Here is a 144,179-nt window from a genome sequence, read left to right on the forward strand (position 1 = left end):
TTATTTGTAGTAGTAAATACTCTTAAACATCGGAGGAAAGTGGTTCAGGCTGAGGATTCTCTCTCTCTCTCTCTCTCTCTCTCTCTCTCTCTCTCTCTCACCAGACGATATTATACAGCTTAGGAGAGACTTGGAATGACACAAGTTAAATACATCTTTAATTTACCACTTTGCTAGGAAGTTTGTCTAAGCTGATATGCACTTGAGTGGTAACATCAAGAATATAACTTAAGTGGCGTCTTCGGCTTGTGTGTGTGTGTGTGTGTGTGTGAGAGAGAGAGAGAGAGAGAGAGAGAGAGAGAGAGAGAGAGAGAATGGTTACCCTAGCGTGAAGAACATGCATGAAGAGGAGAGGGAGGGGGAGGGGAAGGAAGTGAGGGGAGAGAATGAGGGTAAAGGGAGAGGGAGAGGAAGGCAGTGGAAGGGCTAAAGTGAAAGTGGAGAGAAAGAGGAGGGTATGGGGAGGGGAGGAAGAATATTAGGGGAAGTAGGGCAATGGAGAGAGAGAGAGGGGGGGGGGAGAGGGAGAGAAAGAGAGAGAGCTTACTGCAGCCTTCCACACCACCCATTGTAATCTCCCTAGCCTTGATGAAGTTAACTATACTGTATTTAGAGAGAGAGAGAGAGTGAGTGAGATGCCTATTAGCCCTGTCGTAGTGGCTTCTTTTTAGTAATTTATTCCAGAAAACGCAAGGAAGTTTTATTTCAGCAGAGAGAGACGCTGATCCTGAGGGAATTAATACTGATTGGGCAACTCCAGTAATCTGTTTCGTTATTGTGTTTCATTATCCTGTTATTAAACTAAGTGTCACAGGAGCTTGTTAATTAATACGCTACCATTAACCCTTTCATGGGAGGAAGACCTCTGGGATACTGATTCGCCTAACACACGAACCTATTTTGATAAGAGAGAGTTATTTTTGCCAGAGGGTTGAGTTCTGTGTAATGCCGTCCTCTTGAAAGCTCTTTAAGTTAGACAAAACAGGATTAACACAGAACCAAACACCACCCCTTATCCCCATGCTTCTCTCTCTCTCTCTCTCTCTCTCTCTCTCTCTCTCATATATATATATATATATATATATATATATATATATATATGTGTGTGTGTGTGTGTGTGTGTGTGTGTGTGTTGTATGTATTATGAGAACGTTTTCTTGATTGTCTGTCTGTTTTTCCGTCCTTTATGGAAATCGAGGAGGATGCAAAGTGCTGTAACAGCTGTAACTTTTACGACATTCAAAAGTATACATTATAGTGGCTAAAGTGGCGCCCAAGATGGCCAAGATAAGAACTAATCAGAAGTGATCAGGTGAACGTGGTAGAAACATGGTAGCCAATTACTGTAGAGTTTTTTATTTCCTTAGTCATAGCATCATTAGCTGCAGTGGGTCGGATGGGTGGACGGATTGGTGGGTTGGGCAGGGCGTGTGTGGTGGGTGGGTAGTGGAAAAAACAGATTCATGAGGAATATATCCATGGGAAGATGAGCCAAAGGAGGAACATGGGTTCACATGGTAAATTGGGACCCCGTGGTCTCCTCTCACATAGGGAGTGGCCATCCAGGGGCCCAGGCAATGGCGGTATGCGTGATCTTAGGGTTTTTCCCTGACGGTGCCGGGTGTCCGTGCCAGTATAAAACATATATATAGGTAGATATATATAATAATCTATCCGACTTAGGGCATCAACCATGCACTTCGTTTCCTGAGGCCCAGGGGTCCTCGTGTGTACAACAGGCGCCACCATACAACTTGTCACCGCTTGAGTACCAGTATCTTGCATACGTTCTAGATTTGCTATGTCTGTTAATTCCAGGACTGTTGTGTGTGCTTGCGAGTAGGTGGGAGAAGCTTATTGATACCTTGGCATTATGTCTTCCAGTAAGCTGACGTCATATTACTTTATTCTTGCGACAACATGGCGATTTTATCCTGTTTCGGAAAGACCTAATGGGAGCTGAGGTGCCTGACGTTGGTAGGTCAGGTGTTGAGTAAACAGGTAAGATTAAAGAGAAGTCACTGAGAGAGGCGAGTAATGGAAGGATTTAGCAATGTTTTGAACAGTTGGATGTTTTGCTTGGAGGTGAAGCGGACCACGTGTGAAGATGTGTTAGTTTTGGCACACTAATGTGGTGGTAAAACCTGGGTAGTGAATGACGGAACTGTGTAGGTTACAAGTCATGAAATTATCCTTTTTTCTGTCAGTATAGACGTATAATGGTACCGCTGGAGTCAAAATTCGCCGAGACCTATCTACCAGCTGTAGCAATAGAAGGTGTTACATTAAATATTTTTATGTGATACTTTCTGACTTTCAAGGGGGATTGAGAAATACGGAAGGCATTACACAAAGCTGACAGGGGATGGTTGACGAACTTTTGCACGCGATAGTACATTTAGTAGGGAAAAAGGTGAGTATATTTGAGGACTAGGTCTGAGATGTAAAATTAATGAATGGTTGCAGATGAATATACCAAGATACTATCGCTGTATGAAAGTGAAATTGAGGGTGTAATTGGAAGGTGATTGCCGTGTTTGCTGTGGAAGAAGAGTAGCACAGTACAGTGGAGAGAGAGAGAGAGAGAGAGAGAGAGAGAGAGAGAGAGAGAGAGAGAGAGAGAGAGAAGGATAATACGAAAACGAAATCGAAGAATGCGTAAAGACGAAAACCATCAGCGAGGTGGATGTTGACGTGAGGGGGTGTTTGAGAGAGACAGGTGAGAGGGGAGGTGGAGAGGCGTCCGCTAGGCGTTTGGGGTTATATTTGTAGATCCTAACTCTACCCCTCCCCCCCCCCTTTTTTTTTTTACTTTAACATGGCCAAAAACTGCCATCTTATCATCTTGAAGGGTGCTAGTCATGAAGCAGTGCTGTGGAAGGATGTAGAGCCGTAGCACTTTTTTTTCTTTTTTTTTTTTTCTCCCACTGAGCTGCGAAAGGGAACTCTCGGCCAAGTTGAAGTGTATACCCATTTTACCTTAACTTGGCCTAGAGTTTCGTCCTTGTCCAGCATATTTTATTTAACTGAGTGGCAGAAGGGCAGATGGAGATTTCCACCTACTGCATGATGCATTAAAGATAAGATGACTTGCAGGTAGGTAGTAAGGGAAAATCTTGTCAGTCCAATCATCACTGGACACTACCCTGTTCATTTGACATCACCATTACATGTTTGTCCTTACTTATGGACAGAGCTGTACGTCGTCGCAGTGAAGAGATTAAACACCGAGTTGTAAGGCTTAAAGCAAAACAGCATACATCTTGCCCTCCAGTTGAAATTGACCCATTTTCTCTTTTCCAAGTCGGATGGTCTGCGAGTGAGAGTTCATAGCTCCAAGAAAGCGGGTGAGCAGTTAAGTGGACAGTTGACGAAATATACAGTTGACGGGATGAACAGTTAAAAAAAACTAGAAAAAAAGTACAGCTGACGAGATTAATAGTCTGCGAAATGAAAGTTGAGTAGAGTTAGCGAAGACAGTGGACAAAAAGGATAGCTGACGAGAAAGCCATTGATTAAAAGGGCTTTTTACAAAAAAGAAGTGACAACGGGGATAATTGTCGATAAAGTTCATGATATGGACAGTCAGTAATGTAGACAGATTACGATAAGGACAGGTGGTGGTACAGATAGTTGACAGTACTGATAGTTGACGATAAAGGTAACTGATGATATAGATAAATTGGACGTTTTGTTGACATGTTAAAAAAAAAAAAGTATTGAAATATACACTTGATGAAAAGTAGAAGTTGACAAAAGGAAACCTGACGAAAATATTAAATGTGACAAAGCTAATGAAAGGTTATCTAAAAGTTTACAGAACACCAAGTGGACAAAGAGGGGTTAACAGAAGAAGAAAATCAATAACGGAGGATCCAAACGCCCTTCAGTTCGCCAATTACAGCGAGATGTTGAGCACTAGATTCCTCGTACTCTTCGGTAAGTGTCTTAGTGAATCGTTCCTTTTACCACTTTAATTTGATTTTTTTTCTTACACTCCCTTGATTCACCCAACTATCCAAAAACCCAACCAACCAACCATACGACCTCGACCGTGCACAACTATTGCTATTGTGAAACCAGTCCAATTGTGTTTGATATGCTGAAACTGCTTTATGTCATGGGGTGGTTGTGTGTATTTCGTGGGGATGGGGAGAATTACAGTGTGTGTGTGTGTCTGTGTGTGTGTGTCTTTGTGTGTGTGTGTGTGTGTGTGTGTGTGTGTGTGTGTGTGTGTGTGTGTGTCTTTGTGTGTGTGTGTGTGTGAGAGAGAGAGAGAGAGAGAGAGAGAGAGAGAGAGAGAGAGAGAGAGGGAGAGTGTTAGGCATTCCTTAAAATGGCGTGTTTGGGGGAACAGGATCATACACTTTTCTCATCTGCATGTATACGGTCATAAACTTAAAGAGAGAGAGAGAGAGAGAGCCGGGGGGTGGGGGAGGAGTAAGAGGAACAGGACCTTTGAACATTTTATTCTGACATTCAACCTCAATAGAATGATGGCGCCCCTCCTGCTTTAATAATTCTCTTACAGTCGCCAGATGGTTTCAAGTAGCACATGAAAGAAAAGGAAAAGTGGTGCAAGGGGAACAAAGAAGTGAATGAGGTGTAACATGGGCAATGGGTGAAAATGAAGAGGGTGAAAGACGAGACGGTTGACGAAGCTGACGAGGAAAAGATAGTTTTGAGAATGTGAGGCCGTAAGAATTTCGAGTTTTGTGAAAAGATATTGCTAAGAATGTGAGATGATGAAGTAATAATGATGATAAAGGTGATGATACTAGATAATAAGTTCGTCGTGTGTTTTATTTTTTTATTGGATTTCATGAGCATTTATACTGTTAGATAATGCTTTTTTTTTTTTTTTTTTTTTTTATGTGTCCGACTCTGGGCATCCGCTATCAAGGCCCAGCAGTCCTCCTACATACCATACACCTCTACATGTCACCACTTCGGCGCTAACACCCACCGTCTAGTAGTAGTTGTAGTAGTAGTGGCAGTATCCATAATTGTTTAGGTCTCGTCATTCGTGTTTTCACCGGCTCTCTTCTTGGTTCTGTGATATTTTTTATGGCTAATTTTATTTTATTACTATTTCCAAAAGTGACTGGATTTTTTTTTTATGGCTAATTTTATTTTATTACTATTTCCAAAAGTGACTGGATTTTTTTTTTCCTAAATGCGATTTTGAGTATATACTATATATGAGATGGGGCCGTGAGAGGGTAAATATCGTAGTTCCTCTTTGTTTGAATTCATTGGCGATTTTATATGGCTAATAATGATACAGGATCCTGAGTGTGTTTATCTTTTCATTCCCTTGATACTTCTTCATTTCTTTAATATTTTGTCATTACCGTAATATTTTTTCCTTGAACAAGGCTTCGTTCTTTAAAAATATCGTAATTTCTGCATCTCTTCTCTCTTATTTCTTCATTCCATTAATAGTCCTTTATTATTTCGTCTTTCCTTCCAAATTTCCCTTCTTTAATATTTTTTCCTTTCAATATTTTTCATTCGCTACATATTTCTCATATTTCTGCATTTCCTAATCTTCATTCTCTCGTAAATATTTGTTCTTCATTTCTCAGTCGTCATTTTTCCATCGTCAACACATTTATATTCCTTCATTTTTTAAATACATTTTCTTTCCTTTATTTTTCCAGTTTCTTCATTTTTCATTGTTCCTTCATTAGTCATTGTTTTTCTTCATTCCCTTTTTTTTTTTCTCCAGTTATCTATTCCACCATAGTCCCCCATTCACGTAATTTCAGATCTTCCTTCATCCCCGTATCTTTCTTTATCTTTATTCATTCTTCTGTCTCATTCTTTTTTCTCCTTTGATTATGATTCTTCCGTCCTGTATTTTTCACTAGAGCTGCTATACTTCATTCCTTCATCCATCTTCGGTTATTCATCGTTCTTCATTCACGTAGCTCCATTCATTCCCTCTTCTTTCTTCATTCATGGATCCTTCTTCACATACGTAGCCCCATTCATTACTTTATCATCCTTGGCTCTTTCTTCGTTCTTCATTCACGAGTCTCCCGTCATGTCTAAAATTATGGTACATTTTCTTAACCACTCATCATTGCTCTAATCAAGTATTTTTGCTGAGTTGCCACCCTAATTGTCATTTATCCCAACCTCTCTTGCTTGGGACAACATCCTGTGAGGGTCAGCCTCGAAAAATAGAAAATGACCTCCAGAGCTAATTGTCTGGTTTTAGTCCTTTAAGTCTTGGCCTGGAGAGGGACGCCTTCATGTGGTGGCATCATTATAAGTGGGTGGCTTTACTGCCTAGTGAAACGAGGACCGTGGGCTACAGAAGGGCAGTTTAGGCTTGCAGTCTACCGGGTTCACGTTTCAGATGATCGTGAGGACACAATAACAGTAACCCAGAATCAAAATGGCGTATTCTTTAGTTTATCAAAAAAAAAAAAATTAAACCCTATAATAAACTTCTGAGCTGCGGTAACTTTTTTATCCACCTTTTCGCTGCTTTTTCTCTGCTAGACGGCACTCTTTCACTGAATAGAATCGTCTGGTGGCATTGCTATAAAAAGGACTATGATATGGCGTACTCGACCCATCTATCACACGCTGCGTAGTGGGGAGATCCCCGGCAGACCTCCAACATCACCACTTGCCAACAAATATCCATCCTTATATGTCAGTACTTATTATGTAGGTTGGATGTTTTCCTTGTCAGTTAGCCGTTGGGTGAAATTAGTTTATCATGAATTGCAAAACTTGTGAAAATGCTCAATTATAGGCATAGCCTACTTCTCAACTTTGATGTCAGCAAAGGAAAATTTGTGAGTTTAAAAAGAAAAATACAAAAAAAAAAAATATTGCATTTTTGTCATTTTAACACGGTATTAAGTAAATTAAAGTGCAGATTATTTGTGAAAGTCACGAAAAAGTATCTCATGACACCTTAAAGTAATTTACAAAGCAGAAGACTTTTTAACGGACCCCGTAGGAAAAAAAAAAGGGGGGGGGGTTGTAGAGACGTGGAGTTTGTTTTGAGAGAGAGGGGGAAGGGGAGCGGGTGTGTTTTGAGAGAGGGTGATGTGGGGGTACTGTTCTTTTGCAGTAGTACTGATAGTGATTGCTCTCATGGCAGCAGTGGTGAGAGTACAAAGGAATACAAGAGAAAGCAGACACCAGCAGGCCTAACTGTCCTTTCGAGGCTGCTTGTTACAGAAAAGATTGATTGCTAAAAGTTTGAGTAGAAGAGAAACATGGCAAAGCAAGAATAGTGATACTGGTGGTAAATTTCGCTGAGGCAGATAATAGTAGTAGCTTTAGTAGTCGTAGTCGTTGCCGTTGCCCTTCTCGTAGTCGTGGTTGTTGTCGTTGTATCGTAAGTGTAGTTACTTTTTAACAAATAGTGAAAGAAGGAAGTCATTTAACACTGTGAAGGAGTATAAGTGATAATGTGATTGTTGTTGTTGTTGTGGTAGTTGTAGTAGTTTAGGTAATGGTGGTGATGGTAGCAGTAACTGTGGTAGTAGGGATGGTAAGTAGTAATGTGGTCGTAATGATAGTGGTAATGATGGTAGTGGTAATTTTGATAGTGGTGATAGTGAGTAGTAATGAGAATTGGTAGTTGTTTTAGTACTGTTGATGCTCTGAGTTGTGGTACTGGTGATGGTGGTGATGATTGTGGTAGTTGTGATGACTAGTGATTTTTTTTTTTTTTTTTTTTTTTTTTGGTCTCCATCTTGTTCTTCGGTCCGTTTTTTTTTTTTTTTTTTTTTTTTTTTTTTCGGGTGGGGAGGATTCTTTGCACCATTTCCCCTAGCGATTTATCTTGAATATTACAACCTACTGTAACTTTTTATGCTACTTTATGTTTTTTCAGTACCAACATTGATTACATAAATATACAGTGAGGATATTAACGAGTCATATGGAGAAATAAGTTGATAAGGAAGATAATACGGGTCTGGGTCTGTTTTCTTTCTTCCTCCAACTTCCTTCCTTCATGTACTCCTTCACCTTGACCTTCATCTACCCCTGCTTCTTTCCTCCAACCTCCTTCATATACTCCTTCACCTTAACCGTCATCAGCAACTATTTCTTCCTCCAGTTTCCTTCATAATACTCCTTCACCTAGACCTTCATCTACCTCATGTCTTCCTTCAACCTCCTTCATATACTCCATCACCTTAACCGTCATCTACCTCTGCTTCTTCCTTCAACCTCCTTCATATACTCCTTCACCTTGACCTTGATTCTACTTCCAACCCCCTCACCAGCTAAATATAAGCAAGGTGAGCCATCAGATGAGAAGTGTCACCCTCCCTGATATACCCCACCGCCTTGATCTTGGCTGACCTCACGTTCTCACCACCCCTCTGTCACGCACCGTAATTCTCTTCTTGGTTTAGCTCTCCTTCCAATTCACCCTTTCTCATTCACCTTAATTTTAATCTGGTAGATCTATTTTTTCCAGTCTCTTCTAACCACCTCTCTGTCATGCACCCTAATCCTGTTCTTGGTCTAACTCTCCTCCTTCCAACCTGACATGAATCTGGTAGTCTCTGTAATTTGTTTGGTTAAGTAGTTAATTTTAGCCGACCTCTGTTTTGAAATATTAAAACTAATGTAATGTTCTGAGCTGTTTGGGGGAAAGGAAGAGGAACCGAATATTTACAGGCAACTGTACCTCCACCTTAATCTTGGCCCACCTGTCCTTCTCCCTCCAACCAACCCCACTCTCATAGCCACGGTAGCTAAATTTAACAGGAAGATTAACTCAGAATCATAAGAGGAAGGGAGTGAATTTAACCAGCCGCTCCTTATGTTAACAACCTTTCTATCATGCACCTCCCCTTTGATCTCCGACTGCCGCTCTTCCTCCTCCCAGCCACTTCACTCTCGTTGTCAGAGTTTAATGAACCAAGGTGCATGTTTATCATTCCCCATCATACCTCTTGTCTTCATCCACTCTCCTCTTTGTCATCCACTCTCCCTCATATCTCTTGTCTTCATCCACTGTCCTCTTTGTCATCCACCCTCCCTCATACCTTTTGTCTTCATCCACTGTCCTCTTTGTCATCCGCTCTCCCTCATACCTCTTGTCTTCATCCACTGTCCTCTTTGTCATCCACTCTCCCTCATATCTCTTGTCTTCATTCACTGTCCTCTTTGTCATCCACTCTCCGTCATACCTCTTGTTTTCATCCACTATCCTCTTTGTCATCCATTCTTCCACATACTTTTTTGTCTTCATCCACTGTCCTCTTTGTCATCCACTCTCCCTCATACCTTTTTGGCATCATCCACTATCTTCTGTCATCCACTTTCTTCTGTATAATCCACCCTCTCTCTTACCTCCCCAGTCTAATCTTGGCCCACCTGTCCATCTATCCACCCCTCTTTCAGTGCCAGAGTTCAGTCGCGGACATACATACAGATCCACCTCACTGCAAAAAAAAAAATTATGAGAGTGAGCGATGACATGCGAAGCCAAGTGAAGGTATCTTTCAACTCGATTGGTTTCTCAGAATAGTATGGAAGAGTTTCTGATTGTACGGATCAAAATCGGAGCGAGAGTACTGTACATTCAGCTGGCAATCGTGTACAGTAAATTACGACGAGACTAAGCGTGTGTGACTCTCTCTCTCTCGCCAAAGTACACGGTCAATTACAACACTTAACGCATGATTTTAGCCAATTTTTTTTTTTTTTCACCTAATCACCCCATTTTCGCTGCCAAAATACACTGAGGCGGCGAATATAAACTGGGAATTATAAGAGGAAGAGAGTGAGAAGTGTCATCGGATGTTTGTACTGGGTATTTTTGGGTCTTCCGACGGGTCTCTGCCAGGTAGATTGGGGGTTGGAGGAGGGGAGGGGTTGGGAGGGGGGGAAGCAGAGGGAAGAGGAGAGATGGGAGGGGTGGGGAGGGGGAGAGGCAGAGGGAAGAGGGGAGATGGGAGGGGTGGGGAGAGGGGGAGGAGGGAGGTTAGAGATGGAGACGGGAAGGATATGGGAGGAGTGTAAAAGAGGTGGATTGGGGAGAAGATAGAACGTACATGGGTAAGGACGGAAAGATAGGGATGAGGCGAGAGTGGGGAGCTAAATAGGTAAAAGAAGGGTAATAGGTGTGAAATGGGGACAGGATAAGGGAGATGGGTTAAAAGGGGAGGAGGGAAGGGAAGGAGGGGAGAAAGGAGTGAGGATGTAGAAGGGAAAATGGATATGGAGGGGGGGGGAGAGGGGAGAATGGATGGGAAAGGGAGAGAATGTAGAGGTAAGGCTGAATAGATAGAAATTACAGGGTAGGGGGAGGGAAGAATGGGAAGGGGAAGGAAAAAGAATAGGGGTGACGATGACAAGTTTGGAATGAAGGGGGAAGGGGAGGATAGGGATAAGAATGAAGACCTGGAAAAGAAGAGTGGTAGAGGTGAGAGGTGGGAAGGAGAGAGAGAGAAAAAAAAGCAAGAGCAAGGACTAAAATGTTGGTGAGGCGGGGGAACATGAGGTGGTAAAAGGGGAAGAAGAAAATGTGTGGAGGGAAAGAGAGGAATAAGGGTAGGGGTGAGGAAGGTAGGGAGAAGAGATGAAAAGGGATGACGAGGAGACGCGACGAGGACAGTAGTTAAGGGGTAGATAGGAAAATATGGGAAAAGAGGCACAGGGAGAGGGGGAAGGGGAAGAGTTTGGAGGAGGGTAAGGGGTGAGGGGAAAGAGTGTAGAGAGACATGAGAAAGGTGAGAATGTAGGAGGAAAGAGAGAGATTGGGGTGGGAAGGAGAGGGGAATTGGGGTGGGTGGAGAGGGAGAGAAGTCAGGGATGAGGGAGAAGGAGAGAGGCTTGTGGAGGAAAGGTAGGCAGGGGTGAGAGGGATAGAGGGAGAGGGTAGGGATGGATAGTGAGAGAAGTAACCTTAGCTCAGCGTGAAGTGTCTATACGTGCCTCTTCAGAATTATTATTATTATTATTATTTCGTCACCAACCTCCAGATGCTTTCATATAACCCCTGAGAGACACTGAGGCCTGGAGTGCTTAGGAAGTCTCAATTAATTCCTTAGTAAGCGTGTATGTATATATATATGTATGTACTGTATGTATTTTATGTATTTATTTGTTTAATTACCCAAACATTTTTTTTTAGCTTCACACCTTGGGCTGAAGAGGTTACTTAAATACGCTGGTCGCGCTCTCTCTCTCTCTCTCTCTCTCTCTCTCTCTCTCTCTCACACACACACACACACACACACACACACACACACACACACACCAGTTACCTCATTAAGGGCGGCGTGTTTGTGGCCCTTACACCCAAGTTACTATCACTTACAAACTTTCATGTTCTCATTGTGAATGTGGGTTGAAGCCATCTCTCTCTCTCTCTCTCTCTCTCTCTCTCTCTCTCTCTCTCCCAATTATTGTTTTATCTTTTTTGGAGCGTGTATGTGTATGTTCTGTTTCTCATTAATATTATCTCTGGTCCGTGTTAGGAAGTGTGATCTAGCTTATTTATTCACGACGTATTTTTACTTATTTAGTCATCTATCTATTTATTTATCTATTTCCTTACGATTTTATTTAAACTTAGGAAGGGTATCTCAAATTGAATGCGTTAATGAAGGCTATATTTCACATCCTCTATTCGATAAATCACCCCAAAACTGAGTGTGAGGGTAAAAAAAATATATATATACGTTATCGGATTGAATGGGTTAAAGTAATTGCTATTTTGTCCCCTTTTTCTTTTTTTTTTTTTTTTTCTAAATCGATCCATCAATATAATCAGTTTTTATTGGATATTTTTGGTGCATATTATACCATTCGTCTTTTTTCATATTTTCTCATTACCTTGTCCTTCTTTCGTGTCCTTTTATTTCGTGATGGCACTTCCCTCCCTGTTAGTGCAATCCTTTTTATGTATATTTCCCCTCGTCTTTATTTTCATTTTGTATTTTATTGACATTTTCATTGTTCATTCTCTCTCTCTCTCTCTCTCTTTGTCTCAGCTTCCTGTTTTCGTTTTCCTTTGTCTTCGTTTTTGTCACTTATTTTCCGTTCTCAGTCTTTTTGCCCTCTGTGGATTAATTTATTTTTCGCGACAATTTTGTTCAACTGAGGGAAATTATAATCGAGAGCTGAATTTTGGACTGCTTGAAAGTTCCATTGGCTGAGTAAGATGGTTTGGATATAGTGTTATACTCGGTGATTTAAACTGTTTATTACGCCTTAACATTCTTTTGTATGCTATTTATATCCTTTTTATATCGGTTCAGCTTTCATTAATAACGTCCAGGATGATAGTGAGATGAAGTATTGGGAATAAATCGCTAAGGGAGGGGTACGGTGAAATCTCCCATGCCAACATCAGTCAAAAAAATATACAGAGCCGGATTAAGAGTTGTAGGACCCTGGGACACACTCACACAGCATCTTGTGGAGGCTCCGAAGATGGAAGGCAAAAGGTTGGGAGGCCTAAGGTATGCGGAAACTCCCTGCATTTTATATCCCCCCTTCTCCATAGACACGCACCGCATTTTGAAGCTATACCAAGCCTATACACTACACTACACTGCTGCTCTTTCTATTTTGCGGGCATAAAATTTCTGAGATCAGCCCTCCCAGTCTATTGTGGGCCACTATTATGTGGTTATAACGCCAGTAGCCCTCCTCCCCCTTTCCCTCTCTCCCTCCCTTCATTTCGGCGCTAACGCGGAGCAAACCGAAGTGCATCCATGGCGGCGGAAAAGTTAACATTCTTATTTGTATTATTTTGCCCTCCATTTTTTTCTCAATGCATTTTCACTTTGGTTTTAATGTTTTTTTTTTTTAAATAATCTCAAGCCCGTTCAACCCCAGGCCGTTTTTCTTTTCTTACCGTTAACGGACGATTTTATTGAGCATAAATGAGGCATCTTGCAGTGAAGGAGGTAATGGAGACGAATAAACCCCCCGAAATGGAAAAGTTTATGCTCAGTGTGAAAAAAAGACTGCCTGGAGATAGCAAGAATAAGGTATAAAAGATATCCTTGGGTTGAAGGGGTTTGAGAGAGAGAGAGAGAGAGAGAGAGAGAGAGAGAGAGAGAGTGTGTAGGGAGGGGGAGGATTCTCTAGTAGGGTGTGAAGGTTGTAAGATAAAAGTATAAGGGTTGAGAGAGGAAGTGAGGGAGATAAAATATACATGGTATATATTGGGAGGGGAAATTATATAAAAAGTGATAGATAAAAAAAAAAGGTTTCAAATGTGGATATGGAACGGAAGTGGAGAGAGAGAGACAGAGACAGAGAGACAGACAGACAGAGAAAAGGGGGGATGAGGGGGGAGGCTGGGATACAAAGAATAGAACGGTATGAGAATGATGGCGTTTGTAATGGAGCGCATTTTCCTATTTACTGTTATTATTATTATGCGAAGAGAGTGGGTTTTTCAGTTATTATTGTTTGTAGTAGTAGTAGTTGTTGTTGTTATAGTTGTTATTCATAGCATTCGCGGGCAAGTGGAAAATGTAAGAAAAAATATAAATTGGGTTAAAGCCATTGGAGTCAGCCCTGGAATTAGAGCAAGGTTCCATAAAGACAAATATCAATGAAAACGGTGAATCTTTTAGAAGTGACTCTGCCACTCGTTCCTGCATAAAGATATAAGTAGAGAATAATGATGTTGCAGGGATCCCATCGAAGTCATATTTTGTGGAATGCAGTCACGTACATAGATAGATAGATAGCCGGGTAGATATAGATTGATAGATGATATCGTGTTATGGCTATTTTTGACGTAATGAATACTGTAGGGTGGCCAAAAAATTAACTACACTTTCTCAAGCTGATGGGGTTGAACAGAAATGACGAACAGTGCAATTGGTGGTGGTAATGTTGTTAGTGGTGGTGGTAATGTTGGTGAATGTTGTTAGTGGTGGTGGTAATGTTGGTGAATGTTGTTAGTGGTGGTGGTAATGTTGGTGAATGTTGTTGTTCACCACTGTCCTCATCCCCACCCCCTTCCTCATTCCCAACCTATTCCCACCCCACTCCTTCTTCACCCCACCCCATCTTCACCCCCACCCCATCTTCACCCCCACCCCATTCTGTACCTCCCTCCCCGTATCCCCATTCACTATTCCCAAACAAGGGTTAACAGGAGCATTTTATTATCATGTTACTGAGCAATTGGTGGTGATCAGTGATAGTTAGAGAAGGGGGGCAGTGAGGGAGGGTAATGGGAGCCTGATGGAGATGATACAGAGAGAGGGGGGGGATGAGATACTGAAAGGACACACACACACACACACACACACACACACACACACACACACACACACACACACACACACACACACACACAGCGTCTCATCTCTTTCTGGGGTCTTCAGTGTACAGTACACTACATTCGGTGCACATTCAGATTTGTATGATTGGATGTATACATTTCTACTTATACTGTATATATATACCGTGCACATACAAGCAGCCATGCACATATTGGCCCATACATGCATACATACATACACATAGACCTAATATTTATACCACAGCTGTCATTCACTTTGTTTCCTTATGTGTGTAATTGATGACGTTATTCATTCTTACTGATAATGTAGTATTTATTTTTCTTTTCTCCTCAGGTTTTCTCCTCTTCTTCTCACTTTCCTCTCATTCCCATTCCTCCCTCACCAACCACCCACTGGGAGGAGAGGTGGAGAAAGGAAGACAGACAGACTTTCTCCTCCCTGGCAAAAAGATGTGGAGGGAAGATGAAGTGGGCGGAGGCTGGAGGGAAGAGGAGGTGGATGGAGAGTGGAGGGCAGAGGAGGTGGATGGAGAGTGGAAGGGAGAGGAGGTGGATGGAGAGTGGAGGGGAGAGGTGAATGGAGATTGGAGGGAAGAAGTGAATGGAGAGTGGAGGGAAGAGGAATCAGATACAGAGTGGAGAGACGACACGAAGGTTGGGAGATGGAAGAAAGAGGAATTAGATGCAGGGTGGAGAGAAGACAGAAAAGTGGAGAGGATGAGGAGAGAGGGAAGGAGCGCCGCAGACGGGAAGAACGTGGTGGAAGATGATCATGATGAGGGAGATGAACGACAAGTGAAAGAGAGAGAGAAGAAAAAGAAGAAAGATAAATCACGGGAGAAGCCGAATAGATTAGCTGACATACTCCCCAAAGAAAAGTCAGACACAATTGAGAGAGAGAACGATGCAAACATTACCTGTACAGAAATGGAAAAAGATCAAGGTGAGAGAGAGAGAGAGAGTTATAACTAGAGGTAAGGTATGGCTTGGGTGTCAGAGAGGTGATGGTGCGATGAGAAGGTGTGTGTAGTGGTGGTGTAGTGTGTGTATGTGTGTGAAGGTGGTGGTGTGGGGGAGTAGGTGTGGTGTGGTGTGAGGTAGGTGGCACTGTGGTGTGGGTGTGAAGGTGGTGGTGTGTGGGGTGGGGCAGGTGAGATAATGGTGATGTGATGTGAGGTAGGTGAGGTGGTGGTTTTGTGGTGTGAGGGAGGTGGCGTGGTGTGAGTGGAATGAAGTGGTGTGGAATGACTATGGGAGAGGAATGGTGTGGGCCTGGTGCAGGTGGTGTGTGCTGTGGATGTCATGAGTTATTAGGTGAAGATGTAGGGGAGGTGGTGTGGTTTGGAAGAGATAGTGTGGTGCATGACATGGTGTGGTGTGGTGTAGGGAGGTGGTAAGGTGTGGTGTGGTGTGTAGGGGGGTGATGAGGTGTGGTGTGTAGGGAGGTGGTGAGGTGTTTGGGGGAGGCAATGTAGTGTTGAATAATGTGGTGTTGTGTGGATAAGGTAGTGCCATGTGCTGTGGTGTGGGAGAGGTAGTGAGGTATGGTGGGGGAGATGTGGTATGGTGTGGTGTGGAGGAGGTGGTGAGGTCTGTTGGGGGGGGAATGATGATGAGGTGTGGTGTGTGGGAGTGGTAGTGTGATGTGGGGGAGGTAGCATGGTGTGGGATAGGAGATGTGAATATGAGAGAGGTGGTATGGTATGTGAGAGGTGGTGTGATGTGGTGCAGGAGAGGTGGCAGTGTGTGGGAGTGTCAGTGTGATCTGAGTAGGTTGTGTGGCGTGAGCGAGGTGTTGTGCTGTAGGGGAGGGGTTATGGTATGGGGAAGATGGTGGTGTGTTGGAGAGGTGGTATGGGGGAGTTGGGATTGGAAATGATGTCAGGATGCAGTGTGCTTTGAATATGGATTTCTGTAGTTTATTTTGGACATAAATGTTAAATGTTAATCCTTTAACATATTCTCCCATCTCTCAACCCCCCCCACCCCCCCACCCCGCCGCCGCCGCCGCCACCGCCAGACTGCCCCACCGACAGATTCAGATGCAAAAATGGGTCCAGCATACAGATCGAGCTACGCTGCAACACTGTCAATGACTGCTTGGAGGGAGAAGATGAGGAGGACTGTGGTGAGTGGCTGGAAGGAATGTAGGAACAGATAGGGAGTGAGACAGACAGAGAGGAAGATAGACAGGCAGGGAGGGAGAAAATTAAGCAGGGAGGAAGATAGGCATACAGGAAGAAAGGTAAGCAGGGAGGAAGATAGGCATACAGGAAGAAAGGTAGGCAGGAAAGGAGGATGGTAGGCAGGCAGGGAGGAAGGTAGGCAAGCAGGGATAAAGGTAGGGAGACAAGTAGGCAGGAGGAGAGGTAGGTAGATAGAAAGAAAGGTTGACAGGTAGGGAAGAAAGTAGACAGAGAGGAAGGTTAGGCAGGACTAGAGGAAATAGGCAAGTAGGTGGTAGGTACACAGGCGAGGAGGAAGGTAGACAGGCAACTATTTCCTCGGGTATTACCCTAAGTTTATTCATAAGTATCCTACCATATACCATACCTGTTTCAATAAGAAGACAAATACCTGTATGAACACTCCTCTTTCCCCTTTTCATTTTTAAAGGGAAACGGTTATATCTGACTTCCAGTCCCCTGGGATGCTGCGTTCCACTTAGGCCAGTCTATACATCTTCCATTCCAGTTCAGTCGCTAAGTCCATTTCAACATTTCACAACACACCCCATCAATCCATGGGCCTCTCCTCATTTTGGCTTTATTCATTGTTTATGATAATTCCATTCTGTTGATCTCTTCCTCCCTACCTGTTTCTCTTCCAACAGTTTCCCAATTGCTTATACTTCAGCTTACATTTTCCGTATTCATCAACTCTTTGAAGTGTTCTCTCACATTGCTTACTTTTTCTCCCTTTTCGTCCAACATTTTGCCAATTTTATCTTTCATGATTCTGCTTTCCATATCACTGTCTTGCCTTCTTGATTTCCTTCCAAAACAGTTTCCTACATTCCCTTCATTGTACACTCAGATTTGAATTTCTTCCACATCCACTCTTTCTTCCTTTTGCTTATTAGTCTTTGCACCTCTCTCCTCTCCTCTGCATATACATCACTTTTCCTTCTCTCCACATCATTTATTCCTCTGCTTCCCATCCAGATTATATGTTTGCGTTTTCTGCCACTCCGCTGAATAAAATCATCAAATATTAAAGAGAATAGAATGCCCGAGTAGTCCCAACCATGTGAAAGTATATATATATATATATATATTTTGCATATATATCTCCTCTTTCTCTCCACATCATTCATTCCTCTACTTCCCATCCAAATTATATGCTTGTGTTTTCTACCACACTGCTGAATGAAATCATCAAATATTAAAGGGAATAGAATGCGCACGTAATCCCAACTATGTGAAAGTTTTGTGTATATACTGTATATATATAGATAGATAGATAGGTATACTGTACCACAATAATGTATTGCTCATTTCAGAAAATGTGTATCTGGTTTTTAAAAAAATTCTCTTGTAACTTAGAGATGGCACGGTGAAACAGAACACAGCCTTTTATATGTGGCTTGTTCCTCAACTGCAAAGGTGGCACAGCCTCTTTCCTACTCCACCTACCCACCTCAGCTGCTAGAGAGTGCATGGAAAACTAAAAGCATGTGAAGAATGCCCTTTACTGCTCAAAATTGCTGTATGTTTAACTGTATAAAAACCTTTATCTTAGGCTACCCAGGATAAATTTCATTAATTTACTAGTTTACTGGATGTTGTAGGTCATGGTGACCATCTTACAGTTACCTGTTATAGTGCTGCCTACTTCTTCATAAGGTGACTTTGCACTGAGACAATTGCATGGTTCCTGTAACCCAGAAAACCATTTATAACTGTGGGTGGAAACCAAATAGGAGGGTGGTGTGGAACATGCCGTGGTGCCCGTTATCAGTGGGTGGAGATGCATATGTGGTATTCATCCACGAACCAAACCTCTGTACTCTTCCTTGCACCTCTCTGTGGCAAAGCGATTTCCACTGGAAGGGAACATGAGTTCACTACACAGGATGGTTCTGCAGGAGCAGTTGGATGCATACAGTTGATGGTTCTGCTTGGACAGACATACCGGGGTTGCTCTATTACTAGTTTACGGGAAATATATTCATAGTAACCATCATCATCATCATCATCATCAGCTGTTGAGTGTCCACTGAAGGACTGGCCTAGCCCTGCCGAAGCAGGGACAATACGGCCAATGTATCTCTACCCAGTGGCTTAGTCTGTCTGGTAGAGACTGTATGTAGGGTGAAAAGTGCATGTGAGTGTAATTGTAATGTTGGAGTGGCTTTGGATGTGTGTGTAGTCTGTGAACCAAGTGTAATCGGTCCGCCTTATGCCGACTGGGTGCAGGCATACTAGTATGTGACACCGGTTCAACCACAGCACCCCTTATGTCTGTCAAAGCAGTAAGTGGCTCGGTGAAAGTCTCGCGAAGTTTTTACAACTCTGGCATGAGGCATCCACCAGCATGCGAGACTCACACTTTACTACTGTACCACAGAGGCTCTATTTTCATAGTAATACTGACCATAAATTGGGAGGTAGGCAGCCAGGCAAGCATTTTCTAGGTTAGCAGGAAATATGTAAAATGACACATTACCCTTCCTTTGCCTGTTGTTGCTGCCAATAGCTTAATATTGGCTTAGTGCAATGAAAAACTAATGATTATCGAGGTCAGACAAATATTTATATGCTTCATAGTGATGTCCAGATAATCATCTACTGTACTTTCATCATCAAAAAAATATATATGTTAGTGCACATTCTCTGTTCCTTTGCAGACCTGCCAGAGCTTATAGATGTTCCACAAATGCATTGATGAGTGTATTATTTTGTACTGTCGCCTTATCATAAATGCTTTAATAGCTTTGTTTGTATTCATTCATATCCCTTCTAGAAATGGTAGTACATAGAAATATACCAAAAATACAATGATGGGATTGTTTGCATTCTTTTGTACTCCTTTATGTTCTCTTCCTTTCAGAAATGTACTGAGAAATATTCCAGGTATACACTGATTGTTTTGTTTGCACTTCTTTTGTATCTTTTTCATTTCAGAAATCCACACATGCCAACCGGAAAATATCATGAGCAAGTGCGATGATGGGAAGTGTGTGCTCACGAAATATGTCTGTGACAGAGAGAATGACTGCGATGACAATTCTGATGAGAAAAATTGCAGTAAGTGTCGAGAAATATTGCAGCACGAGTAGAAGTTTTACAGAGTTGGTAATTTTTGCAGAGATTGAAAAACTTTGCAGTTTCAAAAATTTGCAGTGTTGGAAAATTTTGTAGGTACTTTTCCTTTCATTTATTGCTGAAAAATTTGCAGATTTAAAATAATGCACTCTGCCCAAAATGCTGTGAATATTTGCCGGTAATTTTTCTGTATTTTTTCAGACTGTGTTATAGCTTGGAACCAGTATATGCTTTTATATCCATTTTCCTCTCTCTAAAATTAATCTTTACACCTTTACTTCTTCCCCTCCCCCCTTCTCTCTCTCTCTCTCTCTCTCTCTCTCTTTCTCTCTCATTGTTTCATGTCTGCTCCTTTGTTTTTCCTCAGAGTTTCTTTTATCATTCTTTATCCTTTAAGCATTTCTATCTCCTCCCTCCTCCTCCTCCTTCTCCTCCTCCTCCTCATTATTATTACTATTATTATTATTATTATTATTATTATTATTATTATTATTATTATTATAATTATTACCTACTCCATCCTTATACCTCCACCCAGTCTATCGGAACTGTTGGTTCAGAATGGAATTTACATGTGACAATGGGGAGTGTGTGAGACCCATCAACATCTGCGATGGTGAAAATGATTGTGGGGATGGTAGCGATGAGAGGGACTGCAGTGAAGGTGAGTCTAGATACATTTTAAATGATTAAGATGATTATATAGATACAGATTGTCTTATTCATCATCATTATCATCATCATCACCATCCTCCTCCTCCTCATCATCATCATCATCGTCATCATCTACATCATCATCATCATCATCATCATCCCATAACATTCCACTGCAGGACATCAGGCCTCTCCCTGACATTTCCACTTATCCCTGTTTTTTGCCATTCCAGAACCTTAAGATCTTTAACGAATTTTCAACGTTCATCGCTTGCTCTTTGTATTTTTTTTTTTTTTTTTTTTTTGGGGGGGGGACCCTGTGTCTCCTGATATATTTATTTTTTATTTCAACACACCACCTAATTGCTGGTCCTGCTCTTGGTCTTTTTGAATCAGTTATTACCCAGTCTGTTGCTTTCCATGCCCATCTGTTGTTATGTCATCTACAAAGTGTGGTCATTATTAGAACAGGGAAAGAAATAGAGAGAGAGAGAGAATTTGATCTGCATTATTATATGCCCCATACCTATCGTTTGGATGTAAGCTTAGCACTTACAGTGGCACATAATAGGTCCAGTACCCGGACCATAATACTGTATACACGTACAGTAAACTCTCAATTATCTGTTATAATTCAGCCAAGCCCTACGCCAAATAACATGAAACAACGGATATTGCATATCCAGCTCAGCAGCAGTGTACTGGATATTGTGATTTTGTCCGTCTCAACCCTTCATCCTAAAAATTTTGCTGTGAGTAAAAGATGAAAACAAAGCATATAAAAACAATACATTAATGATGCAGTACAGTAATACAGTACAGTACTGTACACTGTGAACTGTTGTATGTACTCACCAAGTGTTGGCATTGATGGTGAGGCACATGGGGAGAAACGACACTGGGGGATTCAGCATTTGTAAACAGTACAGTACACAATACAGTATGGGTAGTTTAACAATCACAATCGTGCACCAGAGCATGAGGCCATTAACTTTGTAATACGATACTTTACAGTACCTCAAACTTAGGATGCCACAGAATTAGTCAGAGCACCAGGGTTTTGCAACCGCATGGTTGGAAGAGAGGAGAGCACAGAGACATCTTGATTCTACGACAACCACCAGCGAGAATGGGAGCACTGCGGTATTCTCAGCGGCTGGTGAACTGCTCCTGTGAGAGATTCTGATTGGCTGGTACGTAGTGGGCGTTTTCATTGGCTCCCAAGTTTCAGGATTTCCACTGCACCAGTTGCCTACATTTAATAAGCCAGTTGAGTTGCCACAACACCAAGTATTGCATTGGATCGCCGGTTATGTCCCTTTACAGTGCCAGATGTTGCATAATTTAGCTGGATATTGCATTAATAAAGTCAAGATAGCTGCAGTGGATATTGGATTGGGCCAGTTATTGCAACAATGGATAATTGAGAGTTTACTTGTGTATATATATATATATATATACAGTATATATATGTAAGAGCCTCTGTGGTACAGTGGTAGAGTGTGCGCTTCGTACACGGGTGAACCAGGGTTCGCGCCTCGCCAGGGTAATAAACTTTCGGAGTGTTCACCCGGCCACGTACTGCATTGGCGGACACAGGGGGTGTTGTGGTTGAACGAGTGTCGCCTACTATAAAGTATGCTTGCACCCAGTCAGCTTGCGTGGGCTGATTACACTTGGTTCACGGACTACACACACATCCAAAGCCACTCCAGCACTACAGTTACACTTACAAGCACTTCTCACCCTGCATACAATCTCTCCCAGACAACCTAAGCCACTTGGTAGAGATACATTGGCTGTATCGTCCCGACTTCAGTCGGGATAGGCTGGTCCTGCAGTGGATACTCAAAGGGCTGATGATGATGATGATGATATATATATATATATATATATATATATATATATATATATATATATATATATATATATTTATACTGTGTATATATATATATATATATATATATATATATATATACAATACTGTTTATATACACAGTACATATGCAGTATGTTGATTGTTGCCAGACAGTATTATTGTGTTTTCAAAGGACATTATAGCTGGGCTGTAAGGGTTAGAAATAATCTCAGTAACTCCCCCAATCTGGTATAGGGACAAAAAAAAAAAAAAAAAAAAAAAGTATAAATGTAACATCAGTGCTTGTCCTGTACTATATGATGTTTTTTTTTTTTCTTTTTTTTCTCATGTTCTACTGGGGGTAATTGTGATAATGACGATAACTAAAGACTTGTAACAAAATATTATTTCTTTCCTTGTACTATTCTTTTTTTTTCTCTCCCTCTCCTTTCCATGTACTGCTTTCTCCTGATGTATATTATATCCTGATGTTTACTGACTTGGTGTGTGGATGTGGCAGCACAGCTGATTTCAAGTACTGCAAATCAGGCAAGAAAATTCATCGCCATTATTGGTGTGATGGCCTTCGCCACTGTTGGCCTACCGATGATGATATCGACGAAGCTGACTGTAAGTTTGTTGGTGTGATGTCATCAGCCATCTGCTGTTTAAACAACCATATTGATAAGACAGGTTTTTATGTGCTGGTTTGTAAGAGAATCAAGTTAGTCAGATATTGGTTTGATTAAATGCCAGGATGTTGAATTGTTGAGGTGTTGATGTGGTGCAGCCTCTATGGGTCAGTATACATATGTAATTTTATGTATGGCAGGGGTGGGGAACCTTTCTCCTATTAAGAGGCATTAGAATATTTTTAACATAATTCACGGGCAATACAAAATTATCAACTTAAAATCAACTGTAGCCCTGTACATAATTATATATATATATATATATATATATATATATATATATAGCTATATATATATATATATATATATATATATATATATATATATATATATATATATATACTGTATATATATATATATATATATATATATATATATATATATATATATATATACTGTATATATATATATATATATATATATATATATATATATATATATATATTCGTTTATGAGTTAATGAAATTACATTTATGAATTGCCTTGCGGGCCTGATCAAATGGTCTTGCGGGCCTTGTGCGGCCCAGAGGCCGGACGTTCCCCGCCCCGATGTACTGTATATCATTTACATTCGTTCATTCATCATCCAATCCTACGTTGCCCCATGAGGAGTGTAGGAGCCCGGGGCTAGTCAAGTTGATCCCGACATTTAAGATGAGAGTGACCAGCCTCACACATCCCTGAGTGGCATTACATGAGCAGTAAACCCCAACCCCCCCTTGGATATAAACCTACACAGACTTAATCCAATTGGAGCGCCGTAATTACCCACTAAACCACCAGGCGCCAAAATTTGGTTATTTGGTTACCACCTGGTGTAGTAAATGGTTTCCTGGTGTACAGGAAACCATTTGGCTTGTCTCTCTAGTAGAGTTACTCACAGGCAGAAGGAAGAGGAAAGAATGAAGGAAAGAAAGACTGAAGAGGGAGTATAAAGGTAATAATTGACATAGTTTGCATGAAAAACATTCAAGAGAATTAGATAAACTAGTGGAGAAGAGTTGCTGTGGAGCCTTTTAAGCCCACAAGAATATACAACATTAGGCTGGTTTTCAAATTTTCATATTTAATGCACTTCTTGCCCATCAGCCATATATGTAAGTAATTTTGTGGACTGTGTTAATATATGTATATTGATCTCCTCAGGTCCCAACCATTGTGAAAATGGATCTTTCACATGCAAATCAGGGCGATGTGTGAGTAAGGGCCTGAAGTGCGATGGACACTGCGACTGCCCAGACTGTGAGGATGAGCTTGCCTTAGACTGTAACAAAACCTACAGATCCTATTCAGGTGCCTTACAGATACTCTGCAGGGGAATGTATCGTATCCTATTGCGGGAACATAAAATAATATACAAATCAGACTCCGACTTGGTACGGGGATATGGTTCTGAATAGCTACTTACTTGCAATACAGTAAATTATGGCTCATAAATCATTGCTTGAAATCAAGTAAGCAGCCATATAAGGTTGCTTGCTAACAGTTTTAGGATATACAGTAACAGGGCAGTTCCATATAATCTTAAAATGTATGGGGACTGAAGGCTAGGTTGCCATTGCCCAAAACATTTATGGTTAGGTGATTATCCATTACACCTAGGCATCCTTCCCTCCACGGTGTTCCTGTTAACATTAATTTACTTTTACATACGAGTTTTTTAATACCTTTTTCTAGTTACTGATGCCAGTTTTTGCTTTATAATTCGGAGGAAAAATTAAGATGAATAAGTTATCAAGTTATTATTCCCTGTGTGTCAACAAGTGGGTTGGTGGAGGGTTAGTTCCCCTCCCCATAAAGCAAATAAGAGACAATTGGCCACTCTTTACGTTTTTATGGCATATCACTGGTGATAGATACAGTAGATAGATAGAAGTTATCATTGAAGTGAAATTTGTAAGTTATGTGCATGTAAAGTGCCAACATTGCTAGGAGCAAATGTTACTCCCATAGCATGAAATGTTTCGAGATTGGGTTTGCATTGTCAGTAAACAATGGTTAATGCTGGTACAGTATTGTATATGGGTTTTAATGAACAAACTTGGTAGCACACCAAACTTTAGTTTGTTGACATTGCCATTTCAAATTTCGTCCATGTTTGAGCATGGGGCCTGAGGCTAGGCTGCCCTTGGAAGCATCTGTTCATCATCATCATCATCCGGATCTCCTTTCCCACCCAAGGGCAGGATGAGGAGTAGCAGTGTCCAGACAGCCCGACTTTGCCCAATCCAATGGGCCAAACTTCCATTCACGCATCATTCAAGCCCCTGGAATCTGTTAAATAGTAAAAAAAAAAAGAAATAAAGTGAGATTTGTGAACTCAAACTGCGACACTTCTCCCTCTGTTGTGCTAATGGTTACCTGCAGTATGATGAACTAAGAGTGCATATACTGTACACAGTTTCGGTGGCTGGTGTGCACCTTCTGTCTATCTGTCTGTCTATAGCCAGACACCATAATCCCATAAGGGGTGGTCGTTTATCTTCTGAGTTATTGCTTTTATGGGGAGAGGCACTAGCCCTTTGTGAACCCACTTGTTGATTTTAGGGAACATGTGGGTTGGCTATATGGTTACCACCCACCATTGTAAGTGATTTCCTGACTTACAGGAAACCATTAGGCCTGTCACACAATGTAAAGCCACCTGGAAGGAAAGAAGAGTGACGTGAAAGATGGGAGAAATAGGGAAAGAGGAGGGCAGACACAGAAAAAGAATGATGAAGATGAAGGAAGAAGTAGGCAGCAGTACTTTAAGTCAGTGGATGATGCACCTTGCAGTCAAATGTTACAGTATGTTTATCTGGCATTTCTTTCAAAGTAACAGTAACATCAGTAACCTATCATTAATATTTTCTGCAGGCTGTGTAGCTTCAGCTTTCCAGCTATGTCTTTTGTCAGTTACCAGAATTAATACTGTGATGGTAACATTTGCTCAGTGGCTAGAATGAGCCAAGTATAGCTCAATACTCTTAGAGGTTGACTGATTCTCATAAAATTTTAAGTGTGCTGCAGTGACTGCTATTAAAAAAGTTATATATATATATATATATATCATCCATCCATCCATCATCCAATCCTACGTTGCCCCATGAGGAGCGTAGGAGCCCGGGGCTAGGCAGTTTGCCCTGACATTTAAGATGAGAGTGACCAGCCTCACTCATCCCTGAGTGGCATTACGTGAGCAGTAAACCCCAACCACCCCTCGGATATAAACCTTCACCGGCTCAATCCGATTGGAGCGCAATAATTACCCACTAAACCACCAGGCGCCAAAATTTGGTTATATGGTTGCCACCCAGCGTAGTAAATGGTTTCCTGGTGTACAGGAAACCATTTGGCTTGTTATTCAGTGTAGAGTCACCTACAGGCAGAAGGAAGAGGAAAGAATGAAGGAAGGAAAGACAGAAGAGGGAGTGTAAAGTCACCCGTAGGTAGAAGGACGAGGAAAGAATGAAGGAAAGTAGACAGATGGGGATGGAAGGGAAGAAGGATGGAGAAGAAGAAAGGGAAGACACCCGAGAGCAGCATTACATCGAGTGAGTGGATGGTGAGTGCCCCCACCTACCACTAATATACATATATATATACTGTATATATATATATATATATATATATATATATATATATATATATATATATATCATCATCATCATCATCATCATCATCATTATCATCATCTGGACCTCTTTTCCCACCCAAGGGCAGAGTGAGGCATAGCAATATCCAGACTGTACAAACTTACCCAATCCAATAGGCCACGCTTCCGTTCACTCATCATTCAAGCCCCTGGAATCCTGGCTCTACTGGATACGCCAAAAACATTCAGGATGAGGAGTATATATATATATATATATATATATATATATATATATATATATATATATATATATATACATACTATATATTTATTTATTTATTTATTTATATATATATAATAGCAGATAAAAGATAAAAAGTTTTTTTTTTTTTTTTAAATATTTCATGCTCTAAATTTTTTTTTGGCAAACCTGTGCAAACCTCTGCATCTTTATTGCATATGAACATATGAATACCTTCAACTGGAGAAACAGATAATACATGTAAAGTGTGTATAAATATCCTAAGAGAGTAAATTTTCTACTACTGTACAGTATGTGATAGAATTTGGGCTCCGCAATCTTGGAGAAAGATATATGGAACTGGCTGTGACTGTTTACTGTTACTCATTCTGTGAGCATTTTCTCCACTGTTACTCATTCCATGACCATTTTCTCCACCAGGTGTTGCAAAGTGTATACAGAATACCTCTGCTGCATGTTCAGTGCCACACAAATACCTAGAGAGTTTTAGCTGCATCAGGAAGGAGCATATCTGCGATGGTATTGAGCATTGCCGCTCAGCAGCGGGGGAATCTGAAGAATCTGGTTGCAATGGTATTGTTGAGGTTTGGTGTGATGGTAGTATGTGGTGTGATTTTGTTGTGTGGTGTGACTGGATAGAAGTGTAATGCTTCAGTGCCTGGTGATGTAGTGGTTAAGTTATATGGTGAAATTTGTGTGGCATGTTATTGGTATGCAGAGGTATGATGAGTTCTTGTGGTAAGCAGTGCTGTCCTGTGGTATGGTGATGTTGAGGGTATGATGTGATGATGTCTTGGGGTAAGTGGTGGTGTTATGAGGTATGGTGATGGTATCTTGGGGTAAGTGGTGGTGGTGGTATGTGGTATGGTGTTTCAGAGATGTATAGTGTGATGATACAGTATGTAGCAATGTTATATGATGTGAAACAGAGGTACTGTATGTGGTGTGATGGTCATTTGTCTTATGGATGTAGAAATGTGATATGAACCTCCTTTTTCATATAATTTACTTAAATAACGTCAGTTCTTCATGTGGGTGTATCTTCTTTTCAGAACTGCTGTTACACACTCTCCATTGTCTCTATAATTGTCAGTTTGGTAATTAACCATGCAAGCCCTAATACTGTAGTTATTTTTGTGAATGGAATAATTTCATGAACTTGTTTGTTAGCACCTGTCATTTGTATTATCATCATTAGTCATAGGCAAGCAGAAGTATTGTACAAGACACTTTCTCAGGTTGGGATATGCTTGTAATCTTTTACAGTTTGTTCAATACTTTGCAGAACCAACTTTTCCTGACCTGATTCAGCTTGTAGCACTACTCCATATATATCTTGTAGCCCATTTTGCATCTTTAATATGATTACACTAATGCATAACTCCTCTGATTATCAACAGAAAAGGAGTGCAGTGGATTCCTTTGTGCCGATGGTCATTGTATTTCTAAAGATCGCATATGTGATGGGGTCATGAATTGTTTGCATGGTGACGATGAAGTGAATTGTGGTGAGTACAAAGGTTTATATGAGCATTTGTGAAATATGCTTGTGATTTAAGAAATGTTTAGGGTCTGATGAAACTCTAACTAAATTTTAAGAGATATGCAGTAGTTAACAGTACCGTATAAGCTTTATTTGGGATGTTGAAATAATTGATGACTAGGCCATCTTCTGTGCCACAAACTAAGATGCCATAGTTTTGAAGATCATAGATTTCAGTTGAAGTGTAGTACAGTACTGTGTTTATGACATTTGCCACTGAGAACATGGTAGTTGGTGGCCACCATCCACTCACTAAATGTGGTGCTGCCAACTTCTGTCACCTTTATCATTCCATCTCTCTGTCTGCATTCCTCCCTTCCTGTTTCCTTCTTTCCTCCTGTAACTTTTTATTACTCTTCTTTCCACTTTCAGGTTGCTCAACACTGTGTGACAAGTCTAATAGTTTCTTGTAACCCAAGGAACCATTTACAGTGCAGAATGGTAACCATGTAACCAGATAATAGGACGGCATTTTGCCAGCTGTGGTGCCCGTGTAACTGGTCAGAGTGCTGCAAATGCAGCATTAATCCAGGAACAAAACCTTTACAATTTGTCCTGCATTACAAGGCACTGGCAGCCACAAGGGAACCTAAGTTCAGTACAGAGGACTGCCTTACATGGGACAACTCTGCTGCTTGCCTACAGTTAATGGGTCTGTTTGATCAGACAGACTGAGATTGATCAGCAGTAACAACAACCACTTTGAGTTGGTGGTAGGTGGGGATGCCTGTCTAGGTGGTAGGTTGGGATGCCCATCATCCAATCACTTGATGTGCTGCCTACTTCTTCGATAATAGCCTATCTTATTCTTTATCTATGTCTGTCCTCCTCGCTTCCTGTTTTTCACATCCTTCCTGTCACTATTTATTACTCCTCTTTCTGCTTCAGGTGGCACTACACTGGGTGACAAACCAAATGGTTTCCTGTAACTTAGGAAACCATGTACAATGCTGGATGGTAACCATATAGTCAAAAAATGGGGTAGCGTGGAACCTGCTCTGGTGCCCCTGTTAACTGGGTCAAGAGACACAGATGTGGTGTCCACCCTGGAAACAAAACTCCACACTAATCCCCTCACCTTGCTGTGGCAAGGCACTGTTAGCCACATGAGATCATTGGTTCACTGCACGAGACGGCCCCACAGGGGTGGTTGCTTGCCTGCTGATGGGTTTGCTTAATCAGACAGACTAGAGTAGCACAACAACAACAGCAACAACTTTGAGTTGAAGTTGTCATTGAAATTGCCAGTGTCACTTCTAATAATGATATTGTATATTTAATCATCATCATCATCCAGACCTCCTTTCCCACCCTTGGGCAGGGTGAGGAGTAGCAACATCCAGACAGCCAAAGTTTGCCCAGTTCAATGGGCCATGCTTCCATTCACTCACCATTCAAGCCCTTGAAATTCTGGCCCCATTAGATAGGCCAGAAAATTTCATCACATTCTGTAGCTTCACAAATACCTACAGCATCTGCTAGAGCCAACACGAACATTGTCATGTTGAAATGGGGTGCCAAATCCCTGGTTAGGCACTTTGCACAAAATTCACCCAGCCAGCCCAGTCTCTTGTCAGTTCCTTAGCCTCACCAACTTCCATACCTCTCTTCCTCACACACTCATCCACCAAATCCCTCCACCTTCTCCTTAGTCTACCTTGCCTCCTCCCTCCTTCAAATTTGCTCAGATATACTTTTTTCACCACTCTGTTGTCATCCATTCTCTCCACATGACCAAACCAACTCGGTACACTCTCTTCGATTCTGGTGTCCACAAACTTCACTCCGCATCTTTCACGAATCATATTATTCCATATCCTATCCACTCTCTCTACCCTACACACATTCCTTAGCAGTCGTATGTCCACTGCTCTTACTCTTGACTTTTCATTTTCATGCCACACTGTAGTCTCACATTCATATGTTAAAGCTGGCACTAACACTCCTTCATGTAAGCCTCGCATAGCTGCAACACTCAAGCCTCTGTTCCATGTCAGGGTCTTCATAGTACCAGGCACATTCCTTCCCGGTGTCTCTCTACTCTCCACTTCTTTTGCACATTTTCCTCTCTTTTTCTGTCACTGTACTGAGGTATTTGAAATCTCTCACCAAATCCAGTCTCTCTCCATTCACACTGGGAGTCACCTTCTCTCTCAAGAACCATCACTTTACTGTGTTCAGCATTTACCTTCAAGGCACGACACTCACACACATCAGCAAAACTCTGCACTAGCCTACCAAGTTCCTGTCCTGTACTTGCAAGCAGAACTGCATCATCAGCATACAACAAATTTGAGATATTCCATCAATCGCCAATTATTACCAACGCCATCCCTCTCTCCATTGCTCGTGTTTTTACTTCACTCATCACCCTATCCATATATATATATATTGAACAACCATTGGGATATCACACAACTTTGTTGCACACCCACACCAATCGTGAACCATTCACTTAGATACCCACTAACCCTTACACATGCTTCACTACCATCATAAAAACTCTTGACGGCACCTAGCAGCTTATCATCTACACCATACATGTGCAGAACTTTCCACAATCCTTCTCTGTCCACTTTGTCATATGCTTTTTCCAGATCCATGAATGCCATAAACACCTTATGGTCCTTCTCACAAGCCTTCTCTACTATCTGTCTCACTGCAAATATTTGATCCACTCTTCCTCTGCCACTCCTAAAGCCACTCTGTTTATTGATCACTAGGACTTCTGATATCTCTCCTACTTTTCCATATACCTTCCCTACCACATTCAGTAAACTTATGCCATGAAAATTCTTGCACTCATTTCGTTCACCTTTATTTTTGCACAGGGGTACAATTAGAGCCCTTTTCCATTCTGCAGGTACAGTTTCACTTATCCATACCTTCTTACATATCTCAACAAGCACTTCATTCCACTCTCTCCACTACGCTTAAGCATCTCTGCATACATCTCATCAACCCCAGCTGCTTTCTCATTTTTCAGCCACTTCACAGCACTCTTCACCTGTGCGAGTGTCACGTCTCCTGATACTGCATTCCTTCTCTGCATCCCCCCCCCAAAACCAATCATGTTTACAGCTGTTCTGCTTTCTCTACACCCATTCATCAGGCTTTCAAAATATGCCTTCCATCTGTTCCTTACTTCATCCCCATGGGTTAATAATCTTCCACCTACATCCTTCACACCATCATATTTCTTTCCACTTTCATTTGTTCATTTCCACACCTCTTTCCAGAATTAATATGTTGCAGTAAGAGATATAGTGCATTAGTCCTATTCCATTCCTGCAGTTTTTATACACCTATTGTTCTAGTAAATTAAGGTGTTCCAGCCAGATGTGGCTCATAAGAGTCTATTTCATGGGGATGGTTGGGGTTTGTTGCTTAGGTAATGCTGGTCAGAGGTAAGCAACTGTTCTCTCACCTTAAATATCAGGGCTGAGTAGCCTATCCTGGGCCTTTGAGGGACTGGGTGATGGATGGAAATACAGTAGTCGTGGCAGTACACATTTCAGTATACAGGTAGTTGAAATGTTTTATAACATTTTCAGATGTGAGTGAGGAACTAGAAGGGAGAAAACAAAAAACAAACCAAAAAAAAAAAAATCCTGGTTTACCTCTTTAAGGTGTATGGGCCTGAGACAGTGCAAGTTTTCCTGCTTCAGTAGCAATATACAATTTAAAGAAAAACTCCAGCTACCTCTTGAGGACTGAAACTGATGGCTGGAAGCCTCCAGATATCTCATTTTATTGTTGTAGGATTTTGGGAGCTTCATTGTCCACCATGTAATAGAACCAGTGACATAAGAGAGTGAAAAAGAAGAAAAAAAAAGACTTCCTTCTCCTGATCAAATAGTCTTTATCCAGATCTTCTCATCTTATAGTAGCATGGAAGTTGGTTTCATAGGTATCTTTATAAATCAGTAGCTGAACAGATCATATGTTGACAGATTGTAATTTATTAGTGTGCCTTGTATTTTTGTGTCTTAAAAGGTGTAAACTACAATTTCCAGTCATTTACAATTTGCAATACCTTCACCCACCATTTATTTAGATTTATATGTCTGCCTTGTAGCATCCCTTTACCTTTCATTGATGTGGACTTATCAAGGCTAAATAGAGTACCATAAGATTTCATTTTTACAGAATGGCTGGAGACGTTACTCATTTCAGTAAACTGGAATTGTTTGGTAAAATTATGACCGTATTTTCTGTTTGCAATGATATTATATTTGAATTATTTATCAAGCCATCCATCATCAATCCTATGTTCCCCCTATGAGGAGCATAGGAGCCTGGGGCTATGCAAATTGGTCCTGACATTTATGATGAGAGTGACCAGCCTCACTCATCCCTGAGTGACATTACATGAGCAATATACCCCAACCACCCGTTGGATATAAACCTTCACTGACTCAGTTTGATTGGAGTGCCGTAATTACCCGCTAAATCACCAGGTGCCATAAATTGGTTATATGGTTACCACCCAGCATAGTAAATGGTTTCCTGGTGTACAGGAAACCATTTGACTTGTCAGTCAGGGTAGAGTCACCCATAGGCAGAAGGAAGAGGAAAAAATGAAGGAGAGAAAGACAGAAGAGGGAGTGTAAAGTCACCCATAGGCAGAAGGACAAGGAAAGAATGAAGGAGAGAAAGACAGAAGAGGAAGCGTAAAGTCACCCATAGGCAGAAGGACAAGGAAAGAATGAAGTACAGAAAGACAGAAGAGGAAGGAAGGAAAGAAAGGAGGAGAGGAAAGGACAGACACCCGAGAGCAGTGCTACATTGGGTGAGTGGATGGTGAGTGCCCCCACCTACACTGCTTTATTTCAGTGAATCAGGGATTTTTAGCATTCACCGCAGTTTAACATATCATCTGGCACTTAAGTAGAGGTAAAGGTAATATGGGGACTTATGCGGCACTAAACCTCAGTGCTCGTGTCCTTAACATAGACTTTGGGTCTGCGTTGAGTTACTCACTCATTATCCTGGGATATAATGCCACTGCATCATCCAGGTTACCACAGTTATTACTCCTAGATGTTTCACAAGGTACTTATTTTACCAACTCAGAAAGGTGGATGGATGCTAGAGTCAATGCGGCACCATCTGCCAGCATCAGAATTTGAATCATGGCACTAAAAAGCCAGCAGCTATATTTAACTAAGAACACGGATCACTCGGCAGCTGCAGTAGTTTCATTATCCTCTTTAATTTATATATGGTGCCTACTTCTTCCTTCACCTTTATCACTCTTTTCTGTTTCTGCCCTCCTCTCTTCCTGCTTCACACATCTTTTCTGCCACTTTTTACTACTCTTCTTTCCTCATCAGGTGGCTTTACGTTGAGTGACATGCCTAATGGTTTCCTGTAAGCCAAGAACCCATTTACATCACTGTTTGGTAACCATACAGTATAACTAACCCACACATGTTCCCTATCTGACATCAGTTGGGTTGGCAGTGGGATAGTGCCCCTCCCTGTAAAACAGCTAACTCAATGACAAGTGGTCACCCCTTATAGGATTATGGCATCTGGCTATAAATAGATAGATAGACTTCATTTAGCCATTGAATTGTAGGAAAATCATTAATGGACTTCCAAATAGTACCATGAAAGATACACACCTTGATGATAATTTCATTTCTACTGTAAATGGCTGGTCATCTACAGCCCCTAGTCTTTTCTTGGTCAGATGTTTCCCTTTCAGGACCATCCTGACTCAACCACCCTTCCAAGAAGTTGCATAATTAAGTGTCTTATCCATTTGTAGCTATCATGAACTGATATGGACTGTTTTCTATAATTTTTCATTTTAATATAACTCTTACATAATAATTATCTAAAAGTAAGGCAGTATTCTGATGTAATACTATTTAGTGAGTTTGTATTCAGTTTCCCTTGCATCCAGATGATGTAAACATATTTTCTTGCTGGTTGTTAGGGAATTTTTTTTTTTTCAGTGAGTGAGGCACTGATGGTGGATGGTGGAGATAATAAATTCTTTGTTTTTAAATCCATAATTAACAAAATATTTCAGTATTTAAGCAAAATGTTTGTACAGCTATTCACCACACATTTATTTATTTATTTTTTTTTGTGAGGGTATGGTCAGTAACAGGCATTTGCTTTGGTGGATTTTGAGGTTACAGTGCAATTCTCCAAATCCAAAACAGTTTTGTTCAAGAAGCTTTTGGAAAATTGAATTGTTTTGGAACTGCCTCATTACCAACAGTTGTATGTCTAGATGCCTACCTAACTGGCATTTCCTTTATCATTCACTGTGTCCAGGCTCAAATTTATTATCCCACAGTCATGGTCTTGATTGTTCAGGTGTGAAATTGTAGCAGTAACTGATTTTTTTTTTTTTTTTTTTTTTTTTTTTTACCCGACAGAATTGTAAAGCAAAAAATTTTGAAATCAATCTTATGGTTTAAGTGAGTCCAGCTTGAGTTAGCTTCAGTTACTGCAGTCAGCTATAGCACTTTTTCAATACAGCAGTGACCCTGGAAATTAAATCGGGAATTTTTTTGTAGTAAGTACGTTATTTAACAGTTTTTCAGTAAACTGGTTCTCACGCTTCTTTTTTTAAAAACTGGTATTTTTAGAAATATGGAATTCAGCTTTTGGAGATTGCACTGTAGTAGTTGCTAGTTCAGATCACAACATTTTATTATTCCAGTGTCAGTAAAACTCCATTTTCAGCAAAACCCCTGCCATGCTGCAGACCTCATATGAGGCACAGTGACTGCACGGGTCGTGCTGCAAGTCTCATGAGTGTGGGGTACGCTTTACATTGGTTATAAAGTGAAGACTCAGGAGAGGTAAACCACCTTATAAAGAATCAGCCCAGCAGGGGATAAAAATGGAATTTCACATGGCCAACACCATTGTATTCAACTCAGAGAAGTCCTAGCAGTCAAAGGAGTACGAGTAATTATCATCATTGTTACTCACCCGTTGCCTTTCTCTTCCTTTTAGTCCAGGAGGAGTGTAAAGAGGGGCAGTGGCGGTGTGAGAGTGGCGTGCAATGTATCAACTTGACCAAGAAATGTGATTCGAAATATGACTGTTTGGATAGATCAGATGAGATGGATTGTGGTAAGTCAGTTCTCACACTTTGACATATAGTTATTCAGTGATTAGTTGTATTATTGCATTTTTATTTATTATTTTATTTTTTTATAATTGCTTGTGATTTGAACCATTTTGTGGGGGAGAGGAGGGAAAAGGGAGATGAGAGTAACTGAAACATAAATTGGTGCATTATAATGATAATAATCACCCTTATATCTAGTTTGCAATACTGTAGTTGTTGCAAGATTAATTTCATGTACAGTATAATATTTTGTGTCGTCATGATAGCCTCTGATATGAAACAGGGGGTTCTGTTGGTGGCAGCTGCAAGAGGATTCCATGAAGAAATTTGCTCGTGCTATCCACATTAACATATTGGTGTGAGACTCTGATAGGGTGAGAAAATGAAAAGTTAGGAGTCAGAACAGCATATATAGATGGGGCTATTTAGCATGTGTGTGTAATATGGAGAATGGATGAGATAGGAAATAATGTGATTTATGAAAGATGTAGAATATGGAAGTTTTTTTTATGCAAGGAAAGGGGCAACCTTAGGATTGGATGATGGATGGATGGATGAAGGAGGAACCAATGGCTAGGAGCCTGCACATTGTTCCCTCCAAGAAAAAACAAAAACAAAATCACAGAGAGCCTAATTCAAGATAAAAGAGTGTGTGGACATTAGAAGAGTATGTGCCTAGATGGTCTGATCTGTGGAGAGAATAGTATAAATAGTGAAGTGTGTGTACTATATGTGAATGAGAGTGAAGGTGAGAGAATGCATGTTAGGCCAAGAAGAAAGTGGATAGATACAGGACGTGAATGTATGAGAAAGCAGGAGGTGAAGGTTGAAGAGGCTAGGGAAATGATAATGAATTGAGCTGGTTGGATTAATTTTGTGCTGAGCAATGGATGACACTTTTTTTTTTTTTTTAGGTAGTCCTCAGAGTGACTGTGTAGTAGGTAATATGAAGTGCGTATTTATGGATGGTAATGCCTATGAGGTGGAGTCAGGATGTTGGGGGCTTGAATGGTAAGACAATGAAGGAATGTGTGACCTATTTCATTTTTCATGCTGTTGATTAGTTCTTTCTCTAGAATTCGTATCATATCTTTATAAAAGGCTCCAACATGCTTGCATGTGTCAGCCTTGGTCACCTAATGGTGGCTGTCCATGCTGCATGATCCCTAGCAGCCTCCCTGTTCAGTCCTTCGTCTCAGAGTTCTATGTTTTTTATTCCTTCTTGCTTTCAGGACTTTACCTCACGCACCTTTGGGTGGAAAAATAAAAGGCAGGATAGTAATGATGATTATAATGTGTGTGTGTGTGTGTGTCTGCTCAGGATTTGGGGAACTTCAATGGTGAGTTAATGAATGTGGGGTCCCATTTCATTATGCATACTGTTGAATAGTTCCTTTTTCCTCTCCCTCCTTTTTTTTCTTGTTTTCTGAACTCTGTTGCACTCCATCTTTTACCAAACAAAACAAAACAAAAAAATCAGAATGAGATGTGTCTTGCTAGATAGTAAGTACCTGCAGACCTGAGAGGTGGTTACCATACATGTGAGAGTGAGGTACAGGGGCATCTTATCCAGTAGGAAAAGAGGATAAAAAGTACAAAAGGGGCCCTCAGATATACTGTACATTGTGGCAACTTTGGGAGAATGAATATTATACATATGGGCATTGGAGAGGGTTTTCATTTGATTAATTTTAAATATTGCTGGCTGTTGCAGCCAGTTCAATCCTACTGTGTATGCCTATAAGGTGGAGTCAGGATTGCAAGGGCTTGTATGATGAGTGAATGAGTGTGTGGCCCATTCATTTGGACAGACTTTGGTTAGAGGATCCTATATTTTTTTTTTCTTTCTCTAGCTCTCTGGACCCTACCTCATCCCATCCAGGGGTGAGAAAATAGGTATGGATGATTATGATGATGATGATGATGATGACGTAGATGATGATACATAGCCACGTTACTAAACTATGCATAATGTGTTCTGAATCAGATATGCTATGGAATCTTGACTTTATAGATATACTCTACATATTTGCTAGGCAGAAAATGTGAAAGTTATCTGTTTAAATGGAGGTAAAATATACCCTATTATTTATTCAGCAAAACTATAATTTTTTCAGAAAGATTTTTTGTACCATCAAGCAAACCTAAATACAGTAAGAGGCAGCAGTTATTTGTTTTCTACTTTTTTCTTTATGCTGTACCTTTTGATTAACATAGATTTTTTTTTTTTTTTTTTTTTTTCTCACTGATTGCCCTCGCTCTTCCACTCATTGCTTTCCTTTTTCCTCTGATTGCCCTCAATGTTCCACTGATTTTACATCTCCTTTTTCCTCTGATTGCTTTCCACTGATTGCCCTTCCTTTTCCACTGATTGACTTCTCCCTTTTCCACTGATTGCCCTCCCTTTTTCACCTAATGCCTTCTCCCTCTTCCACCGATTGCTTTCTCCCTTTTCCACTGATTGCCCTCCCTTTTCTACTGATTGCTTTACTTTTTCTGCTGAGTGCCTCCTTCCCTTTTCCACTGAGTAGACCCCCTTTTTTGTCACTGATTGCCCTTTTCTTCACTGAGTACCCTTTTCTTCACTGATTACCCCTCCTGTTTCCACAGATCACCCTTTCTTTTCCACTGGTTGCTCATCCTTTTCCGTTGATTGTCCTTTCTTTTCCACTGATTCTTTTATCCACTGCTTGTTCTCAGTTTTCCACTGATTACCCTTCCTTTTTTCTCTGCCTTCCTTTTTCCTCTGATAGCCGGCCTTTCTTTTAGGCCCCTGTTTTACTCCAATTGCTGTCACTCTTTTTTTTTTTTTTTTTCCCTGACTGCTCCTCCTATTTCCTCTGATTTCCCCTCATAATTTCTCTCATTTCTCTCTCTTTTTCCTCTGATTTCTCTCATTTGATTGTCATACTCTCTTGCCTTTCAGAGAAACACAAATGCAGTGCTGACCAGGTGAAATGTGAGAGTGGACAGTGCATAAAGAGAGAATATTGGTGCAACCATGTTAAAGACTGCATAGATGGATCAGACGAGGATGAGATAAACTGCAGTGAGTACAATGGGAGGAAGGATAAAATAAGTACAATATCCTACTGTAATTACAGGTTAAATATGCCCTTTCCTGATATTCCTTCTTCTTCTTCTTCTTTTTTTTTTTTTTTCCAATTAGCTGCTTCATTCAGATGTGTTTTTTATTCTTACTACCTGTTTCACCTCTTCATTCCACCATGCTGTTCCTTGCACCCCATTTTGTTTTCTCTTCACCCCACACACCACCTCACATGCTGCACAGATTGCTTCTGTGAATGTCTTGCACACACCTTGTACGTCTCCCATCTGCTTCAATCCTTTACAGGATTAAGGCGTCTAGCAGTAGATAGATATATATATATATATATATATATATATATATATATATATATATATATATATATTTGTCTATCTCTCTATAGTGTATATATATATATATATATATATATTTGTCTATCTATCTGTATATATATATATATATATATATATCATCCATCATCCATCATTTAATCCTACGTTGCCCCATGAGGAGTGTAGGAGCCTGGGGCTAGGAAAGTTGGTCCTGACATTTAAGATGAGAGTGACCAACCTCACTCATCCTTGAGTGGCATTACGTGAGCAATAAACCCCAACCATCCCTTGGATATAAACCTTCACCTGCTCAATCCGATTGGAGCACCTTTATTACCCACGAAACCTCCAGGAGCCAAAATTTGGTTAGATGGTTACCACCCAGCATAGTAAATGGTTTCCTGGTGTACGGGAAACCATTTGGCTTGTCACTCAGTGTAGAGTCACCCACAGGCAGAAGGAAGAGGAAAGAACAAAGGAAAGAAAGACACAAGAGGGAGTGTAAAGTCACCCGCAGGCAGAAGAAACAGAAAAGAATGAAGTAAAGAAAGACAGAAGAGGATGGATGGAAAGAAGGATGGAGGAGAGGCAAGGGCAGACACCTGAGAGCAGCACTACATCAAGTGAGTTGATGGTGAGTGCCCCCACCTACCACATAATATATATATATATATATATATGTTTATACGCCATACCCCGGTTTAACAGTCTAATCGGTTAGGTAAAACCCCATCGTTAGGCGGGGTATCATATATCGTGTTACTTTTAACGTGTATTTCAATGTGGACCGTTTACCAGCCATGGGTTTCCCCCCAAACCAAGCCCAAAACCTAAAACAGGTTTAAAGGCAATCTAAATGGCCTAACAGCTGTCAAGGAAGCTAGCCTAAGCCTAACACCTGTAAATAACTCACTTAAACCAGCAAATCAAATCTGAAAATCGTCTTATATAAGTCTTGAAATTATCAAGCTTGGTAAACTGTACCCCAGAATGACAATGTTCACCCCACCTGTGGCTGAAACACATTAATCAGAGTCTTCAAACTGTTTATAAGTCAACCTAAACACACAAGTTTAGTCTAAAATGTCATCAAAATTGGTAAGAAAAATCAAAACCCATCATTAAACCAGGGTTTGGCCATTGTTAGGTGGGGTATGGTGCAATTTCTACCCCCATCATTAAGCTGGGGTATCGCATCTAGGGGTATTGTATATCGAGGTATTACTGTATATATATTAATAAACGTACACACACACACACACACACATATATATATATATATATATATATATATATAGTGCAACTCTATTTTCTCCATCAGTGGAAAGCTACGCCAAAGAGTGTGAGCAAGAGGAGGTATTCCAATGTGCAGATGGCAAGCAGTGTATACCTCTGGAATACCATTGCATGATTGTCAGTGGATCTGGCTGTGTTGATGAATCTCACCTTATGAACTGTAGTAAGTACGTAAATGATTCATACATTATAAATACACTGGATAATACAGCTCATTAGTAGATTCTTTCCCTGATATGAATCTGGCGAGTTCATTTCATTACAGGAGGTTTCTTCATAATTGTATAAAAGTCTCTAGTCATAAGAATAAAGGTTAAAAGTGAAGTCAGTATAGAATAAAGTTTAAAAGTGAAGTCAAGACATTAGAACAAATCTCCACTTAGCCCAAGTAACACACAGTTCCAAGTTGGCAAAGTGTGGATTAGTAAAGAAATCTTGAGGTGTGTGGAGTGTGAGTAAGTGAAAATATGAGTGCTTGCATGAGCATGTGTAAATGAATATACAAAGATACAGAAATGTGTGCAGGAAAGCTCAATGTGTCTGTCATATGCTGTGCCAAATTTGATTATCAAGAGCAGCACAATGGGTGCTGTGAACAGAGCCTGTGAAGGTTTTTGTTTTATTCAGTATTCTGTTTAATACTAATAAGATTATTTGGTTTTGCAACCCCTTTTCTCCACTATATGATCCACAAACATTATGGAATCTGTGGCTTGGTTAGAAGTTTCATATATCTATTTCTTTACATTTTGGTTTGATGTATGGCCAACTGATGCTTCATGACATACAGCAAACAATGAATTCATTTTGTCAAGAAAATAAATACCCTTATACAGTATTAACCAAAAACATATAAATCTGTCAGTTTGTTAACTGTATTACATATGTAGATCTGGAAAAACCATATGCTAAGATGATTTGGGGAAAGTTTATGAAAGTTTTTTGTGCATGGTGTAGATGGAAAACTACTTAATGCTGTGAAAAGATTTATTGAAAGTGGAGCATATTTAAAACTAGGTGGATGTCTAAATGAGTAACTGAGTATCAGTGTTGGACAGAAATAATGATGTGGGATGTCCCCAAGACTATTCAGTTTGTTTTGTTTGTAAAGGCTCCACCGCACTTTCATGCATCAGCCTTGGTCATCTAATAGTGGTTCACCTTGCTGTTCATTCTCTAGGTGCCTCGTTCTTCAGTCTCTTTATTCCTGAGCCCACACAGTATGACCTTGCCTTAAGTCTTTTTCGCATTACTTTTCGCAAATCTGTGGTCACTGTTCATGCCTCTGATGATTATCTCTGTCCAGCATCCTCTTCTTTGGGAGTAGGGAAGGAGCTAAGTGATATGTGGAAACTGGACAGCAGATCTACAGCTCTATATATGTGGCACCTTATCAAGGTGTCCCTCCCCAGTATGAAGTGATAAAGTTTGAACTGAGGGTTGTCACTTACCCAGAGTGAACAAGTTTTAACTATGAGTAAAAGGGTTAGTGACCTAAATTGACCTGTGAGGTACATTGTCCTCTTTCATTCTTCTAACCTTTTCATTATTATCAGTCTGTCATAAGCTGAAACCAGTACAAATAACTTTTGGCAGGAAGAATGCAGTGATCCCTTGGTTACTGCCGATAATTGTTACCAAACATGTTGCATGATAACAAAATTGTGCAATAATAAATACTGTGGTAAGAATATCTGACCCACATCATTGAATGTACATGGCCCTGAGGGAGGTGTATTTACTGCCTTTTCATCCTCCTGCATCAGGGGGAAGAAGGGAAGAGGCTAGAGTGGTTGCAGGACAGGGGCTCAGTTGAAATAAGAACTGAATATATTGAGAGCAAGAAGCATGTAAAGAGACCAGTGAAGAGGAAAAAGAAGGAGGTAAATGATGATCTTGGAAGAAAAATTAATGCAAATTACTCTGAGGATGGGAAGTTATTCTGGAAAGAGGTGCAGAAATGTAGAAGTGACAGCGGAGAGAAATGTGAAAGTGTGAAGGATGTACGTGATAGATTATTATTAACCCATGGGGATGAAGTAAGGACCAGATGGAATGAATATTTTGAAAGCCTGATGAATGGGAATAGAGAGAGCAGAGCCACTGTAAACGTGATTGGTTTTGGGGGTGTGCAGAGAAGGAATGCAGTTATAGGAAACGTGACACTTGCACAGATGAAGAATGCTGTGAAGCAGCTGAAAAATAGGAAGGCAGCTGGGGTTGATGAGGTGTATGCAGAGATGATCGAGTGTAGTGGAGAGAGCGGAATGAAGTGCTTGTTGGAGATATGTAAGAAGGCGTGGATGAGTGAAACTATGCCAGCAGAGTGGAAAAGGGCTCTGATTGTACCAGTTTACCAAAATAAAGATGAGCGAAGTGAGTGCAAGAATTATCGTGGCATAAGTTTATTGAGTGTGGTAGGGAAGGTATAGGGAAGAATTATTACAGAAAAAATAAGAGGGATATGAGAAGTCCTTGTGAGTGATGAACAGAGTGGCTTTAGGAGTGGCAGAAGATGTGTGGATCAAATATTTACAGTGAGACAGACAGACTGGAAAAGGCCTGTGAGAAGAGCTATAGGGTGTTTATGGCATTCATGGATCTGGAAAAAGCATATGACAAAGCAGACAGAGAAGGATTGTGAAAGGTTTTGCACATGTACGATGAAGATGGTAAGCTGCTAGGTGCCGTCAAAAGTTTTTATGATGGTAGTGAAGCATGTGTAAGGGTAAATGGGCATCTAAGTGAATGGTTCATGATTGGTGTGGGTGTGCGACAAGGTTGTGTGATGTCCCTGTGGTTGTTCAGTGTGTGTGTGTATATATATATATATATATATATATATATATGGATGGGGTGATGAGATAAGTAAAAACACATGTAATGGAGATGGGGATGGCATTGGCAATGATTGGTGGTGGATGGAATATCTCAAATTTGTTGTATGCTGATGGTGCTGTACTACTTGCAAATACCAGACAAGAACATGGTAGACTAGCACAGAGTTTTGCTGATGTCTGTGAGCGTTGTGCCTTGACAGTAAATGTAGAAATGAGTAAAGTCATGGTTATTGAGAGAGAAGGCGACTCCCAGTGTGATGTTACAGTGAATGGAGAGACTGGAAATGATAAGAGTTCAAATACCTGGGTACAGTAATAGAAGAGAGAGGAAAATGTGCAAAAGAAGTGGAAATTAGAGTGAAACAAGGAAGGAAAGTAGCTGGTGCAGTGATGGTCTTGATAAGAAACAGAGGCTTGAGTGTTGCAGCTGCACGAGGCATACATGAAGGAGTGTTAGTGCCAACTTTATGTTAAGGATGTGAGACTGTGGTGTGACATGAAAATGAAAAGTCAAGAGTGAGAGCAGTGGAGATGGGACTGCTGAGGAATGTATGTGGAGAACAGAGAGTGAATAGGATATGAAATAATGTGATTCGTGAAAGATGGGGAGTGAGGAAGTCTGTGGACATCAGAATTGAAGAAAGTGTCCAGTACTGAGATGGTATGGTCATGTGGAGAGACTGGAGAACAGTAGAGTAGTGAAAAAGGTATATCTGAGCGAATTTGAAGAAGGGAGGAGGCTAGTTAGGCCAAGGAAAAGGTGGAGGGATATAGTGGATGAGTGTGTGAGGAAGAGAAGTTTGGAAGTCAGTGAGGCTAGGGGACTGACAAGAGATCAAGCAGACTGGATGAATATTGTAAAGAGAAGCACTTGATCAGGGATTTGGCACCCTTTTTTAACGTGACAGCATCTGGCTTGACTCTTGGAAACATTTATGTGAAGCAATAGTATGTTGTGAATGTTTTTGGCATATCAGATAGAGCCAGAATTCCGGGGTCTTAAATGGTGAGTGAATGGAAGCCATTAGATTGGGCAAATTTGGGCTGTCTGGACGTTGCTACTCCTCACCCTGCCTTAGGGTGGGAAAGGAGGTCCGGATGATGATGATGATGATGATGATGATATATATATAAAATAACCAAATACATATTTTAATTGTAAAGGGATAGGTGTTTAATAAAAATACAGGTATTTGAATTTTTCTTTTATATATATATATATTTTTGTTATGCCAGTACAATTATGTTAGTGGTTTATATCTGAGATACAAGGAATGTTCTTGAAATTAAGTGTTATGCCTTAGGATTAGGCTTTTGTTTATATTTGAAGATGAGGAAAATTCTTGGAATGTTTACATGTCTGTTTTGTTTACTTTCTTTCTTACTGTAGTAATTATTTCTTGTCATTATTGTTACTGTATTTTGTTAATTTAAGTATATTATTGTGTTAGAAAAGTGAGTTCTCTACTAGGCTCTAGAATATTCTGGACTGTGCTAGTTGAGGGAACTGAGAGGATGGAGTGGGTATTTAAAGAGTACCATCCCACATCCAAGATGAATAAGAGTTTGCTCAATTTGCCAGAGAGTAACGGACAGAGTGATTTGTGTGCATAGCAGCAAATTTAGCGAGCCAGAGAGTAGCAGACTGGTAATTTGTGTGTGATAGTGAGTCAGTGGCAGTTAGCCAGTCAGACAGTGAGAGTCAGAGTTGGTAACTAATAGTCAGTGAACAGTCAGCGGGTCAGTCAGTGAGTCAGTAGTGGATGGTCAGTGATAGAGGGAGTCAGTGACAGAGCTGTGAGGAAGATTAAGACTTTAATGTTGGGTGTGGAAAGTGAGAGGTGTGAACATCAAGGAAACGGTTGCAAGAGGTAGACCAAAGACCTGAGACAAGGTCATAGAGTGTGACCTCAGGGATAAGGAACTGAATGGGGAGGCTGCCAGAGAGAAAACAGCATGGTGAGCCACCATTAGATGACCAAGACTGATGCATTCAAGCATGTTGGAGCCATATAAACAATGTGGTATGAAAGGATTCATGATTGTTAGGCTTTTTTTGGTGGAGTCAGGATTCCAGGGCATTCTGTTGGAAGTTAACCCACAATCTTACTTTCATACTTTCCTTGTTTCTGGATCTGACTTCACTCCACATTTAAGTGGGAAGAAGGGTCATGATGATGACGATGATGATGATGACGGCTGCGGTAGCGGCAACGGCAGCAGCAATGAAAACTATGACAGTGATGATGATCATGATGATATGATGATGATGAATTACTCTTTCATTTTAACCTTGTGGGGTAGTGGTTCAGAACATCATTTAGTGATGGACATGTGTGCATCTACAGTCCTTTTTTTTTTTTTTTTTTTTTTTTAATAGGATGTCACAAGGCTGTGGGCTGGTCATTTTCTCTTTCATGTTTTGGAATTTGGTAGCCCAGCCTCAGATGAATGTTATAAAGGGGATAATATGAGACTGGCCATTACTCTTATAAATGTTACTCTCATTACACCTGTGCAACTCTAGAAAATAGCAACTCTCTTACTTTTATTTATTGGTATATATATATATATATACATATATATGTTTATATTATATTTTTTATCATCATGTGCCCACAAAGCCTTTAAGCTGTACAGGGAATCAGTTTGACTGATGGTTCATGTTCATCTTCATCATCATCATCATCATCATCATCATCATCTTGCCCTCTTTTTTTTTTTTTTTTTTTTTTTTTTTTTTTTTTTTTAAAGAGCTAAGGATGGTGTGAGGTAGGGTCCAGAAAACAATGAGAAAGAAAGCACAGTAGATGGAAGACTATTAACACCATGCCCAGAGAAGTGAGTCAGTCAAATACTCACACTTCAAGCAGTAGTTGTCTTGTCATTTTATTCCTCAGGTGACAAGATATGCCCCAAAGGAGTATACAAATGTAAATCTGGGCCCTGTTTACCAGCTGGTAAATGCACTGACACAGTGAAGTGCCCTGAATCTTGGGATGATGCAGATGACTGCCGTGAGTATACCATTGTTTGTGCTCTGTTATTCAGGATGGTGCAGGTATACAGTCTCCTTTGTTGTTGGTGAGTTTCATGCAGCTGTAGAGGAAATGATTCTTCATGTAAACTGCTGTAACATAACCAGTGATAGTTGCTGTTCTCATTATTTATTTTACTTCCTTATTTACAGTATTATTAGCAGTCCTGGCTGACCTGTCGCAGCAAGACATGAGAATATGTCAGTTACTTTTCATAGGATTTTGAAAATGCATTACCCTGTATACTGTGTTACATTGCCTTAACAGCCAGTCATTAACAGCAGCTGGTGTTAGTCCACTGCTTAACTATCCAGTGTACTTGGTACTAGTATAAAAAAGGGGAGCTCAAAATTTTAACATTTAAAATCATCATATATATATATATATATATATATATATATATATATATATATATATATATATATATATATATATATATATATATATATATATATATATATATATATATATATATATATATATATATATATATATATATATATATATATGAATGTACTTGGTTTCATTCTCTCAAGATTTTTCATGGAAAGATTGTATTATCTCTTGCAAAATCTTCCTCCAAGAGATTAGTTCAGCTGTACTAAGTCAACTCTCTGCCTTCTTTACACTTGCACAGCTGCTGACTTGTAAAGGGTTTTATTCACCCCTGTGTAGAGTACAGCTCTCATGTAGGGAGGCCATCACATAGAGGTCTTCTTAATAGGGTGGAGTCGGAGACTTTTTGTCTCGTTAATTATTCCAACTCCTTTCAGCCTCCGTCTCTTTGCCTCACTGTTGCATCTTTCTCCCTCAATTCTTGCTACTTCAGTGGTCACTGATCTTCTGAATTGTGTGTCTGCATCCTTTATTCATTATTGTAGGCACATAGCACCCATTGTTGTTGTCGTTTTGAATTAATTATAGAAATACGAAAGATAATCCCTTTCATAACATTTTCATCATGTAGTAATGGGAGCTGTCCTACAGTTTGTCCCAACATGCTGTTATTATGTCATGCCAGAGAGCAGAGGGAGACTGACACTCAGTGACATCACACACAAACAGATGTTTTGATTGGCCACTGCACGTCTCCTGGGACTTCCTAAAATAACAGACCGCTCCAGAAACTCTATGGATTTCATGCACTTACGTGTAAGCAGTTCTTACTGATGCAAATGTCCCATTATTAACCAGTTTGTTTTTAAATCAATATTTTAAGTGGCTAGTGTATGAAAGGCAATTAGTACCAAAGAGACACCTGTTGGATGTGAGGCCACTGTACCTAGAACTCACATTTGATCTATGTTCCAGAAGAGATAAAAGAGTCATGCACTGATTCTTCCCACTCCATGTTAATGTTGAAAGATTGAATTCTTCATTCTGTGATGTAGTACTTGTTTCTTATCCCATTTGGTTCATGCTGTTCTTTATACAGTAGGTGGTTGATAATTTTGTTTTTATCAACATATGCCTGATGTTCATTGTCATCATCTGCAGCCATCTTATCAGTCAGCATGATTGATCATGTTTTGACTTATAAGAGAGCATGTGTGCTGTGCTGCCACATTTCTTGCACAAAATACCTGCGCTATTGCATCCAGAACTTACATTTGTTAGTGTCAAGACTAGAATTTTGTGTACATGCAAATATCTGTTATGTATAGGTAGTCAGTTATTCATCTAGTTGATTAATAGCTGCTTCTGCTGTTTGTTGTGTCAGGACTTTACATACTTTGTACATTTATATTCTGTGTTCTCTGTGCAGTCAGTCAGTTGATCAGTCAGCCAGTCAGCCATTCATTCAATTAGTTGTTTTACCCCTTCAATAAAATGTAGTAGGTGGGTCATTAAAATTTTCCTGGAAGGTAATCCCATGAGAGTGAAGTGATGCCAAGATTCATTGGCTGGCCATGCACAGTACTCCCAGGTAGGGAATTCAATCCCATTTTCCAAGTAGTTAAAGCTTGGCTGAGCCTACTGCTCATAATATCTCTTGAACACAGTTCATCCTCTTGGGATTGTTTCTTCTCCATATTTCTTGCACCTTGCCACTGGGCAGGACCGTGTTATGACTCTGGCAAGACACTCTCTGTCATAGTAAGGCAGCTACTTGCTTTTAGTTAGTGAGACTTCTCAGCAGACAGGCTGGGATGGAGCAACAACAATAACTGTGAGGGACTCTGCCAGTCTAGGTATAAATGTCTGATGGTAACAAGAACAAAGTAAAAAGGCATAGCTTTACAGAAAGGATTAAAGGAGACAATTGCTTTCCCCTTTGCTGTGAAGGATGTCTCTCTGACAGTAAAATTGTGTGGTGGTAGCAAGAACAAAGTAGGAAAATAAAAACTGCACTAACAGGGTTAACATTTCCTTCCTTCCAGCGTTCCAGTGTTCCAAAGAGGCTGCAAATTGTACCTGCCTGGATGTCACTGCCAGTTGCTCAAGCTTGCAGCTGTATCTGGTTCCTGATGTGAACTTGAAGATAAAGAAAATGTGAGTGAGAGAGAGAGAGAGAGAGAGAGAGAGAGAATAACCCCCCAAAATGAAAGAAAAGTAAAAAGAAATTTTTAATTGAATAGCTTGTGTATTTTGCAAGTTGTTGTAGGTCATAATTTTTTTTACTTAAGGAAGCTTACCTTTCCAGAGACCTGAGCCACAATAACCTGGGACCCTTCCTGGCTGACAATATTATAAACAGCAGTGGCACCACTGAAGTGACCTTCCTGTAGGTATTCTTGTCTGTGACCTTGTTTGACCTGTGAGTGATGTGCATGGGCTGTCTTACTGATGTGACCTTAAGGAGATGTGGTTAGTCTTAAGTGACCTAGTTTGACATATCAGGCTTAGGGATGTGATATGAATATCTGACCCTCATCATTGAACCTACATGGCCCTGAGGGAGGTGTAATTACTGCCTCTTCATCATCCTGCATGATAGGGAAGAAAGGAAGAGGCTAGAGTGGTTGCAGGACAGGGATTCAGTTGAAATAAGAACTGAATATATTGAGAGCAAGAAGCACATAAAGAGACCAGTGAAGAGGAAAAAGAAGGAGGTAAATGATGATCATGGAAGAAAAATTAATGCAAATTACTCTGAGGATGGGAAGTTATTCTGGAAAGAGGTGCAGAAATGTAGAGGTGACAGTGGAAAGAAATGTAAAAGTGTGAAGAGTGTAAGTGGTAGATTATTAACCCATGGGGATGAAGTAAGGACCAGATGGAATGAATATTTTGAAAGCCTGATGAATGGGAATAGAGAGAGCAGAGCCACTGTAAACATGATTGGTTTTGGGGGTGTGCAGAGGAGGAATGCAGTGATAGGAAACGTGACACTTGCACTGATGAAGAATGCTGTGAAGTGGCTGAATAATGAGAAAGCAGCTGGGGTTTATGAGGTATATCCAGAGATTATCAAGTGTAGTGGAGAGAACAGAATGAAGTGCTTGTTGGAGATATGTAAGAAGGCATGGATGAGTGAAACTTTGCCAGCAAAGTGGAAAAAGGCTGTGATTGTACCCTTGTACAAAAGAAAAGATGAGTGCAGTGATGGCAAGAATTATCAAGGCGTAAGTTAATTGAGTGTGATAGGGAAGGTATATGGAAGAATTATTACAGGGAAAGTAAGAGAGATATGAGAAGTCCTACTGAGTGATGAACAGGATGGCTTTAGGAGTGGCAGAGGATGTGTGGATTAAATGTTTGCGAAAGACATAGTGGAGAAGGCCTGTGAGAAGGACTATAAGGTGTTTATGGTATTCATGGATCTGGAAAAAGCATATGACAAAGTAAACAGAGAAGGACTGTGAAAAATTTTGCGCATGTACAGTGCAGATGGTAAGCTGCTAGGTGACATCAAGAGTTTTTATGATGGCAGTGAAGCATGTGCAAGGGTAAATGGGCATGTAAGTGAATGGTTCACAATCGGTGTGGACATGCGACAAGGTTGTGTGATGTCCCTGTGGTTGTTCAGTATATATATGGATGCAGTAATGAGATAATTAAAAACACGAGTAATGGAGAGAGGGATGGCATTGGTAATAAATGATGATGGATGAAATATCTAAAATTTGTTGTATGCTGATGGTGCTGTACTACTTGCAAATACCGGACAAGAACTTGGTAGACTAGTGCAGAGTACTGCGGATGTCTGTGAGCATCATGCCTTGAGAGTAAATGAAGAAAAGAGTAAAGTCATGGCTATTGAGAGAGAGAAGGTGCCTTCGAGTGTGATGTTACAGTGAATGGAGAGAGACTGGAATTGGTGAGAGAGTTCAAATACCTAGGTACGGTAATAGAAGAGAGAGGAAAATGTGCAAAAGAAGTGGAAAGTAGAGTGACACAAGGAAGGAAAGTAGTTGGTGCAGTGAAAGTCTTGATAAGAAACAGAGGCTTGAGTGTTGCAGCTGCACGAGGCTTACATAAAGGAGTGTTAGTGCCAACTTTACGTTATGGATGTGAGACTATGGTGTGACATGAAAATGAAAAGTCAAGAGTGAGAGCAGAGGAGATGGGACTGCTGAGGAATGTATGTGGAGAACAGGGAGTAGATAGGACATGAAGTATTGTGATTCGTGAAAGATAGGGAGTGAGGAAGTCTGTGGACACCAGAATCGAAGAGAGTGTACTGAGATGGTATGGTCATGTGGAGAGACTGGAGAACAATAGAGTAGTGAAAAAGGTATATCTTAGCGAATTTGAAGAAGGGAGGAAGCGAGGTAGGCCAAGGAGAATGTGGAGGGATAAGGCAAATGGGTATGTGAGGAAGGGAGGTATGGAAGTCGGTGAGGCTAAGGGACTGACTAGAGCAAGCTGCCTAGATGAAAGTTGTGAGAAGAAGTGTATGATCAAGGATTTTGCACCCCTTTTTTACAAGGATTTTGCACCCCTTTTTAATGTGACAGTGTCCGGATTGACTATCGGATATGGTTATGTGAAGCTATAGAATGTGGTGAATGTTTTTGGCAAATCAGACGGAGCCAGGATTCTGGGGGCTTGATTGATGAGTGAATGGAAGTGTGGCTCATTGGATTGGGCAGACTTGGGCTGTCTGGACATTGCTACTCCTCATCCCGCCTGAGGGTGGGAAAGGAGGTCCGGATGTTGATGATGATGATGAACAAATACATAACACCTGTGGGGTTTATCCTAATAGGGGACTTTCAGAATGCATTGGATTGGGCAAACTTGGGCTGTCTGGACATTGCTACTCCTCATCCCGCCTTAGGGTGGGAAAGGAGGTCCAGATGTTGATGATGATGATGAACAAATACATAACACCTGTGGGGTTTATCCTGATAGGGGACTTTCAGAATGCAGAGTCATCCCCAACACAGTCCTACACCAGTTCCTTGCGTACCTTGTTTGTAATAGTCATGGATTTATTTTTACTCCTGTATCGAATTGTGAGATACTGTATTGTAAACTCTCAGTTATCTGGCGTAATTCAGCCAGACTCTGTGCTGGATTTTGCAAAATGCTTGATATTACATCTGACTCAGTATTCAGCACGTAGCCAAATATTGCATTATTATCCGTCTCTACTTTCCTATAAACTTCCCTTTGAGTAAAAGATGAAAATGAAGCATAAAGTACAATAAAGTAACGGATTACAAGCTATGGTTCTGTATCTTTTCATAGTACCTCTTTGTGACTAGTATAATATTTTAATGTTGGTCTTTTGTTACAGATCAGTATTCAAGATGGAAAGAAGGCAGTTTTAGGCCAAGTTAGAGTAAAACGATTATCATGTTATTGGTTTCATGTTCCTCTTATCACTGTTATTGTCCTTAGGCTTAGTATCCCATGTGACTGTTGTGTGTTTCTTGCATTGCTTTGTTTAAGCATTGTTTCCATTGATAGCATTTTTTTAAAGTTATGTCTTATCAGTGTTGTCTAGGTTTAGGATCCCTTATCAATGTTGAGTCTAAATTATTTGTCAGATAACTATTTAATGTTTCTTATCTGTACTTCCTTTTCCCCAGCAACCTCTCCAGCAACGACATCAATAAATTCAAGACTTCTGTTTTCCATCGCATGGTTTACTTGAGGATACTTGACCTCAGCAATAATAACCTTACCAGTATCCGGTCACATGATTTTGATGGTCTTCGTTACCTCTCAAAACTGTAAGTCTCTCTCTCTCTCTCTTTCTGTCTCTCTCTCAGGTACAGTACAAGAGATTTAATGGTATAAGTGTACAGTACTTAATATAGCCAGCCATGATCCCATATGGAATGGCCATTTTCATATTCTTTTCCTTTCTTCTATCTTGTTCTTTCTTCCATATACTGTTTATCTGTTCTCCTTTGCTTTCCTATTTGTGTCTCACTCCTTCCCACTCTTCATTCTCTTTTCATACACTTCACTCTCATCTTAAATGTCAGGACCAACTGCCTAGCCCCGGGCTTCTACGCTCCTCATGGGGCAACGTAGGATTCGATGATGGATGGATGGATTTTCCTTTGTCAGTCTCTCAGACCCAGGGAAGGATATTTTGCAGCCATGATGCAAGGGAACATTATGAGTCCCTAACCCTAAGGTCTTTGTAACCCAATATCATTCTCCCCTGCTCAGTATCATTGATTTACATTTTATTTTTAATTAAACTTTGTACAATATTTTCGTATGAAAGTAATTGAGCATTACTAAGATCATTGGACAAATATTGTTAGTGGGCAGTAACTCAAGCTACAATTGAAATTCTGAAAATACAAAACATATTTATACTGTAAATGTATTCCAGTGAATGTCTTAGGTGACAGTGAGAACTGAATATAGCAAACAATTCATTTTGGTTACTGTATATGACCATGAGATACTTGGTGGCTTGGCTGATGGAGGAGAGAGCGCTGATTGGCCCTGCTTATAATCCAAGAGGGAGCGAAGGGTTTTTCTGTCATTTAAACGCTTCCAGGGGTGTAAGATGATTGATCTGGAATACCATTGCATAACAGTGGGCATTCCTATGCCATTGGCCTTCCAGGACCTCCAGGTGGTTAATAAGGAAGTGGCTGTTATAGTTCTTTTCTCTTTATATACAGCATTAATGTGGGGGGAGGTGGTGGCAACCATCATCCATTCACTTATATAGTACTGCTCACTTCTTTCACATTTATCATTTTATCTTTTTGTGTGCCCTCCCCTCTACCTAGTTCTCCTTGTCCTTTCTGTTGCATTTTATTACTCTTCTTTCCACTTCCAGTGGCTCTACACCAAGTGACAAGCCTAATGGTTTCCTGCAACCCAGGAATAGTGGGTAGTAACCATATAACCAGAAAACAGGGTGGAGCACTGCAAATGCAGTGTCCATCCCAGAACCAATCCTCCACACTTTTCTCCATGACTTGCTGTTGTGAGGTGCAGTCATCTGCAAGGAAGTGATAGTTCACTGCATGGGACAGACCTGCAGAAGCACATGCATGACCGTGGTTGATTTGTCTGATTGACCAGACGGACCAGAGTTGTTCAACAACATTATTGATGTACAGGTGGCTAAAATGTTTGGTTTTGGCTGTAATGTTTGGTTTTAGCCAAAAATAAGGTGTTGAACATGTCCATAACAGCAAAAGAATTAATTATTTTCTTCCTGCCTTTATTTCACTGTCCCATAGTGACCTGAGGGGGAACCAGATACAGACATTGGAAGCCGATGCTTTCTCCAGCCTTCACTCCATCACAGAACTGTGAGTTAGTAGTGTGTGTGTGTGTGTGTGTGTGTGTGTGTGTGTGTGTGTGTGTGTGTGTGTGTTCTTACCTAGTTGTATCTTTACAGGAATGAGTCAAGCTCATACTGTCCCATGTATTAAACCATTTTTATCATACATATCCATAAATTTATGAATAGTTTTGGCACACACTATTTCATTCAGTAGTGCATTCCACTGATTAACTACCCTATTTGGGAAACTGAATTTCCTTACATCTTTATTGCCTCTTTTTTTTTTTTTTTGCAGTGTCCTCTTGTTGGTGCTTCCTAGTAGGTTATATATTCATTTATGTCTTTTTTCGGGGGCACTCACCATCCACTCACTCAATGTAGTGCTAGTCTTGGGCGTTTGCCCTTTCCTCTCCTCCATCCATCTTTCCTTCTATTCTCTTCTGTCTTTCCTTCATTCTTTCCTCATCCTTCAGTCTACAGGTGACTTTACACTCCCTCTTCTGTTTTTTTTTCCTTCATTCTTTCCTCTTCCTTCTGCCTGTGGGTGACTCTACATTGAGTGACAAGCCAGATGATTTTCTGTACATCAGGAGACCATTTACTATGCTGAGTGGTAAACATATAACCAGATTTTGCTACCTGGTGGTTTTGTGGACAATTACGGCGCTCCAATCAGATTGAGCCCGTGAAGATTTATATTCGAGGGGTGGTTGGAGTTTATTGCTCACATAAGGCCACTCAGGGATGAGTGAGGCTGGTCACTCTCAATCTAAATGTCAAGACCAACTTGCCTAGCCCTGGACTCCTATGCTCCTCATGGGGCAACGTAGGATTGGATGGTGGATGGATAGATGGATGTCTATTTCCTCTTTCCCTGAGATGCTTTTATACAGCATAATCATGTCTCCTCTTTTCCTTCTCTCCAGTAGTGTTGGTAGATTCAGTATTTCTGGTCTCTTCTTAGCTTAGATCCCTAAAGCGTGGTACCCATCTTATAGCTGGCCTTTGTACTTTTTGAATCTCATCTATGTGTTTTTTTAGGTGAGGATTCCAGACTTATGATGCATACTCCAGGGTTGATCTGATGAATGATGTTATTATCTTTCTCAGCATGTCTTCGTTTATATATTTGAATGCTGTTCTCATATTAGCAAGCAGTGTATACATGTTATGTACCTTTTCACTGATTTGGTCAGCTGGAGATAGTCTGTTGCTGATAATCACTCCTAGGTCCTTCTCTCTTTCTGATATGTGTAGGGTTAATCTTCCTAACTTATAATTCCAATCTGGTCTTTTCTCACTCTTACCAAAGTTAATTACATGGCCATGTGGAGAGGATGGAGGGTGAAAGACTGACGAAGAGAGTGTATGTGAGTGAGGTGGAGGGGGGATGAGGGAGGGGGAGGCCGAGGATGAGATGGAGGGATGGGGTGGAGAGGTATATGAGAGAGGGGGGTGTGAGTTGGGAGCAGGGCAGTGAAATGGCGGGGGACAGGGCGACTTGGAGGCGATTTGTTTGTGGCCACCCCAAACGGGATTGAGGCGACTGGCAATAGATAGATAGATAGATAGAATTACATGACACTTGTCCACATTAAATTCCATTTGCCATTTATCGTTCCATTCATGAAGTTTATTTAATTCTTCTTGTAGCTCTTTGCAAGAATCTGTGTTCGTAATTTTCCTTTGTATTTTTGCATCATCCGCTAACATATTTAGATAGCTTCCATTTCCATTGTTACTGTCTATGTCATTTACTTGTATCTAATATACTATAGCACTAGCTGTGTGTGTGTGTGTGTGTGTGTGTGTGTGTGTGTATGTGTATTTTGGACAGGTAAAACTTCACATTCAAATCGCACCAAAATTGGCACAAAAACTGCAAAAAATTCGCTGATGTGAAAAAACTTGGTCCCATCAAGATTGAAAAACTTTTACTATATTTAATGAGCAATCACATTTTGACCACAAAATGCAGTTCCTGGCACCTGGCATGGGATCTCTATAGAATTTTTTGCCCACAGCTATAACTAAAATGTATTATATCAGCGCGAGACCCCTCCGCAGGAGCAAGTGCGAGGTTTGGTGCCAGCACTGAGTCCTTTGGAACTCTGCTAGTCACTTCCCTCCATGATGAGCAATTTCCCCTTAGTACTGTTCTCATTTCCCTTTTTCTGAGAAAATCCTGCATCCAACAGTACAGGTTGCCTTGGATACCTCCTTGATGTTACAGTTTCCATAAAAATCTTTGGTGCGGTACTCTGTCCAGTGCTTCATGAAATCTAAATAGATACTGTCCACCCATCCTTCTCTTTTCTGTAATGTTTCTGTAACTCTGTCATTGTAGCTTAATAGATTAGTAACACATGATTTTCCCTTTCCAAAACTGAACCACCTGTCTGTTATCATACTGTGTTCTTCTAGATGGTTTACCCAAACTTTTCTTATCAGCTTTTCTAGTAGCTTACCTACAACACTGGTCAGTGATACTGGCCGGTAGTTGAGTGGATTCTGTTTATTCCCTTTCTTGAATAGGGGGACAATGTTTGCTTTCTTCCAAATATCAGATAGTTTACCTTGACCTAAAGATTCCTTGAATATTAAATATGATGGTCTGCTTAACTCTGCTGCACATTCATGTAGCACTCAACCTGAAATTTCGTCAGGACCCAATGCTTTTCCTTTGTCTAATTTACGTAACTCATCCTGTACTTCTTTTTCTGATATTTGTATATCTGGTAATATGTGTGGGCAAGCATGTTCCATACCGTCTCTGTCAAAATTATTTTCTTCTGTAAAAACTGATTGGAATTTTGTGTTTAGTGCTTCAGAAATATATTTCTCTTGTGTATAGATGATCCCATCATCCGTAATGGACTGTATTTTATCTTTAACTTTGGTTTTGCTTTGGATGTAGCTGCCAAATAACTTAGGTTGATCACTTCTTTTATTTATAATGTCTTCCTCTCTTCCTTAGTCTGTCTCTGAGCCTCCCTCCTTATCTTTGTATAATCATTTCTTGCCTGTTTATAGTTGTTATATGCCCTCTCACTATTGTGTCTTCTGTATCAATTCCACAGCAAGTCTCTTTTTTTTCTTTTGATTTTTTACATTCTGTGTTAAACAATTTCTTTATTTTCATTTGTGTTTCTTTGTGCTGGGGGATATAATTTTAGACTCCTATTTCATAAAAATCACAGAATTTTCTACATATATTATTTAAATCTTGTCCTCTAAGCTCCTTTTCCCAATCTGTTTCTAAGAAGTACTTCTTCAGGTCATGATAGTTGCCCTTTTTGTAGTTTAGACCCTGTTTGTAATTCTCATTACTGTTAACTATGTCATATGCAGTCCTGAAGTTGCACATTAATACTGCATGGTCGCTTTTGCCGAATGGAGGGTGATACATTATATAGTCAGTATCATTTTCTTCCCTAGTAAATGTAAGATCTAGCACTGATGGATCATCAAGTTCTCTTCTTTGGTGTTTTCCTTTACATGCTGTGTTAGGAAAAACTCCTGCACAAGATCCAGGAGCTTTTGATTCCAATAGCTTTCATGGCTTCTTACATCTAGAGTATTCCAATTTACATTTGTATTGAAATCTCCAGTAAATATAATTCTGTCAGATTTCTCTTCCATTCTCTGTGATAATGTTATTAAACTCTGAATTGTACTTTCTACCAGGTCATCATATTCGCTTGTTTCCCAAGTGTTCATTTTGGATGACATTTATAAATTTGCCACAGTTAATTTCCCTTCAGATGTGTTAATCTCCAGTGCAATCAGTTCTACTTGTTAGGGTATATCTATTTTTATTTCTTTGATTTGTAATTTTTACTTTGTTAATATTATAATTCTTTGACTTGTAGATTTTTCTTTGCTAATATTATAATTCCTCCTCCTTTTCTTAAATTTCTGTCTCATCTCCATGTACAATATTGTATTCCTCTAAGTTAAGGGTATCGTTTGATATCTTTTGGGTTAACTTTGTTCCAGTCAGGCAAATAATATGTTTTGCTTTTAGTCTTTCATGTTTAGTAATTTAGACACCTATCCATCTGCATTTGAGTACATCAGTTTAATCATCTTGTGTACACACTTGTCATAACTTGAAGATACTACCTTCATCCTTTTTATTTCCTGTTGGGTATATACCACTTTCGTACCTGCAGTCCAACGCACATTGTTAAAAAATGTACTCTTCTCTTCCTCTGATTTTCCCTCGTTCTTTGTTTTTGCCTCCTCCCTCTTCACCTTTAATATTCCCTATTCCTCTTGAGCTTGGCATCTTTTTATCCATACATTTTTAAATTCCCCTTTTTCCATGAGTTTGTTTGCATTATATTAGTAATTCCTCCACAGTGTTCACACTCTAGAAAGTTTCTTTCAGGGGCCTTGCCTTATTTGTCTCATATTTCCCTAGCTTTTTGTGTTCCTTTGTGTCATTGTCACAGATTTCCTCTGATACCTCCATCAATATACTCTTTATATTTGCCATCTCTTTTTTGTCTCTCAAATTTTTGTTTTTAGGTATACCAGTGTTTAATATAAATTTATTGATACTGTATCTGCTGAATCTTTGACCAATTTTGTTTTTTTTGGGATTAATATTTTCACTTCCTTTCTAATGCTTTTTTCTTTGACTTTTGTTTCTAAGTCTTTCCTTACTTTCACCATTTCAGCATACATAGTTTCCACATCATGTTTGTAACTTTGGATCACTTCATTCTCTTCAGTATCACTGCTTTGGTCTATCAGACTGCTTGCTTGCCAAATTATCTCTGTATCATTTCTGAACTCCTCCATAATACTCTCATGGTTGACAACTGTACTTGCCATTTCACTAATCTTCTTTCTAAGTGAACCCACCTCAACTTACAGCTCATCAATTGTTGTGTCTTTTTTGTTTTATTCCTTTACTAATTTTTCATATTTTTCCTTCTGCATGCACATTTGCTTCTTAATTTCATCCACTTCACGCTGAAAAGCCTTCTCCAATTTATTCATCCTCTCTAGTAGTTTGTTATATGTTTTCATTTCAACCAGTTGCTGGTAGAAATCATCATCCTGTTTTCTACCTTTATCCCTTTTCTTAACTCCTTCCATATTCACGTTACTGAAGATGGTGCTTCCCAGCATTGGGTTCCCAGCATTCTGACAAGAGAAGAGCAGGAATCTCATTATTAGACACTCAGGTGAACAGTCAAGATAACAGTGACCCTAGAGGAAGGTACCCACAGCCTTTGAATCATTTTGATTGGAGACATAAAGCAGTGAACTTTCTCCCTAGCTTTAAATCTGAGATAATGCCTCCTGTCACCAATGGAAATGCCTGGTTGTGAAAGTGGCTTGAAATTTCTTCCTCATGGTGGCTTTAGTGGGGATTGTTGAGTGCAGAAGGAAAATAAATAAATGCAAGACAGTTTCAGAGACATCTATTCATACACCCAAAAGTTCGCCTATTCACAGACAGAAAAAAATCTAAAGCAACAGAACTAAATCTCAGTCCATTCTAACCTTATTTCCTCTCACTGAGCCTCCCTTTCCATCTGCCCTTACTCCCACCCAATTGCTTCACTAACTGTGTTTCATTTCCCACAGAGACCTGAGTCACCAACAAATTAACAGCATTGACATAGATGCCTTCTCTGGTCTTACCAGCCTCATAACATTGTGAGTACACAGGTGTTTAGCCCTTTCAGTACAAACAGAAAAAATGTTAACCATTACTCATATCTTTTGCTGTCACAATTTTACAGTGACTCTGCTGTGGCACATCACTGTAGCCCATTTGCTATGTGAAGAGCTAAATAAGGATCAGTTAATGTTAGCAAGAGTACAGTAAAAATTATGCCATTATATTGAAATAGTTAACCTGTAATGTTTATGAACTGAGGGTATACAGCAGTTTCATTTGGCAATACAAGCATACTCTGATATCCAGCGCCCCAATAACTGAACACTCGCTACACCGAGCTAAAGAAATTGGGGAACATTCCCACAATCTGTACAGCCGTTGATTCGCCAGTCCGAACACTTTTCCGCTCCCTGGGTTTGAAAGGCTTGTGTCTGAATGCGGATGTGGTGGTGCATGTGCTTCTCCCTATCCTCCCTCCATCCCCTCGCTTTTCCCCCCGTCCCTCTTCCATCCCATACCATGCTTATCCCTGCCAGGCGTTTCTCCCTCCCTATCCCATTACCCTCCCCCACCCCTGCTTAGCGTGAAGCCTGCCTGTCCTGCACTCATCTACCCTCGCTGTGTCTGTTGCCCTGAATGCATCTCAGCATCACACCTCCCACCACCTTACTTTCCTGCATCGCCACGTGCTGCTCCACCACCACCACCACTACACCAAAACATCCAACTTCAACTTCTGCCCAGCCTGCCACTAAGAGGCTTCTCAAGACCACCGCCTTGGCACTGAAACTGGATGTTACTCGATGTCATGAGGCAGGAGATGGCCCCACCAAGCCTTAGACTTAAATATTTTTCACGTGTCATCAATAAATTCCATGACATGTTTGTATGTGATGTTTGATGTCCCATTTTTTAGCAGCAGTATTATTTATGAGGATAGTAACATTACCTGTAGTGTTTCTGTGTCAGTCTCTGTTTATTGAGTAAGTTATATAAGAGATTGGGTTTGGGCCTGGAATGTATCTCTGGCTTTTCTTCAGTATCTTATGGGGAAGATTACATCAATATCTGGTAGCTCGCTCTCTGAACACTCCCACTGGTACACAACACTTCTGGATGTCGGGGTATGGCTGTATGTCAGTCACATAAACTAACTTTTGTTTTGTCATCCACAGAGACCTGACTGACAATCCAATTGAGAAACTAGATGACAGAGTCTTCAGTAAGACCCGAAGGCTTAAATATGTGTAAGTGTTCATGCATGTTGTTTGGTGGTTTAATGCAAGGCCATTGCTAAATGTTCAGGACACTGGGGGCTTAGCCCAGAGTTTTGTAGAACCACAAGTGATGAAGGTGTGAGTTCTGGGTGGTTCTGGAGGCATTCTTCTCCAGGAAATTTTTTTTTTTTTTTTTTTTTTTTTTTTTTTTTACATTTCATGCCATCTGAGGGCAGTTAAAAGAAGAAACCAAAGTCTAAAATATTGCTTTTTTTTTTTTTTTTTTTTTATTAAACTGATTTTTTTTATAAACTTCTTTGGATGTTTAATGGTGTGCACAGTCATTGTCATAAATTCAGGCAGACAGCGAGATACAATACCCCCATATGCGATACCCCAGATTAGTGATGAGGATAGAAATACCACCGTACCCCAGCTAACGATGGCCAAACCCTGGTTTTTATATACCAGTTTTGATGATATACTTAAATTTTGTGTTTAGTTTGATTTATAAACTGTTTTTAGACGATTGGTGGTAGGTGGTGGTGACCATCATCCACTCACTTGATGTAGTGTTGCCTACTTCTTCCTTAGCCTTTATCATTCTTTTTCTGTGCCTGCCCTCCTTTCTTCCTATTTCTCCCATCTTTCCTGTCACTTCTTGTTGCTTTTTTTTTTTCCTTTACAGGTGACTTTACATTGAGTGACAAGCCAGATGGTTTCCTGTAAGCCAAGAAACCATTTACAACGCTGGGTGGTAACCATATAACCAACCCATACGTGCTCCCTACGTGTCAAGTGGGTTGGTGAAGGGTTAGTTCCCTTCCCCGTAAAACAAACAACTCAAAGTCAAATGGCCACCCCTTATGGGATTATGGCATCTGGCAATAGATAGATAGATAGATAGTTTTAGTCATAGGTGGGGTGAACATCGTCATTTTGGAGTACAGTTTACTAAGTTTGATTTTTTGCTTCCCCATGACTTCTGTCCACCTTCTGTGTACCAGTCTTCCCAGCAAACTTCCTTACAGTTAGAATCTCCCGTCAGTACTATGTCACTGCTTCCTATTATGTATCTTTCCAAGCATTCATTAGCGTCACTAAGCACTGTAGAATAAAGACAAGGTAATTATAGAAATACTGTAGTTACTGAGTGCATGATCAAGGACAGAGTGAGCATAAATGAGTCTAGTTTCATGCCAGGCAGGGGAACTGCTGATGTTATTTTTATTATTAGATTCTCTAAAGGAATATTTGGTAAAGAAGCAAAAAGTTTTGCTTCATCTCTACGGGTCTTGGGAAGGCCTTAAACAGAATACTCAGGGAGGTGGCACAATGGACGTAGAAGCTGAAACTTAATAACTGGGTTGTCAGAATGGCAATGAAACTGTATTGGGAAGCTCAAATCTCAGTGAGTGAGTAGTGAACTTTGTGCAGTTTATTGTGGTAGTTCATAAGAAATGTCCAAAATCCATTCCTTTTCATTTTGGTGTTAGGGGCATTGTCTGTGTATCATAAGGGTTTTGTCTGCTGATGATCTTTTGTTTATTGCTGATAGTATGGAGGCTATGGCAGAAAAGTTTGAGAAGTGGAGAGATGGCATGGAAACCGTGAGTTTGAGGAAAAGTGCAGAGATGGCATGGAGACCAAGGGTGTGAGGGTGAGTGTGAATAAAATCAAGGTAATAGATAGCAGAGCTGATGATGGGCTTATGCTGATAAAGAGAGAATAACCAGCTTTATGTAGTAAGGTTGTGAATAGTAACTAATTTCTGTATACTGGCTGTAACAACAAGGTATAAAGGAGGTGCTTTGGTGTACAAGGTGGGTTGTGAAATGTAAAGTTTTGTGTGTTACAAATGCATAGGAAATCATATAAATGTTGCATGGATGTTTAGTGTAGAATTTAATGGTCTTTCCATGGAGTGTGAAAGAATTTTGGTATTAAGTGGATGATGTAGTCGGTACTGGGATGAAGTTGAGGCTAATCCCATTGCTGGAATCAGAATTGGTTGTTGTTGCTGTACCAAAGTCTGGCTGGCTGAGCAGACCTATCAACCACAAGGCACAACAGTCTTCCTGTGGCAAACAGCTCCTTGCTAGGGTCAAACAGGGTCCTACCACATGGCAAGGTTCAGAAAAAATGGAGAAGACATGGCTTCCTAGAGGATGAGCTTTGTACTGTATACAGAATGTGATACGGTATGTATGAGTAGTAGTCTCAACCTGGACTACTACTTGATAAATGTGGTTGAGTTCCCCACTTCAGAGTGTTGTGCAAGGCTGTTAGAAGTTCAGAGAAATGGTGCTACTCCTGAAAGTGAGAGAAGCCTTACTTCACAAGAAGAGGAATGTGTTGGATGTCTCGGTGAGTATTTGGCCACTAAAGGGTGATAATGTTAACAAATTGGATGAACCAAGCTGAGGATGATGAGATGGATGAGTAATGCCACATTGAGGGACAGTTTGTTTTAGTACAGCAATTAGGAAATATCATAGTATAAAGTGTATTGGTAACAAAAAGTGAATGGGATGGTTGTGGTGGTAGAGACATTTGAAGAGAATGGAGGAGGTGGACTAGGCAAGGAGGATTATGAAAATATATGTTCAAGTAAATTGCTGTAAGGCAGACCTAAGAAGACATGAATTGAGGTCTTACATGAAGATATCAGGATAAAGAAATTAATCAAAAGTGCTGCAAAAGATAGAATAACCTGGAGAACAGACATTCGGTGACTAAAGTTTGATTATGGTAGCATGGGCAAGCCTTTCTAGTACCTGTAATGTAATGTCTTCGAGAGTAATGAAGTCACTAAATGTACAGTGAAATTGCAGGATGAGGAAATGGAAAATATGAGTGCATTTAAGTACTTAGATAGTGTAATGAGTAAGGATGGAAGTTTGAAGGATGAAGTGCTTGATAGGGTACAACAAGGAAGAAAAGTTGTTGGTTCTTTGAAAGCAGTGATAAGAAATAGGGAAGTGAGCATGGAAGTAAAAGAGTCGCTGCATGATAGTATTGTGATACCAAGTCTTACATATGGAAGTGAAGCTTGGACTTTGTTGGAAGGACACAAGTCAAGAGTGGGGGCAGTGAAAATGAGCTATTTTAGAGGAGCATGTGGAGTTATATGGAGAGATACTGACAAATGAGGAGGTGAAGGAGTATTGTGGTTTGGATGTGGTAAAAAGTGTTAGGAGAAATACATTGAAGTGGTTTGGCCATGTGGAGAGGATGGAGAGTGAGAGACTAATGAGGAGAGAGTATGTGAGTGAGATAGAGGGAGGGGGAGGCTGAGGATGAGATGGAGGGATGGAGTGGAGAGGTATATGAGAGAGGAGGGGTGAGTTGTGGGGAGGGCAGTGAAATGGCAGGGGACTGGGCAACATGGAGGCTTTTTGTTTGTGGCCATCCCTTACAGGATTAAGGTGTCTGGCAATAGATAGATAGGTAGATAGAATGTAATGTAAAATTTAATGTACAGGTATTTGAGCCAGACCACCTATTTTAGACCATTAACTCACTCACTTTCATTTCTCTTCCTGCTTGTAATTTTGCCAATTTGTTTACAGAAAGACAGATCGGATGAGTATCTGTTGTGTAGCCATGGGCCACAATCATTCTTGTGTCCCTCCAGTTGACAATTTTTCATCCTGTGAAGACCTGATGAAGAATAGTCTCCTACGGATTTCCATATGGGTCATGGGTTTTGTGGCCGTTCTCGGAAATATGATTGTCATCCTTTGTCACAGCATGGCTTCTATTGGCAGCCCGGTATGTGTTGAACATAGTTAAGATAATAGATTTAGGAAAATGCTCTTCCACTTGTGTAACTTCCTTCTTGAACCAGATGTGTCTAAAATAAGTATGTTGTAGAGTCATGGTTGGTATTTCTTTTGCATGTGTGGAGTGGAAACGTAATTAATTGAGATCAACACGTGTGATCATTACTGGTCAGTTTAGCAATATGTCATTAGGTTATGATACATTTTTGAGACAGTACAAAGGAATTCTTGTATCTGTGATGCTTTCCTGTGATTTTATCATATCATTTATAAAGGCTCCAACATGCTTGCTTGCGTCGGCCTTGGTCACCTAATGACGGCTCTCCATGCTGCTCAGTCTCTGCCAGCCTCCCTATTCAGTTCCATATCCTTGAGGTCACAATCTGTGACTTCATCCCTTGTCTTTTTCAGTCTGTCTCTCACAACCCTAACCCCAACATTCTCACTTTGTGCACCCAGTTGTCATCTTCCATCCTCCCAACATGTCCAGACCATCTCAGTGTACCCCTCCTCATCACAACACCATTACGCTTTAGTCCCATTTTTCTCTCAGCCATTCATTCGTAAACTTAGTCCCCCAGTCCTCACATTCAAGGGTACACTACGCTACATATCCATCTAATCATTGTAAATTCTGTGCTTTTGAGCCTATGAATAACCTCTTCCTTTACTTCCCAGGCCTCACTACCATACAGCATTACACTCCTGACACATGCCACATACAAAAATCCCTTAGTTTGGAGGGAGAGCCCTTTCAGTGTCAGGAGAGGCAACAAGACACATTATGTTCATTATATTTACCATCTTCATTTTGTCTCTCAAGTACTTGTTTGTTATTTCTTCTCCATCTATACCAGTGATTACTATAGTTTCATTGATATCTGCTGAATCTTTGACCAGTTTTGGGTTATTTTTAATGATTTCATTTACTTCCTTTCTAATGTTTTTTTCTTCGACTTTTGTTCCTAAGTCTTTCCTTCTTTCTATCTGTCTATAGCCCGACGCCCTAATCCCGCAAAGGGTGGCCGCAGACAAAACGCCTCCAACTTACTCTGTCACTCACCATTTGACTGCCCTCCCCCCAGCTCACGCCCCTCTCCCTCATATACTTCTCAACTCCATCCCTCCACCTCATCCTCAGTCTTCCCCTCCCTCTCCCTTCCTTCACTTCACCTACATACACCCTCTTAGTCAGTCTTTCATTCTCCATACTCTCCACATGTCCAAACCACCTCAGTGTATTTCTCCTTATTTTCTCAACCACATCCACAACCATCCCACAACGTTCCTTCACTTCTTCATTCGTCAACCTGTCCCTCCATGTCACACCACATGCTCCTCTCAAGTAACTCATTTCCACTGCTCTCACTCTTGACTTGTTCCCCTCTGGCAAAGTCCACGCCTCGCATCCATACATCAGGGTAAGGATCACAATACTATCATGCAGTGACTTCTTCCATACTCACCTCCCTATTTCTCATCATTGCATTCAGTGAACCAACAACCTTCCTTCCCTGCTGTACCCTTTCAAGCACTTCATCCCCAAGACTTCCATACTTACTCATCACACTACCCAGGTACTTGAATGCACTCACATTCTCCATATCCTCACCATCCAACCTCACTGTGCATTCTGTGACTTCATTCTTCTCAAACACTTTATCTTTACTCTTGTTTACATTCACTTTCAGATTCCTTGTCCTACACTCTGTCCCAGATTCATTCATCCAACCTTGCAACTCCCATTCATCATCACTGAACAATACTGTATCATCAGCAAACAGCAACACCGGAATCTTCCACATCTCACCTCATTCATTAAAGCCACCCCCACATTCACTACCCTACCTTGGACCTCCTTTACAACCCCATCCATGTATATATTAAACAGCCATGGAGACATCACACATCCCTGTTTCAATCCCACATTTAGATCAAAGAACTCACTCAGCTCTCCATCCACTCACACTGTAGCCCTAGCTCCTTCATACATACTCTTCACAGCACTCATCAGTTTCCGCTCCATTCCATATATTCTTAATACCTTCCACATACCTTGCCTCTCTATTCTGTCATAAGCTTTCTCCAAGTCCATGAAGGCAGCATACATTTTCTTTCCCTTCTTTAGATACTTCTCCACTAAACATCTTAGAACAAATATCTGATCTACACACTCTTTTTCCCTTCCTAAATCCCCCTTGTTCTTCTCCAACTAGCTCCTCTGTTATATGCCTAACCTTATCAATGAGTATTCTGCTATATACTTTCCCAGTCACACTAAGAAGGCAAATACCCCTATGGTTACCACATACTCCTCTCTCCCTTTTTCCATTATATAAAGGAATACAGTAATTATACCAGATTTCCAGTCCTCTGGAACCCTTTCCTCTTCCCAAGCCAATCTACACAACATCCATGTCCACTTTCCTTACTTTCACCATTTTGGCATATGTAGTTTCTACTTCATCTTTGCTATTTCTCATCACTTCATTCACCTGGGTTATCTTCTCTTCAGTATGACTGCTTTGGTCTATCAGACTGCATGCTTGGCCTAATTATTTCTGTATCATTTCTGTACTCCATAATACTCTCATGGTTGACAACTGTACTTGCCATTTCATGGTTTACAACTGTACTTGCCATTTTATGGTTGACTACTGTACTTGCCATTTCACTAATCTTCCTTCTAAGTGAACCTACCTCAACTGACAGCTCATCTATTGTTGCGTCTTTTTTGTTTAATTCCTTTACTAATTTTTTATTTTCTTGATTCTGCATGCGTAATTGCTTCTTAATTTCATCTGTTTCACATTGAAAAGTTTTCTCCAGTTCATTCACTTTCTCTGCTAATATATGTTTCCATTTCAACCAACTCTGGGTAGAAATCATCATCCTGTTTTCTTCCTATATCCCTTTTCTTTATTCCTTCCATATTCCCGTTACTAAAGATGGTGCTTATCTTGTGGTAATTCTCACATAGAGAGACAACTTCTACTTCCAAGTTTGCATCTCCCTGCTACCCGCCTGGTGACAGACTACACCCAGCTGATGATGTGTTGTATCAGCGGATTCTTGCACTAATTGGTTGTATTCTGTAATTTGGACAACACTTTTCTTATACTTGCTCTACTCTATTGGAACATCACATGATTTAACCTAGTACAGAGCTTGACTTATTAAAGATACTATTTAGGTGTGGCCACTTGTGGTCAAGGGTGGCTAGGTAACGGACATGCTGCCTCTCTGGTGCCACTGGTGTGTGTGTATGTGTGTGTGTGTGTGCATGTGTATTGCATGTTTTGTGTGTGTGTGTGTGTGTGCATGTGTACTGCATGCATTGTGTGTGTGCAACTGTGCATGTGTATTGCATGCTTTGTGTGTTTGCATGTGTGTGTGTGTGTGTATGGGTTGTTGGATGGGTGTGTGTGTGTGCACATATGTGCTTAATGTGCATATGTTTGCATATCTGCATATTTATACATGCCTTTGTATGTGTATGTCTGCATGTACTATTGTACTGAATACCCAAAATGAACAGTTAAACAGTGGTTACTCTTTTTTTTTTTCTGTATAGTTAAGTAAGTCGGATGTTAGGGAAGAATGGTAGGTGTAAAATGTCAGATAATAGGAAGTGTGGTACAATGAGATTTTACTGCATTAGGTGGTAGGTGGGGGCACTCACCATCCACTCACTCAATGTAGTGTTGCTTCTGCCCTTTCCTGTCTTCCTTCCTTCCTCTTCTGTCTTTCCTTCATTCTTTCCTCTTCCTTCTGCATATGGGTGACTTTGCACTCCCTCTTCTGTCTTTCATTCCTTCACACTTTCATCTTCCTTCTGCCTGTGGGTGACTGCCAAATCCTTTCCTCGTCCTTCAGTTACCACCTTTCCATTTCACATCATCAGTTAATCTCCTGCAGTGGACATAGCATGGTTTTTCTGTTTCTGTGCTTCTGTCTCATTAATTATTCTTCCATTAGATATTCGCATTCTTGGTCGTGAACCTTGGAATCGGTGACCTGCTGATGGGCGTTTACCTGATGATCTTGGCTGGGGCAGACCTCCACTATCGAGGGGACTATGCTAGACATGCGTACCACTGGAAGAGGTCCAGTGTATGCCAGTTGGCTGGCTTCCTTAGTACTTTATCGTCAGAGCTGTCAGTCTTTACTCTCACAGGTTTGAGTTTTTTTTTGTTTTTTGTACACAATATTTATTTTTGTATTTCTTTTAGATTACCAAGTTAATACAGAACATGAGTTAAAGGGATGAACTCTGCTTTAAATACAAAGGTTGGAATCTTTAAGAGGTAGCTGGAGCTTATCACATGTATGTGACACTATGAAGGGTAAAGGTGGGTTTCCTACCTGTACATGTTTTAGACTACAGTAGTGTTATGCCTATTTCCATTTTCCACTCTGTTTTCTTTTTTTGGAGGCATCATAGAAGGGGCTTCAAGCCAAGTACAGTGTATCAAGCAGGCATTCAAAGTGATGACAGGAGGAATAATTCCAGACTTAAGCTGAAGAGTGGATGCATCACTACAATATAACATAGTACCTCATGGGGCATGATAACTCTCGTAGATCCATTGTTACACTCATTGTGCCACAGGCTTCAGTTCTCATGGAGCTTCCATCACAGGAGAGTGCATGTGCATTATTTCCATCCCTGTCCACCTGAGTTTTGTTTTTATTTATTTTTTTTTTAACTTTAGTTATTTGACACCATATTTTTCCCAGTCCTTGCTCAAGATGCCTGGAATGATCATGTCACCTGAGGAAAAGGTCACAATCCTCACTTTACAAGAAGGAAAGGTACCTGTTAAAGAAATTGCCACTTTTAAGAGCAGCATTGCAGACTGAAGGTTGCATTAAGTGGCATGCCAGCTGTTCGATTCCTGCCAATAAAATCATGCTCTTGTCAACCACACGAGGCTTTGAAGGTCACAGATACTCTTCTGAGGCAAGAAGTACTCAATATCCCTTGCATGACAGCAACAGAGTTACAAAGAAACCCCTCTAATATCCCGGGAATGTATCACACCACATCATTCAGCATCATCTCCAAGAGAGATGAATTGGCCTATTGCCATGGTTCCAGAAAAAATGCACAAGGCTCATCTTGGATTTGGCACATAAAGTATATCACCCTTGGCCACCAGAGCAGTGGACATGTCACTTGGTGTGATGAGAGCTCAATTCAGTATGTTAAAGTGAGTGGTGCTAGGGCAAGGTGTCCACAGCAATCAGGAGGTATGACCATCAGTACACCAGGAAAATTACTAAAACTTTCAAACCATTGTATGATTTGGGGCTTCTTTAGTGGTGTTGTGGGAAGTAGTTTGTATCTTCCCATGGAATGTTACAGTGAACAGTGACTGGTACAGTATTTGCAGGTGTTAGAACACCATGCAGTTTGAGATTCATGATGCAGTGTCATTGGTCAGAAAAGTGCAGAAGTATTTAAGTGATGACAGTATTTGTGATATGTAATGGCTGGAGAACAGCCAAGACCAGACTCCAGTTGAAAATGCTTGGTCATACATGAAGCAGAACCTTACTTCTCAGGGTACCTCATCTGTGCCCCACCTAACAGAAACCATGAAGAAAATGCAGATGCGGAACTAAAGTATGGAATACTTTCAAAGTCTGTCTGATCCTATGCCAGATAGTCATAGACAGTGAAGTCTGGACCATCATATATTAACTGAGTGGTTAGCAGTATCTTATATATTTTCATTATTAAATAATTGTCACAAAAAGTAAGGAAAATTGCCTTTTGTGATGGTTGTACAGACACCCTTCTTTGACCTGTCATGCTTATCTGTTCCAGCACATATACCCAATCCATAGACAGTACAATACCCTCACTCTCACACACTCTGCTGGCCATTTGGTCTCAGTCATCCTTTATATGTCAACTTTCACATCTCAAACACCTGAACGATCTCCCTTTCTTTCACCTCATCATTCACGCCTTTTACATTCCAAGTTGCCATCCTAAGTGTGTCCCTTGTCCGGTCATTGATTGTCTGCTCTAGGCTCATCCAGGTCCTGGTGTAGTTTGTTGTATTTTAGCTTACACTTTTTTGGGGTAGGACACTAACCCTCTGCCAACCCACCTCTACAAAAGATGTTAACATTGCATATCTCCTACTTAGTTCCAAAATCTGAGATACAGGAACCTGACTCAAAGTTCTATATAAAGACATGATGAGCCATCACAACCCATGAAGCAGTATTCTGTGTTTAAAGACAATACGTAATGCCTTCACTATTTAGCTCCTCGAGTCTGGACTGATTACTCCCATCACCATTTATGGTGCCTGTGTAGTGTGGTAAGCAGCTAAAAGCTACTTCCTTGGGTGCCTCCGAAACTTACCTGTTCTGATGAAAAAATTTTTGGTTTGAAAATGTTTTAAAAAATATTATTTTCACTTTGCTTATATTTTGTCGAGCATATGTGATTTTTCACAGGATATAGCACTGTAGTTTTAATTAAAGTAAGCTTATTACCAGTCATTAAAACAGTCCAACCATGCTATATGATTTGGTTAAATCATGACAGCCTATTGTATAGTGACTCATCATAGAGCAATGCCATTATAACATGGGTTTAATGGGGATGTTTTTCATCAAGGGTCATTCACCCTAGAAAGTCTAAAAACAAATTTTTAACATACCTAAGATGATTCCTTGGTTGATCACCAGGGCCACCCTCCCCTGGGAGGGGGAGGCAAAGTCATTCTACTAGCGACATGCATAATACTGTACATAGGAGACAGGCTGGTGCCCCAAACATCCAAGTATTACATAAACACATTATTTCCCACAGAAGAAGCTACAAGCACTAAAAATTTTGTGGTATTTATTAAAAGTGAGAGTGAGATGTGTAGATGGAAGTGAGTAGAGCCAAAAACATATGACTGGCAGAGTATGGTATGTAACACAAAGGAGACAGGCTTGCACTGTCAGTGTGCATTTGTATATATACTGTACATTACATAATTTTTCACAGAGGGAGCTACAGGCATTAAGTATATTTTGTTATAAAAAGGGAGAGTGAGATGCTTAGATGGAAGTGAGTAGAGCTGAAAGCGTGCCACTAACTACTTTATGGAACATAACGCAAAGGAGACAGGCTGGCGCCATTAGTTTGCATAACACAAATGAGAGAGGCTGGTGCTTCTAGAATTGATATTTGTATATACATTTTATAATTTTCCAAAGAAGGAGTTACAGGCACTGAGATTTTATATATATATATATATATATATATATATATATGGAAAGTGTTAGTTGCACACTTGCACTCTAATACAGTATTATGATGATCATGCACATGCAAAAAGGTGATGTAACACAGTGCAATGAGAGACAGTATCGCAGCAGTGAGACACAGAATTGGTAAGTGACACAAGGACTTCAAAGGGGTGATGGTAAGAAAAGGGAATGCACAGCAGACTCAGAACAGGGTTCTGTGCACATAAGTATCAGGCAGCCATCTTGGCTGAAATATGTGAATTTCAGCTCCTTGCATGGCACGGAGTGGTGGGGGGATTAAGCAGATCATATAAGCAAAGATTCACAACCTCTAAGTGCAGAAGAAGTATAAATTCTTACTGATCATATAAACAAATAATTGCAAAGCAATCACTCATATAGCAAGGTTGGGCTGTATACGCATATGGTATTCACATATAACTTGCTGTATTGTGGTAGGTGGGGACACACCATCCACTCACTCGATGTAGTGTTGCTCTTGGGTGTCTGCCCTTTCCTCTCCTCCATCCTCTTTTCCTTCTATCCTTATCTGTCTTTCTTTCCTTCATTCTTTCCTCGTCCTTCTGCCTACGGGTGACTTACACTCCTGTCTTTCTTTCCTTCATTCTTTCCTCTTCCTCTTGCCTGTGGGTGACTCTACACTGAGTTACAAGCTAAATGGTTTTCTGTGTACATCAGGAAACCATTTACTATGCTAGATGGTAACCATATACATGTAACCAGATTTTGGCGCCTAGTGGTTTAGTGGGTAATTACGGCACTCCAGTCAGATTGAGCCGGTGAAAGTTTATATCCAAGGGGTGGTTGGGGTTTATTGCTGACATAATGCCACACAGGGATGAGTGAAGCTGGTCACTCTCATCTTTAATGTCAGGACCAACTTGCCTAGCCCCAGGCTCCTACTCTCCTCGTGGGGCAATATAGGATCAGATGATGGATGGATGGATGGAGAGTCATTGAATTTTTACTACAGTAGACCCTGACTGTAACGGACTAATTGACAAGAAGTCTGATCCAATAATGCGCTTGTGCGTCATATCTGATGGTACCCCCCTGAGGTGGGATGTCAAGCTTATGTTTGAAAATAAATGAGTACAGTAGCATATTCTAGTACTGAAAATGAAAACTATGCCCATTTTACACAAATTGGGCCATACTTTCACTCTTGTGCAGCTTGTTTCACATCATTGTCATAGCTCTTCTTCATGACTAGTACAGTACAGTATTACTATTGTCAGTTTTTACAGCTCACCAGTCACAATGGGGAGAGGGCAGTTTCAGGCCAGGTTGGAGTAAAAAGGGTAGGAAATACATGTATCGCGACCCATTGCATCCCACTTAATGGACACTGTTAGTTGTAGCTGATGGAAGTGCCATCGTGTCCTTTAAATCTGATATCCAGTCTGTCAAAGTCCATTCAAGTGAGAGTGTGCTGTGCTGTACATGTACTAGGCAATAGTCATTTATTGAATTTTGTTAGTCAGTCAACCTCTGTTCCTCTAAAGCTTAACCTTTGTCCCCAGTGATAACACTGGAACGTTTGAAGATAGCCTGGGCACCATTAAGCACTGCAACACGGGACTTGGCAAAAACAAAGCGAAATTATTGTCTGTTGATGATGGGGGTATGGACTGCAGCAGTTTTTCTGGCTGCCTTGCCGCTCTCCAACATCTCTTACTTCAGTGGCTTCTACAGTCGATCAGGGGTGTGTCTCGCTCTCCACATCACCCAGGACAATCCAAATGGCTGGGAGTACTCTGTCTTCGTCTTCATGGGCAAGTGCAGTGTACAGTAAATCCTGACCATATCGAACATCTGTTTCTTTATATCATGTGCAGTTGTGGACTTCATTGTGCTTAAAATGTGAAAGATTTAATTATAGCATCTTTTTTTTCTGACACATACTCATATACATCAGATCAGATGTCATTCATTATCAGTTTCTTTATGCGCACCACAATTACACATTGAATTATTTGTTAGACCTGCACCAACTCCTCAAATCACCCAACACAAACACTGTATAATTCACTGACGTGGTATATCATTTAATTCTGCAGATTTATAACATCTCTCTCAGTCGCTTTTACCCTCTACAACTTGAACTTGACTGACATGTAACTTGAGTTAATTGATTTATAAACCCTCATGCATCTCCACTAGTCATAAGTCCCCATTGAACAAGCTCCCTCTTTACTTCAAGTGTGGGTACAGATACCTGACTTAATGCATGTCATACCTTCCCATTCATCCACTTCACTCCCTTCAGTTTTGTCACACATGCTATCATAGTGTATTGTACCTTTGTTCCCAAAACATATTTATTAATTCTAACCTCTTTCATTTTCCATAACTACATGAATAAGAGGTTGATATTAAATAGCAATAAGCTGATCATTGATGAAGTTTAGGAACATGTACAATTGAACTGTTCACTCACATTTGGTGCCAAGATTAAGTATAGTCAAACAGTGCTTTTAAAGAAGTCATTATTTTATTTTTATTTTATTTTTTTTTAAGGAGGAGCTATATACAGTATGGTTAATATGCAGCCATAAGCCATAATTTTATTTGTAAAAATTCTTTCAATAAGTTTACTCTGTACAGTTGAACTTTTCATTCACAATGCCAAGACCAAGTACAGTATAATCAAACAGTACTTTTGAAAAAGTCATTTGTTTTGATTTTGGGAGTTTTTTTTAAAGAGCTGTATATGGTTAATATGCAGCCATACACCATATAATATCTATCTATCTATATACCTTGGCTGCTTCCCCCAAGGAAAGGGAGGTAGCCGAGACAGGACAACACACTCCCCATTTACTTGTCCATTCAAACACATTCATTCGCATCTTAGCCCCAAAGGGGAGAACGGACAGATCCTCACCGCACCACACCGCACAAGGGTCAACTGCGCAATACAATCAGTGACATCCGCAGCAGGGCCCGACAGCAGAGCTGGTTTACCCCTGCCACATCATAACAGATCCATCCCCTTACCTGCACCTGACCTGACTAGCTGATCAGACCAAAAGTGGGAGAATATCCCTTCAGGGCTGTGTCATCACTTATTCATTCACAATTTCTCTCCATTTATTTCTGTCACGCACAGCCACTCTTCCTTGCTCAACAGACATCCCTCTCGCATCCAGCGCTCTCTTCACACTGTCCATCCATCCTATTCGTGGTCTTCTTCTCAGCCTTACACCTCTCACATCAGATCTAGTTATCTTTTTCACCAATCGCTCATTATCCATTCTCTCCATATACCTTTGTTAGCATGAGGAAGACTGGTCAGTGTTTACATATCAGTCTCATGAACACAATATGTATGGTAAATAGTTTGGTATTCACCATTATTTTCACAATTCTACCCTACTGAGCTGTAAGAGGATAACAGTATAACAGTTGGAGTCAAAACAACATATATACAGATCAAATGTGAACCATAGTGGGTAGAAGTAGGAGATACTGCAATTTTTTATCTTTCTTGTGAGTGAATTTGAAGTTTATTGGTCTCTGACTTAAACTTTTCATATCTTTTCAGTGAGTGGACTTGTAGTTGTTGGTCTTCTTCATGTTGATCAGAATTGTTCCTTAGTTGCAGTGTGTGTGTAAAAGCAAGTGTCACAAGACATGACTTGTGTATACTGTACAGGTATTTGCAATAGTAATACAGTAATAGAAATAGAGTAATCCCAGTCTGCCTGGCTGAGCAGACCCATCAACTGCAGGCAAGCAACCACCCATGGAGGGCCATCCTGTGCAGTGAACCATTGTTTTTTTGTAGTAGACAGTGCCTCACCACAGCGAGGCACAGGGAAGAGTGTAAAAGTTTGATTCCTGGATGGACATCATATGTATGTCTCCACCCAAATAACAGGGGCACCATAGCAGGTTCCAAGTCAGCCCATTACTTGGTTATATAGTTACCACCCAGCATTGTAAATGTTTTCCTGGTTTACAGGAAACCATTTACACTCAGTGTAGAGTCACCTAAAGGCAACACCATAATGAGTTAGTGGTTGATAGGCGTCCCACCTAACACTAGGTTTTTATCGTAGTTACAGTATGCTGTATTGGCGGGAACAACAGTGGATTCCAGATGGAATATTTTGTGACCAATGGGCAAAAGAATTGACATGCATTGTTCCTCTTATACCAGTCATTAAATGGCACACTGACAGTGAAAAGCAACATTGCAGAAAAAGGGTTTGAAGGATAAAAACAGTGTTTATACAGCTGTCAGTGAGTTTTAAACAGACACAATTTTCAAGAGAAAATATTAGTCAAAGAGGCCGCAGTGAAAGGTATTTGCAGTACCTATATATGCATATGCGGTAGCTGGAATTTCTTAACATTACACAGATTCAGACTGTTACAGTCTGTCATAAGATCTTTCATGTAGTGCAAATGGATGACATTCATTGATTGAAATATACTATAGTCATATATGATTTATGGATACAAGGGTCAGCTTCACAATGTAAGTAGGTTAAGAGCAACTGGCATATACTCCAAAAGCATTGTTTCAGGAAGAGAGTAAGAAAATCACATGACTTCCTTTGGCCAACAGTGCTGACACACTGTACATAAATTACAGTATCATATACTTTGGTAAATTATAAATATTTTGTTTTCCTATTATAAGTATACTGTACTGTATTCTGACTGTGGTGGCTGCGAGGGGCTTGCATGGAGTTTTAGAGCCAACTCTAACATACGGGTTTAAGGCTATGGTGTGGCATGAAAATGAAGAGACAGGCATAAGAGCAGTGGAGATGGGGCTGTTGAAGCACTTGTATGTGTGTAGAGTGTGGAGAGTGAATATGATAAAGAATAATGTGATTCATGAAATATACAGAATAAGAATGTCTGTGGATGTCATAGTTGAAGAGAGTTTGCTTAGATGGTATGGTTATCTGGAAAGAATGGGTGTTTAAAGTAATGAAAGGGTTTATCTCAGTGAGTTTGAAGGTGAGAGGAGGCACAGTAGATAAACAAGAAAGTGGACAGATTTGGTATATGAGTGTTTGAGAAAGAGAGGCACTGACAAGGGATTGAGCTGAGTGGATGAATTTCTTGTGATGGAGTGTATGACTAGGATTTTGCACCCCATTTCAACTTGTCAGTCATTGAAGTGGCACTGATAGGTGACTATACCTATTTGGTGGAGCCATTATTCCAGGGGCTTGAATGGTGAGTGAATGGGAGTGTGGTTCATTCAGTTGGACAGACTTTGAGTAGTACTGTATCCTATTCTGTTTGGATTTTCTGGCTGTCTGGACCCTATCTCATCATGCCCTATGGTGGGAAAGGAGTTCCGGATGATGTCAGTGGTGATGATATTTTAACTGTGGTGCTAACAAGTCATATGAAGAAGTAAAATTTGTGTCCAGTAAAGAATGTGGTGTGTGTAAGTAAATTATAATGTTAGAGAGATTGCTTTTTACAGAAAGGAAGACAGATGAAGCGGTAAATTTGCTTCTAACCTTTTGTACTGACTAGAAATTTCTTTAAATATTAATCTCTTAGCCACTAATGATGGCCTTGTTTGGGCACATATTAACATTGTCTGAAGAACTAGATATACTGCTGTTCTATCACATCCTTGTTTTACCTTTGTTTTTCTCTTTCATCCTTTCAGTGCTAAACTTCTTGTCATTCACTGTGATCGCTGTCAGCCAAGCATGGATATACAAGGTAGTGAACAGTCCTGATGACAAAATCAGTCAACGCACCACCAGTCAGTGCAGTGGAAATAGACGCAGTTATGGTCAACGCAGAGTTAATAAACGTACTGGTAGGATACTGACGCTGATCGTAGTCACTGATGCTGCGTGCTGGCTTCCCATCATCTTCCTTGGTGTCCTCTCTCTCTGTGATGTCTCCCTTCCCCCTGAGGTTAGTATAAGCTGTGTTATGCTTCTTTCTTCATCTTTGCTCAGATGATATCACTGGGAACATATGTTAGTCACCTGCATTTACTTTATGTCTTCTGATTTACCATAGCCTGGCCTGATGTCCCTACAACCCAAAGCAGGTTCAGTGGAATCTTGGATCTCACAAATAATAAAGACCAAAATTTAGATGTCAAATGCAATTACATGAAATAAGTGAGTATTAAAACAACAGTTAATAGTCAGATAGGTACTGGAGCCATGAGAAATCAGACTGTTTGTACCCACCTTTAACTTATAATTAATAGGAAATTGAAGGAAAAACGGTGAATATTAAAATAAAGTAATAAAGACAAAGAACACATACTTTAAAACAGTTAAAGTAAATGGTGGTAGCTAATAGCAACCATTCTCCATTTTATATAGATAGATAACAAAGAACACATACTTTAAAACAGTTAATGTAAATAGTGGTAGCTAATAGCAACCATTCTCCATTTTATATAGATAGATAGATATAGATATGGATATATATATTTTGCATGAGCAGTAAACCCCAGCCACCCCTTGGATATAAACTTTCACCAGCTCAATCCGATTGGAGTGCTGTAATTACCCACTAAACCACCAGGTGCCAAAACTTGGTTATTTAGTTACCACCCAGTGTAGTAAATGGTTTCCTGGTGTACAGGAAACCATTTGGCTAGCCTCTCAGTGTAGAGTTGCGTGTTCAGTATAGATAGATAGATAGATAGATAGATAGATGGATGTATATACACAGTACTGTATGTAATAATTTCTTTACATTAAAAAAAAATTGCTTTCTAATAATTATATCAGTATCTAATCTTTTATCTTACTATTGCATATTTTGAACTTCAAAGGATTTCAGACTTGCTATAGACTGTACTGTAATAACAGTTGTAATCATAACAGCACTTATTGTCAAGCTTTTATTAAGTAGGCTGTAGCACCAGCCAGTCAGGGCAGTACTCACGAGGAGAATGGAAAAGCTGGTGATAGGGAGAGCTGGAGCTCCTGTTTCATTAGCCCTCAAGACTACCCTGACCATTTCCCTTTGCTTACGTATTTCAGTGTGACACTAATGTTGAGAGTAGGTCTGCATACTCTTCTAAACACTTTTCTCTAACTCTCTTATGCACCACACTACATATACTTTACATACCACATATTGCACCCTACTGCATCATGGGTTGGTGCCAGCAGTGGCTTGCTGCCAGGAAACTTTGCCCATGCTACCTAGGTATGGACTTGAGTGGAGCCACAGCGCAGGTCCGTCTACACAATTTAGGGGCAGGGATGGGGTGGGGCTCAGATCTGTGTCAGAGGGCACAGGGTATTGTGGTTCCCAGCCTGCCGCAACTGCTCAATAGAGAGGGGCCTGGACCTAGTAGTAGCATCTCCAGGCAGCTGCCCTGTCATTCAATGTCTTATGGTAGGACAGTTACAATGCCCTGGTATGCATGGAGGGCATTGCTGTAGGTGTCTTCACAGGGTGCCCTGAAGTCACTGCAACAGCCACTGGCTGCAGCTGATGGGCTTTGGGTCCCAGTTAATCTCGGGTGGAGGAGACCACTAACTCTCCACCCCATTGCCTCAAAACCCCTTCCCTCAGGCCCATCTCGGTTCCTGTATGGTACATGTTTCTTCCTTATTCTGTCATTTTCATCATTTTCCATTACCATAACCATGTGTATGTGTGTTTTTGATACCATAACAGTATGTATGTATTTATTGGGTCTAAATTGTTGTAAAGAGGAAAATTTGGGTTTACAATTGGGGTGCCCAGTGCCAGTTAGGATAGATCCCTGTGGTTGTGTTATCACAGTATTGTTGTCACACAGTAGGTACTTTACCAGTTATGTGCAACAACCATGGGATCACTGTACACACAATAATAAACGGGCCTTAAAGGTTATTTGTCTTCTCTTTAACACAGGAATATCAGAATTAACAGAACTAGATACTAGCCATAAATTCATCATCATCATTATCATCGTCTTCGTCATCATTGTCATCATCTGATGCCTTACTTCTTTCCATCTAGCCTCCTGCAGGGGTATGATGATAACAGAATACCTCCAGGCCATTTTTTTTCCTCACACAGCCATCTCCTCTTGGACACATTTCTTGACCAAACCAAATCAAATAGGAACACTTGTCAACCCAGTTCTTTGTATTTGTGAGATACTGATGTGGGATGCGTATGAGTTAAAGCAAGGTAAAATCATGCACAAAAGTTCACTGTGACCATATGTTTGTGGATGGTGACTCAGTTTTGGTATGTCAGCAAGGAATGTAAGAACCACTTCCTATTTACCTCTCTTTCCCAGCTCTTTTCCTCTCCATCGCCCAGCTCAGTCAGCCCCTCACCTCCCCACATCTTGTTCACCTGTTACTCTGTTCCCCAGATCTTCACATGGGTTGCAGTGTTCATCTTGCCTGTCAACTCAGCCCTCAACCCTGTCATCTACACCTTTATTGATCGAAAACTTCACCAGCAAGTACGTGGGCTTCGTAAATCCTTATTAACTCATTCAGCGTCTACGTCTCTCACAGAAGGTCAGTTCATAATCACAGTTGCAGTTAGTTTGAGTGTGTGTGTGTGTGTGTGTGTGTGTGTGTGTGTGTGTGTGTGTGTGTGTGTGTGTGTGTGTGTGTGTGTGTGTGTGTGTGTGTTGGGCTTCGTAATTCCTTATTAACTCACTCTGCATCTGCCTCTCTCACAGAAGGTCAGTTCATATTCACAGATGCAGTTACTTTGTGTGTGTGTGTGTGTGTGTGTGTGTGTGTGTGTGTGTGTGTGTGTGTGTGTGTGTGTGTGTGTGTCTGTCTGTCTTGGAATGTGGTAAGTGGGAGGGACCTACCATCCACTTACTTGATTTAATACTACTTTTGAGTGACTACACAATGGCAACCCAAATGGCTTCTTGTAACCTAGGAAACTGTTTACCACACTGGGTGGTAAACATAATTTCAGATGGACAGCTGATGGTCTGCTGGGTAAAAGTGCACCAGTTAGATATATCTCATAGGGGATTGCATCTGAGGAATGGTTAGGGTTCATCGCTCGCATAATAGTACTCACAAATAGATAGATGGTAGTCTGATGGGTAAAAGTGCTCCGGTCAGATGTATCTCATAGGGGATTGCATCTGGGGAATGGATAGAATTTATTGCTTATGTAATACCACTAATGGGAGAGCAGATGGTCACATTTGTTTAGACTTTAGCCTAGTCCTGGGCCCCTGTGTTACTGATGGAGCAGTGAAGGATTTGATGATGCATGTTATTAACTACGAATCTTGGCTGACACATAGAATAACTAGGGTTCCAGTTCACTAGCATTAGTATGGACCTGTGTCCCTCTCTTTACTTAGATGTTGACCTCTTCTCAGTTTAGAAAGTTCATGAAAAGGTCATCCCATTAAACAATTACAGTACATACTTTATTTTGCAGATTACATCTTTGTCTTATAATGCATATCCAGAAATAATCGTGCATCTTCAAAAAGGGCACTTTTTTTTTAAGAAAGCAATTGAGCAGATGCTGAAGAATTGAGTGGGATTTATTTTGAGTCCCTTGTTGTTTATCATGGTACTTGAAGCCTTTTCATGTGACTTCAGAAATGGACTCCTGTGGGAGATGTTGTATGCTGATGATTTGGCGTTGATTGCAGAGAATGAAATGGAGGCAGAGGAAAGATTTAGGAAGTGGAGAGATGGTATAGGGTACAAGGGCTTAAGTGTAAATGCAGATAAAACAAAAACGATGATATCTAGGGTTGGTGCCGGTACTGTCAAAGATGAGGGAGAGTGGCCATGCGCAATTTGCCACAAGGGGATTGGAAATAATTCCATCTTGCACAGTGTTTGTGATAAGTGGGTTCATAAGAGATGTAGTGGTATTAGTGGTAGACTGCGAGATAATGCTGATTTTATGTGTACGGTATGTTGAGGAGAGCAGGTGGAGATTGTCAGTTGTGAAAGGATTGAACTTGCTGGTGAGTCTCTTGAGTGTGTGGAAGAGTTTTGTTATTTGGGATACATGTTATGTGCTGGAGGTGAGGCTGGAGCCAGCTCTGTGGCTAGGGTGAGAAGTGGTTGGAAGAAGTTCAGGGACCTGTTGCCTCTCCTGATGTTGAGAGGGCTGTTCCCAAGTGCTAAGGAATCTTTGTATGCAGCATGTGTTAGGAGTGTAATGCTGTATGGTAGCGAGACCAGGGCAGTAAAGGAAGAGGATATTCGCAGGCTCATACATACAGAAATGACAATGATTAGATCGAGCAGCATGGAGAGCTGCCATTAGGTGACCAAGGCTGATGCATGCAAGCTTGTTGGAGCCTTCAAAAGCGAAACGAAACAAAAAATGAAAATTTCCTGGAGATAAGGGTGGGTGATATCCCTATGTTGTTTAAAGTGAGTAGGACCTTTGTAGAGTGGTTTAGAACTTAACTGAATGTTGTGAAGGCAGAGCAACAATGTGACTGTTTGAGAGAAGGTGACTCAGTTTGTGATTTGTTGGTATATGGAGATAGATTGGAATTGGTTTAAGAGATTTAGCACCCAGGTGCAATGCTGTGATAAAGGAGTAAATATGTAAAGGAATTGGACACATGATTGTGGGACTACATGGAAGTTGAAAATGTCAACATTGATAAGTTTTTATAGTTTCAGCATGTTACATTTAAAGTGGGTAAGTGTCTGGTGGACAGTTTTGACATTATATTAGATATTTGCTGAGTATTATTATGCTTTAATTAAGCTGTAAATAAGGGAAGTAATATGCAATTTTTCAAACACTGAAAAGACGGGACTGTCTTTGATATAGTACTTTCCTCAGTTATGGTGAAATGGAAGCATAACGTTGTTCAGTAAGTAATTGATATAATGTCAAAGCTATTTTCACACAGCGTTTTTCTGTATTATGTGAAAATAGCTTTGATATTACATCAGGTACTTACTAAACAATACTTCCTCCTTCACCTTTATCATTTTTTTTCTGTGTCTGTCCTTATCTGTTCTTATTTTTTCCATTTTCCTCTCACTTTTTATGATTCTTCTTTCCATTTTAGGTGGCTTTACACAGAGTGACAACCCTAATGGTTACCTGTAAGCCAGGAAACTATTTATATTGCTGGGTTGTAACCACATAATCAACCTATATGTGTCAACAAGTGGGTTGGCAGAGGGTTATAGTGCCCCTCTCCATAAAACAACTAACTCAGAGTCAGATGGCCACTCCCCATGGGATTATGGCATCCGGCAATAGATAGATAGATAAATTATTCTTTTTTAAACAGTTTGTGCTAACACTTTGAAAATTATCAGTGTTATGATTTTCAATTTCCTTATACCCATATCCCAAAACTAGCAAGTGTCCAATTGCGTGTCCCAAGGAATTAATGTGGGCAGTGCTATGGTAGCCTTGATACAGAATGGAGGTCTATGTATGGAGACTGTAGGATGTTTTAGTGTGCATGGATAATAAGGTATTTTTGTATATATGAACTGTTTTGGCCGATTGATGGAGATACAGATATAAGTTAGAGGGGATGAAAATGTTGTACAGTACTGTACTGTATTTGTGCAAGTCTGAGAATAGAAGAAAGTGTGGAAGGCTTAGGTGGAGGAATACAAGAATTGAATATTTAGATAAGCAAGGCATGGAAACTGAAAAAGTGAAATCACTGATGAAGGCTAGGAATAGATGCATGAAGTAGCAATATTTGGAGATACATATGACAGAGTTGTACCCCTATTTAAAATGGCAATCTATGGAATGCCCTTCTCCTCATAGGCATTATCAAGCACATTTTGTCCATGTACTATGAGGCCTGTGTTATGAAGTCACAAATTTCAGTGGGTTCAGTGGTAGGTCATTGCATGTGTGACTCATTTCACTGTGCACTGTGTTGGGAATTCTCAGACATTCTGGTTCCTGTTTCTGAATCCTTCTCACTTTCTTTATGAAAGTAAGAAAACAGGATGATAGCATTGGCTTTGTAATATTGTTACCATTACTGTGCCGTATATTATTTTAATCAGTGTAGGATCATAACAAACAGATTAAATATGGTACTGTACAGTGTAATACTTATTACACCCACATGCACAGTTGTGCAGTGAGCAGTGTTGTGTCTACTACCCACTGAAAGTAGTGGCACTCCCATTCCCACTACTTGGATCAAAATATACCATTACTACAGGGAGCTGTTACCTCTCCAGACATTGATAGGGCTATCCCTATGTGCTAAAGGATCTTTGTATGCGGCATTTGTTAGGAATGTAAAGCTATATGGTAGTGAGACCTGGACAATAAAGAACAGGATATTTGTCGGCTCAGATGTGCAGAAATGACAGCGATGAGGTGGATGTGTAGTGCATCTTTGAATGCAAGGCCTGGAGGGGCTAGGTTTATGATGAAAGAATCAAGAGGAAAGATGGAACTGGAGTGTATTGGTGTTGTGATGAGGAGGGGTAGATTGAAGTGGTTTGGACATGTGGACAGGATGAGTGATGATGATTGGGTGCAGAAAGTGAGAAGTGTGAACACTGGGGGTAGGGGTGCTACAGTTACTTTTAAATACATTAAGATTTTTTTTTTTTTTTAAGATAATATTTCTCCAGTAATCTTAAACAATTACTTCATATTAAGGCTAATATCAGGAAAGTACAGCCCAAGTGCAGGTCATGGTTTTCATTTCCTGAAACTTGGTAACATGTTGTATATTAAAGTAATTCACAGGAAATACATGAACTTTAAAAATAACAAGCCCATGAAAAATAGTACTGAATTGGTTTCCTCATTGCCAAATCACCAAACAGAAGGCAACTTATCATCTACTGTAACCATTGATATTATCCACAGGAAATATATTACAGCACCTAGAATGAAGAAGTTTATGAACATACAAACTGAAAACACTTAACATCTTCATTAGCAAATTTAAGATTATTACCAGTTCATCTTGCTTCAGCACTAGAAAGATTTTTCTTTATCAAACTTGCCAGTTTGGTCATAATACCAGATGGCATCCCCCTCATTGGTTCACTGGCATCTGGCAATTGGCATCCACCACACTCAGATTTGTCCAGTGTCTAACATGGGCACATATAACCCCTAAGTGCCGGGTGACGGTTGTATCCAACGTGAAATTGATGGATCAGGGGCGCCGGGTGACTGCTATTACCACAAGTGTTTTTGCACCAAAGTTTGAAGTGGCTGCCACTTGATCTCATCACCAAAGGGTGGGGATAACCTCTCAGCACCTGATGCGTGCATACCTTAGTCGTCTCTGTGACCCTGCCAGGTGTAGGACGATGTTCTCATGCATCTCGTCTGATTCTGCTCCCGCCTTTCGTGGACCCTTGTATCATCTGCCCCTGCCAAGACTCTTTCCATGAATACTAGAAAAGGGCTCGGTGATAGTGTCATAAAACATGCCTTGGATGCAACAGTGTCTAGTTTTTCTAGTAGTGGAGTAAGTTATCACATTGAGAGCAAAGCCATAGTCGGCGCCGCAGGCAGACGCATGAACACGTCCTGCTCTCATGCTGCTCTCACTGCAAACATTAGTTCTCTTCCTCACATCATTTCTCATTAAAGCAGTGAGCTTGAGACCTGGGGATACTTTCATTCGCAAGGGGAAGAGTTGTTGAATAAAGTGGTCGTTAATATGTTTCTGTAAGTGCTATACTTTCCGAGATATTAAGGTTTGAAGACAAGCAATTTTCATCAGTTTCTGAGAAATTGCCCGTAGTGAGGTGACGATTGTGGTAAATATTGCTTGGCGTGTGGGGGTTAAGAGCTGTGATTAGTAGCTGGAATACCTCAGAAGTGTAGTATTACTGCTGTTTCATTACTCTTAATAGAAAGTAGTGCACTACAGCTACTTACTGCTTCAAAAAGTAGCTCTGTTACATAGTGTCACTAATTTAGTGCTGCTACCCCCAACACTGGCAGAGAGAGAGAGAGAGAGAGAGAGAGAGAGAGAGAGAGAGAGAGTGAGTGAGTAAGTGAGTTTGTGTGTGTGTGTGTGTGTGTGTGTGTGTGTGTGTGTGTGTATTTACCTATTTGTATTTACCTATTTGTAGTATACAGGAATTGAGCAATGCTCGTGTTGTCCTGTCTCCATATCCACATTTATCAAGTCTACCTTTACACACATGAATGTTTTTCTCATGCACCACCTCTTTGTCTAAGTCGTTCCAAATATTTAAGAATATACCTAATTGTGATATACACGGAATGTACTATGCTCGTGGGTTTCCGTCGCTGTTTCTCAATAAGTCGAATTTAACTTTAAACTCGTGTGTGTGTGTGTGTGTGTGTGTGTGTGTGTGTGTGTGTGTTTTAGTGATCTATATAACTCAGAATATTTAGATCTAATCGGAACCAAACAATGGAAATGTTGAGTTAGCCAAGGTTTTTTTTTTTTTTTTTTTTTTTTTTTTTTTTTTTTTTTTTAAATAAAGATGAGGGACAAAGCCAACTCAAGTAGTTTTAATCCAGTTTAAGCCAAACTTGGCAGAAGGTTTAGGGTCATTGAAGAATTAATTACAGTCAACTCGCATATATCGCAGGTTTGTTAGTCACGGTTTTCTAATTCACGGTACTTTTCAAGCTCAACTGCGATCACTTGGTACGTCGCTGTAACTAAGTTAATCAATTTGATAGCAGCGGTTGCCATCCCAAGTGACTTGTTTCTGAGGAGTTTTCCAGGTTGCAGTGTCGTTTACAGTAGTTGCGGCCAAAAGTCAAACATATTCAAGCATGACAGGCTAATCACAGTGCTTCCCACCCACACCTAGTGACAAGTGGGCACACTGGTTCACCCTGTTCCCCAATACCACCACATTCGCCTTGTGCTGAGAGGCCATAGTCTGCCTCAAACCTCGGCCCCCCCCCCCCCCAGTCACTTAAGCATTGTTGTCGGTCAGAGTCAGGTAAGAACTTTACAGTATTGTTCATTCCCATTAAACACATGCATTACATATTGTTTTGAAAGGGTGTTAGTGTTCACTGGTAACTAGTCGGGTGTAAGTATGGTGGTAGGGGGCAACTTTTTCGAGAGGTTACTCACAAATAATTTTCTCCATAAGTTATGTTATGTATAATTCATGGAATTTAATTCATGGAGTTTCAAAGTCACGGTTGGTATTAAGACTAAAATAACTGTGAATTACCCGAGTTGACTGTAGTTTCATTTTGAGAACAATAGGTCAAAGGTCAAGGTCACAGCTCATGGTCAGTTCAAACATTATCTTGTTTGAACTTGTGGATGAGTTGAGGGTCAAGCATTCCATTTAAAAAACAATTGATCAGAGGCAATATTAAAAGTCACAGGGCAAGATTAAAGGTTCAGCCTGTGGACTGTTGGTAGGGTGTGGGTGTTGCACTCTCTGAGTGCTCCATTGTGTTTAGCTTAAAATTTTTGCTTTTATGAAATCATCAAGCCAAACATTCCACCCCAGTCAAACTAACTTGTAACTAAAAGCAGTTCATCATTATCACTTACAGCTGCCAGCCGATTCACATCAACCTTCCGTATCAAGAAGAGCACTGAAACAGCTGACTCTGGAAAGTCCAAGTACAAGGATGTCATTTGTGTCTACACCCCTAATAAAAAATCTCAGGTGACCCACCACATTGTACATCAGCAACAGCAACCTGAAGTGAATGCTGCAGATTTAAAGAATGAATCACAGTGTTCTGTTTTTGAACAAAGAGAACTATCTGGAATAATACAAGAGAAAGAGTAAATGACATAACTAAAAAGCACCCCTTTGCTATCTTCTGTCAGCAGATTAGGAGAAAGGTGCAAGTGAGAGTGCCAAAGAGAGGACCTACTGGTAATCTTAATGCTGTAACTGACTTGGACTAGGGAGATAGAAAAAAAAATGTCTTCCTAGTTGTTTGTTCATGGGAATCTGTGTATGTATGACAGGAAATTTAAGTTCAAGTGTTCAGTGTGATGTTTCAATTAACAAAATACTTGCATCCATGGGATTGGTGTTAGTGACTCAAATATGTACATGAGGAGGGGGGAGGGGGGTACAGAGGGTGTGTGTGTGCATCCTCCTTTTGTGGTTCACACTCTCTTACTACCTGTATGAAAACATTAATATTTCAGAACAGTGCTTGCTTGTAACTTCTCATAAAAAAGTTAAACTCAGCACTGTATCTGGATCAAAGCACCAGTAGACCAGTTACTGCTTGTGGGATTTTGGTGGATTGGTCCAGTACTTAGTGTACCACTTTCTACCTACTGGCTTATATCTAAGATTCTCTCAAAACCAGAGCTTTGGGTCCTCCTCATGACTGATCTTGAGAATGCCTAGTTCGATTGTTGATTGAGGACAGTGGGCCCTATTAGGTTAATGTGCAAGGGGGTCTGAGTGACACATATATCAGAATATGACATAATATATCCTGTGTCAGTAGTAGCAGCTGTTGCGTGTCCCCAACACCCAATGTGTTGTTTTGATCAGAGAAATATTTTTCAGTTCTGTTATCATTATTCATCATTCCATGGGTGTAATGAAATTTACTTCCCCCCACCCCCTTTGTAAAAGGACCATAGGCTAAATTGACCACCCCCTCCTCTTCCAGTCATCACTTGAAAATATCTGCATGAGGGTTAGTGAGGTTTTGAAGTTGTTCACTTCATTTTTCTCAGGTATTCTTATCACATAATAAAATGTTGTATGTGTAGTGTATTGCCAAGAATCTTCAGTTTGGTTGACCCTTAAAAACAATGCATCATGGGGATAAAAGACTGGTCAGAGTGTAGTGGCAGGCTTTGTAACAGAAACAAATGAACAACTGTTGTCATAATTTGAAACCAAAATGTTTAGTATTGGGCATTGTGTTTAGTGCACAAATAACCTAAAAATGTACAAATATGATAAAATTAATGCTGCATGAATACACCAATTAATTCTGTTGCATGATTCGTTGATTACTTAGATCATAACCTGAGCATTCTACACCTAAAGTTTTGCAGTACTAGGCTCAGATCTCCCTTATTGTAACCACTTGTAGTCCATTGGTCTGACAGCTTATTTCTTTTAACTCTCTATACAGTTGCGGACATATCAAACAGAAACACCCCATCCACCAGCAAGGTGATGTAATGCACTCCACATCTGGTAACACTGATAGGTATGGAACTTCACCTAAGGTTCATTTAGTTGCTAGGACAAACTGAACGTGGTGATCATTGCCACTGTGCGTAGTTATTGGTGGTAATATAATATATAAGCAATGTTCCGGCAGAAAATATAATAGCATGTCATGATTTTTTTTTTTTTTTTTTTTTTTTTTTTTTTGGTCACACAATACACCCTCTACATAGTGGCAGTTATTATGAATGACACGAATTTCATGAGTAGTTTAGTTTCAAGTCATGAACCATGCAACAGTTAAAAATTCATCATATAAGTCATAGTTATCAGCTTCCCCACATCTATCAATGAACTGAGAATTATCGTGATGCCCATCCTCCGTACGGCAAACCTGATATTGGTAGACCTCTGAAATCAAAGCAAGTTCACTACATACAGGAGGTGGCACCACAGGAGGCGTCAGGGTTGGGGTGGGGGACCTGGGAAACAAGAGGAGGATGGTGAGTCGGAGCCATGCCTTAACCTGACATCTACTCCAAACTTTTAATTCTCTCTCGTACCTCAGGCTTGTACACTATCGTGGTCTCTTCTGGCAGTATGGCAACAAAGGTTGTGGGCCAGGTGTGGTGGTTCAACGTACGGAAGGGGTTTGGCTTCCTGACTTGCCGGGACATGGGCAGCGAAGTTTTTATCCATTGTTCCTCCATCATGGCCTCCAACCCTTTCCACCCTGTGCTTTCAGTTGGGGCTGGCGAGGTGGTGGAGTTTATGTTGGTAGAAGGAGCTAAAGGTCCTGTGGCTGCCTCTGTCATTGGCCCTGCTGGCCAGGTGGTGGGGGGCTCTCCCCACGCCCTCCCCCATCAGTGGCACCGTCATCAACCTGTGTCTACCTCTCCTGCCTCCTTTTCTGCCTCTTCTGCTTCCACCATCGTCACCACATGCGTGGAGGTGGCCAAAAACTTCTCAGGGGGGGGGGTATATGGCAGTCCTTGCTCAAAGCCTACCTGCCACTTTCCAGGCAAATGGGTTCCCTGTCATACTCATCCCCTGGTCATTTTCCTCCTTGCCTTTAGTGTTGAAGGGGCCTGGGAGGAAGGCCCCTTGTTTTCCAATGAGGCATCCTGCAACCCCCACCACCTTGGTCCCGAGGGTGTTGCAGCTGCAGCCCTCCACTATTATGAGGCTCCAGTTGGCAGGATGTTCCGTCTCTCACCGGTCTGCCCCACCGCCACTTCCTGTGGTACTTATGGAGGTTGGGGATGCAGCTCCCTCTTCGCTGCCATTGCCTGTTGTTTCTGCCACCCCTATTTCCCCTGTTTCTCCTGTGGTGCCCGACAAGGTAGTGTCTGCACCACCTGTGGGGATAGACCTGGTGGGTCATGAGCCCTCCAGTTCGGTTTGTCCCCTCACCAGGGCTGACTTTGTCGTTCTTGATGAGTCAGAGCTGGACTCTGTTTTGCACCATCTATGTGACTGAGAACACTGCCCCTTTGACTCCTGATGAGAAGGATTTCGCCAAGGGGTACTTCCAGCAGGCGACACTCTCCTTCACCGAGCTGTGCGAGGGGTCCTTCCAGGCCATCAAGGACCCCAAGGAGGTGGAGATCCTTACTCATATCTTCCAGGGGATCCAGTCTTCATCTGCATTGGACTCTGCCTCTATTACCAGTTCAGATTAACCTCTATCCTGTGCCTTTCTTCCTACCTTGTGCCCCAGTGTGATAGTTAAGAGTGCTTATGGACTTACTGTTGTGTACTGGACTATGTCAGCACACAGTTTTTGAACCAGCAAATTGTCACAACTATGGCCCGGATAGTCACTGTTACATTTACCTCCACCATTCTGTATGGCCAGTAAATCTCCATCATGATGTACTGACTGACTCAGTTTAATTCTATTATATATGGTATTCTCTGGACTTTTTGGCTTATGGCCGACTTCATGGTCGATAGCTTAAAAAAAAAAAAAAAAAAAAAAAAAAAAAAAAAATAGGAGGGCGGTGGGTGTGGAAGTGGGCAATAGTAGTCAGACTGGGGTTAGAGCAGAGGGGTGATGGATTAGGGGACGGTGGACTTTGGTAGCCGACAGGAGCTACAATGAGAGGAATAGATTACATGGTGATGACTGGACCAAATCGTTGTTTCATGGAGAATATGGAATTTTACAGTCAGAATTTGGCTCTCTTTTTTTTTTTTTTTTTTTTAAAGAATGGTTTGTGAGCTCCTGGCCTTTGGTTCCTTCATTCTTGCATTATAAAAAGAAAAAGGACAATGAAACACTGTGTTGACGTTGCCATGTGTTGTAATTGACCGTTAAGGTTTGTAACAATTCACGACACTTTCCACTAGGTGGCTCAGTACCCCTGTATGTGCAAATATATGACACGTCCCTACAGTTTGTTAGATGTTACAGCTGTTGTCACAGTGGTTGGGAATTACTCTTGTAGCATATTACATAGTATCATCATGGATGATGACTGATATCACAAAGAGTAGGGATAGATCTATGTAGAATTTCCCATTATCACCAATGAATATGAACAGTCTGACAGTAATGATGGTCCCTATGGTTCTCCTTAATATCTGTATGGCACCGATGTAAAATAATGGTGGATTTACTTAACCCAGGTTTATGTTTCGTTTTCTGCATGTCGTGTTTGGCTGTTGACTTTAAACATTACCACTGGTTATTAGTTACATTTAGGTTTCTATTGAGCAACTGTCGTATGCCCCAAGCATTCCTTCACAAATCCTCGAGCCAGGAATGGTGGAACAAGGTTGTAATGTTTGCAGTTACCAGGTCTGAGTACGGGCATATTACATCAACTATGCCAGTAATTACCGAGATCCCTCGTATTGAACCAGCAACTTTCTTCCTTGTTGTACCCGTTCAAGGAAGTTTAGAGGGTGAAGTGCTTGAAAAGGTACAACAAGGAAGAAAGGTTGCTGGTTCCTTGAAAGCAGTGATAAGAAATAGGGAAGTGAGCATGGAAGTGAAAAAGTTACTACATGACAGTATTGTGATACCAGCTGTAACGTATGGAAGTGAAGACTGGACCTTGTCGGAGGGACAGAAGTCAAGAGCGAGAGCAGTGGAAATGAGTTATTTGAGAGGAGCATGTGGAGTCACATGGAGAGATAGGCTGACAAATGAGGAAGTGAAGGAGCGTTGTGTTGTGGATGTGGATGTGATAGGAAGCGTTAGGAGAAACACATTAAGGTGGTTTGGCTATGTAGAGAGGATGGAGAGCTACTACATGACAGTATTGTGATACCAGCTGTAACGTATGGAAGTGAAGACTGGACCTTGTCGGAGGGACAGAAGTCAAGAGCGAGAGCAGTGGATATGAGTTATTTGAGAGGAGCATGTGGAGTCACATGGAGAGATAGGCTGACAAATGAGGAAGTGAAGGAGCGTTGTGTTGTGGATGTGATAGGAAGCGTTAGGAGAAACACATTAATGTGGTTTGGCCATGTAGAGAGGATGGAGAGTGAGAGACTGACAAGGAGAGTATGTGAGTGAGGTGGAGGGGGGGAGAGGGAGGGGGAGGCTATAGGGATGATGGTGGGATGGAGTGGAGAGGTGTATGAGAGAGGGGGGTGTGAGCTGGGAGCAGGGCAGTGAAATGGCGGAGAACAGGGCGACATGGAGGCGATTTGTTTGTGGCCACCCCTTACGGGATTAAGGCGTCTGGCAATAGTTAGTTAGTTTGTAAACACACACTTTACCTGAAGTGTTTTTCGTTATGCTAAACAACCGAGTAGCGTTCACATTGTATGAAATTAACAGGATAATAATAAATAGGAGGACCATTGCTCTGTTCACAGAGAGCAACTACTGAGCCACCCATCTAAGCAGTGTCTGAACATGGAGCTGTTGCCCTAGCTGAGTAACGGTGAATATTGCAATACATTATAGAAGACACTCGTTGTTGAATAAACATGTGATTCCGCTGTTCGTGGTGTAGCAGTCATTTCAGCCATCTCCTCTCCCGGTCAGTACCCATGTCTTAGTGCTCACAGTTGTCGGGAAGAGAGAGAGGAGGACACTTCACTGGATACTGAGGTTGTGAATCAGATTGCTTAACAGTTACACGTCCTTCATACTACGATTTACTCTGTCAGTATAGAGTTTACAGTAAGCCGACATAAAGATCATATAATACAGCTGATAAGGCATCTCTTCCCCACCTATTAGCCCACCCCAGCATCGCCACCCATGTTCTGAGCCCCAGTCCATCCCCCTCCCCCCAGTAAATCTCGTTTCCGTTTACACCAGTGCCATACAGATAACGAGAACCATTGGCACGAATCACTACTGTTAGCTATTATTTTTTGTGGTAAGAGAAAATTCCACCCTCCCCCTCCTCTTGTTTCCTCATCTTTCAATATCCCAGACGTCATCCATGATGTTACTACGTAAACGCAGCAGGAATAGCTCCTATGCAGACGTTATAACAACAGGTGTGACGTAAGACAAACATTCTAGGGGTGTTTCATATATCACCATGTGATGACATAGTCGTGACCATACTTTAATAATGCAGGGTTTGTGTAGTTTGGCACCCTATGGGGAGCAGGTGTCCTATAGACAACATAACAATACATGCTGGTAGACTGCGTAACATGCCAAAGTCTGCGTAACGTTTAACGGCCTGACTAATTCCATAGTCAAACTATAGCTGATTTGGCACCATGTCACCAGCGTATCACTTAACCATTCCATCCTAGCTTGCGGCCACAATCCACTCTTCCCTACCCTATCACTCGCCTTTGTAGAGCCCCTTCTTACACCAGCCAGACCACTATTGCCCCCTCCTCACCCACCTCCTTCGTCCCAGGCGCCCCAACCTGCCTTCTCCTGTGGCCTCACCCCTAATGAAATTGCGTCGATTAAAGAGGCTACCAGTTGCAGGTTCATGGTCAGGGAGGAGAGGGGTCACGGTAATTGTGAACATTATGATTGGTGTGGGAATACAAATAATGTTTTAATTGTTCTAATGGATTATTTGCTGGCCGTCGGTAAATTTTTTATGGTTCACGACGTTTGTCGAAAACGAACCCTGTTTCATGTCGGTGAAATACTAATATGTATCATGTGAAATTATTTTATTACCATATTCACAAAAGTTATTTTCAGTACAGTGGCAGGCGGGACGTTTATATACCACAAGTAACTGCGCACAGCGGCAATGATGATAGCGTTCGGTTCGTCCTAGCGACCGAACGAAACATGTACTGTACTATACCTATCAGTGTTACCAGATGCAAAGAGCATTATACCACCACTTCTGGTGGACGGGGTATTTGATATGTCCGCAACTGTACATTCTTTACTATATATATCCCTCATCTTTATCACCCTCCCCCCTGTCATTGCTCTTGCCCTTTTAACTATTTGCATCATACCTTGCACTCGTCTTCATTGTACATCCTACTGCTGGATGATTGGACACCACCAGACACCACATGCCTACTTCCGTGTAGAGCCAAACGGAACTTAAGCCTGCCTCACAACGTCTTACAAGAACGGATAATTAACCCTTCTGTTCTTAAACCATTAAATTATTCCTCGCATTACCTAAAGCTCCATTATGACTCTTCCCTAGGTTAACATGAGTAATAAACTTAACAAGCACTTAATACAAAATTATAGCAGTCAGGGTTACGTACTCATCACGCCATACTTTATGAAAATGTACCGATTCAATAAAGTTGTAGCTTTTTTTCCTTATCTGTACCCTTTCATATTAGGCGTGGATGACGGGTTGAGTGCAAAAGGCCAGTAGTGGTGGTGTCGATGGTGATAGTAGCCTAGTAGCAGTGGTAGTAGTAGTTGTAGTTACAGTAGCTGTGGTAGTAGTAGTTGTAGTTATAGTAGCAGTGGTAGTAGTAGTTGTAGTTATAGTAGCAGTGGTAGTTGTAGTAGCAGTGGTAGTAGTAGTTGTAGTAGCAGTGGTAGTAGTAGTTGTAGTAGCAGTGGTAGTAGTAGTTGTAGTAGCAGTGGTAGTAGTAGTTGTAGTAGCAGTGGTGGTGGGAGTAATGGTGGTGGCAGCAGCTGTAGGTTGTAGCATCTAATCGAAATATAACGTGGGTGATGTGCATTTGTGCGAGTATATAAAGTCTCCTTTTTCGGTGTCTTATGTGATTTTGTGTGTTGGTAGGATTCCTGCTTGAGTCATGTAAGTCTACAAGCTGTTCATATTTCCTTATTGCTGTTCATAATTTCTACTTTCCCCGCAATACCAGATACTTAAGCCTTTATCTTGTTTTTTCTTGGAGGAAAGAATCTTGCGGCTTCCCGGTTTTTGGTTCATTCTTATATGAAGAAATCCTAATGATTTTAGTAAATCACATTTGCACCCGAATTCGATGTTATCGACCATATCTCACCCTATTTTAGGCATTTGATTCATATTTTTTATGTTCAGTAGATGGAAAAACTATACCGATTTCCTATTTTTTTTTATTGAAAAACCAGTCGTCACTTGCTATCTATATCAGTCTATCGTAGTTGAACATAGATACGTGGAGTTTGATATAGCGGATAAAACACTTAAAATACAGATGTTCTCAGCTGGTAAACGAGGATGCAGCCCGTGGTAAGGTGAATAAATGATTTTAAGTAGATTCCACATTGATTTTTTTTTTAAATGTTATATAGGGGAGGTATTAGGTTAGTTTAAGATTAACCCTCAAGTAAGCTTGCTCGAGTCCTAATTAAAAAAGACAACCGATGTTAACTAATAATCGTGAAGTATATAAATTCGGCAATACGTGAAGTGACAATACTTTACTTTGTGTACTTAAGATTTCGTTTTTACTTTCAGGAGCAACTTCAGTTTATCATCCGGACCTCCTTTCCCATCAAAGGGCAGGATAAGTAGCATTGTCCAGACAGCCCAAATTTGCCCAATCCAATGGGCCATGCTTCCATTAGCTCATCATTGAAGCCCCCGGAATCCTGGCTCTATCGGATGCGCCAAAAACATTCATCACATTCTGTAGCTTCACATAAACGTGTCCGATCGAGTCAATCCGGACGCTGCCACGTTATAAAGGGGTGCCAAAATCTCTGATCATATACTTCTCATCCAGCCAGCTCTATCTCTTATCAGTTCCCTAGCCTCACCGACTTCCAAACCTCTCTTCTTGACACTCATCCACCTTATCTCTCCACCTTCTTCTTGGCCTACCTCGCTTCCTCCCTCCTTCAGATTCGCTTAGATATACGTTTTTCACAACTTCATTGTTATGGATTCTCTCCACATGCCCATACCATTTTAGTACACTGGTCTATTCTGGTGTCCACCAACTTCCTCACTCCACACTTCACTAGATATTTCGTATCCTATCCACCACTTGTACTCCACATACATCCCTCAGCAGTCCCATCTCCACTGCTTTTACTCTAGACTTCATATTCATGGCACGCGATAGTCTATCAGTATGTTAAAAGTTGGCACCACCACTTCTCATGTAAGCTTCATGCTGCTGTAACACTCGTCTGTTTCTTATCAAGGCCTTTTTTTTCCCCAGCTAGCCTACTTTTCTTAATTGTGTCACTAATTTCAAATTTTGCTCGTTTTTCTATTTTTTACGACTGTACCCAGGTATTTGAAATCTCACCAATTCGTGTCTCACTTAAGTGTAATATCACAGTCATCTTCCTTCAATAACCATTATTTTTTTTTTTACATTTCCTCTCAAGGCACGACGCTCACATATCAGCATATTACTACTTTAATTTTTAGTGAAGAATCAGGTCTATTGCTGAAAATTAACCCGGTTTTAGAGAAACAAATTTTATTTTTATTTTTTATACAATTATAGGCACTTTCAGGTATAGAGACTAGAGGTAGAGGTTCAGAATAAAGTTTAGTAACTTCAGGCGGTTAACCTTTATTCACCACGTACAGATTACAGACAACTAGCTTACACCTTTATTCACCACGTACAGATTACAGACAACTAGCTTACACCTTTATTCACCACGTACAGATTACAGACAACTAGCTTACACCTTTATTCACCACGTACAGATTACAGACAACTAGCTTACACCTTTATTCACCACGTACAGATTACAGACAACTAGCTTACACCTTTATTCACCACGTACAGATTACAGACAACTAGCTTACACCTTTATTCACCACGTACAGATTACAGACAACTAGCTTACACCTTTATTCACCACGTACAGATTACAGACAACTAGCTTACACCTTTATTCACCACGTACAGATTACAGACAACTAGCTTACACCTTTATTCACCACGTACAGATTACAGACAACTAGCTTACACCTTTATTCACCACGTACAGATTACAGACAACTAGCTTACACCTTTATTCACCACGTACAGATTACAGACAACTAGCTTACACCTTTATTCACCACGTACAGATTACAGACAACTAGCTTACACCTTTATTCACCACGTACAGATTACAGACAACTAGCTTACACCTTTATTCACCACGTACAGATTACAGACAACTAGCTTACACCTTTATTCACCACGTACAGATTACAGACAACTAGCTTACACCTTTATTCACCACGTACAGATTACAGACAACTAGCTTACACCTTTATTCACCACGTACAGATTACAGACAACTAGCTTACACCTTTATTCATCAAGTACAGATTACAGACAACTAGCTTACACCTTTATTCATCACGTACAGATTACAGACAACTAGGTTACACCTTTATTCATCACGTACAGATTACAGACAACTAGGTTACACCTTTATTCACCACGTACAGATTACAGACAACTAGGTTACACCTTTATTCATCACGTACAGATTACAGACAACTAGGTTACACCTTTATTCACCACGTACAGATTACAGACAACTAGCTTACACCTTTATTCATCACGTACAGATTACAGACAACTAGGTTACACCTTTATTCATCACGTACAGATTACAGACAACTAGGTTACACCTTTATTCATCACGTACAGATTACAGACAACTAGGTTACACCTTTATTCATCACGTACAGATTACAGACAACTAGGTTACACCTTTATTCATCACGTACAGATTACAGACAACTAGGTTACACCTTTATTCATCACGTACAGATTACAGACAACTAGGTTACACCTTTATTCAACACGTACAGATTACAGACAACTAGGTTACACCTTTATTCATCACGTACAGATTACAGACAACTAGGTTACACCTTTATTCATCACGTACAGATTACAGACAACTAGGTTACACCTTTATTCATCACGTACAGATTACAGACAACTAGCTCTCACCGTTTTTCATCACTTACAGATTACAGACAACTAGGTTACACCTTTATTCATCACGTACAGATTACAGACAACTAGGTTACACCTTTATTCATCACGTACAGATAACAGAAAACTAGTTTACACCTTTATTCATCACTTACAGATTACAGACAACTAGCTTACACCTTTATTCACCACGTACAGATTACAGACAACTAGCTTACACCTTTATTCACCACGTACAGATTACAGACAACTAGCTTACACCTTTATTCACCACGTACAGATTACAGACAACTAGCTTACACCTTTATTCACCACGTACAGATTACATACAACTAGGTTACACCTTTATTCATCACGTACAGATTACAGACAACTAGGTTACACCTTTATTCATCACGTACAGATTACAGACAACTAGGTTACACCTTTATTCATCACGTACAGATTACAGACAACTAGGTTACACCTTTATTCATCACGTACAGATTACAGACAACTAGGTTACACCTTTATTCATCACGTACAGATTACAGACAACTAGGTTAACCTTTATTCATCAAGTAAAAGATTAAACTGATGTATCTAGTCAAGAACATACTTTGTAGTTTGCGAGGTTAATCATATATATATATACCATACGTACAATCTAAAGTTACCCGCCAGATTCAAAACGAGGACTTTCAGAATCAACTTTTTATGCTTGCTCTGCGTTGTGTGTATGCAAAGCTTTTTTGACCCAATCTGTAAAAAAACAAATAGGAAGATTAGATACCTATTTAAGTTCATGCAAGTCCCAAACTAAATGGTCAAGTATCAAGCTACTTCACTACTTTTATAGTACCGTATGCATTCAAGTATCTACCAACATTAATTATTAAGGAATTTACTATGAACAAATTATATCAACTACTGAAATCCCATGATAAAACAGACCTCTTACAATTTACTGTAACTTAAGCACTACAAATTATTTAGTATATCGATGTCTGGAAAAAAGTAGGTAAATACATAAGACACCTAATCTTACCTAAAAACATTTAGTTCACTGAAAATAAATTACGCTTTAGTCTTATCTTCCTGTAACTTCTTTCTGCAGGTGCTGGATTCTCACTGAAGTTTCCACCAACCCTGCCACCAGACATCACCTCGTTGGCGGGAAATTTCAATTCATAATTGGATTGTTTCGGTGGCTCACGGGTTTTGGCGGGACAGTTCGAAACATATTAGGTTGTTTGGGGGAAAGTGGAATAAATGGGGTGTTGTTTTGATGGTTCAGGGATTATGGCGGGAAAATTCCAAGCAAATGGAGTCAGCTCGGGAAAATTGAAATATTTTGGCTGGAAATATATAAAACAAAAGGGACTAATACCCTTGTGCATAATGTTAAAATAAATCTCTGAGAAAGTGATGCTAAGAATCCTCCTATTTTCAGGGGTCGTACGTCACCCACGACAGGAAAATACGTAAGATTAAACGAGAGTAGTACTTTATTCTACGTAATGTTAAAAGAAATCGCTATGGAAGAGGTGCAGAGACTTCTTATGCCATCAAGAAATCCTAAGATTTAAATATTTAAAATGGTCAACCTCTTCCAATCAGGGACGCCATTTTTTATTTTGCTTATTATTTTGAAAGGTGGGGGGAGAGTACATGTTTGCTACCCAGAAAATTATATACGTATTCAGCTAGAGAGAAACCATAATTTTGAGTGTTAAGCAAAATACACACACACACACACACACACACACACACACACACGAGAGAGAGAGAGAGAGAGAGAGAATAAAAAAGAGAAAATTAGAGAAAGACACAGAGATAGAAAAAGAGGAAAAAAAAATTTAGAAAAGAGAGAGAGAGAGAGAGAGAGGAAAAGAGAAAAAGAGAAAGTGTGAAAGAGAAAAGAGTGAGAGAAAAAGGGAAACAGAGTGAGAGAGAGAGAGAGAGAATAGAGATAGATATATTTGTGTGTGTGTGAGAGAGATAGTAGGTGTTTCGAAGCCTCATGCAACTTACGAACATGAATTTTGAGACAGGAATGAATCTCCTTGGTTTCTAGTCGATTTTCACTTTAATATAGAGAATGAGTCACTACAAAACAAATGTGATGCAAGTCACGAAGAAGTGCTATGGAGAAATATGATACCGGTAGTATGAGGTATGAGTCTTCTTGGTTAATAGTGAGATTAACCCTCCATTTTGATTACACGGGCTTGAGTCTCCTTGGTTACTAGTCAGATCAACCCTCCAATTTGATTACACTTGGCCCTGAGTCTCCTTGGTTACTAGTCAGATCAACCCTCCATTTTGACCACGGGCTTGAGTCTCCTTGGTTACTAGTCAAATCAACCATCCATTTTGATCACGGGCTTGAGTCTTCTTGGTTACTAGTCAAATAAACCCTTCATTTTGATTACACAGGCTTGAGTCTCCTTGGTTACTAGTCAGATCAACCCTCCAGTATAGCTTGAATAGGGTTACAGATTTTTTTGGTAGGTAGGTAGATTGATAGGTTAGTAAGTAGGTAGGTAGACAAATAGATAAGGGAGGTAGGTTCAGGTAGATTGGTAGATAAGTAGGTAGGCAGGTAGTTGGTAGGTACATAGGTTGGTAAGTAGATTAAGGTAGAGGTAGGTTGGTAGGTAGATAGACGCATATAGGTAGATATAGAGGTAGGTAGATTGGTAGCAGGTAGGTAGGTAGATTGGTAGCAGGTAGATAGGTAGGTTGGTAGACAGGTAAATACAGTACAGGTAGGTAGGTAGGTTGATTGGTAGATAGGTAGACTGGAATATAGGTAGATAGAGGTAGGTAGATTGGTAGTAGGTAGGTAGATTAATTAAGGTAGATACAGGTAGGTAGATTAATTGGTAGATAGATACTGTTAAATTAATGTAGATAAAATTTAACTTTGGAAATTACAGAAACCTCATTTTTATCAATTATTCTTTATACATCATCTTGGTGTTAATAATCACTAAATAATATATCGTTTAAATGACAATAATTAGCGTAGAATAAGCGTAAGATTTTTTCAAGCAGTTACTGATTTTTCTTACGATTGCGTGATAATGCTGGGAAGATAATCATATATCGTCATTTATCATCGTTATTTCTTAGTTATGATGTCCTGTGGTCGAAGTAAATGATTTATAGCGATTTATTTTATAACTAGAAGGCAGAAAAAGAAGTATGGGATAAAAATAAAGGATTTTTAGGAAATAATGGTGGTGTGGTACGTGAGTGAGAAGAGCTTGGTTATCATCGGAATTTGTAATCATTTGTTTTTTGTCATTTATACGTCATCCTGATGCCATTAAATGACCAATAATTATTTCACTGATAATTAGAAAGCAGAAAAGGACGCTGAAAAAGCATAAAGCAAAAATATGGAGGGTATTTGAAATTTGGATCGTATGTCTGGCGTTAGCATCTCACATTTATCATCGTTATTGTTAGCTATATATAATGTCGGTGGGATTAAATTTTATCGTTTAAATAAATGACAGAATAATTAGCGTAAAATAAGCGTCAGATTTTTTCAGTTACCGTACTGATTATGCTTACGACTGTTTGATAATGCAGGGAAGAAATTCGTTTATCGTCATTTATCATTGTTATTTCTTAGTTACAGCCTACTGTGGTGCAAGGAAATGATTTATGGCGATTTATTTTATAACTAGAAGGCAGAAAAAGCAGCATGGAATTAGAATAAAGCTAGGAAATAATGGTAAGTGGTGTAGTATGTGGGTGAGAAGAGCTTGTTTATCATCGGCATTTATGATTTGTTTATTGTCATACGTCATCCTGGTGCTATTAAATGACCAGTAATTATTTAACTGATAATTAGAAAGTAGAAAAGAAAGCTGAAAAAGTAGCATAAGGCAAAAATATGGAGGGTATTTCACCTTTGAATCGTACGTCTGGCAGAATCTCATTCATCGTTATTCTTAGCTATATATCATGTTGATGGGATTAAATGACTAATAATTATATAAATGATAATTAGAAAGCAGATAAAGTGGCATAAAAGAAGAATGTAGCGTTGTTCTCAAATTTGAATCGTACGTCTGGCAGATAGAATCTCGTATTTATCATCGTTATTCTTAGCTAAAGTGTCATGGTGGTGGGATTAAATAACAAGTAATTAAATTAGAAAGCAGAGAAAGTGGTATATATAAAGAAGAAGATGTTTTTTCTCAATATTAATCGTACGTCTGGTAGCTCGATGTTGCCGGAGGCTGTACGAGTACGCTGCCGTCGCCTCAGTCCTCCCTCTACTCTAGACGAGGGGGGACGATGTGTCGTGGCTCGCTTTTCAAGGTAAGTTTTTCTAAGTTTTCCTTGATTTATTATATTCTCAGATGAAAAAAAATGTTAATATAGAACTTTTTAACGATATTGAGGTTAGAATTAAGGAGGGGGAGGGTTATTTTTAGGTATTTTTATGCGAATTATGCGGGTTACGATTTCCAATATGGCGTAATTACTCTGTATGCCTCGGAATCTCACTTCGATTTTCCTTCCTCTTTGGCAATTATTTTTGAATTTTGAAGGGCACCACGGTAGTCTAGAAATTAATTTAGGATATATTTCGTGCCTCTTTTGTGAATAAATATTTCTTTAAGCATGAAAAAGGAGTTAAAATGATCCTGGTTAAATAGACTGCTTGTTTAGTGTCCGTAGCGCCTTGTTGGTAGCGATTTTTATTTTAGGTATATTGCGCCATTGTATTTCAAGTAATTTTTGCATAGTTTAAAGCTTATGCCCTAAAGAGGATATGTAATGTAGAGTGAGTCGCTAAAGTTCTTAGGATGCCATTCACTCCTAAGGCCCAAAGAGATTTGTTTTATTCTGGCCATCTGCTGACTTTCTTAAGTTAGGATTTTTCATATAGTATGTTTTGAATTTCATTTTCATTTTTTTTTTTTCCTGGCCATCTGACTTTCTGGTCAGTTTTTTTTTTATGGATGTAGTGTTTGAATTTCATTATTTTCATTTTTTTATTGGATATTTTGAAATTGGATTATTCTGGAGTCTTTTTTTAGGATGTATGTTTAGACTTGCAAGTTTTTGAATAAGTTTTTTGACTCAGATTTGCACCTATTGATTTTTGAAGTCTGTATTTTCAAAAGATGTTTAGAATTGGTCAGTATTTTTGTTTTTATGGACATTATGAGGTTGCGTTTTTTTTGGAGAGGCCTTTATAGGATGGATTTTTTGAGATTTGCACTTTTTTGAATCGGTTACTTTCAGGTTTGTACCTGTTTTTTGAAGTCGATTTTTCATAGATAATGTTTTGAATTAAATGTATTTTAATTTTTTATGGACATACTGAGATTGCATTTTTCTGGAGAGGCCTTTTCAGCATAGATTTTTTAATTTGCACTCTTTTAATCAGTTTTTGTACTTGGGTTTGTACCTATTTGTCAGGATTTTTAGGTTATAGTACGGTATGTTTTGAATATTTTTTTGTTTATGGACATTGAGATGGTATTTTTTTGGAGAGGCCTTATGGATTTTTTTTTAGATTTGCACTTTTTTTGTGGTTATTTTTTCTGGATGGATATTTTTGAAATGTAATTTTGATTTTAGGATAATTTTGAATTGCACTTTTCGTCTTTTATTGCAATTCTTTCGTTTTTTATGGATATTTTGAGATTTGCATGTTTTTTCATTTTTTTAATGGATTTTGAGTTGCACATTTTCTTTAAGGGATATTTTGAAATTTGCACATTTCATTTATTTTGGACTTTTTTTATTTCTGCACTTTTTTTGTCTTTATGGATATTTTGATGTTGGCACTTTTCATTTTTTTGTTTCTGATGGATTTATTGAGTTGTGCTTTTAATGTCCCATTTTTATTTATGGATATTTTGAGATTTGCACCTTTTTCTGTCTGGAAATGAAGTTTAAAATCAAATATATTTTCTGATTTAACATGGACAGCCAAAGAATATACAAGGTTAATACTGTGGCATTTTCGTTATTTTTTATTTACTTATTTTTTTTAATTGAAGATAGCGTAACCTAATGTTTGACCCAAATAAACTTTACTAAAGTACCATAGAAGTGTTGTACAGAACAGTGGTTAGGAACACAAAATGCATTTGATTTTTTAAAGACTAGGCCTATGGTATATTCGTCGAATTTTTTACTGTATAACCTAACCTAACCTTTGACTTAAAAATAACTTGCGACAAAAGTGCTATAGAACAGTTGTAAGGAAGTGATTGGAACAGACTATGGTATATTGTTCAAATGTTTTTTGTTTTAAGATAACAACCTAATCTTTGACTTAAAAATAACTTGTGATGAAAGTGTCATGGAAGTGTCATACAGAACAGTGGTTAGGAACACAAAGTGGGTCTAATTTTTTATAGACCTATGGCATGTCAATTTTTTTTTACTCTATAATCTAACCTAACTTTTGACTTTAAAATAACTTGCCACAAAAGTGCTATAGAACAGTCATAAGGAAGTGATTGGAACACAAATGATTTTCTTAGACTATAGTATATTCAAATTTTTTTTATACTTGATAACGTAACCTAACCTTTGACTTAAACAAACTTGCTACAAAAATGCTGTAGAACAGTCATAAAGAAGTGATTGGAACACAAATCTGTTTTTAAGACTGGTATATATATATATATTTTTTTCTCAGATAACGTAACCTAACCTTTGACTTAAGAATAATTTACGATAAGTGCGAGAAATGTCGTAAAATGAGTGATTTTTAAGACTGGTATATTCAATTTTTTAAAAATCGAAGTTAACGTAACTTTTGACTTAAGAATAATTTAAGAAAGTGGCAGAACTGTCGTAAATTGAAATGGAAAAAAGATCTGATATTTTAAAGACAGTGGTATATTCAAATTCTTTTTTATTTGAAGATGACATAACCTAACCTTTGAATTAATAACTTGCAACAAAAGTACCATACAAGTGTCGTACAGAACAGTGGTTAGAAACACAATGAATCTGATTTTAAAGACTAGGCCTGTGGCATATTCATTATATTTTTACTTGTTAACCTAACCTAACCTTTGACTTATAAATAACTTGATGAAAAAGTGCTATAGAACAGTTGTAATGAAGTTTGGAATACAAATAAGACTGTTATATTCATTTTTTTTTTTTTTTTTACTAGAAGATAACCTAACCTTTGAATTAACTTGCGACAAAAGTACCATATAAGTGTTGTACAGAACAGTGGTTAGGAAGGTGGAGGCTGAGAATGGGATGGAGTGGATATATGAGAAAGGGAGGTGTGAGCTGGGGGCAGGGCAGTGAAATGGCAGGGGACAGGGTGACATGGAGGCAACTCGTTTGTGGCCACCCCTAAAGAGACTAAGGCATCTGACAATAAATAGATGGACAGAGATAGATAGTTGCAACATATAACTAACACTAGAATGATGCTAATCACGAAGAAGTGCTGTGGAAAGAAGTATCGCATTATAGTTACAATAATCGAATCATTTTATACCGTAGTTACAATAATCGTATCATTTTAGTTACAATAATCGTATCATTTTGTAGTTACAATAATCGTATCATTTTATAGTTACAATAATCGTAATATTTTATAGTTACAATAATCGTATAATTTCATAGGTACAATAATCATATTGCATTATAGTTACAGTAATCGTACTCATTTTAGTTTACAATAATCGTACGCATTTTAGTTACAATAATAGTATCGCATGGTAGTGACAGTAATCGTATGCATTTTAGTTACAATAATCATCTGCATAATAGTTACAATAATTGTATCATTTTATAGTTACAATAATTGTACGCACGTTATAGTTACCATAATCATATCATTTTATAGTTAAAGTAATCGTATTGCATATTATGGTTAAAATAATCGTACGTCAGTTACAATAATCGTATTTTATTGTAACAATAATCATAATGAGGATGAGATGGAGGGATGGAGTGGAGACGTACTGTATATGAGGGAGGGGGGTGAGAGTTGGGAGCAGGGCAGTGAAATGGCGGGGGACAGGGCGACATGGAGACGATTTGTGGTCACCCTGTACAGGATTAAGGCGTCTGGCAGTGGGTGGATGGAATAATCTCATTTATTGGCCCACTAAAACCTGTGTTAAGAAGGTGGATGTGGGTGTCGGAGAAACGTATTTTTTTTTATTACAGCATATCCAGTTTAGGTGTTGGATAGACTATTTTTTTAATTACTAAAGATGATGTTTTTGGTTATTTTTTCATTATTTTATTTTTTTATTTTTTTATTTTTTTACTAGATATTTTGGTGGTGGTGATATTGATTTTTTTTTTCTCCTTTCAGCGTAGTCCCGGGGCACACCAAGGCGGGTGTGGGTGCGGGGCCTCTCACCCTTGTGTTTATCCTTGGGGCGGGGCTGGGCATTCCCCCGACAAGGCCGACCTCGACTGGCTTCCCGAAAGCTGTATGACCTGCGGACTTGACCGGAGGAGGAGAAGGAGGGGTCAGTCCAATGCAGCGGTGGCTAGTACGGGGCGTAGTTGACGCGGTAGTTGGGGTCCCTGGTTTCCGCAGAGAGGCCCCGAGGACACACAACGTCCGACTCGACCCATGGTACGTATACTCGTTCCCTCTCGCCCCACCTAAGCCCTCCTCTGCCTGTCAACCCGTCCTTTCTCTGCACCCCCAGTCTGATTTTTGCTATGAGTGCTTGAATTAGCGAGGTGTGAGAGCCTACCTCCACCTCATTCAATCCAAGATGTCGTCATAGCCGCACATGCGCGCGTAGGTGCATGTGTACGCGTGCATGGATGTGTGCACCTTCACGTGTACACATCATGCAGTAAAATCAACAGGGGTGTGTGGAGACTGGGCGGCGCGACACTCTATGGCCGGAGGGTTTAATTTCTTTCTTCAACCATCTTCCTTTTCTTTCCTAAGTCTTTTCGTGGTCTGTTATATATACAAATTTTCTCTCCATCTCATCACCCTGTCGCTCTGTCAGTCTATCTATCGCTTTCCCTACTACGTCTGTCTGAATTAACCCGTTCTCTCTGTGGTGTTATTTTAGAAAGGGGTGGGGTGGGGGGAGGGGGTGTGGGTATAGTTACAAGGCTTATGGGGAAATGGGATAGGACTGGCTTAGATAGAAAGATAGACTTTAGATAGATACACTGGTCTATTGGAGTTCTGGGTTTGCGGTCTTGGTTGTTTTGGTCCCAGGTCTCAAGCCATCGGTCTACAGTCTACCTCTACAGCTTCATCTACTGGTATACACGTGTTGGTAATTGGTATATATGTAAAGGTGTGAGTATGCTTTTACCAGTACAGTTTTTTACCTTTAAGTATACTGGTACTGTTAAATGTTTAAGTACTGTATTATTACAGTATACGCTATTTCCTTTCAGTACACTAGTAGTTATATTAAGTATTTTTAATACAGTATACTCTATATTTCCTTTACGTATACTAGTAGTTATATTAAGTATTACAGTATGTACTTTTTACTGCAGAATCTATTTTCACTACTGTATACTAGTTATATTTTCACTAAAGTATACTTTATATTTTTCCTACAGTATACCCATATTTTCATCAGTACACAGATTATATATATCCATCTGTGGTAAACTTATGTAACCTATATATGTGGTACGCTAACTACAGTAAACTATTTGATATACTTGTACTAAAAGGTATATCATGCAGTATACCAGCTGAGTATTGTAATTCTAAGTATTTTGAGTACAGTAATTACTACTGTATATTTTTTCATGTACTAAGTTATGAGTACTATAATTTCAAGTTTTGAGTTATGTACTAAATTTTTGAGAACAGTACTGTTAGAAAGTACTAAAATTTTGGGTACTGTTAAAAATACCAAGTTTTTGAGTTAAGTTTTATGTACAATATTTTAGAGTGCTATTAAAAAGTACTAAATTTGAGTACTGTTAAGAAGTAAAAGATTTTTGAGAAGTTAAAAAATACTAAGTTTTTGATTTCTGCTTTATGTACTGTATTTTTGAGTACTGTGAAAAAATACTTAAGTTTTGAGTACTGTTAAAAAGTACTATATTTTGAGGTACTATATTTTTGAGTACTGTCACTTAAGTACAAAATTGACTACTGTAATATTGTATTGGTATCAGCAACTCAAAATATTTTAAGTGTAATGTAAATTCAAATTATCGTAAAGTAACGTAAATCAGTTAACGTAAGATTCTTTTTAATAGTAATGTAACTATTATTATTGTTTTATTATTATTATTTTTGGTATTAACAGTAAATGTATAGAAAAATTGCCTATACGTTCAAATTTGTCGATAATTTGGATTCTTTATTTGCATAGATTTAAGAATTATCACCATCTAGAGAATAGTAATAATAGTCAGGATAGTCAAGGTAGACACCATACATAGTTGTGGTGTCAAGAATAGTCATAGACAGTGAAGGAAGGATAGTAGTCATGAGATAGGCACCATACATAGTTGTGGTGTCAGAATAGTGAAGGATAGTCAAGATAGGCACCATACATAGTTTTGGTGCCTGATACTGAAGGAAGGATAGTCAGTAAAGATATAGGCACCATACATAGTTGTGGTGTCAGGATAGTGAAGGATAGTCAAGAATGGCACTATACATAGTTGTGGTGTCATGAAATAGTACAGAAAGGACAGGGGATAGTCAAGGAGAGTTAGAATAGTCACAATAGTCAAGATAGGCATCATACATAGTTGTGGTGTCATTAATCAATAGTAAAGAATAGTCAGGATACAGGCACTATCAGAGGTACAGTTGGGCTGCCATCACAAGGAGGCTTTTGTCATGGTGGTACAACTGTATTATCAATGGTTTGCTGTATTTTGTTTTGTATTTACAGGCAGAAGACGACGGCTGCGACAAAGCCTGGGTACAAAGCTGGAGAGGGATAGAGCAGTGGGATTGTGGAGACTGGGTGAGTATAACTGTCCACCCACTTAATAGTTTTGTTTTATAAGGAAAATTGCCTTGTAACATTCACTTACTTGATTTTTTTGAGGGAAAATTGACAAAATTGTAATCTGTTGCCATCCACTAATGTAATGTAACTATTCCATTTTTTAAGGGAAAATTGACGAAATTGTAATAACTTAATCTGTTGCCGTCCGCTCGTATAATGTAGCTATTTTTCTGGGAGGGGGGAAATTAGCAAAATTGTAATAACTGTTGCCATCCACTTGTATAATGTAGCTATTTCATTTAGAGGGAAAATTGAGGCATGTAACTATCCACTCAATGTCATTTCATACTTTTTGTCTGAGGGAAAATTGACTAACCATCCAGTCACATAAGGGTTTTTTGAGAACTGATAATTTGTAACTATCCACTCATTTGATGTTGCTATGTCTGAGGGAAAAGTAATAATTCACACTGAGATATGATTGACAGTGATGATAATACTAATAATAATGATAATAATAATAAAAATTTTTGTTACAGTATAGGGGTCCCAGATGTTGCAGTACGCCCGGAAAACAAAAACAAAAAAAAGTCAATAAGTCAAGCCCAAGAGTGTCGATACTGGAAGTCTTCTTTGTCTCATGAATGCCCAAGAGTTGTGGGGTTCATGAAGGGGGCGCGGGAAGCCTAGGAGTGTCGACGGTGAACTCTTGGATTGGGCAAGGCTGCAACTAGAGGAATTCCCTGGGTTGTTTTTGAGGGGAAGTTCCTGTGCCTGGGACCTTGTTTGTGGCTGGTTTTTTGAAGGTGGGTTGATTGATGTATGCTGGATTTGTAGCTAAAAGAAGTTTTATTCATAGCTTAGAAAAATATAGTTCGTAGCTAAGAATTTATATATTTGGTTCATGTATAAAATATACGTTGTTCATAGCTAAGAAAATAATACTTCATAGCTAAGACAATTTTTATACTTTCGTAGTTGAGAACTTATATATTTGAGTCTTAGTTAAGAAAATTTATATATTTGGTTTGTAACTTATATAATCTACAATGGCGGTGATATTTATTGGAGAATTAGGCGATGATAATTGTGGTATAGGTGTTATGAATTGTGGTATAGATATCATTTGTGGTGTAGATGTTAATTGTGGTATAGGTGTTATCAATTGTAGCGTTAATTTCCTGTTTTTTCCCTTTAGTGTAGCATTTATTGTAGGGTTTATTGTAGTGTTAATTTTTTCCTGTTTTTACTTTTATAGCATTTTTTGTAGCATTAGTTGTAGTGTTAATTTCCTGTTTTTCCTTTCAGTGTGGCCACAGGTGCGGGGCTGCCCAACTCTCGCGTGATCCGAGGGGCGTGGCCAGACACCCTTGCTCCATTTCGACCCCATAGCTGGCTGCCCAAAGACTGTATGACCTGGGACTAAAGGGTGGAGGAGGAGGGAGGCTGTAGGTGCGGTTAGTCAATCCAGCGGCGGTCGGGTAGCGGAGTTCGGGTGGTGGAGTCTCGAAGACTGAGCCACGCGGGGCACTCCCAATAATCCTGGAGGCCCGCCACTTCGCCAGCCAGCACCAGTCGTTGGAGCGTCGGTGGGGGATAAACAAGGTGGGTTTTATGATCACTGTACCCCACTATAAATGCTGCACACGACTGAAGTTAACGTGCCCTGGTAACGTACAGTTGAAAAGTGCGTCCTATTCTATAATATGTGATGCAAGTGATTTGTGTATATGTTTGTGTTTAATATTTGTGTGTAATATATTCATGCTTAATAATGATTGTGTATAATATGAAATCAGACGCACTTTTGAATGGTAGGTTGCCAGTATACAATAATGACAACCTCAGAGTCATGTGCAGCGACTATATACTCCTTTCACGTCTACTTGGTGCAGGGGAGATTAGATTGAAGAGTTGAGAGGTTGTTTAGCCATGTGGAGAGGATGGAGAGTGAGACTGACAAGGAGAGTGTGAGTGAGAGGGAAAGGGAGGCTGAGGATGAGATGGAGTGGAGAGGTATATGAGAGAGGGGGGTGTGAGCTGGGGGAGAGGGCAGTGAAATGGTAGGGGACAGGGTGACATGGAGGTGATTTGTTTGTGGTCACCCCTTATGGGATTACGGAGTCTGGCAATATATAGAAAAAAAAGTACATAATTTGGCTCTACATCCAGCCATCATTTTTTTCATTTTCAAACCATTATTTTTTTTTTTCCTACCTAACCTAATTACGTATAAAAAAAATCTATGGTATATAATTAGTTTTTTTTTTTTTTTAGGTATGTATAGTGTCTAATGGTTTTTATATATATATGTACAATTTTGGTTTTTATTTTTTTGTTTTCAGGGAGGTGAAAAAACCTGCCCAAAAAAAGTATACTGGAAGCAGTACATCTTTTGCAACTGAAAATGGGTCTGTTACTGCAGGCCCAGACAGTACTTGTAACACTGTATGGTGAGTGATTTATTATTGTATCCACTCACTTGATGCAGTTCTGCTTTAGGTGTCTGCCCTTTCCTCTCTTCCTTCCTTCCTTTTCTGTCTTTCCTCCATTTTCCTCTTCCTTATGCCTATGGGTGACTTTGCTCTCCCTCTTCTGTCTTTCATTCATTGTCCTCTTCCGTCTGCCTATGGTGACTTTACTCTCCCTCTTCTGTCTTACCTTCTTTCTTTTCTCTTCTGCCTGTGGGTGACTTTACACTCCCTCTTGTCTTTCTTTCCTTCATTCTTTCCTCTTGCTTCTGCCTGTGGGTGACTTTACACTCCCTCTTCTGTCTTTCTTTCCTTCATTCTTTCCTCTTCCTGCTGCCTGTGGGTGACTTTACACTCTTCTGTCTTTCTTTCCTTCATTCTTTCCTCTTCTGCGTATGGGTAACTTTACACTCCCTCATCTCTTTCCTTCATTCTTTCCTCTTCCTTCTGCCTGTTGGTGACTTTACTCTCCCTCTTCTGTCTTTCCTTCATTCTTTCCTCTTCCTTCTGCCTGTGGGTGACTACAGTCCCTCTTCTGTCTCTCTGCTTCATTCTTTCTTCTTCCTTCTGCCTGTGGGTGACTGTACACAGAGTGATAAGCCAAATGGTTTCCTGTATACCAGGAAACCATTTATTATGCTGGATGGTAACCATAACACTAAATTTTGGTGCCTGGTGGTTTAGTGGGTAATTAAGGTGCTCTAATCGGATTGAGCCGGTGAAGGTTTATATCCAAGGGGTGGTTGAGGTTTATTGCTCACATAATGCCACTCAGGGATGAGTGAGGCTGGTCACTCATCTTAAATGTCAGGACCAACTTGCATAGCCCCTGACTCCTACATTCCTCATGGGGTAACATAGTATTGGATGATTATTACCATTACTGTTACCATTATTTTTACCATTGTCTGTTATTACCACCATTATTTTTATTACTATTTATTTTACTAGTATAGTAAATAAAAGTAAATATTATAAAGTAAATATAAGAAATAAATATTAAAAGTATTAAAAAGTAAATCATTATTATTAAAAAGTAAATATAATCAAAAGTATTATTTTCTATTGCTGCCTGACATACTGCATCACTAATTTTTCTTCTTTTCAGTATTAAATTCTTAAAGAATATTTTCATACCTGCCTTCATGTATGTAAATTTTTTTTTTTGGAAATGAATAAAAAATATATATATATAATATATATATATATATATATATATATATATATATATATATATAGTTCCATTGCTACCCATATACTGTAACGTATTTTTCATGTTATCCAGTTTTTGAAAAAGTAAATATTTTGAAATAGATTTATTATAGTAATTTTTTGTAATATTGTGTAAAGAATTATGGATCTTCATGATTATTATTAGAGCATTATCATTACCACCACCACCACCACCACCACCACATCCTACCACAATCACCACATCACCACATCCTAACATCTATCCCTATTGCAGATAAATTACAAGAAGGGTGATAAGGAGAGAGTGCAAAGAAAAACAAGGAGAGTGATGGCCAAGAATGAACTATACCCATGCTGACCAAGAATTATCAAGAATTTTCAAGATTATAGTTTCAAGAATATTCAAGAAGCAAGATTTTTCAAGTTGCAATAATTTTCAAAATTTATTGCAAGAATTTTCAGTATTAAATTTTACACTTTTCAAGTTGCAAGAATTTTTCAAAAAAATATTGCTAGAATTTTCATGCTGCAAGAATTAAAAAAAAAAAGTTGCAAGACTTCAAGATTTTTTGCAAGAATTTTCAAAACAAGTTGCAAGATTTTTCAAGAACTTCCAAGAATTTCCAAAAAAGTTGCCAAGAATTTGAAGACAGTTGCCTGTGAAGAAATAAATCACCCAGAGAAATAAATTGCCCGAAGTTCTGGCTTTGGGACATGGCGCTAATTGAAGAATTAGTGGTTGTGAGTATTTGTATGTTTCTGTATCTACCCACACTTACCTACTTATCTACTCATTTATCTACCCACACATCAACCTACATACAGTGGAGTCTCTTTTATCCGAAATTCTTTTAACCGTAATAAGCCATTAACCGGAAGTTTTACTAATGTTCTCATTTAGATTATCCACAAAAATCTGAAATCTGTCCGAAAATTCAAACATCGCAGGCTTGTTTCTCACCACTAGCATTAGTTTACGATTGCTTCATTTGTTCAAATTGCTTTCAGCGAATTACGTAATTGTTTTGGTGAAGGTTTATTTGTTTGAGTGAAGATTTATTTAAGTTCACAGTTTCTGCTAGTTACAAAAGTACAGTTACACACGTTGTTACTACAGTGTATTAAGTGTTTTGGTGATGGTTGAGTGGCTTTTGGGGTGGTGGTGGTGGGCTAGACTTCGCCAGAAATGGTGATTGGTGAGTACAATACCGGTACTGTTCCCTTGTATCCTACATAATACAGTGTCTTTATCCGAAAAAATTGATTAAACGAAACTTTGAAAGTCCCATGATTTTCAGATAGGACTCCACTGTACTTACCAAAATATAGTACATGCATACCTACCCTCCCATATCTACCCATATACTTATTTACCCACATACTTGTCTACACACACATTTATGCTCACTTATTTACCCACACCCTTATCTACCCACACACTTACCTACACAACTGCAAATTTTACTTGATGTATACATGAACCATTTCTTTTAATTTTTAAAATATTTGCAACACTCCAATTCCGTTACCTGAAGACGTTTGGATTTGGGTTTTACGTATTAATTCTGCTTTAGTTGCTAATTGTAAGGTGTGATTGTGATGTGGTTACGTATTAGGATAGAGCCGTGGATAGATAATGATAACAGTACAGTATATACGTTTTATTATGAGTGGCAAAATGAATCCCACAGCCTGGAGTTTGAACATATAACCCGGAAGACAATATGGGGACACGACTTTTGTCTTCCACTGTACCTACATATATATATCTGCCCACATACCTACCCACAGACATCTACCCACACGTATCAGCCAACATACCTATCTACACACAACTACTTATACATCAACATCTACCCACATACAACTACATCTACCCACAGACAACTACATCTACCCACATAATTACCCACCCATAGACATTACCCACATGTATTAACCAACATACATATCTGCTTGTATGAAAGAGTACGAGAGTTTGGGTGGTGGTGTGGTACATAGAGAATTAGCGATATGGTTAATGAATGTAGCCCCTTGAAGAGACTAACTATGTGTGTATGAGGTGCAGATGGAGACCAAGGATGAGGTGGAGGGATGGAGTGGAGAGATATGAGAGAGGGGGGTGTGAAGTGGTGGCAGGGCAGTGAAATGGCAGGGGACAGGGTGACATGGAGGCAATTTGTTTGTGACCACCTCTTACGGGATTAAGGCATCTGGCAGTAGGTAGATGGAGCACTTCTTTGTGACTAGCTTCTTATTCTAGTGTTAGTCTGTTACATATTTTACCTCATTTCCATAGCACTTCTTTGTGACTAGCATCATATTCATGTTGTTATAGATTCATTGTATAGCACATCTTTGTGACTAGCAGCCGTGGCTCAGTGGATTAGAGCACTCTGCTCTGACCGAAGGGTCGGAGGATCAAATCCACCCCAAGGGTCACTGGCAGACATCAGGAGGGGCATGGGGTCATAAAATGCTACACACTCCAGTCCAAAAGTCCTCTACCCAGAGGCAACGCCTTAGCCCTTCGGGGATGTGGCTTTTTTTTTTTTTTTTTTTTTTTTTTTTTTTTTCCCCAATCTGTTTTTTTAGCTTCTTTCCATAGCTGCTTCTTCATGACCAGCATCATATTCGTGTTAATCTGTTACATGCTTCTTTCCATAGCACTTCTTTGTGACTAGCATCATATTCTAATGTTAATGTTACATTTTATACTTCATTTCTATAGCACTTCTTTGTGACTAGCATCATATTCTAGTGTTAATGTCACGGCTTCCTTCTATAGCACTTCTTTGTGACTAGCATCATATTCTAATGTTAATCTGTTACATATTGTACTTCATTTCCATAGCACTTCTTTGTGACTAGCATCATATTCTAGTGCTACATACATGATTGATTGAATTGAATAGTGAACTGGAGAGGACAGTCTAAATATGAGGGATGGGGTGGAGAGGAATGAGAGGGGTGTGGGTTGGAGAGGGGACAGTTTAACCCTTTCGATACTTAGGGTAGCATTGCAAGTCACCTGCTCGTTACTGGATTATGAAGGCTGCGTTGAACCTAATCTCAACCACACGTTACTGGACAACGCAAGCTGTTGAACAAAATTGCCCCTTGATTTTTTGTGATTTATGGGAAGAAAAAACCATAAATTAGTGCATAATTTCCATTCGCCAAACGTTATCACAAGCACAACTATTTGAGACTATGTGAATAAAAAATCAGGCAGAAAGAGGCATAAATAAAAGCAGAGGAAAATAATTTAGCATCAACTTTGACCGTGTGAAACACCACTCCTTTTGCAGTACGTAAAACAGACCCAAATTGTCCCACAGTAAATGTCTATATACCACAATGTAGCTAATGAAATTTCTTGACACTATTTCTCAGTAACAGTTACCATAAAACATATATTTCTGAGAAGACTCGAAGGAAAGAAAAAACATCATAAATTAGCGTATAATTTATCTATCAGCACCATAAGCAAGTATTCGAGATTACAAAGAATAAAAATTAGAGATAGAAGCAAAACTAAGGGTGTGAGGATATGTTTAAAAAGTATCACAAGCATGGAAACAGGTTGAGCTTCCTTCAGTAATGAGAGGGTTAATGGCACAGGATAGGATGGAGAGAATAAGCATCGATTTAAAATTAGTTGTCTGGCTGTAGATAGATACGTATAGATAGATTTATCTGTATTGAACGCCGTTTTGATTTTTGAGTCTTGGCAAACTCACTCGCTCTCTCTCTCGCTCATTGTTTTTGGTAATACTATAATTTTTTTCCACAGGACCCACTAGCTCTCTCTCTCCTCAACTGGGCTCAACTCATCTCACTCACGGTTGAGTTCAAATTTGGCTTATCTCAGCTTCCTCTCCTTGGCTGAGATCACCTCCTGTGGCCCCTAAGCAAGTAAGTTTCTCTCTCTTTCTCCATTTAATCCGTGGATTGCGAGCCGCAGCTCAGGCTGTGCTGGCCATGCTTCATCGCTACCTACGCCACCCCTACCCAAACTTATGCATGGCGCTGCACAAAGATGGAGATTTTTTTTTTTTTTTCCTCACTACTCAACCCCCTGCTATCGCGCCTAATTGGTCACAGGAAACGCACGTGATAGTTGAATACGCGATAGCTGAATTGAACAATCAATGGGAAAATTTCTAATTGGTTTTTCGGTGGCCTATTTGTCTAACTTTTAACCACTTTATGCCTACGATTTCCTGCCAATCTCTCCTCTAACATGAAATAAAGCATTATTGTATTAATAACAGTATAATGAATAAATAAACATAAAAGGCCATCAAACTTTTATAAGGATTACGGCTTGGGTGGTTTGATGGGTTCCGAGGCTTGGGAGTGGCTTATTTGCCGCCAGATCTCTTTGGCTGTTTCCATTTCTTTACTGTCCACAGCTAAAGGAAGTATCACATGGTACCTTATATCAGGAATGGCTGAGGAACATTTAAGTGGAACAAAACTTGGACGCTATCACACACGTTCCTCACACTGTCGTCAGAGCCCCGTCTTGGTTGTAAACACTTGATTACTTTATCGACATCACAGTTTTTTCGGCATAAGAAATATTAACTCTTTATAAGGGTTTCAAAACGATTGATATTTATTCTAAAATACAATAGTAATAAGTACTGTATTCAGTGTTAGGCTAAATTTCAATGCTGTGGTACGATATATTCTTTCGAGCCCAATGGGTTTTGGTCACTGTTTTGCCCGTCGTGTCCTCAGCAGGAATCCGTTCAGATGCATTCCAAATGCCCGTGCTATAATCGGGAATTTTACCACGTTACCGCTCTGATTAACCATTGTATCCTCTGCAAACCTCGTATGAAGTGCCATGTGAATAAGTTTCGCTTAGCCTGTCTTCAAACTCGACGCGTGATAGCAGTCTCGGGCTGCGTGATAGCATGTATGGTTGTGCATTTGATGTGTGCGTGATAGCAGATAAGCGTGATAGCTGAACGCGCTATAGCAGGGGGTTGTGTAGTTATATTTAAAAAAAAAAAAAAAAAAAAAAAAAAAAAAAAAAAAAAAAAAGAATTCTCCCATGTAAACTTATGCATGGCCCTACACAGATTTTTGTCACCAAATGATGCCCTAGATGTTTATAAAGTTAAAAAAAAAAAATAATAATAATAATATTGTCAGTAGTTTCCTACTCAAACTTAAATGTGGCCCAATGCAAAGACGGAGAAAGATTATTTGTCTTTAACCATTTGATGCCCTGGATGTTTTTCAAGTTTATGATAAATTCAAAAAAATAAAAAATAAATAAAAGGTAATTGCACAATCGATGGGTTATTATTCTGCTTATTACAAAACTGACATTTCGATTTTAGAATCTGTTAGCTACATTAATCATTTTTGGAAGTGATTTTGATTTTGCATTTCTTAAAAATATTTTGGAAGGTAATTTTGGTACCATTTTTGGGTTTGAATTTGTTGTATGTTTGGTGGTAGGTAGGGTCACCCACCATCCACTCACTCAATGTAGTGCTGCTCTAAGGTTTACCAAAGACCAATGCTCACTAAATAAAGTGTTATTTTTTTTTCTAGTAGTTGATGAACAAAGAGAATTACAGGCATGCAGTGGTACCCCAGAAAGAAAAATCAAATACCTTATTACTTTTATTGCTATTATAACTTTGCCACTAGCATTAGATTTTTATTTGACAAAATTACATCACATGGCTGGGTTTTGACTGTATAATACCTTGAGTTTGACATCCCAGCAAAAAGTCGTCACATTGTTTTAAATATGAAAACTGGAGAAACTAAATGTATATACAGTATTTTAATATGGTAAGTTTGCATCATTTAACGTACAAGAGGATATTAATGTGTAATATAGATAGAAGTCATGTATGTTCCTTAAATTTTTGGAAGGGATGGTAAATTAATAAAATGTACCAAATGAATATCAGGTTAAAATTTCATATTAAATTTCAGAATACTAAACTTCAGAATACTAAATTTGAAAATATTAAACTTCAGAATACTAAGGGAATGACAAGTTTCATGAAATCACTCGTCTTACTCAAAAAGATAATACAAATGTTGATATGAAAGCCAGTTCCACTGAAGTCATTAGTAATATAACGAAATGACTGTGTAAAGGATTGCTGGAAGGAAGCCCAGTGTACCCTCGGTAAAAGAAAGTATCGGCACTCTGGGGTCGGATAGGATTTGAAATGCATCTTCTTGGTTCAATTTTCCCCCTACCTACTCTCTTATCCCCCATATCTCTCTCTCTCCCTCTCCCTCTCTCCCTCCTCCTCTTCCCCTGCCCCCCTACCTCTCCCTCCCTCCCTCCTCCTCCTCCTCCTCCTCCTCCTCCTCCCCTGCCCCCCTACCTCTCTCTCTCTCTCTCTCTCTCTCTCTCTCTCTCTCTCTCGGATAGGATTTGAACTGCTTTGTCTCTGGTTCAGTTGAAAGTGTTGGCATGCCTGTTTAATTTACAAGAATGGTTGAATTACTGTGGTTGAGTTACTGTCGCCTCTCATCTTAAATGTCAGGACCAACTTCCTAGCCCCGGGCTCCTACGCTCCTCATGGGGCAATGTAGGATTGGATGATGGATGGAGTTACTATGATGTTAATATGACGAATCCAGCTACGGTATCTATCTGTGAAATATAAGATAACAGCACAAATGAATGATACAAAGCAAGATAGTGTCAATTCCCATAAATCATTGGCTGTGTATCATAATGTCACACAAATGGTGCCAATACCTTTTTTATATTAAGGGTACACATGCAAAAAGCCAATCAAAAATATTCATTCATGGGTGTGATAGTTTTTTTTTTTTTCCAACAAGTAATTGTGAGTATAATGGTTTATAATTTTGCAATATATTTTTATCAAGTATATTAGTGACTTTGATGGTCTAGAAATTTGCAATGTATTTTTTATGTGAGTATTTTAGTGACTTTAATGGTCTATAATTTTGCTAACTCTATTAATTTTATCCAGACATATAGAAAAGTCACAATAGTTTATTTTTTAGTTTTTCAGGCTAATTCAGTTTTCTCAGGTTATTTCAGTTATTTTTTTCAGGTTATTTGTTATTTTTCCGGGTTAGTTTTTTTTCATGTTATTTTTTCTGATTTGTGCATTATTTTGTAAAGTGGTTTTATCATGTGGGTTTTTATTTTTACTCTGTCCTTTCACCAGTAATGCTTCTGTACATCTTTATGATTATTACTGTATTATATATTATTATTATTCATCCATCCATCATCCAATCCATTATTATTTTATTATTTTTGCTTATTACTGGTATTTTTATTATTACTATTATTATTATAGATTGTAACTTAAACTCTTAAGGTAGCAAATAGTCTGTTCACCTTAAGTTGGTGCAAATGTATGCCATGGAATTAGGTAGTTAGGATATTGCCATTTTATCTATCTTTAGTAGTAAGGTTATGAAGTGCTGTGGAAAGGATGTAGGTGCTCTCTCTCTCTCTCTCTCTCTCTCTCTCTCTCTCTCTCTCTCTCTCTCTCTCTCTCTCTCTCTCTCTCTCTCTCTCTCTCTCTCTCTCGCGCGCGCGCGCCACACACACACACACACACACACACACACACACACACACCAATTACCTTAAACACATCTTGTATCATTAAGGAAGCTCCCTAACACCCCTTCCAAAGTGATTTATTTTCATTTAAAATTATTCAAGTATTACCCTAACATCTGTTCTAAAGTCATTTCTTTTGCTTTTTACACCATGCCATCTTGTCGTATAAATAAATTTTGTTGGACAAGGTCCCTAACTCCTTTTCCTAAGTGATTTAGTTTGCTTTTTAACTCTCTACCTTTTGTCAATTAAATCAGCATAAGTTTGATAGCAACCAGCCTTATCCCATAATAAATTGTTAAGGAAGAGGTGTTAGGGAGAAACATACCCAGATCAGAGGGAAAATTTGACTAGTAACCAAGGAGACTCTAATAAGTCCTCAGTGTATGGCCAGGTATAGTCATCTTGTAGGCATAATTTGACTAGTAACCAATGAGACTCATTCATATCTAATAATTCCTCAGTGTATGGTGTGGTATAGTCATATTGAAGGGAAAATTTGACTAGTAACCAAGGACACTCATTTGTACCTCGTAATTACTTGGTGTATGGTCTGGTTTAGTCATCTTATAGGCAATATTTGACTAGTAACCAAGGAGACATATATAATAATTCTTCAGTGTATGGTCTGGTATAGTCATCTTATGGGCAAAATTTGACTGGTAACCAAGGAGACTCAATTTTACCTCATAGTTACTCAGTGTATGGCCTGGTATAGTCAGGTTATTGGCAGAATTGGACTAGTAAGCAAGGAGACTCATTCATATCTAATAATTACTGTGTATGGTCTGATATAGTCATCTTGTAGCCAAATTTGACTAGTAACCAAGGAGACTCCTTTGTATCTCATAATTACTGTGTATGGTGTGGTGTAGTCACCTTACTGGCAAAATTTGACTAGTAACCAAGGAGACTCGTTCATACAGTTGGCCTAAGAAGTGATGGCAGAGTATCCTGATTTTGGTCAGCGATAATGCACATGCTCTTCTTTATATCTTTCCTTGCATATCTTTCGTATTTTGTTTTATAGATTTTATTGATTTTATTGTGTTTTATTGATTTCTGTGCATTTGTAATCTGGCTTTGGTGATCCCCTAACACCTGGTCCTTTGCTATTTATCATGGATTAGCCTCGGTATCCTTTATATTTTCTGGATTCAAACTGCCTTTATGAAAGTTGCAGGAAGCAGTTTGTTAGTTACGATAACAGGATATCTTAAACTGAACTTATTGAAATTTCATGACTATCGCTTAGGGACAGTCAGGAAGAATTTGCTAGTTCAAATCTAGTAGGGTAACACACAATATTTTTTAATGCAAGAAAAAAGGAACCAAAGGCCAGGAGCCTGCAAACCGTTCCTTCCAAGAAAAAAAATAGAGCCAAATTCATGATCCATATAGTAGTGTAAGCCTGAACAGAAGTGCTCCAATAAACAATTAAAATTAATCATTATTTATAAACTAATTTTCATTACAATATTAGCGAATAAATTTGTCTCCATGTCCGACAACAACAGAAAGCGGGAAGGCAGTGTAAGTCAGTACCGTAAGATGAGGTAACTGGGCACCATTTTTACATCTTTGTGGTCAGTATTATAGAGATGTCCAGGAATATGGAAAAAGTGAAAAGAAGAAAGCATACAATGAATGGATGAGAAATAGGGGCGTGGAAGAAGTTGAGAGGCGGAAGAGGGAGTTATATGTGGAAAGGAGAGAGGTGAAAAGATTAGTGAGAGAGTAAGAAGAGAGTGGATGAGGAATTTGGAAGGAATTTGAGTGTAAAGTGGAGGGACTGTAAGAAAATGTTCTGGAGAGAAGTGAAAAGAGTAAGACAGGGTGGAAGTGAAGTTAGCAGGGGAGTGAAAGATAAAAATGATAGATTACTAGTGGAGAAGGGAGAAAAAGTGAACAGATGGAGAGAACACTTTAAGGAATTGTTGAACGTAGAGGATGGAAGTAATGCGAGTATAAGTGGCTGGGGAATGGCTGGGAGGAGGAGGGAGGTGAGAAGACAGGAAGAAATCAGTAGGATAGAAGTTGTGGAAGCAATGAAGAAAGTTAAATTGGGGAAAGCTCCGGGAATTGGAGTGTGTGGTAAAATGCTGAAGCATGGGGGAGAGATAGTAGTAGAATGGATGTGGAAGATGTGCAGATTGGCCTGGGAGGAAGGTAGAGTCCCGGAGGATTGGAAGTCGGGTATAATTATTCCCTTGTACAAAGGAAAAGGGGAAAAAGAAGTGTGTGGTAATCATAGGGGCATTTGTCTTCTTAGTATAATAGGAAAAGTGGATGGTAGAATACTTATAGACAGAGTTAGAGAAAGAGCAGAGAAATTAGTTGGAGAAGAACAGGGAGGCTTTAGGAAGGGAAGAGGTTGTGTAGATCAGATATTCATTCTTAGATCTTTAGTGGAAAAGTTTCTAGAGAAGGGAAAGAAGTTGTATGCGGCTTTCATGGATTTGGAGGAAGCATATGACAGGGTGGATAGACAAGGATTGTGGAAAGTGTTAAGAATATATGGAGTAGATGGGAAGTTGTTGAATGCTGTGAAGAGTATGTACGATGGTGCGAAGGCTGCAGTGCGTGTGGATGGTGAACCAAGTGAATTTTTCTCTTTGAAAGTTGGTTTGAAACAGGGATGTGTCATGTCTCCATGGTTGTTCAATCTGTACATGGATGGGGTAATAAAAGAGGTACAAGGTAGGGTAGTGGATGTTGGAGTGGCCCTGGTGAGAGAGGATAGTGTTTGGAAACTCCCTGTACTGTTGTTTGCAGATGATACTGTGTTGTTGAGTGAAGACGAAGGGGAGCTGCAAGGCTTGGTGGATGAGTTTGAGAGTGTGTGTAAGAAACGGAATCTAAAGGTGAATGTAGGGAAGAGTAAAGTGATGGTCTTTGAGAGAGGTGAAGTCAGTGAATGTACAGCGAGGTTGGATGGTGAGGAATTGGAGAATGTGAGTACGTTTAAGTACTTGGGTAGTGTGATTAGTAAGGATGGAGGTTTGGAGGGTGAAGTGCTTGAAAGGGTACAGCAGGGAAGAAAGGTTGCTGGTTCTTTGAAAGCAGTGATAAGAAACAGGGAAGTGAGCATGGAAGTGAAAAAGTTACTACATGACAGTATTGTGATACCAACTCTAACGTACGGAAGTGAAGCTTGGACATTGTTGGAAGGACACAAGTCGAGAATGAGAGCAGTGGAAATGAGTTATTTAAGAGGAGCCTGTGGAGTCACGTGGAGAGACAGGCTGACGAATGAGGATATAAAGGAACGTTGTGGTGTGGATGTGGATGTGATAGGAAGCGTTATGAGGAACACAGAGGTGGTTTGGCCATGTGGAGAGGATGGAGGGTGAAAGACTGACGAAGAGAGTGTATGTGAGTGAGGTGGAGGGGGGAAGAGGGAGGGGGAGGCCGAGGATGAGATGGAGGGATGGGGTGGAGAGGTATATGAGAGAGGGGGGTGAGAGTTGGGAGCAGGGCAGTGAAATGGCGGAGGACAGGGCGACTTGGAGGCGATTTGTTTGTGGCCACCCCAAACGGGATTGAGGCGTCTGGCAATAGATAGATAGAAAAATGTTTTTTTTTAAATTCGTTTAGGGCTGCCTTTTGGAACCAGACTTCATACAAAAACATAGATAACTTACCCTTAGTGTTTCCAATGTTAGTGCTTCTGTGAATTCTCGGAAACGTCACTCTAATGCATGCAAGGATCAGTGGACTACTTTTTCCCACTTGTAACTGTTGATTTTGAGGTATGTTATTGCTGGGGGACTTTGCTATACAGTTACCACCAGAAAAGCTTAGAAAATTAAAGATTTATAGGTTTTATATAGGAAAGTTTGCATATAACTTAGTTGGTGCCCAGTTCCCCCTGTAAGTGCGCAGTTGCCCCATCTTACAGTAGGCTGTTTTAAATTTGTTTTGATTGAGCACGAAAGGAGACAACTTTTACCCAAAGACACAGTTATTACACTGCATTTAGCCAGTTTCCCATTAAGAAAAATCTCTGGATTTAATATTAGCCAGAGGACTATCAATGAATGAAGTATAAAAAAAGAACCTCAAGATTTGCCGAGAGTCGCTCAGTGGAGAATGCCAATTTTTCATTGCCTAGCAACAGTAATAAAATGTAAAGGTTCATAAATATATCATTTATCTCAAAACTTCCAAATCAGAATTTCAGGGCATAGCAGTTGATTTTAAAAAATTACTTAAAAAGAATGACATTTCTTAAAAGATAGAGCAAAAAGTGTGTGCATGATTTGGTCCTCTTTATTGCCTGGTGTATTGTGCACAGTAATACATTACACATTCGTTCAGTTCAGGAAACTCATCTGTTATTCATTTTCCTTAATTCTTAGCGGGATATGATATATATTTAATTTGATATGACATGATGAAGGCACAATTTTTCTCGTATAGTCACCGTTTTCATTGAATGTATGGCCGAAGCAATCCGAAACTGCCATCACTTCTTGGGGCACCTGTACTTTGAAATTTTTTTTGAAATTTCAAGTGGGGGGAGGAGGAGGGAGAGACTATGGATGAAATGGAGTGGAGGGTTAAATGAGAGGGGTGTGTAAGTTGGGGGGAGGGCAGTGTAATGGCGGGGGACACAGCGACATGGAGGCGATTTGTTTGAGGCCACCCCTTATGGGATTAAGGCATCTGGCTATAGATAGATTTAGAGAGGGAGTTAGGTAGAGATTTGTTTGATATGACATGACAGCAGAATTTTTATCTTATTCAATGTACCTCAAAATTGCATATTGTATGGCCCAGTTTAGTTATATAGGACAAATTTGACTAGTAACCAAGGAGCTTCATACCGCATAGCAGTTGCATAGTGTATCTTATTGGGAATATTTGACTAGTAACTTATTCTCTAAAATGTATGGCCAGGTATAGTCATCTTAAAGGGAAATTTTGACTAGTAACCAAGGAGACTCACCTCATAAGGCCTCATTCTATATAAGAAAAAATCATTTAGTTGATTGAGTTGATTTTGTTATAGGAAAGAAATGGACGAATGCTGGTGATTCTCTTTCTCTTCTCTCTCTCTCTCTCTCTCTCTCTCTCCTCTCTCTTCTCTCTCTCTCTTCTCTCTCTCCCTCTTTGAGCCTAGTCGATGTAAGGTAAAAAGATAGCATTTTCACTCTAACTTAGCCTAAAATTGCCATCTCTCCATCTTGAATTCTGAGCTATAAAAATAGGTTAATGCTAGAATGTGATGCTAGGCACGAAGTGCTGTGGAATGAATGTAGAGCCATAGTATTGCCCTTTCTGCAACTGAGCTATGTGAAATACGTTGCAAAAGAATGAAAATTACATTAAAAGATGTCTACTAGTACGTTTACTTGGCCCAAAATTGCCGTCTTGAATGCTTATGTCCGCTTCGAGCGTCAAATAGTTGGTAACACTGATTAATTTGAAAATTTAAAATCTTAAAATAAAAAAAGCATGTGACAGTCTCCAAGATTGACACACAGTATAATCTCTGTGTTGAAAGTTTTTACCTGGCATTTGTTCTTGAGTACTCTATGTAAAATTATATATATATATATATATATATATATATATATATATATATATATATATGAACAATAAATAATATTTATGATATTGTGGTGAACATAGCTGAAGTGGTCAGGCAGTCCGCACTGCTGGCTTTATTGCACTTTTTCACATATGTAGGAATTTAGTCCAGTAACTCCTCAATTCTGATAAAAGTTAATTCCGGTCTATTGAAGTCTCTCATATCGAGGTTTTACTGTATTTACGAACTGATATTTAATTACTGTAGCAAGCAAACTAATCACCACTTTACGTAATTATGGATGTTGAGGGATGTTTGTGGTTCAGGTAGGTCCGTTGGCTCTCCGTGCCACCACATGAAGGCCTCCGATAAAGCTGATAGTCCATTATATCCATTAAAACTGATAAGTCTGTTACAGTGTATCTGATAATGCCTGATCAGTAATCCAGTATATAAGACTACAATGTATCCAGAATTCTTCACTGTTCATTATATCTGTATGGTTACCCGAAAATGCGATATGCAAGAATGTGGTTAATCCAGGTGTCTTCCTTCATTGGTAAATCCAATATCCAATCAATCTGGGTGTGGCAAATCAATGGTGTACTGTCTTTGCAATCTAAATAAATAGATACAAACAAATGAATGAATACAAATAATTAAGAACTAATAAACATAAATACAAATAAATACAAATACAAACCCAGTGGAGTGCAGGCTTAGTTCTTCCCCTTCACAGCAGTCACACATCGTCCTTTGGGTGATGAGGAGAAATTAAGGGATATTTGTGCAGTACTACGGCTCTAATACCCCACCCAAAGAGGAAGCTTACACATTCTTCGTAAGTGTTAATTCTTGCAAGCGTAAGAGGCGGCAAACAGTTGGTGTCTATCTATCTATCTATAGCCCAACACCCTAATCCTGCAAAGGGTGGCCACGGACAAAACGCCTCCAGGTCGCTTTGTCACCCACCATTTGACTGCCCTTCCCCCAACTCACTTCCCCCTCCCTCATATACAGTTGGTAACACTGATTAACTTAAGAATTTGTTATCTTAAAGCATATGACAGTCTCCAAGATTGACATACAATGTAATCTTTTAATGTTAGCAATTTTTACCTCTTATTAAAGATTGCCCTATGTTCTTGAATACTCTGTTAGATAATGTATACGGGCTTCGGTGAACTTGCACAGTGGGAAAAATTTGGCCAGGCCTTGGCTTGTCATACCAATTATGACTATATTTCTGCCTCAGCTAATAAAGGTTGTTATAATATGGTAAAGGGGCATGTGAAGGGGTGCTATGAGACTCCCGCAGATTCCAATACTACGCTGTGGTAACCCACTCCCATCCTCTGGGGAACGCTCTCCCTTTTGTGCGTTATGACCATATGGATAGGGTCCTAAATCCTTTCCATAGCTCTTCTTTGTGACTAGTATCAATATTCTAGTGTTAACCCTTTTGTTACTGGAGAATACAGGGTGCGTCCAACTGAGGGCAAGTACTCAGGATGCAGGCTGGGCTGAGTGCTGTTCTTGTGCATGTGGTACATCTTAAACATGTTATCCTCACACCCTTAGTTTTCCTTCTGACTCCTTGATTTTTTATTCCTCGTAATCTCGAATAGTTGTACTTGCTTATGTTGATAAAAACATTTGGCGAATATAAATTATGCACTAATTCACTGTTTATTCATTCCGTCGTGTTTTCATATAAAAATATGTTTTATGGTATTGTTAATGAGAAAAAGTGTTAGGAAATTTCATTAGCTACATTTTGGTATATGAACATTTACTGTAGGACAATTTGGGTCGGTTTTACGTACCACAAAAGGAAATTATTTTGATAGCTTTGCAGTGTGGGAGCAGTGTTTCACATGGCCAAAGATATTGCTAAATTATTTTCTTCCCTGCCTTTATTTGTGCCTCTATCTGCCTGATTTTTTAATCATGTACTTTTGAACAGTTGTACTTACCTATGGTGTTGATAAAAATGTTTGGCAAATATGAATTATGTGCGATGTGCGGAACAATACACTGACTCAAAATAATTCTAAAGCGAAAAAACTGAGGGGCAATTTTGTTGGGCGCAGCTTGTGTTGTACAGTAACAAGCGGGTGAGATTAGGTTTGACACAGCCTTTGTCATCCAGTATCAAGAGGTTAATCTATTGCTACTCTTCTTTCCATAGCACTTCTTCATGACTAGCATCATATTCTAGTGTTATTCTTTTGCTTCCATAGCACTTCTTTGACTAGCATCATATTCTAGGGTTATTTTATTGCTACACTTCTTTCTATAGCACTTATTTGTGAATGGCATTATATTCTAGTGTTAATAGCTACATCTCGGCATTCAAGATGGAGAGATGGCAATTTTTAATAGCACTTCATGACTAGCATCATATTCTAGTGTTAATAGGTACTCATCAGCATTCAAGATGGAGAGATGACAATTTTAGGCCAAGTTATCGTAAATGAAATCTCTTGCTTTTTTTTTTTTTTTTTTTTTTTTTTTTTTTTAATGCAAAATACAATACCACAACTCTACACTCTTCCCATAGCACTTCTTCATGACTAGCATGATTTTCCATCTCACTTGATTTTGCAGATTTATTTTAATGTATAAATGCAATATGTTTAATTTTGAGTATGATATGCCTTTTTTTTTTTTTTTTTTTTATGTATATTATTCTGTATACAATTATTTTTATTTTTTTAGCCTCGTATGCAATGTTTTTTTTTTAATGGGGATATGTTATGTTGCTTATTCTATTGTAATTGTGTTGCATTACCCATGTTGCCTATGTACCTACCTACCTTCCTCCCTTCCTTCCTACCAGCCTACCTACCTAACTGCCTACCTAACTGCCTACCTACCTGCCTACCTACCTACCGTCCTTCCTTCCTACCTACCTATCCACCTACCCACCACCTACCTACCTACCTACATACATCCTTCCTGCCTGACTTTCTACATTTCTTCTGTTTCTTTCTTCCTTCCCTCCTTCATTTCTTGGTTCACTCCTTCCTGCCTTCGTCTCCTTCCTTCCTTCCTCCATTCCTGCCTTCGTCTCCTTCCTTCCTTCGTCTCCTTCCTTCCTTCCTCCATTCCTGCCCTCGTCTCCTTCCTCCATTCCTGCCTTCGTCTCCTTCCTCCATTCCTGCTGCCCACCATCCTACCTTTGTTCCTACCTGCTTTCCTTCTTTTATTAATCTCTTCCTCCCTCCCTCCCATACTTACTTTCTCTCTCTCTCTCTCTCTCTCCTCCTCCTCCTCCTCCTCCTACGTACTCTTTCTCAGGTCAATTCATTTTTGTCAGTTACATTCCAGTTCAGAATAAAATTTGAATTAATTCCAGTTCAATTAATCCGTAAAAAAAAAATTCCAGTTCATTATGGTTGATATCTTATTGTTAAAATTTTTCAATTCAAAATCAGTTTTAATCTACCCAACACCATTAATCTAAAGGAAAGAAATAAAAATGGTTTCAAATCAACATCTTTATTTATTATTAGTCTCATCTTAAATGTCAGGACCAACTGCCTAGCCCCGGGCTTCTATGCTCCTCATGGGGCAATGTAAGATTGGATGATGGATGGATGGATAGTCTGGCACACTGACAGGAACATTTATTGAAAACACATGAATTATGCAGGAAATAGTTTCTCAGTTAAATGAAAATTAATATAAATTTAGAAGGTTACGTCATTATATATTCTTTTTTGTTAGCAAACCATATGTTTTACTGTTTGAGTATACTGTAAGTTATTGTACAAAAATGAATTCGCATATTACAGTATATTTTATCAGTATTAGTTCATCGATATCAATTCCAATTCAGTTCATTTTAATCCATCCATCCATCATCCAATCCTACATTGCCCCAAGAGGAGCGTAGGAGCCCAGGGCTAGGCAATTGGTCTCGACATATAAGATAAAAGTGACCAGCCTCACTCATCCCTGAGTGGCATTAAATGAGCAATCAACCCCAACCACCCCTTGGATATAAACCTTCACCGGCTCAATCCGACTGGAGCGCAATAATTACCCACTAAACCACCAGGTGCCAAAATTTGGTTATATGGTTACCACCTAGCATAGTAATTGGTTTCCTGTTGTACAGGAAACCATTTGGCTTGTCACTTAGTGTAGAGTCGCCCACAGGCAGAAGGAAAAGGAAAGAAAGACAGAAGAGGGAGTGTAAAGTATATTTTTATTAATTCCAGTTTGATTCCAATTCACATTTTTAAAGTGAGGTACAATTCAATTCATAATTGACCCCAGCCCTGTCTCTCCCTATCTGCTGTCCCTTTCGCCCTCTACCTATATGCTCTCTCTCTCTCCCCCTATCTGCTCTCTCTCTCTCCCCCTATCTGCTCTCTCTCTCTCCCCCTATCTGCTCTCTCTCTCTCCCCCTATCTGCTCTCTCTCTCTCCCCCTATCTGCTCTCTCTCTCTCCCTATCTGCTCTCTCTCTCTCCCCCTATCTGCTCTCTCTCTCTCTCTCTCCCCCTATCTGCTCTCTCTCTCTCCCCCTATCTGCTCTCTCTCTCTCCCCCTATCTGCTCTCTCTCTCTCCCCCTATCTGCTCTCTCTCTCCCCCTATCTGCTCTCTCTCTCTCTCCCCCTATCTGCTCTCTCTCTCTCTCCCCCTATCTGCTCTCTCTCTCTCTCCCCCTATCTGCTCTCTCTCTCTCCCCCTATCTGCTCTCTCTCTCTCTCCCCCTATCTGCTCTCTCTCTCTCTCCCCCTATCTGCTCTCTCTCTCTCTCCCCCTATCTGCTCTTTCTCTCTCCCCCTATCTGCTCTCTCTCTCTCCCCCTATCTGCTCTCTCTCTCTCTCTCCCCCTATCTGCTCTCTCTCTCCCCCTATCTGCTCTCTCTCTCTCTCTCCCCCTATCTGCTCTCTCTCTCTCTCTCTCTCCCCCTATCTGCTCTCTCTCTCTCTCTCTCCCCCTATCTGCTCTCTCTCTCTCTCTCTCCCCCTATCTGCTCTCTCTCTCTCTCTCTCCCCCTTTCTGCTCTGTCTCTCTCTCTCCCCCTATCTGCTCTCTCTCTCTCTCTCTCCCCCTATCTGCTCTCTCTCTCTCTCTCCCCCTATCTGCTCTCTCTCTCCCCCCCCCTGTCTGCTCTCTCTCCCCCCCCTGTCTGCTCTCTCTCCCCCCCCTGTCTGCTCTCTCTCCCCCCCCTGTCTGCTCTCTCTCTCCCCCCGTCTGCTCTCTCTCTATCTCCCCCTGTCTGCTCTCACTCTCTATCTCCCCCTGTCTGCTCTCTCTCTCTATCTCCCCCTGTCTGCTCTCTCTCTCTATCTCCCCCTGTCTGCTCTCTCTCTATCTCCCCCTATCTGCTCTCTTTCTCTCCCTCTATTTGCTTCCTCTCCCTTTCCCCCCTACCTGCTGTCTCTCTCTTTCCCCTCTATCTGCTCTCTCTCTCTCCCCCTTTCCCCCCTACCTGCTCTCTCTCTCCCCCTTTCCCCCCTACCTGCTCTCTCTCTCCCCCCCCTACCTGCTCTCTCTCTTCCCCCCCTACCTGCTCTCTCTCTCTCTCTCTCCCCGTCTCCCCCTATCTGCTCTCTCTCCCCGTCTCCCCCTATCTGCTCTCTCTCTCCCTCTCCCCGTATCTGCTCTCTCTCTCCCTCTCCCCGTATCTGCTTTTCTCTCCCTCTTCCCTATCTGCTGCTCTCTCCCTCTCCCCCTATCTGCTTATCTCTCCCTCTCCCCCTATCTGCTATCTCTTTCTCCCCTCATCTGCTCTCTCCTCTCCCTCTCTCCCTACCTACTGTCTCCCTCTCCCTCTCCCCCTACCTACTGTCTCCCTCTCCCTCTCCCCCTACCTACTGTCTCCATCTCTCTCTCCCCCTATCTGCTCTCTCTCCCCCTACCTACTTTCTATCCCCCTACCTACTCTCCCTTCCTCCCCCTCTCCCCCTCTCTGCTCTCTCTCTCCCCTATCTGCTCTCTCTCTCCCCTATCTGCTCTCTCTCCCCCCTATCTGCTCTCTCTCCCTTTCCCCTCTATCTGCTCTCTCTCTCTCTCTCCCTTTCCCCTCTATCTGCTCTCTCTCTCTCTCCCTTTCCCCCCTATCTGCTCTCTCTCTCCCTTTCCCCCCTACCTGCTCTCTCTCTCCCTTTCCCCCCCTACCTGCTGTCTCTCTTCCCCCCCCTACCTGCTGTCTCTCTTCCCCCCCCTACCTGCTGTCTCTCTTCCTCCCCCTACCTGCTGTCTCTCTTCCTCCCCCTACCTGCTGTCTCTCTTCTTCCCCCTACCTGCTGTCTCTCTTCCCCCCCCCCCTACCTGCTCTGTCCCTCTCCTCCTACCTGCTCTCTCTCTTTCTCCGTTTCCCCTTATCTGCTCTCTCTCTCTCTCTTCCCCTATTTGCTCTCTCTCTCTCTCTCCCTCAACCCCTATCTGCATTCCCTCTCCCTCCCTCAACCCCTATCTGCTTTCCCTCTCCCCCTATCTGATCTCTTTCTTCCTCTCCTCCTACATGCTCTCTTTCTTCCTCTCCTCCTACATGCTCTCTTTCTTCCTCTCCTCCTACATGCTCTCTTTCTTCCTCTCCTCCTACATGCTCTCTCTCTCCCTCTCCTCCTACATGCTCTCTTTCTTCCTCTCCTCCTACATGCTCTCTCTCTCCCTATCTGCTCACTCTCCCTCTCCCCCTATCTGCTCTCTCTCCCTCTCCCTGCCTACTCTCCTCTCCCTCTCTCCTTATCTGCCCTCTCTTTCTCCCCTCATCTGCTCTCTCTCCTCTTCCCCTGCCTACTGTTTCCCTCTCCCCATACCTACTGTCTCCCTCTTCCCCTATCTAGTCTCTCTACCCCTACCTACTGTCTCCTCCCCCTATCTGCTCTCTTCCCCCTATCTGCTCTCTTCCCCCCCCCCATGTGCTTTCTCTCCCTACCTAATTTCTCTCCTGCCTACTTTCTATCCCCTTACCTGCTTTCTCTCCCCATAGCTACTCTCTATCCCCCTACCTACTCTCCCTCTCCCCCATCTGCTCTCTCCCTATCCGCTCTCCCTCTCCCCCATCTGCTCTCTCCCTATCCGCTCTCCCTCTATCTGCTTTCTCTCCCTCCCCTTACCTGCTGTCTCTCACTCCCTGTAACCCTGTTTGCTCTCTCTCTGCCCCCTGTACCTACCTTCTCTCTCTCTTCCCCCCTGTACCTACCTTCTTTCTCTCTTCCCCCCCTGTACCTACCTTCTTTCTCTCTTCCCCCCTGTACCTACCTTAACTTTCCCCCCCCTTGTCTACCTTAACTTCCCCCCTACCTATCTTGTCTCCCCTTCTATGTACTTTCCTCTTGTTAAAGGCAGGAATGAGTCTCCTTGGTTGTCATAATTATCTCGTAGACTTTGCTGTCAACGGAGTAGGGTGGGATCTCTCAGGGTAGAAGAAACAGGATATAAAAACTCGTAAGTATATTTTCTTCAATGGACTTGTGTTTTTTTGTGAACAGAACAGAGGTGGACACAGTGGGGATGGTTGTCCTGAGCTGCTGGCTGCTAGGTGGCTCCAGGCTGCTCTCCCAGTGTTGCAGAGGACCAGTGCCTGCAACGGAAATAATAGGTGCTTAGAAATGGAAGGCAGAGAGAGCTAAAATAATATGTAAATGAAGCATACATATTCAGGATTAAGCAGAGGTCAGTACGCCATAAAGTAATAATCCAAGGGGATAAGCACTGGTGAACTTGTGAAAAATGGCGTACTGCTAAAGTACAGTATAAAGACCCCCTGTATTCTGCTAACGCTGCTTGTCTGCCTTCTAGTCTTTGCACCTCCTGATCTCCCTTCACTACAGCATTTTCATTTTAATCAGTCAAGAGATTATAAGACCATATTATATAATCTCAAGTTGTACTACCCTAGTCTGCATCAGTAACTTTGGTATTAAAGTTTACTTGAACTCCTTAGTATTGAAAAATAATAGTTTTAAATCAACTCCAGTATGAATGGAGTTTATACCTAACAGTTTGTTTGAAAAACATCTGACAAAGTAAATGTAATCTAAAGGTAACAAGTAATCTGTAGTGAAGGGAAGGAACCTACATAAGTGATGTAAAGCTCACTTAAACTGAGCTGGCTGTTATTTGAAAAAAATAGTTGCTCTTCTACTGAAACTTTAGTATATTTTGTCGAAATATTGTATACAGTACTTTGACTATATGACCTACCATTGATAAATGTTTCTTGAAACAGTTGTAAAATTGGTATGAGTTTTCTCTAAATCATTTACTTTTGGTATGAGTTTTCTCTAAATCAAACTAAGATATTTTCAAGTTGAAACCAACCCTGGACTGGAATTAAGTAGGGGAGCAACTACTGAAGTTCCTGCAGATAGTTCCATAGACTGACTGGTTGACATGTTAAAATTGGACATCAGTCACCTATTGTAGTTACTTTAAGCTCAGTCCCTGTAAAATACTTTTTCAACTTTTTTATAAGTTCAGTTTTAGTAAAATCAACCCTCCAGCTTGATTGGCCATCAACCAGATCGAAAGTTTTTTTTTTTTTTTTTTGCCCTGTATGTTTTCACAAAGCACTTATCAATACATTGTGACAGTTCCCCAATAACTGCATATGCTGGAGGGATATAGTGATTCCCTTGGATTAATTCACCAAGTTGTCTACCACCAATACTTAGTTTTTTCCCACTTCAACATGAGAAATAGTTGTAATTCAAAGTACATGAACCTAAAGGTGGCTGTAAAAGTAAGGATCGGTGTAGATACTCGATACACCTTTATGACTTCATAGTATTTGCCGTCAACCAGTCAATTGGAACAACAAAGCAAGAACTTGATGGTCCCAGCAATGTTAAAGGACCATATACGGTGTGGCATCATAAGCTTCCATAACCTCTTCCATGGAGATGTATTAGCGTAGTACAACTTTACATCCTATTGTTGAACTATACAGGATGGACCAGGACAAGAGGGCATAACTCTGATAAATGACAGAGGAGGGAATTGGTAAAGACAGCTGTATCAATTTGTGTCCAAACCAAAACACCTACAATTACTGGTGCCTCTGGGTCAGTGGTCAACATAATCACCCGGGCCATCAGTAATTGTACTCACAATGGTTGAGATTTGGAGACATGTTAATATAGCAGTGTTTACTTATATTCTCCTCATCTATCATTGAAGTTGTGTCCTTTGCATCTTGGACACCCAGTATAGGACATACAATAGGATGGTGATGTAAAATGCTGAATACACACACAGGAAGAAGTTAGTGCCACATATGGCTTGAGCTTCAGTGTCTGACATATCTGAAGTTTAGGCCAGAATACTTAGCTTAGGAATTATAGGACCGTTATTGGTGGCATTGGAGACTTACGTAGCCCCTCGTTCCTTGGTGATTTATTTGACATCCAAACAGCCTCTTACACAATCCTGAGACTAATGGTGGTACACAAGAGGCAGCAGTGCTAGGTGATGTACAGAATACTTTGCCAAGGAAGAAGTTACGAAGTACTCCAGTCACCTGAAAGCCCCTCACCACCTCCCAGCACTATTAATAATACTAACCCAACTAACAAACTAACTTGTTGTGGAGGTGGTGTTGGCACCCAGCTTAGTGTAGGCTGACATTGGAAAAGAAAAATAAATAAATAAAAATAATACTTTGGCTTTATAATTTTCCCTTTCTAAAATTAACCAGTGACAAGACAAATGAGGAAAAAATATATTTGCGCGCACGTGTGTATCATATACTGTGTGTGTATATATATATATATATATATATATATATATATATATATATATATATATATATATATATATATATATATATATAATAAACCATCAGGATAAATCAACCACCACCAAAGCTCAGTAGTCGGGGAGGGGGGGGGGGAGCTCAAGAAGCTCACCGTGGGGGTGGGGGGTATGACTACCCCCAACCCCACCCCCAGCCTCCTTGGGGGAGGGGCATCGGCATCCCCCACCCTCAAACCCCCATGGGAGGACCCACCCCCTCATGCTCCCCAGGGGGGGCACCAGCAGACCCCCACTCAAGCCCCCCAAGGGGAGGTGGCAAAAGCCTACAACCAAGCCAACCAGAGAAGTACCCCAGTACCCAACCCAGCAGGTAAACCCTCCATCAAGCCAGTACTGTAGCCTGCCCTGCCCTGTATACTACCCAATGTATACCCTGCCATGTCCTGTGTACGATGTCCTGCGTGTGTACCGTCGTGTGTACCCTATTGTGTGTACCTTGTGTGTATACCCTGTTGTGTGTGTATCCTAACCTATATATACCCCATCCTGTGTGTACCCCATCTTGTGTGTGTATCCTAACCTATGTGTACTTTGTCCTGTGTGTACACGTGTGTGTACCTTGTGTGTACCCCGTCCTGTGTGTACCATGTGTGTACCCTATGCTGTGTATACCATGTCCTGTATGTACACAGTCGTGTGTGTACCCCTACCCTGTGTGTACCCTGTCCTGTGTGTACCTTATCCTGTGTCTACCCTGTCGGGTGTACCCCATCCTGTGTGTACCCTATCCTGTGAATGTACCCTACCCTGTGTGTGTACCCTACCCTGTGTGTGTACCCTGTTCTGTGTGTGTACCCCGTCCTGTGTGTGTACCCCGTCCTGTGTGTGTACCCTGTCCTGTGTGTGTACCCTATCCTGTGTGTGTACCCTATCCTGTGTGTGTACCCTATCTTGTGTGTGTACCCTATCTTGTGTGTACCCTGTCGTGTGTGTACCCTATCTTGTGTGTACCCTGCCCTGTGTAACCTAACCTATATGTACCCCAACCTGTGTGTACGCTATTGTGTGTATACCCCATCTTGTGTGTGTATCCTAACCTATGTGTTCCTCATCCTGTGTGTACCTTGTCCAGTGTGTACCCTGTTGTGTGTGTACCATGTGTGTGTACACCGTCCTGTGTGTACCCCATCCTGAGTGTACCATGTGTGTACCCTATGCTGAGTATACCCTGTCGTGTGTGTACCCTATGCTGAGTATACCCTGTCGTGTGTATACCCTATCCTATGTGTACCCTGTCGTGTGTGTACCCAATCCTGCGTCTACCATGTCCTGTGTGTACCCTATCCTGTGTGTACCATATCCTGTGTATATCCTGTCCCGTGTGCACCCTGTCCTGTGTGTACCCTATCCTGTGTGTACCCTGTCGTATGTGTACCCTATCCTGTGTATACCTTATCCTGTGTGTACCCTGTCGGGTGTACCCCATCTTGTGTGTACCCTATCCTGTGTGTACCCTGTCCTGTGAATGTACTCTACCTTGTGTGTGTACTCTGTCCTATGTGTATGCTGTCCTGTGTGTGTACCCTGTCCTGTGTGTACCCTATCCTGTGTGTGTACCGTCCTGTGTGTGTACCCTGTCCTGTGTGTGTACCCTATCCTGTGTGTACCCTATCCTATGTGTACCCTGTCGTGTGTGTACCCTATCCTATGTGTACCCTGTCCTGTGTGTACCCTATCCTGTGTGTACCCTGTTGTGTGTGTATCCTAACCTATATGTACCCCATCCTGTGTGTACTCCATCTTGTGTGTGTATCCTAACCTATGTGTACCCCATCCTGTGTGTACCTTGTGTGTGTAACCCATCGTGTGTACCAGTCCTGTATGTACCCTATCCTGTGTGTACAATGTGTACCCTATGCTGTGTATACCCTATCCTGTGTGTACCCTGTTGTCTGTGTACCCTATCCTATGTGTACCCTATCCTGTGTGTACCCTACCCTGTGTGTACCCTACCCTGTGTGTACCTTGTCGTGTGTGTACCCTGTCCTGTGTGTACCCTGTCCTGTGTGTACCCTGTCCTGTGTGTACCCTACCCTGTGTATACCTTATCCTGTGCGTACCCCATCTTGTGTGTACTCTATACTGTGTGTACCCTGTCGGGTGTACCACATCTTGTGTGTACCCTATCCTGTGTGTGTACCCTATCCTGTGTGTGTACCCTGTCCTGTGAATGTACCCTACCCTGTGTGTGTGCCCTATCCTGTGTGTACCCTGTCGTGTGTGGGTACCCAGTCCTGTGTGTGAACCCTATCCTGTGTGTACCGTCGTGTGTACCCTATCCTATGTGTACCATGTCGTGTGTGTACCTCATTCTGTGTGTACCCTGTCGTGTGTATCCTAACCTATATGTACCCCATCCTGTGTGTACGATATTGTGTGTGTACCCCATCTTGTGTGTGTATCCTAACCTATGTGTACCCCATCCTGTGTGTACCTTGTCCTGTGTATCCCCAATGCTGTGTATACCCTATCCTGTGTGTACCCAGTCGTGTGTGTACCCTATCCTATGTGTACCCTGTCCTGTGTGTACCATATCCTGTGTGTACCCTATGCTGTGTATACCCTGTCCCGTGTGCATCCTGTCCTGTGTGTACCCTGTCCTGTGTGTACCCTATCCTGTGTGTACCCTGTCGTGTGTATAACTTATCCTGTGTGTACCCCATCTTGTGTGTACTCTGTCCTGTCTGTACCCTAACCTGTGTACCCTGTCGTGTGTGTACCCAATCTTGTGTGTACCCTATCCTGTGTGTACCCTGTCATGTGTATGTATCCTGTCCTGTGTGTGTACCCTATCTAGTGTGTACCCTGTCCTGTGTATGTACCCTATCCTGTGCACACTGTCTTGTGTGTACCCTGTCCTGTGTGTGTGTGCACAGTCCTGTGTGTACCCTGTCCTGTGTGTACCCTGTCCTGTGTGTACCCTATCCTGTGTGTACCCTATCCTATGTGTACCTGTCCTATGTGTGTACCCTGTCCTGTGTGTGTACCCTGTCCTGTGTGTGTACCCTGTCTTGTGTGTACCGTCTTGTGTGTACCCTATCCTTTGTGTACCCTGTCGTGTGTGTACCCTGTCGTGTGTGTACCCTATCTTATGTGTACCCTGTCCTGTGTGTACCCTATCCTGTGTGTACCCTGTCCTGTGTGTACCCTGTCCCGTGTGTACCATATTCTGTGTGTACCCTATGCTGTGTATACCCTATGCTGTGTATACCCTGTCCTGTGTGTACCCTATCCTGTGTGTACCCTGTCGTGTGTGTACCCCATCTTGTGTGTACCCTGTCCTGTGTGTGGACCCTATCCTGTGTGTGGACCCTATCCTGTGTGTATCCTATCCTGTGTACCCTATCCTGTGTGTACCATATCCTGTGTGTACCCTAATCTTTCCTAATAACAGTTCACTTATCTTTATAGCATTGAGTTACTATTTAATATATATTTTACCTAATTACCTTAATATTGCCTTAACATTTATTTATAAATTATAAGTAGGGCATTAATAATACTGACGAGTACAATACTAATGATAATAAAATAATGCAATAATAACTAAATAATAACTACCTATCTATACTAATAACAATAATAATAATAATAATAATAAAAGCCTGATTTTTATTTTCCTTATTAAAAGAAGTAGCATGTGGAGAGAACAGAGAAGACAGGAAAACAGAACAGAACAGAAAATAACTGAATAGAGAAGAGAACAGAGAAATAAACAAGAACAGAGAGGAGAGAGTAAACAGATGAGAGAGAATGGAGAAGAGAGGAGAGAGTAGAACAGAGATGAGAGAGAACAGAGATGATATGAGAACAGAGGAGAGAGAAGAGAATAGAGAGGAGAGTAGAACAGAGGAGAGAAGAGAACAAAGAATAGAGAGATGAGAACAGATGAGGGAGAAGAGCATAGAGAGGAGAGAGAAGAACAGATGAGAGAGAAGAGAATAGAGAGGAGAGAGAAGAACAGATGAGAGAGAAGAGAATAGAGAGGAGAGTAGAACAGATGAAAGAAGAGAACAAAGAATAGAGAGATGAGAACAGATGAGGGAGAAGAGCATAGAGAGGAGAGAGAAGAACAGATGAGAGAGAAGAGAATAGAGAGGCGAGAGTAGAACAGAGATGAAAGAGAGGAGAATAGAGATGAGAACAGATGAGGGAGAAGAGCATAGAGAACAGACAGGAGAGAGAAGAACAGATGAGAGAGGAAAGAGAAAAGAACAGAGGAGAGGAGAGAGAAAAGAACAGAGGAGGAGAGAGGGAAAAGAACAGAGGAGGGGAGAGGGAAAAGAACAGAGGAGGGGAGAGAGAAGAGAACAGAGAACAAAAGAGAGAAGAGGGAGGAGAACAGAGAATGGAAAAAAGAAGAGAGAGAGAACTGAGGCGAGAACAGAGAGGAGAAGAGAGAACAGAGAGGAGAGAGAACAGAGGAGAACAAAGAACAGAGAAGAACTGAGGGCAAAATCAATACAGTTACCCTCAAAATTACCCCCCCCTCTCTGTCTCTCCCTCGGTCTCTCTCTCACATGAACGGGGGAACTCTAGTATGTAATAAAATAGTACAGTAACTGTAATAATAGTAATAGTACAGTACAGAGAGAGAACTGAGGAAAGAACGGTGAGGAGAACTGAGGAAAGAACATTTGAGGAGAACTGAGAGGACGAGAGGAGAACAGAGAGAACAGAAAGAGAACTGAGAAGAGAACAGAAAGGAGAACAGAGAGAGCCCAGAAGAGAGGAGAGAAGAGAAGAGAAAAGAGAGGAGAGAAGAGAAAAGAACAGAGAGAGAAATGAGAGGAGAACAGAGAGGATAACAGAAGAGAACAGAGAGGATATGAGAACAGAGAGAACTGAAAAGAGAACAGAGAGGAGAACAGAAAGAGAACAGAGGAGAACTGAGGAGAGAACAGAGCAGAGAACAGAAAGAGAAATGAGATGAGAACAGAGAGGAGAACTGGGGAGAGAACAGAGAACTGAGAAGAGAACAGAAAGAAGAACAGACAGAACTGAGAACAGACAGGAGAACACAGAGAGAAATGAGAGAAGAACAGAAGAGAACAGAGAGGATAACAGAGAAGAGAACTGAAAAGAGAACAGGGAGGAGAACAGAAAGAGAACTGAGGAGAGTACAGAGAGGAGAACAGAAAGAGAACTGAGGAGAGTACAGAGGAGAACTGAGGAGAGAATAGAGGAGAACTGAGGATAAAACTGAGATGAGAACAGAGAGAACTGGGGAGAGAACAGAGGAGAACTGGGGAGAGAACAGAGGAGAACTGGGGAGAGAACAGAGAGGAGAACAGAAAGAGAAGAGAGAACTGGAGAGAGAACAGAGAGGAGAACAGAAAGGAGAACTGGGGAGAGAACAGAAAGAGAACTGACCTGAGAACAGAGAGGAGAACAAAGAGAAGAAATGATGTGAGAACAGAGGAGAACTGAGATGAGAACAGAACAGAGAAGAACACAGAAAACAGCAGGAGAGAACAGAGAGGAGAACTGAGGAGAGAACAGAGAACTGACAGGAGAAGAGAGAAGAGAATAGAGGAGACCTGAGGACAAAATCACTATGGTCACCCTTAAAATTACCCTCTCTCTCTCTCACACACACACACACATGAACGGGGGAACTCTAGTATATAATAAAATAGTACAGTAATAGTAATAACAATAATAGTACAATAATAGTAATAGTAGTAATAGTAATAATAGTAGCAGTATAGTAATATTAAAAATAGCACAGTAATAGTAGCCACAGTACAGTAATAGTAATACAGTACAGTAATATTGGATGGATTTATGTAACACTGAATAACATTAAGGTGTAATAAGTAAAATAAATCACTTATGAAACGCCATTAGGTAGGCATTCCTCAATTTCCAATGAAACAAACCAATAAGCCAATGAAATAAACCAATAAAACAAACCACGGAATTATACGGATATTTCTATGCTTTAAGATTGTATGGTAAAATAATAGTGATAGTACGGTGTAATAACCAAAAACTAATCGCTTAGGGAAAGTTGTTAGGGCCTGCATTCCTCACAATCCAATGAAACAAGCCACTGGAAATCATCATTTACAAAGTTACACTGACATAATTATTTTAAAAAGCCAAACTAATATAATTTAATAATAATAATATCTAATAAGCAAAAAGAAATTGCTTAGGAAAAGGTGTTAGGGCCCGCATTTCTCACATTCCAATGAAACAAGCACTGGAAATAATCAGATACAAATATATATGTTAATTATAACTTTAAATTGACACACTAATATAATATAGCAATAATAATGTGTAATAAGCAATATAAATCGCTTACGAAAAGGTGTTAGGGCTCTAATTCCTCATAAGGCAATTACACAAGCACTGGAAATAATCAAATATGTCAAATATAACTTAAAATTGACACAGTAAAAAATCTAATAATTATATCTAATAAGCAAAAAAAGATCGCCTAGGAGGTGTTCAGGCCAGCATTCCTCACATTCCAATGCAACAAGCCACTGGAAATTATCAAATACAGAGTGATATGAATAATTAATTTAAATAATGGTAATATTATTTGAATTAAATATATGAATTTGACAAGAGTGACTGGAAAACGATGCTAAATGAAAGAATAAAGGGTAATAAATAACGGAATAAACCACTAACTGGCATGTCTTATACCCCCCCACCTGTAACAGCCACCCTCCTCCTTCCTCCTCCCCCCTGTTTCAAGGCGAACCGAGGTAACCTGATTTATATATACAGAGCCGGCGGTCAGTGTGCTCCTGGCAGTGCTGCTGGATGGACCTCTACCCCCTGGCTCCCCCGGTGGATTTGAATCGTAAGGGTGAACGTTATTGCCTGGTATTTATGGTTATTGCCTGGTATTTCTCGTTACTTTCTGTTATTTCTCGGTATTTTGTTATTTATCGTTATTAACATTTCTCATTACTTTATTATTGTTTTCTGCTATTTATTATTTTCTGTTATATCTCGTTTAGTTATCGTTATTTTGTTATTTCTCATTATATGTCTCTTAAATAATAGTCACGAAGAAGTGCTGTGTAAATACCACACTATAACCTGGTATGATGTCCTTGTATGCTAGTCACGAAGAAGTGCTGTGTAAATATCACTCGTTTGTTAAATGCTAATCACGAAGAAGTGCTGTAGAAATAACACTTGTTTGTTAAATGGTAGTCACGAAGAAGTGGTCTAACCATCACTTTTCTTAAATGCTAGTCACGAAGAAGTGCTGTGGAAATATTACCGTACTTTGATGATGTCTCTTAAATGCTAGTCACGAAGAAGTGCTGTGGAAATATTACCGTACTTTGATGTCTCTTAAATGCTAGTCACAAAGAAGTGCTGTGTAGATACCATATTATAACTTGCCTCTACTGCTTCACGAAGAAGTGCCGTGTAAATACCGCTTGCCTCTCAAATGCTAGTCACGAAGAAGTGCTGCGTAGATACCAAAATATAACTTGTCCTTCTATGCTAGTCACGAAGAAGTGTTGGGGAAGTATCACTATAACCTTTAAGTGCTAGTCACGAAGAAGTGCTGTGTAAATATCACTATAACCTGGTCATTAATTGTCCTTACATGCTAGTCACGAAGTAGTGCTGTGTAAATACGATCCTGTAATCCGGTATAATGTCCTTAATGATAGTCACGAAGAAGTGCTGTGTAAATATTTTAATCTTGCCTCTTAAATGCTAATCACGAAGAAGTGCTAAGGGAATTATAAGGCGTATAATTGTACTTGTATGCTAGTCACGAAGAAATGTTGGGAAAATTTTACTATAACCTGGACAATAATTTTTTAAAATGCTAGTCACGAAGAAGTGCTGTGTAGATACCATACTATAACCCATTGTCCTTAAATGCTAGTCACGAAGAAGTGGTGTAAATACGATCGTAAAACGCGGTATAATGTTCCTGTATGCTAGTCACGAAGAAGTGCTGTGTAAATATCATAGTATATCCTAGTATATCGTTAATGCTAGTCACGAAGAAGTGCTGTGTAAATACCATAGTATATCCTAGTATGTCGTTAATGCTAGTCACGAAGAAGTGTTGTGTAAATACCATAGCATATCCTAGTATGTGGTTAATGCTAGTCACGAAGAAGTGCTAAATTTTGGTCTATTTCTTTGATAAGACCGGAAAATAAGTGACATCCTCTTAAATAAGTCTTGGTAAATTGTGTAAATAAAAAAATTATTGTGTACATTGTGGATATGAGACAGCCACGGGTGTAAATAACTGGGTCTCGTGTAAATAACAGCCTTCGTAAATGACTAGTGTGTAAATAACAGGTATTGGTGCAAATAACTGACAGCCACGGGCGTAAATAACTGCCTTGGTAAATGACTAGTGTGTAAATGACAGCCAAGGGTGTAAATAACAGCCTTGGTAAATGACTAGTGTAAATGAGTGACAGCCACGTGTAAATAACTGACAGCCTTGGTAAATGAAGTGTAAATAAATGACAGCCACGGGTGTAACTAACAGCCTTCGTAAATGAACCGTGTAAATAACTGACAGCCACGGGCGTAAGTAAATGACAGCCTCTCGTGTAAATAACTAACAGCCTTCGTAAATGCCTAGTGTGTAAATGACAGCCACGGGTGTAAATAACAGCCTTGGTAAATGACTAGTGTGTGAATACATAATAATAATAAATACAAGCATAGTAATCATAATACCTACATAATAAAAATAATAATAATAATAATAATAATAATAATACATTTCAGGTTCGACTATTTCTTCCAATTCATATTTTTATTTTTTATTCTACTTATAAATTACTTACACTTAACACACTGAGGTCGTCTAGCCATGTGGAGAGGATGGAGAGACTAACTAGGAGTGAGTGAGATGGTGGGGGAGAGGGAGGGGAAGGCCAAGGATGAGATGGAGGGATGGATTGGAGAGGTATATGAAACTGACGAGGAGAGTGTATGTGAGTGAGGTGGAGGGGAAGAGAGGGA

At 40.2% G+C, this 144,179-nt stretch overlaps 2 protein-coding genes and 1 long non-coding RNA gene across 3 annotated transcripts; all 3 read left to right on the plus strand.

Annotated features, from left to right (window-relative positions):
- Nucleotides 1–14,621: 14,621 nt before the first annotated feature.
- LOC145410662 (uncharacterized) lies at nucleotides 14,622–28,535 on the plus strand. Its single transcript, XM_080280776.1, has 9 exons — nucleotides 14,622–15,212; nucleotides 16,290–16,397; nucleotides 19,396–19,518; nucleotides 20,075–20,200; nucleotides 22,574–22,678; nucleotides 23,887–24,033; nucleotides 27,000–27,152; nucleotides 27,980–28,087; nucleotides 28,495–28,535. Exons 1-9 carry the CDS (start codon nucleotides 14,720–14,722, stop codon nucleotides 28,533–28,535), a joined length of 1,404 nt encoding a protein of 467 aa, XP_080136902.1. The 5' UTR covers nucleotides 14,622–14,719.
- Nucleotides 28,536–35,099: 6,564 nt separating this feature from the next.
- Nucleotides 35,100–87,295, plus strand: LOC145410683 (G-protein coupled receptor GRL101-like). The gene is made up of 16 exons (XM_080280796.1): nucleotides 35,100–35,226; nucleotides 38,151–38,273; nucleotides 39,927–40,064; nucleotides 45,642–45,758; nucleotides 48,161–48,272; nucleotides 48,424–48,504; nucleotides 51,761–51,904; nucleotides 53,390–53,461; nucleotides 59,041–59,112; nucleotides 60,253–60,324; nucleotides 63,867–64,068; nucleotides 68,058–68,256; nucleotides 72,887–73,138; nucleotides 77,011–77,267; nucleotides 79,696–79,846; nucleotides 86,808–87,295. The coding sequence occupies exons 1-16, from the start codon at nucleotides 35,217–35,219 to the stop codon at nucleotides 87,047–87,049; spliced, it is 2,244 nt and encodes a 747-aa protein (XP_080136922.1). The 5' UTR covers nucleotides 35,100–35,216; the 3' UTR covers nucleotides 87,050–87,295.
- A 14,681-nt stretch (nucleotides 87,296–101,976) lies between these two features.
- Nucleotides 101,977–106,330, plus strand: LOC145410724 (uncharacterized). Its single transcript, XR_013899308.1, has 2 exons — nucleotides 101,977–102,013; nucleotides 106,011–106,330. It is a non-coding gene; the product is annotated as an uncharacterized LOC145410724 (long non-coding RNA).
- Nucleotides 106,331–144,179: the final 37,849 nt, after the last annotated feature.

The sequence above is a fragment of the Coenobita brevimanus genome, chromosome 86 (assembly GCF_032717465.1).
Source record: "Coenobita brevimanus isolate Jiangsu-jjx chromosome 86, ASM3271746v2, whole genome shotgun sequence".
Taxonomy (NCBI): Eukaryota; Metazoa; Arthropoda; class Malacostraca; order Decapoda; family Coenobitidae; genus Coenobita; species Coenobita brevimanus.

Coding starts and splice junctions, on each gene's coding strand:
- LOC145410662 (XM_080280776.1), top strand. CDS start 14,720: ATGTGGAGGGAAGATGAAGTGGGCGGAGGCTGGAGGGAAGAGGAGGTG. Junction 22,679..23,886: donor TGATATCGACGAAGCTGACT/GTAAGTTTGTTG, acceptor TGATCTCCTCAG/GTCCCAACCATTGTGAAAAT. Junction 24,034..26,999: donor AACCTACAGATCCTATTCAG/GTGCCTTACAGA, acceptor TTTCTCCACCAG/GTGTTGCAAAGTGTATACAG.
- LOC145410683 (XM_080280796.1), top strand. Junction 64,069..68,057: donor TGGCTTCTATTGGCAGCCCG/GTATGTGTTGAA, acceptor TTCTTCCATTAG/ATATTCGCATTCTTGGTCGT. Junction 77,268..79,695: donor ATGTCTCCCTTCCCCCTGAG/GTTAGTATAAGC, acceptor TCTGTTCCCCAG/ATCTTCACATGGGTTGCAGT.